At 41.3% G+C, this 144,179-nt stretch overlaps 2 protein-coding genes across 5 annotated transcripts; both read left to right on the forward strand.

Moving 5' to 3' along the window:
- Positions 1-21,312: 21,312 nt before the first annotated feature.
- Positions 21,313-89,874, forward strand: PSMD14 (proteasome 26S subunit, non-ATPase 14). 4 transcript variants are annotated; one of them, XM_083368747.1, is made up of 13 exons: positions 21,313-21,464; positions 27,375-27,428; positions 32,493-32,569; positions 34,149-34,201; positions 52,381-52,452; positions 53,927-54,046; positions 55,352-55,422; positions 56,612-56,762; positions 78,640-78,747; positions 81,890-81,964; positions 84,768-84,893; positions 85,551-85,613; positions 88,822-89,874. In XM_083368747.1, exons 4-13 carry the CDS (start codon positions 34,154-34,156, stop codon positions 88,918-88,920), a joined length of 933 nt encoding a protein of 310 aa, XP_083224873.1. In that variant the 5' UTR covers positions 21,313-21,464; positions 27,375-27,428; positions 32,493-32,569; positions 34,149-34,153; the 3' UTR covers positions 88,921-89,874. The 4 variants fall into 4 exon arrangements, with proteins under 4 accessions (XP_083224873.1, XP_083224874.1, XP_083224876.1 ...); XM_083368748.1 differs by having other exon boundaries at positions 21,339-21,464; positions 32,490-32,569; XM_083368749.1 differs by lacking the exon at positions 21,313-21,464 and adding an exon at positions 23,812-23,880.
- A 7,254-nt stretch (positions 89,875-97,128) lies between these two features.
- On the forward strand, positions 97,129-108,046 carry TBR1 (T-box brain transcription factor 1; the record flags this gene model as incomplete). Its single annotated transcript, XM_083350397.1, has 6 exons — positions 97,129-98,033; positions 99,192-99,346; positions 99,778-99,899; positions 100,559-100,717; positions 102,347-102,408; positions 107,113-108,046. 6 exons carry the CDS (start codon positions 97,129-97,131, stop codon positions 108,044-108,046), a joined length of 2,337 nt encoding a protein of 778 aa, XP_083206523.1.
- Between the last annotated feature and the right edge of the window lie 36,133 nt (positions 108,047-144,179).

Raw genomic sequence — 144,179 nt, forward strand, 5'->3', positions numbered from 1 at the left:
TAGCTGCCTGCTACAGCTTTTAGTTGGCTCCCAAACATATTCAATTTCCATCCCCATCACTTTAAAAGGAAAAAGCCTGAACCTCAATAAAACTGGGAAAGAAAGAAAGACACCCCAAATTCCCCATTGACTACTTATCCGGTTTCCTGAGCTCCTTTGTAACAGCCTGCAGGACAGGTCAGCATCCAGCAGTGCTTCTTTCCCCAGGGCTGGCTCCAAAAGACTGAAGCGCTCAGCTCAGCCAGCAGGCTTTTATAGGACTGGCCCCGCCCTTCTACCTGGGCCACACCCAATAGATCAGTGAAGGCAGCTGCGACTGGGAGGAATTAGCAAAATTGCAAGCCAGACTCTGCAAAGACTCAAGTCTCCTGTTGACCCGCTTTTTCTTCTGGTACATCTGAAGCAATTATCATTGAGGTGGTGACCTACACGTGCACTGGCTGTTACCATTGACTTGCCCTGTCTGCCACTAAGTGAAACACGTCACTAAGTGAAACACATGTGTTTTCTGTTACCATTGAGTTGTTCTTGCCGCCTCCAAGTGACCTACACGTGCACTGGCTGTTACCATTGACTTGGTATGACCGTCACTAAGTGAAACACGTCACTAAGTGAAACACATGTGTTTTCTGTTACCATTGAGTTGTTCTTGCCGCCTCCAAGTGACCTACACGTGCACTGGCTGTTACCATTGACTTGGTATGACCGTCACTAAGTGAAACACGTCACTAAGTGAAACACATGTGTTGTCTATTACCATTGAGTTGATCTTGCCGTCTCTAAGTGACCTACACGTGCACTGGCTGTTACCATTGACTTGCCCTGTCCGCCACTAAGTGAAACACGTCACTAAGTGAAACACACGTGTTTTCTGTTACCATTGAGTTGTTCTTGCCGCCTCCAAGTGACCTACACGTGCACTGGCTGTTACCATTGACTTGGTATGACCGTCACTAAGTGAAACACGTCACTAAGTGAAACACATGAGTTGTCTGTTACCATTGAGTTGATCTTGCCGTCTCTAAGTGACCTACACATGCACTGGCTGTTACCATTGACTTGCCCTGTCCGCCACTAAGTGAAACACGTCACTAAGTGAAACACATGTGTTTTCTGTTACCATTGAGTTGTTCTTGCCGCCTCCAAGTGACCTACACGTGCACTGGCTGTTACCATTGACTTGGTATGACCGTCACTAAGTGAAACACGTCACTAAGTGAAACACATGTGTTTTCTGTTACCATTGAGTTGTTCTTCCCGCCTCCAAGTGACCTACACGTGCACTGGCTGGTACCATTGACTTGGTATGACCGTCACTAAGTGAAACACGTCACTAAGTGAAACACATGTGTTGTCTATTACCATTGAGTTGATCTTGCCGTCTCTAAGTGACCTACACGTGCACTGGCTGTTACCATTGACTTGCCCTGTCCGCCACTAAGTGAAACACGTCACTAAGTGAAACACATGTGTTTTCTGTTACCATTGAGTTGTTCTTGCCGCCTCCAAGTGACCTACACGTGCACTGGCTGTTACCATTGACTTGGTATGACCGTCACTAAGTGAAACACGTCACTAAGTGAAACACATGTGTTGTCTATTACCATTGAGTTGATCTTGCCGTCTCTAAGTGACCTACACGTGCACTGGCTGTTACCATTGACTTGCCCTGTCCGCCACTAAGTGAAACACGTCACTAAGTGAAACACATGTGTTTTCTGTTACCATTGAGTTGTTCTTGCCGCCTCCAAGTGACCTACACGTGCACTGGCTGTTACCATTGACTTGGTATGACCGTCACTAAGTGAAACACGTCACTAAGTGAAACACATGTGTTGTCTGTTACCATTGAGTTGATCTTGCCGTCTCTAAGTGACCTACACGTGCACTGGCTGTTACCATTGACTTGCCCTGTCCGCCACTAAGTGAAACACGTCACTAAGTGAAACACATGTGTTTTCTGTTACCATTGAGTTGTTCATGCCGCCTCCAAGTGACCTACACGTGCACTGGCTGTTACCATTGACTTGCCCTGTCCGCCACTAAGTGAAACACGTCACTAAGTGAAACACATGTGTTGTCTGTTACCATTGAGTTGATCTTGCCGCCTCTAAGTGACCTATACGTGCACTGGCTGTTACCATTGACTTGCCCTGTCCGCCACTAAGTGAAACACGTCACTAAGTGAAACACATGAGTTGGCTGTTACCATTGAGTTGTTCTTGCCGCCTCCAAGTGACCTACACGTGCAATGGCTGTTACCATTGACTTGGTATGACCGTCACTAAGTGAAACACGTCACTAAGTGAAACACATGTGTTTTCTGTTACCATTGAGTTGTTCTTGCCGCCTCCAAGTGACCTACACGTGCACTGGCTGTTACCATTGACTTGGTATGACCGTCACTAAGTGAAACACGTCACTAAGTGAAACACATGTGTTGTCTATTACCATTGAGTTGATCTTGCCGTCTCTAAGTGACCTACACGTGCACTGGCTGTTACCATTGACTTGCCCTGTCCGCCACTAAGTGAAACACGTCACTAAGTGAAACACACGTGTTTTCTGTTACCATTGAGTTGTTCTTGCCGCCTCCAAGTGACCTACACGTGCACTGGCTGTTACCATTGACTTGGTATGACCGTCACTAAGTGAAACACGTCACTAAGTGAAACACATGAGTTGTCTGTTACCATTGAGTTGATCTTGCCGTCTCTAAGTGACCTACACGTGCACTGGCTGTTACCATTGACTTGCCCTGTCCGCCACTAAGTGAAACACGTCACTAAGTGAAACACATGTGTTTTCTGTTACCATTGAGTTGTTCTTGCCGCCTCCAAGTGACCTACACGTGCACTGGCTGTTACCATTGACTTGGTATGACCGTCACTAAGTGAAACATGTCACTAAGTGAAACACATGTGTTTTCTGTTACCATTGAGTTGTTCTTGCCGCCTCCAAGTGACCTACACGTGCACTGGCTGTTACCATTGACTTGGTATGACCGTCACTAAGTGAAACACGTCACTAAGTGAAACACATGTGTTGTCTATTACCATTGAGTTGATCTTGCCGTCTCTAAGTGACCTACACGTGCACTGGCTGTTACCATTGACTTGCCCTGTCCGCCACTAAGTGAAACACGTCACTAAGTGAAACACATGTGTTTTCTGTTACCATTGAGTTGTTCTTGCCGCCTCCAAGTGACCTACACGTGCACTGGCTGTTACCATTGACTTGGTATGACCGTCACTAAGTGAAACACATCACTAAGTGAAACACATGTGTTGTCTGTTACCATTGAGTTGTTCTTACCGCCTCTAAGTGACCTACACGTGCACTGGCTGTTACCATTGATTTTCCCTGTCCGCCACTAAGTGAAACACGTCACTAAGTGACACTCATGTGTTTTCTGTTACCATTGAGTTGATCTTGCCACCTCCAAGTGACCTACACGTGCACTGGCTGTTACCATTGACTTGCCCTGTCCGCCACTAAGTGAAACACATCACTAAGTGAAACACATGTGTTTTCTGTTACCATTGAGTTGATCTTGCCGCCTCTAAGTGACCTACACATGCAATGGCTGTTACCATTGACTTGGCCTATTCGCCACTAAGTGAAACACATCACTAAGTGAAACAAATGTGTTGTCTGTTACCATTGAGTTGTTCTTGCCGCCTCCAAGTGACCTACACGTGCACTGGCTGTTACCATTGACTTGGTATGACCGTCACTAAGTGAAACACGTCACTAAGTGAAACACATGAGTTGTCTGTTACCATTGAGTTGATCTTGCCGTCTCTAAGTGACCTACACGTGCACTGGCTGTTACCATTGACTTGCCCTGTCCGCCACTAAGTGAAACACGTCACTAAGTGAAACACATGTGTTTTCTGTTACCATTGAGTTGTTCTTGCCGCCTCCAAGTGACCTACACGTGCACTGGCTGTTACCATTGACTTGGTATGACCGTCACTAAGTGAAACATGTCACTAAGTGAAACACATGTGTTTTCTGTTACCATTGAGTTGTTCTTGCCGCCTCCAAGTGACCTACACGTGCACTGGCTGTTACCATTGACTTGGTATGACCGTCACTAAGTGAAACACGTCACTAAGTGAAACACATGTGTTGTCTATTACCATTGAGTTGATCTTGCCGTCTCTAAGTGACCTACACGTGCACTGGCTGTTACCATTGACTTGCCCTGTCCGCCACTAAGTGAAACACGTCACTAAGTGAAACACATGTGTTTTCTGTTACCATTGAGTTGTTCTTGCCGCCTCCAAGTGACCTACACGTGCACTGGCTGTTACCATTGACTTGGCATGACCGTCACTAAGTGAAACACGTCACTAAGTGAAACACATGTGTTGTCTGTTACCATTGAGTTGATCTTGCCGTCTCTAAGTGACCTACACGTGCACTGGCTGTTACCATTGACTTGCCCTGTCCGCCACTAAGTGAAACACGTCACTAAGTGAAACACATGTGTTTTCTGTTACCATTGAGTTGTTCTTGCCGCCTCCAAGTGACCTACACGTGCACTGGCTGTTACCATTGACTTGCCCTGTCCGCCACTAAGTGAAACACGTCACTAAGTGAAACACATGTGTTGTCTGTTACCATTGAGTTGATCTTGCCACCTCCAAGTGACCTACACGTGCACTGGCTGTTACCATTGACTTGCCCTGTCTGCCACTAAGTGAAACACGTCACTAAGTGAAACACATGTGTTGTCTATTACCATTGAGTTGATCTTGCCGCCTCCAAGTGACCTACACGTGCACTGGCTGTTACCATTGACTTGCCCTGTCCGCCACTAAGTGAAACACGTCACTAAGTGAAACACATGTGTTTTCTGTTACCATTGAGTTGTTCTTGCCGCCTCCAAGTGACCTACACGTGCACTGGCTGTTACCATTGACTTGGTATGACCGTCACTAAGTGAAACACATCACTAAGTGAAACACATGTGTTGTCTGTTACCATTGAGTTGTTCTTACCGCCTCTAAGTGACCTACACGTGCACTGGCTGTTACCATTGACTTTCCCTGTCCGCCACTAAGTGAAACACGTCACTAAGTGAAACTCATGTGTTTTCTGTTACCATTGAGTTGATCTTGCCACCTCCAAGTGACCTACACGTGCACTGGCTGTTACCATTGACTTGCCCTGTCCGCCACTAAGTGAAACACATCACTAAGTGAAACACATGTGTTTTCTGTTACCATTGAGTTGATCTTGCCGCCTCTAAGTGACCTACACATGCAATGGCTGTTACCATTGACTTGGCCTATTCGCCACTAAGTGAAACACATCACTAAGTGAAACAAATGTGTTGTCTGTTACCATTGAGGTGGTCTTGCCATCTCTGAGTGACCTACACGTGCACTGGCTGTTACCATTGACTTGGTCTGACCGTCACTAAGTGAAACACGTCACTAAGTGAAACATGTGTTGTCCGTTACCATTCAGTTGGTCTTGCCGTCTCTAAGTGACCTACATGTGCACTGGCTGTTACCGTTGATTTGATTTGATTTTGATTTTATTAAATTTGTATACCGCCCTTCTCCCGAGGGACTCAGGGCGGTGAACAGGACACATATAAATAGAAAATACAAAAATTTAAAAAGAATTAAATAATCGCCCAGATAAAACAATAACAATATAAAAACCCATTAAAAAACCCTAACATCCCCCATCAGGCCAGGCCAGCTTGTTCAAATAAATGGGTCTTCAAACCGCGTCGGAAGGAGCGAAGGTCCGGTGCCGTCCGGAGCTCGACCGGCAGCTTGTTCCATAAAGCCGGAGTGCCCACAGAGAAGGCCCTCCCCCTGGGGGCCACCAGCCGACATTCTCTGACCGGAGGCACCCTGAGGAGGCCCTCTCTGTGGGAACGCACAGGGCGGAGGGAAGTTGACGCCGGCAGCAGGTAGTCCCCGAGGTACTCCGGACCCATGCCATGTAGGGACTTAAAGACCATTACCAGAACCTTGAATCTCACCCGGAAGACAACCGGTAATCAATGCAGCTCGCGGAGCAAAGGTGTAACATGGGAGTACCGGGAAACTCCCAAGACAACTCTCGCGGCCGCATTCTGTACCAGTTGGAGCCTTCGAGTGATCTTCAAGGGAAGCCCCATGTAAAGAGCATTGCAGTAGTCCAGACGAGAGGTCATGACCGCATGAGTGACCGTACACAGGGCATCCCGGTCCAGATAGGGCCGCAACTGGCGCACCAGGCGAACCTGGGCGAAGGCCCCCCTAGTCACAGTTACTACATTGTCTTCCAGAGTAAGCCGTGAATCTAGGAGGACTCCCAACTTGCGAGCCCTATCTACGGGGGGTAATAACTCACCCCCCATAGAGAGAGATGGGATATTCTGAATATCCCAAGATGCTGGTACGCACAGCCACTCAGTCTTGTCAGGGTTGAGCTGAAGTCTGTTCCTCCCCATCCAGACCCGAACCGCCTCCAGGCAACGGGACATCACGTCGAGGGCATCACTAGGGTGGTTTGGGGTCGAAATGAAAAGCTGGGTATCATCGGTGTACTGATGATACCCAACTCCAAAACCACGAATGATCTCACCCAGCGGTTTCATGTAGATTTTGAACAGGAGAGGCGAGAGGACCGACCCCTGAGGAACTCCACAAACGAGAGCCCTTGGGGTCGACCTCTGCCCTCCTGCCAACACCGACTGCGAGCGTCCCAGGAGATAGGAGGAGAACCACCGAAGAACTGTGCCTCCCACTCCCAATCCCCTGAGACGCCGCAGCAGGATACCATGGTCGATGGTATCGAAAGCCGCCGAGAGGTCTAATAGGACTAGGACAGAGGAATATCCCCTGTCCCGGGCCCTCCAGAGATCATTCACCAGAGCGACCAATGCCGTCTCCGTGCTGTACCCGGGCCTGAAACCCGATTGGGACGGGTCTAGATAATCCGCTTCATCCAGAACCAGGGGGAGCTGATGCGCCACCACACTCTCAACAACCTTCGCAAGAAAGCGAAGGTTGGAGACCGGATGAAAGTTATTCAACACAGCTGGGTCCAGGGCAGGCTTCTTGAGGAGAGGTCTCACCACCGCCTCCTTCAAGACGGCGGGGAAATTACCCTCACTCAATGAAGCAGATATAACCGCCTGGAACCAGCCTCGTGTCCCCTCCCGAGCTGCATAGACCAGCCAAGAAGGGCACGGGTCCAATAAACATGTGGTGGAGCTCAACCTCCCCATAATCCTGTCCACTTCCTCAGGGGTCACAGAATCAAACTCCTCCCAGATAACATCGACAAGACCGCCCGTGTCCTGATCGTCGGACTCTGCCCAGTTGGAGTCCAGACCGGTCCGAATCCGAGCGATTTTATCCAACAGATGTTGACCAAACTCCTCGGCACGACCCTGCAAGGGTTCCTCCCTCACCTCCTGATTAAGGAGGGAGCGGGTCACCCTAAACAGGGCGGCCGGGCGATTATCTGCGGACGCAATGAGGGCAGAGAAGTAATTACACCTCGCCGCCATCATCACTGCTTGATAAGACCTAATGTAGGTTCTTAGTCGCAACCGGTCGGATTCGGATCGGCTGGACCTCCAACAGCTCTCTAGGCCCCGTTTCCGACACTTCATCTCCCAGAGCTCCGCGGAGAACCATGGAGCTCGTTGGGATCTGCACCGGGTCAGGGGCCGCAAGGGTACAACTTGGTCAAGTGCCTCAGTGGCCGCCCTTTCCCAGACTTCCACTAGGGCATCCGCCGAGTTGTGAGCAACGGAGGCAGGTGGGGACCCCAGCGCTGCCTGGAACCTGTCAGGATCCATTAAGCCCCTGGGGCGGTACCATCTAGTTGGCTCCCTACCCCCACGGCGGGGGGTGGCAAGACGGAAGACCAGCCGCAGGAGGTGATCGGTCCATGACAGGGGCATAATAAATGGAGAGCCCCCACCAAGATCATCAAACCACCATCCAGATAAGAAAACCAGGTCAAGGTTGTGGCCTCCCTCATGAGTTGGTTCAGAAATTACTTGCGTCAGGTCCATGGCCGTCATGGAAGCCATGAACTCCCAAGCTAACTCAGATGAACCTCCTAGGGATGGTAGATTGAAGTCACCCAAAACTATGAGTTTGGGGAACTCAATCACCAACCCAGAGAGGACATCGAGTAGCTCAGGCAGGGCTGCCGCTGCGCGACTAGGTGAAAAGTACACCAGCAGCAAGCCCAACTGCGCCCCCGGACCAAATCTCAAAAAGAGAGACTCACACCTGACTATCTGGGGAACGGTGGTCTCCCGCGGACATAAGGTCTCCCTGATAGCTACCGCCACTCCCCCGCCCCTACCTTGAGCCCAAGGCCAGTGTAGCACCCGGAAACCTGGTGGGCAAAGATCGACCAAAGGGACACCACCCTCTGGGCCCAACAAAGTCTCTGTGATGCAAGCCAGGTCCGCATGCTCACCCTCAACTAAATCCCAAACAAGGGGAGCTTTATTAACCATGGACCTGGCATTCAGGTACACCAGCCGGAGCTCAGGAGGCTGCACATCCTCGCTCCCGGGACCTCAGGGAAGAAACAGAGGGTCGGAGCACCTCACCGCTTGTAGGTAGCGGAGACGACCCCCCCCCCGGTAACGATACGGCCCTCTGTTCATGCACCTGCTGCCATTCCCCAACGTCGTGGGAATCGGTAGTCCCACGACCCGCTCCCGAGCCCCGGAGGCAATCACACCCCGCTCTCCCCCCACGCGATCAGACCCAGGCCTGGCCTGAGCAACGGTTGATAGACCACCCCCCATAGCCGAACAACCACAACCCACTCCCGCCCCTCTCCCTAATCCCATAAAAAAAATTACTAAAAAGTTAACCAGGGGCCTCTTATTAAATTTATATTGGAGGCCCCTGCCCCTGCCCAGCCATCTCTCAGGGTCCCAGTAATCGGGCCCTTCATTGAGGTTGGAGGTGGTAAAAAAGGCGGGTCGCACCCAGGAGAGGGGGGCACCCCTGAGGGTGAACAAGTCCGTGCTAGTGTAACGGTACATACAAGTCCAGGAGAGTCCAGGAGAGGCGGTCCCATAATTGATAAATTCGGTAGGAGGGTCGAGTCATAGGAAGTGAGTATCTGGACCATCACCCAGCTTCACTGCCACTCAGTTGGGTGCCCCCAGGAACAGGCCACCCCCCATCCTCTCACGACGGATTGCAACTCTGTTCCCGGGGGTGGTCCAAGATATGCACCCAGGGTAGGGCATACCCCATAGAGCTCCCACCTCTATGGGGCTGCAGATGTAAATCCAAGCCACTCTCCCACCGTGGCTTGTACCCAGGTCCATCTGAATCCAATGGGGGAAAGGGAGGCAGGCAAAAAGTTTGTAAATGGGTAGATATATATACAGGGCAGAGGGGCTGGCCAGGCCAAGATGGTAAATCACTGTGTTGTCTGTTACCATTGAGTTGATCTTGCCGTTGATTTGGTCTGACCGTCACTAAGTGAAACATGTCACTAAGTGAAACAGATGTGTTGGCTGTTACCATTGAGTTGATCTTGCCATCTCTGAGTAAGTGACCTACACGTGCACTGGCTGTTACCATTGACTTGGTCTGACTGTCACTAAGTGGAATACATCACTAAGTGAGACACGTGAATTGGCTGTAAGTTGGTCTTACAGTCACTAAGTGAGCTATTTGGCCTGCTGCCCTCAGGAGCATTGAGTGTGTGAGGGCAGTACCATTAGTTTGGTTCTGCAGCCACGATTGACCCTCGAGTAGGCGGCTTATTACCTTGATGGGCTCTGCCTCCTTTTAGTACTCTGCTCCTTAATATTGAGATTACTCACAGCACACCACTGAGGGTATATCTGTTTTTGAGATCCCTCTCAGCATATCACTGAGATATCTCTGATTGCAATGGCAGACGACTTGGCATTTCAAACCTCTCCAGATGCCCCCAGCACTTCCAAGAAAAGGAAGTCTAAATCCTCCACCCAGGAGGCGACTGGCAAACTGAAGGCCAAGGCTATTTCTGCCAAGAGCCTTGGTGGAGCAGTGGGCTAATGCCTCCTTAAGTAACACCAGCTGCCTGCAATTAGTGCAGGTTCGCATCCCACCAGGCTCAAGGTTGACTCAGCCTTCCATCCTTTCAAGGTAGGTAAAATGAGGACCCAGATTGTTGGGGGCAAGTAAGCTGACTTTGTAATAATGCCGCTTGGGGTGTGTGTGAAAGCCCTAATAAGCAGGCATATACATAGAATGAAGGCTACTGCTAAGCTTGTAAGCCGCCCTGAGTCTTCGGAGAAGGGCGGGATATAAATGGAATTAAAATAAAATAAAAATAAATAAAATAAGGCGGCTGAGAAGGAGGCCAGCAGGAGGCACCAGGCCTTAGAGAAACAATTCTCCAGGGCACAAAGGGGACATGGTGCTGAGGCCTCTGGAATGACATCTCCAGATCCCATGGAGACTTTACTCTTTAGTCCACAGCTTGCTCCTTCTACTTCAACTGTCCCAGGGGTTCTGTCCCCATAAGGAGAGTCAGTGTCATCTCCATTTACCAGGACAGCACAGGTGGAAATGGTTCCTTGTAGCGAGAGACCTGACTTCCAGATCCCTGCCCCCCCCATCAACATCAAAGTTCATACACCTCGTACCTGAGACTTGCACGCCCACAGCGTCTGGGCCTTGGTCCTCAGAACTTCATGTCTTGTTGTTGCAAGGGCAATTGCAGGTCCTGATCCAGGGGATCAGATGGAATAGGTTGTTGGAGGATGGGGACATGTGTCCTGATCCTCCTCCCTTCATAAAGGTTAAAGGCAGTGCTTTTTTTGTAAAAGAAAAAGGTGCCGGAACTCACACGTGTCATACAACCTGCCTTGCCTACCCTACAAGGTTCCATCCAAAAAAGGTGCTAGAACTCCGTTCTGAGCGTTCTATGAGAAAAAAAGCCCTGGTTAAAGGTAAAGGTTCCCCTGCACATGCATGCTAGTCGTTTCCGACTCTAAGGGCCGGTGCTCATCTCCGTTTCAAAGCTGAAGAGCCAGCGCTTGTCCGAGGACGTCTCCGTTGTCATGTGGCCAGCATGACTATAGACGCCAAAGGCGCACGGAACGCTGTTACCTTCCCACCGTAGTGATCCCTATTTTTCTACTTGCATTTTTTACGTGCTTTCGAACTGCTAGGTGGGCAGAAGCTGGGATGAGTAACAGGCGCTCATTCTGTTACGCGGCACTCGGGATTTGACCCGCCAAACTGTCGACCTTCTGATCGACAAGCTCAGCTTCCTAACCCACTGAGCCACCATGTCCCTCCCTTCATAGAACTCTAATAATAATAATAATAATAATAATAATAATAATAATAATAATAATAATAATTTGGAAGGGACCTTGGAGGTCATCTAGTCCAACCCCCTGCTCAGGCAGGAAACCTTATACCATTTCAGGCAAATGGCTGTCCAGTCTCTTCTTAAAAACCTCCAGTGTTGGAGCATTCACCACCTCTGGAGGCAGGTTGTTCATCAATCCATCTCTCTTTAAATCAATGCTCCACAAGGCCAGTAGTGTCGCAAAAATTGGCTCTAGTTCCCAGGAAAGGCCCTCCACCAGCCAGGACACCCGTTCACCTTCATCGAACAGCACATTGCCTGTCCTCCCTTATTCCTGGACACGATACAGTCTCAATGGGGGACTCTAGGCACCTTTCCCCCACTGGGGGGAGCAGATAAGAGGTGTTTTTTTTAATGTGGATCCCGCACTTTCAGCGATGTTAGATGTTCCTGCTGTGGATGAACCATTAACGCCATTGTTCTCTTCCTCTGCGGTGTCAGGAGATATGGCTGAAGCTCTGGAGGTGGCATGGGCCCTAAGAGAAGCTCACGGTCTGAGCCACAGTCAGCTCCTGGTCTTGTTTTTACTGACTGTATAGAGCTCCTCCATCTTTGGCTGCAAAGCATATAGTCAATCTGATTTCTGTGTTGACCATCTGGTGATGTCCATGTGTAGAGCCGTCTCTTGGGTTGTTGGAAAAGAGTGTTTGCTATGACCATCATATTCTCTTGACAAAATTCTATCAGCCTGTGCCCTGCTTCATTTTGTACTCCAAGGCCAAACTTGCCTGTTATTCTGGTTATCTTTTGGCTTCCTACTTTAGCATTCCAATCCCCCATGATGATAAGGACATCATTTTTGGGTGTTAGTTCTATAAGGTGCTGTAGGGCTTCATAGAACCGGTCAATTTCATCCTCTTCATCACCGGTGGTGGGGCATAGAGTTGGACTACTGTGATATTGAATGGTTTGCCTTGGATTTGAACTGAGATCATTCTGTCATTTTGAGGGTTGTATACCACTATTGCTTTTCCTACTCTTTTATTGACTATGAAGGCTACTCCATTTCTTCTTTAATTTCTTTTTTTTTATTGAAAAGTTTTAAAATACAATTTACCTTTAAGAATCCCCCCTACCCCCTCCCTCCCCCCCTCCCTACCTCCCCCCCTCCCCCCCTCCCCCCCGACTTCCCAGAGCTAAATACAAGGTATATATATAAAAAGCAATCATAAACAATCATATACTAACAATTATAAACTCTAAAATCCATCACTCTCTAGCTTATATAGGATAAAACAAACCTTAATAATATTGAATATGTATAAAAAAAACTAAGATAAGAAAAGAAAAAAAAAACGAAAGAAGACTTATTCAAATGCTACATAAAACTTCTTAACCCTATACTTGTTCTGGATAAAATCAATCCATTTTCTCCATTCCATAATATAGCGTTCTTGCGAATGATCTTTCAAATAGGCCGAAATCTTCGTCATCTCTGCCAGGTCGGAAACCTTTAAAGTCCACTCCTCTATGGTCGGCAGTTCCTCTTTCTTCCAATATTGGCCTATCAAAAGTCTTGCCGCCGTAATTAAGTTCAGCATCAACTTAATGTCCACAACTGTAGCATCTGCAATTATTCCCAACAAAAAAAGTTGCGGACAAAACTTTATCCTCTGTTTAAAAATCTTCTGCATATTCCACCAAACTTTTATCCAAAAAGCCTTTACCTTCTTACATGTCCACCATATATGAAAATATGTTGCATCTTCATCACCACACCTCCAACATTTAGGCTGATAATTCGGATACATACTTGCAAGCTTTTTAGGATCTAAATGCCATCTATAAAACATTTTATAAAAGTTCTCTCTTAGATTTTGAGCTTGAGTAAATTTTACGTTCCTCACCCAAATCTTTTCCCACGTGTCCATTGTGATAACTTCCTGGATGTTTTGGGCCCATTTTATCATACAATCCTTAACAAGCTCTGTTTCTGAGTCAATCTCTATCAATGCAAGATATATCCGTTTGATATGTGCTGGTCCCTGATTCCTAATTTGCTTTATCAAATTTTCATCAGTCATTGTAAATCCATTTTTCTGGTCTTCTTTCCACCTGGCCCATAACTGAGTATATTGAAACCAATTTTGAACAACCTTCTCTTCTCGCAAGAGGCTATATGATTTCAAACACCAAACATTTCTTTCCAAACTGAGAATCTCCTTGTACGTAGTCAGATCATGTTTGAAGCCAGCATGTATATTTTCTATTGCGTGTTTTGGAATTGCCCACAATGGTATCTTGCAACTTAACTTATGTCTATACTTCTTCCAAACTCTCAGCAATGCCTGTCTTAAAATATGCACCCTAAACACGTTGTCTACCTTCTTATCATACAACAAATATGCATGCCAGCCAAACAACAAATCGTGGCCCTCAAGATTTAATAACCTCCCTTGCGTCAAATTAATCCAGTCACTTATTCCTACTAATGCAGCAGCTTCATAATATAATTTAAAATTGGGCAATTTAAGGCCTCCTCTCTCACGAATATCCTGCATAATCTTAAGTTTAACTCGTGGTTTTTTCCCTGCCCACACCAATTTATTGATACCTCGCTGCCATTCCTCCAGATTAGAATCTTTCTTAAGAATCGGTATCATTTGAAATAAAAATAAAAATTTAGGCAGGACATTCATTTTTACTGCTGCAATCCGTCCCAACAAAGACAATTGCAATTTTTCCCAACTCTCCAATTCTTTTTGAATTTTCCCCCATAGTTTTTCATAATTATTTTTATATAGCTTTGTATTAAGAGGGCGACAAAATCACCCCCAAATATTTAACCCTTTTAACAATCGCAAATCCAGTTAATCCTTCTAAAAGGGCCTTTTGCGGTGTTGTCATATTTTTGGCCAAAATTTTTGTTTTTTGTACATTAACCTTAAATCCAGAAACCTTCCCATATTGTGTTATTATCTCCATCAGGTCCACAACAGAGTTCTCTGGCTGGGTCACTGTAACAACCAGATCGTCTGCGAATGCTCTCAATCTGTAGTCCTGATCTCCAATTTGAATCCCCTTAATTTTTTCCGAATTCCGAATTTTAACCAATAATATCTCTAATGTTAACACAAATAACAAGGGCGATAACGGACACCCTTGCCTTGTGCCCTTCTCAATATTACATACTTCTGTCAAGCTATTATTAACTATAATTCGGGCAGTTTGTTTTTGATATAATGCCCTAATCGGTTGTAAAAAATTTTCCCCAAAATCCATTTTATCTAAAACTTTCAACAAAAATTTCCAATTCAATTGATCAAAAGCTTTTTCAGCATCTAAAAAAATTAGCACCGCAGCAATCTGGTTGTTCCTTTCCAAAAACTCTAACACATCAACTATATGCCTCACATTATTTTTCATTTGCCTACCACTAATAAACCCTGTTTGATCCCCATGAATCACCTGTTGCAGAACCCTCATCAGTCTATTAGCCAAAACCTTAGCAAATATCTTGTAATCTGTGTTTAAAAGCGATATCGGTCTGTAATTTTTAACTTGAGTAGCATCTTGGTCTTCCTTCGGAATCAAGGAGATAAAAGCTGTTCTCCAAGACGGTGGCACCTTTCCCCCCCTCTGGATTGTCTGGAACAGTTCCTTTAACGGTTTTATCATTTCTAATTGTAAATTTTTGTAATAGGCCGCAGTCAAGCCATCCGTACCTGGTGCTTTATCCACCTTCAATTCCTTAATTGCTATAAAAATTTCTTCTTCAGTGATCAGTTGATTAATCCCTTCTTTTTGTACTTGCGTAAGAACCGGGATGCTAGCATTTTCCAAATATATATCAATGTCTTTTTCATTAATTTTCTCCTTAGCATATAATTTAGAATAAAAATCCACAAAAGCGTCCTTGATAAAGTCCTGTTGAAACACAACCCTTCCTTTATGCTCAATCTTGTCTATATTAGAAGCCCTTTGTTTTTTCCTCAATCTATAAGCTAACCATCTGCCTGGTTTATTAGCGTTGCAAAAAGTATTATGCTTGGCAAACCGCAGATTGGTTGCCACTTGGTCGGCCATTAATTTATCAAATTGTCCTCTTAACAATTTAATAGCCTCCTTAGTCTTCACATCCTCTGAGTTCAAAATCAAAGCCTTTTCTTTTTCCTTTATTTCATTCTCCAGTTCTTTCCTCCTAACTTCCACAGCACGTCTATTTTTGTTGTACATATATATCAACACACCTCTCATGTATGCCTTGCTAGCATCCCACACCATATCCATAGAAGTACCTTTATTCATATTAATTTCAAAAAAATCCTTCATCCGCTGTTTGCATTCTTCCACATTTCTCTGATTTCTAAACAAATTCTCATTTACGCGCCACGAGCGCCTATCTCTTTTCTCCTTATCAATCTCTAACCAAACTGGACTATGATCAGAGATAGTTCTTGCACAAATCTTCACCTTTTTAGTCCTCAAAAAAAAGTCATTAGTCACCAAAATAAAATCAATCCTCGAAAAAGATTGATGTCTATCAGAATAAAAAGTATAATCCTTTTCCTGCAAGTGTCTCTCACACCAAATATCTCGCAGTTCCAAGTCATCCTTCATTCCAAAAAAAGATTTAGGCAGTCTAGCATGACTTGGAATACGCTTAAAAGCTCCAGCCTTATCCATCTGTACATCCAAAACACCATTCCAGTACCCCATAAAAATAAAAGATTTATAATCCAACTGGGTAAGCTTTGTATGAAGTAAACTAAAAAAGTCAGCCTGTTGTTGTTGTTGATTAGGGGCATACAATCCAACTAGAAGCGTCTTTTTGCCTTCTAGCAACAAGTCTATCAGTACGTATCTTCCATGCTTATCTGCTTCTATTAAATCCGCTGTTATGGCACTTTTAATATAAACAACCACTCCATTTTTCTTATTCATTGCAGAGGCAACAAAGTGCGTACCCAGTCTTGAATTCAATAAAAACTTTTGATCCATAGCCCTAATATGCGTTTCTTGCAAACATATAACATCTATCTTGAATTGTTTTAAATATTGAAAAACTTTCTTTCTCTTCTGTGGTGAATTTAGTCCATTAACGTTCCAAGTCAAAAATTTAGTTGCCATGCATATCCTCCCAAAGCTCTTGAAGCACTGCTTTGATAGGACTATCTTCTTTAGGCCGTGCTCCTCCCACTGCTTGGCTATGAATACGTTGTGAAGATTCTGAAGACTTTTGCTGGTCTTGTTCTTTTATTTTCTTTGCTCTTTTTAAGGCAGCACGCGTTACCCTTTGCTCTCTAGGATCATCCAAAGAAATTATAGCTTGATCTCCTCCAGCACCATTTTCCTCTGTTTCATCCTCTTGATGTTCTCCTTCTCCTTCTCCAGATCCCTTTGCAGCTTCCAGAAGTGTTAATGGGGTTGCTTTTAAAACAGTATTGTAGAAATCACGCGCTTGCTTCACAGTAATCAACCGATACCTTTTGCCTTCATACATCACCATCAGCCCGTCTGGAATCTCCCATCTGAACCTCATGTCTCGTTGCTTAAGCTCTTGCACAAGAAATGTAAAGTCCTTCCTTCTCCTTAAAATCTTTGGAGGGATTTCTTTTAAAACCAAGACTTCTTGATCAGCAATCACAACTTTAGCATCATAGGCAGCTTGTATAACTTCATCTCTGATTTCTCTTTTTGCAAAGTAAACCACCACATCTCTAGGCAACTTTCTCTGTCTGGCAATCCATGAGTTTACACGAAACACTTTATCCATAGCTGCTCTTATTTCAGATGCTGGCTGATTCAATACCACTTCCAGAGCCTCAGAAATCAGCTGCTTTAGATCTTCCTTAATATTCTCTTTTAAGCCTCTGATTCTAACAGCAAACTGCATCTGGTAATATTGGGCAAGGCTTAACTCCCTTTCCATTTTGTCTCTTAAATTTTCATTCTCCCGTACTTTAACTTCTAATATTGCATTCTTTTGAGTCAGATCATCCACTTTTTCATCTAAATCTTCCACACATTCTGCCACTTTATGCACTGAAGACAAAATGTCTACCTTCATCACGCTGAACTTCTGTTCCATCCTCTCTTCCATTCTCTCCTCCAGTTTCTCCAATTTCTCCTCCATCTGTGCAAATTTGTCACCCATTGATTGATTAATTGATTCCAAAAGTACCTGGGCATGTTTATCCAAAGCATCTCGTAAGTCCTTCAGTGTCAGTACATCAGGAGGGTGCAACGCCTGTAATGATGATTGTTGCACCGGAGAAGATCCACCACTCCGAAGAGTTTTAGGGGGAGGTTTAGCCGCCATCTTTTACTTTCACTTATGACGCACTTTCACTTAAAGTTTAAAAAGTCCATCAAGCTCGAGAGTATAATAAAATAATCCTCTTCACCTTTTCCTCTTGTACCGCTCTGCCTGCTCCTTTAATCCATAGTCCTTTCTTCAGGCATGGGTGGTCGCAGACGCCTGGCTCTGCTCCAAGAAATCCGGAGCAGAGACGCCGGCCAGCTGGGAGCAACCCAGGCTTCGGGGGAGTTCAATCCTTCAGCCGCCCAAGCTCCAAGCTCAGGCGGCCCCGGAGAACTCTACCCCTACCTGGGGCCTCACCCCCTCCTCTTCTCCCGAGGAGAGGGCTTTAAATTCGCCCGAACAGCTGATCGACGCTGTTTCGGGCGAAAAAACAACAGCTGAGCCGCGGGCAGCCCGGGAAGGCTGTCTCCGTCGCCGCGGAGCCACCGGAAGTCCCGCTACTCCATTTCTTCTGAGGGATTCTTGCCCGCAGTAGTATACCTGATGGTCATCTGAATTAAATTCACCCATTCCTGTCCATTTTAGTTCACTGATACCTAAGATGTCGATGTTCAGTCTTGTCATCTCTTGTTTGACCACGTCCAGCTTTCCTTGATTCATGGATCTTACATTCCAGGTTCCTATGGAGAAAAAATGTTTACAGCGTTGGACTTTCCTTTCACCACCAGACACATCCACAGCTGAGCATCCTTTCGGCTTTGGCCCAGTCGCTTCATTCTTTCTGGCGCTACTAGTACTAGCCCTCTGCTCTTCCCCAGTAGCATATTGGACGCCTTCCGACCTGAGGGGCTCATCTTCCAACATCATATCGCTTTGCCTTTTGGTACTGTCCATAAGGTTTTCATGGCAAAGATACTGGAGTGAGTTGCCATTTCCTTCTCCAGTGGATCACATTTTGTCAGAACTCTCTGCTATGACCTTTCCGTCTTGGGTGGCCCTGCACGGCATAGCTCATAGCTTCATTGAATTATGCAAGCCCCTTCGCCACGACAAGGCAGTAATCCATGAAGGGGGGAGAAGCTCTATACAATCAGTAAAAACAAGACCAGGAGCTGACTGTGGCTCAGACCATGAGCTTCTCATTGCAAAGTTTAGGCTTAAACTGAAGAAAGTAGGGAAAAGCACTAGGCCATTCAGGTATGAATTAAATCATATCCCTATTGAATATACAGTAGAGGTGACAAATAGATTTAAGGAATTAGATCTGATAGACAGAGTGCCTGAAGAACTATGGACAGAGGTTTGCAACATTGTAGAACAGGTAGCAACCAAAACCATCCCAAAGAAAAAGAAATGCAAGAAAGCAAAATGGCTGTCTGAGGAAGCTTTGCAAATAGCTGAGGAAAGGAGGGAAGCGAAAGGCAAGGGAGAAAAAGAAAGATACGCCCAATTGAATGCAGAATTCCAGAGAATAGCTAGAAGAGATAAGAATGCCTTCTTAAATGAACAGTGCAAAGAAATAGAAGAAAACAATAGAATAGGGAGGACCAGAGATCTTTTCAAGAAAATTGGAGAGATGAAGGGAATGTTTCATGCAAAAATGGGCATGATAAAGGACGAAAATGGCAGGGACCTCACAGAGGCAGAAGAGATTAAGAAGAGGTGGCAAAATTACACAGAAGAACTATACAAGAATGAGCTTAATGTCCCTGATAATCACTATGAGGTGGTCACTGACCTCAAGCCAGACATCCTAGAATGTGAAGTGAAGTGGGCCTTAGAAAAGCTGAGCAACAACAAAGCTAGTGGAGGTGACAGTATTCCAGCTGAGCTATTCAAAATCTTAAAAGACGATGCAGTAAAAGTGCTACACTCAATTTGCCAGCAAATTTGGAAAACTCAACAGTGGCCACAGGATTGGAAAAGATCAGTTTACATTCCAATTCCAAAGAAAGGCAGTGCCAAAGAATGTTCAAACTATCACACCATTGCACTCATTTCTCATGCTAGTAAAGTTATGCTTAAAATCCTACAAGCTAGACTCCAGCAGTATGTGGATCGAGAACTACCAGAAGTACAGGCAGGATTTCGAAGAGGCAGAGGAACTAGAGATCAAATTGCCAACATATGCTGGATCATGGAGAAAGCTAGAGAGTTCCAGAAAAACATCTACTCCTGCTTTATTGACTATGCTAAAGCCTTTGATTGTGTGGATCATAACAAACTGTGGCAAGTTCTTAAAGAGATGGGCGTACCAGACCATCTTATTTGTCTCTTGAGAAACCTATATGCGGGCCAAGAAGTAACAGTGAGAACTGGACACGGAACCACTGATTGGTTCAAAATTGGGAAAGGAGTCCAGCAACGCTGTATACCGTCGCCCTGCCTATTTAACTTATATGCAGAGCACATCATGAGAAAGGCAGGGCTAGATGAATCAAAAATTGGAATTAAGATTGCCGGAAGAAATATCAACAACCTAAGATATGCAGATGATACCACTCTAATGGCAGAAAGTGAAGAAGAACTAAAGAGCTTGTTATTGCGGGTGAAGAAGGAGAGTGAAAAAGTTGGGTTGAAACTTATCATTAAGAAAACCAAGATCATGGCATCCAGCCCTCTCAATTTCTGGCAAATAGATGGGGAAGAAATGGAGGTAGTGACAGATTTTATTTTCCTGGGCTCCAAGATCACTGCAGATGGAGACTGTAGCCAAGAAATTAAAATACGCTTCCTCCTCGGGAGGAAAGCCATGGCAAACCTAGACAGCACACTAAAAAGCAGAGACATCACCCTGCCAACAAAAGTGCGTATAGCCAAGGCTATGGTCTTCCCAGTTGCAATGTATGGCAGTGAAAGTTGGACCATAAGAAAGGCTGAGCGCCAAAGAATTGAGGCCTTTGAACTATGGTGCTGGAGAAGACTCCTGAGAGTCCCTTGGACTGCAAGGCGATCAAACCGGTCAGTCCTAGAGGAGATCAACCCTGACTGCTCTTTAGAAGGCCAGATCCTGAAGCTGAGACTCAAATACTTTGGCCACCTAATGAGAAGGAAGGACTCACTGGAGAAGAGCCTAATGCTGGGAAAGATGGAGGGCAAGAGAAGAAAGGGACGACAGAGAATGAGGTGGCTGGATGGAGTCACTGAAGCAGTAGGCGTGAGCTTAAATGGACTCCAGAAGATGGTAGAGGACAGGAAGGCCTGGAGGAACGTTGTCCATGGGGTCGCGATGGGTCGGACACGACTTCGCAGCTAACAACAACAACAATAAAAAATCACCATAACTGATCTTTACAAATCGCTGCTATTATGCATCAAGGTTTAGGATTCCAGCAATATCCTCTTTTTTAACATCAGCGGGGGGGGGGGGGGAGATGCTGCGTACCTACAACCAAAGGAGGACAGAGCATAAACCAGGGGTCTTCAAACTTGGCCCTTTTATGACTTGTGGACTTCAACTCCCAGAATTCCTCAGCCAGCTGGCTGAGGAATTCTGGGAGTTGAAGTCCACAAGTCATAAAAGGGCCAAGTTTGAAGACCCCTGGCAGAAACCCAAAGCTACCAGCCTCCTCAGGCTGAAGGAGAAGCATCCTCCAACGCGCGGCTCGAGACAGGCAGAACCAGCGGCGGGGCGGGACAACCCGTTGCTAGGATTCCCAGCTCGAGCAGACGATAGGCTGTGCCAAGGCAGGCAACGGAAGACGGGCCTGGAAGTAGGAGCGGCTGTCACCCTTTGGCCCCGGAAGTGTTTCCGGTGGGGGGAGGCCCTGAGAGGCTACACCGGGTTTGAATGAATCGGGCTGATTCATCGCGGCCCGGCTGAGCGGAAGGCGTCGAGCGGAGCGACGCGAAGTGGGATTTCCGCGATCACGACCGGCCAGAGGTAGGCCGCGTGCGAGGCAGGCAGGCAGGCGCTCAGCGGGTGAGAGAGCGCGACCGCCGGGCTCTGCTGGTAGGGAGAAAGGGAGCCGGTCCGTCTTGTGCAGGAGCGGGCAGGGGTTGCTTTTAGTCGGGTGGCCTTTTAGTCGGGTGGCCATTGGTTCTTCCCCTCTCCCGCTTGTTCGGGAGTAAGACTGGCTGAGGAGACGGCAGCTTCGAGTCTCCTTTTATCCCGAAAGCCAGAAAAGGAGGAAGGAGGAAACTTCAGGGAGGTTGTGAGGAAATGAAAAGTTCCGCCGGACGGAGCTCTGCCTCGAAAGGCGCCTTGCCTTGACCTGCGCCCTGCCTGCCTGCCTTTTTTTTGGGGGGGTGGTTGGGGGAAGTGGGAGAGACACTTCGGTCCTGAGGGATTTCGAGCGCGACGCTGGGTCTTCCTCCCGAGGCGGCTGGGGAAAAAAATAAAATTTTTTAAAAAATAATAAGAGGCGTCCGGCATGAAACCAGGCTGAGGCTGCAGGTTGTGTTATCCTCGACCGCGATGAACGTCGTTGCTTCGAGTTTGGGAGAGACTTCTGGTAAGGTTGGATCCCTTCGAAGCTCTGGAGCAGGGTTCTTCAAACTTGGCCCTTTTGTGACTTGTGGACTTCAACTCCCAGAATTCCTCAGCCAGGCACGCTGGCTGAGGAATTCTGGGATTTGAAGTGCTCAAGTCATAAAAGGGCCAAGTTTGAAGACCCCTGCTCTGGAGGGATGGGACTTTCCTCCCCCCCCCTCCCCCAAACGGCAGCTGCTCTAGTCTTGTAGCCGAAAAAAAAAGGGCTATTTGGGGTTATGGGGAGCGACCCTCCCGGTGCTGAGCACCCCCCCCCCCCCCACGGTGCTCTCTCGCTTGGCCCGTTCTGTGTGTTCCTCGTAGGAATTTAAGAAACCTGAAACAAAGGACGTTATGGGGGCCTCCATGAAGGCATAGTAGCTCCTGCTGTGGCCAGGAAGGCTTTTTGCACAACTTCATCTGATGTGACAGTTGCACCTGTTCCCGGATCTGGAGGCCTGTCAAGACTCGGAGCTTAGTCACTTCATTCACAACTTGACGACTGTAATGTAGTGTATGCGGAGCTGCCCCTGAAGACCCTTTGAAAGCTAGCTTGCTTGCTTGCTTGCTTGCTTGCTTATTTATTTATTTATTTATTTATTTATTTATTTATTTATTTATTTATTTGATTGATTTGATTGATTGATTGATTGATTGATTGATATACCGCCCTTCTCCCGAAGGACTCAGGGCGGTGTGCAGGGCAATAAAAATAAGAATACAGGATACAAGATTTAAAGTTAAATGATTGTGCCCAATGTAGTAAGTTAGTTAAAAACAATGTTAAAACCCCAAACCCATCAGACCAGGCCGGCTTGTTCGAATAGGTAAGTTTTTAGATCACGCCGGAAGGAGCGAAGGTCGGGGGCCATCCGTAGTTCAGCCGGTAAGCGGTTCCAAAGGATTGGTGCACCCACCGAGAACGCTCTCCCCCTGGGGGTCATCAGTCGACATTCTCTGACCGGTGGTATCCTGAGGAGGCCCTCTCTGTGGGAGCGTACAGGACGGAGGGAAGTTGCACTGGCCCAGAATGCGGTGGCACGGGCATGCTGGGTATACCCATGTAAACTCCTACTTTGCGAGCTGCATTGGTTGCCGGTTTGTTTCCAGGTGCAATTCAGGGTGCTGGTCATTACCGATAAACAACACCTTGCCTAGGGCGGAGCCAATTTGATCCAGCAAATTGATCAGTGCATTTGGGGTTCTTTCAATTCATGCCGTCAGTCAACTTTTCTGCCCGGCACCTGCTCTTTGAAATTAGGTTCCACCACAAGGTCCAGATGGTCTCACCCAGCAGGAATTTCGAGTGACCTTGCCTGGCTCTTCATCCAGGCTTTGGTGAGGTGATTAAAGGGCCCTTTAGGTGGTATGGATTTTGTTTTTTCCATTCCTGTCCAGTTTGTAGCCTTTTTATTCCTTGTTCTTGTTTATTATAATATTGGTTTATTCCTTGTTTACTTGTGAACCACCCAGAGTTGTTGGGAGTTGGGTGTTATATAAATTTTAAAAATAATTTCTTTTGTAAATATTTTGAGGAAATCGTAGGCTGGCGTAGAAGAAGACAAAAGTTAACTCATATTTGTTTTCAGCTTCTACAGGTCCGGTATACAGATAGTCCTTGAGTTACGACAGGATTCAAATTTCTGTCATTAAGTGATGCAGCCATAAAGCTCAGTGTCTTGTAACTGTTGCTTAGCAATGGCAATCCGGCCAGTCCCCATTGCTGTTGTTAACTGAATCCCATCAGTTGTTAACTGAAGACCAGCCCTGATCCAAAGTGTTCCTGGCTTGGTCCTCCCAGACCTAAGATTTGGTTCCCTAAGCCAAGGTAGGGGATTGCCTCCCCCTCAACACCCCCAAATGCCTATTTTCCGCCTGCTCCCTCTCTGTCATCTCGGCTACCCTGCGCCCTTCCTTCCAAAAAGACCCTGAGCCACAGTGCAGTACAAACCCTAGGAAGCCCCAGTTGAACCCAACACAAAATTGCCATTGCCCTGGGAAGCTCCAGCCCCCCAGGAAACCCCTGCTTCCAGGCCCTGCAGCACAGCCGCCCTGCACTCTGAGGCCCTGCGATCCGCTGTCCCAACTGACCTTTGCCAGCTTCTTGCTCCTGCTGCTTGCAAGGCATGCCCATCATGATCATTTGTGAAGCAAGGCCTTCTTCCTCACCTCTAATGAGGAAACTGCTGCTACTAGCCTCAGGAAGAAAGCCTTGTCCAGTCAGGATTCACCTCGTGAAGGGCCAGACTGAGTATCCTTGGTCAGTAGCAGGAGCAAGAAGATGCCAAAAGTCAGCTGGGGATGACAAAGTGCAAGGTAGTAGGGACTGCAGAGTGCATGGGGCCAAAATTGCAGAGATGGGGGAGGAGATGGGCAAGTGGGAGTTGCAGCATCTCTGAAGTTGTAAGTTTGGGTGGACTGCCAAGGGCCTGAATTTTGATCAATGTGACCTGGTGGATGCTGCAATGGCCATAATTTTAGGAACTGGGCATAAGTATTATTTGTTCAGTACTGCCATAACTTTGAACAAATGGTCCTAACACAGGAACTACCTGTAGTTCATTTAGCATATTTTAATAGATAGTATTTTCACTAGTTATTTCTCAGAAGTTATTCTTGACAAGAAAACTGTTGGATGCCTTTTGCTTTTGTTGCTGTGACAACAATATTTAACTCCATTATTATAATTTCTGTTAATTTTTCTGCACTTTTGCTGTAAAAAGTAAATGTGAATGCAAGAATGCAGATGCAGTTCTACAGATGTACAGATAGAACCGAAGGGTTCAGAAATAAAGTACTTCCATTTATTATCTTTTTGCACATAGTATCTTGCCCTGTATGCATAGAGATAATTTTTGATTAAACATTACTTCTTCAGTGACCATTCACAGTTCAGATTGCTCTGAACAAGTCATACTTTATGGCCGCTTCTCATAGTTTCGGTTGTGCTACCACCCGTGTTGTCACATGATTGCAATCCAGGTGCTTGGTAACCAGCTTGCAATTATGATTACAGTGTCCTGCAGTCATATGATCACCAGTTGTGACTTTCTCTGCCAGCTTCCCTCAGTCGAAGTCAATAATTGCAGGTGGCTCCTGTAAGTCGCTTCTCTCCCACCACTTTTTCTCCCAAGGATTCTCACTACATTATATTGCAGACATGTCAGACTCGCAACGTCATGTGACGTCACACAATGTACAGTTGCAAGAAAAAGTATGTGAACCCTTTGGGATTACGTGGAGTTTTGCATGAAGTGGCCATAAAATGCGCTCTAAACGTCATGTAAGTCACAACAATAGAAAAACACACTCTGCTTAAAATAATACTACACAAACATTAGCTGTTGTCATGTTTTAATTGAACATAAGATGGAAACATTCACAGTGCAGGGTGGAAAAGGTATGTGAACCCCTAGCCTAATGACTTCTCCAAGAGCTAATTGGAGCCAGGAGTGAGCCAACCTTGACTCCAGTGTGATGATATTGGATGTGTTGCTGACAGCTGTCCTGCCCTTTAAAAACACACCTGTTTTGGGTTTACTGGTCTCAAGAAGGCACTGTCTGATGTGAACCATGCCTCACAGAAAAGAGCTCTCAGAAGACCTACAATCAAGAATTGTTGACTTGCATGAAGCTGGAAAGGGTTACAAAAGTATCTCCAAAAGCCTTGATGTTCATGTGTCCATGGTAAGACAGACTGTCTACAAATGGAGAAAGTTTAGCACTGTTGCTACTCTCCCTAGGCGTGGTCGTCCTGTAAAAATGACTGCAAGAGCACAGCACATAATGCTTTATGAGGTAAAGAAGAATCCTAGAGTGTCAGCTAAAGACCTACAGAAATCTCTGGCACATGCTAACATTTTTGTTGACACATCTACAATAAGGAAAACATTAAACAAGAATGGAGTACATGGGAGGACACCACGGAGGAAGCCATTGCTGTCCAAAAAAAATATTGCAGCATGTTTGAAGTTTGCAAAAGAGCACCTGGATGTTCCACAGCACTACTGGCAAAATATACTGTGGACAAATTGAGTTGTTTGGGAAAAACACACAACACTATGTGTGGAGAAAAAAAGGTGCAGCACACCAACATCAAAACCTCATCCCCACTGTAAAACATGGCGGAGGGAGCATCATGGTTTGGGGCTGCTTTGCTGCCTCAGGGCCTGGACGGATTGTTGTCATTGATGGGAAAATGAATTCCAGAGTTTATCAGGACATTTTGCAGGAAAACGTAAGACCATCTGTCCGCCAACTGAAGCTCCGCAGAGGATGGGTGATGCAACAGGACAATGACCCAAAGCATACAAGTAATTCAACAAAACAATGTCTTCAACAGAACAGAATACGCCTTCTGGAGTGGCCCAGTCAGAGTCCTGACCTCAACCCGATTGAAATGCTGTGGCATGACCTTAAGAGAGCGATTCACACCAGACATCCCAAGAATATTGCTACACTGAAACAGTTTTGTGCAGAAGAGTGGTCCAAAATTACTCCAGATCGTTGTGCAGGTCTGATCTGCAACTAAAGGAAACGTTTGGTTGAGGTTATTGCTGCCAAAGGAGGGTCAACCAGTTATTAAGTCCAAAGGTTCACATACTTTTTCCACCCTGCACTGTGAATGTTTCCATCTTATGTTCAATTAAAACATGACAACAGCTAATGCTTGTGTAGTAGTATTTTAAGCAGACTGTGTTTTTCTATTGTCGTGACTTACATGACGTTTAGAGCGCATTTTATGGCCAATTCATGCAAAACTCCATGTAATCCCAAACGGTTCACATACTTTTTCTTGCAACTGTATTGGGACAGTTTTGTCATTGCCGGCAATGGGGTGGGCGCAGCTTCCAGATGATGCGTCCGGCCCGCAGGCCGGCAGTTTGACACCCCTGGAGTATGGGATCCTAGGGATCTGGTACTCCACAGTGTGCACCTGTAGCAGCCACTCATTCTCACCCAGCATCAACCATTACTTGCTGGCTGCGCTTGTGCTGCGACACTGCGGTCACCCACCCACAAGCCTACTTGCAAGCTGCCCAGGACTTGAGACTTCCTGCCAGCTTCCCCATTGACTGTGCTTGTTGGAAGGCAGCTGGAAACCATAAGGTGGTTCTCATTGATGATTTTTGCTTAAGGATGTCAATACAGACTGCTGGGATTGCTGTTGCTAAGCAATGCAGTCGTTTGATATCATACTTTACAAACACATTGTTTAGCAATGGAAACATAGGTTTCAATTGCTGCTGTTAAGTGAAGTCTACCTGTACTTTAAAACTTGTTTTGATATACGTTCAATTATATATTGTATTTATCTTTCAGTTACTGTTGGAGTACGTTGTGTGAAGTTTGTCCCATCTCAGTGATTTAGGACAGGTAAAAAAGTAACTTTTCTATTACTCAGATTTACACAAAAATGCTTTGTGATTTCTATTTGTATATCTGTATAAAGTTCTCTGATTTCAAAGTAGTAAATGAAGTGAATTACCTCAGCTTTTTTATTTGCATTTTCATAACAAGCATGTGTTTTATTTTGTTTCTGAACAAACAAGCAAAAGGGAATTAAAAAGTGGGGGAAGTAGAGCGAAATTTGAGCACCAAAATCTATTATTAGCTGTCTGTTTCAGATAAATGGCTGACTGCGAAGATTTTTTTTTAAAAAAATATGCTTGGAGGTAATTTGTGCTAAAATCTTATCTATCAGAGTCTGACACAGGAATACCTTCATAATAAGTATTAAAGATAATTGGGACATTTTGACTGGATGAAGAATGAAAACTAGAAGTGTATAATGTAAAAAGCTTAGGTAATTAGGAAGTCCTATTGTGGAGAGTTCTTGGTGCTCAAATTCATCGGTTATTAATTTTTGACAATTCAACAGCATTATGTCGTGTAAAATATTAAATGTCATTCAGCATTTAAAAATGTGCAGGCATTCTAGATAGTTATGAAAACTTGATAATCATCCACTATTTAGAATAGATGGTGATCTACAGTTATCTTGGTTGTTGAGATGAATTGTAGAGTCATATATATCAAAGGGACGTGGTGGCTCAGTGGGTTAGGACGCTGAGCTTGTCGATCATAAGGTCGGCAGTTTGGCGGGTCAAATCCGAGTGCCGCGTAGCAGAGTGAGCGCCTGTTACTCGTCCCAGCTTCTGCCAACCTAGCAGTTCGAAAGCACGTAAAAATGCAAGTAGAAAAATAGGGACCACTACAGTGGGAAGGTAACAGCGTTCCGTGCACCTTTGGTGTCTAGTCATGCCGGCCACATGACCACAGAGACGTCCTTGGACAAGCGCTGGCTCTTCGGCTTTGAAACGGAGATGAGCACCAACCCCTGGAGTCGGAAACGACTAGAACGCATGTGCGGGGGAACCTTTACCTTTTACCTTTTTATATATCTACCCCAAATTTATCAATAATATTTATTATTAATGGGATTTAGTTAACATATTAAATCAAAAACCAGCAGTCAAAATACACATTCATATATTTTATGTCTCTCATGAATCCATGCTTTGCTTAAGCCTAGTTTCCTGAGTGAACACAACTGTCTGGCTTCAAATAGCACATTAAGCCAGAATCTTCCACATTACAATATGCTAGGAGGGAATCCAGCATTTGAGAATTTATATATAATTGTGGGTTGAGTGCTATATCCATTCATATGTAGCAATTAAATAGAGGATAGAATGCTAACATTTAATGTTTCTTCTGGCAACTGTGCTTCCATGTTTAGAAACTCAGTTCTCAATAATTCACAAAAGAAATCTCTTAGTGGTTTTAATATGTTGAGTTTAATTTATAAATTTGACCTCGATAAGAATGGTACTTGTTCAATTAGTTCAGCTTATATTGCAGGGATAGCTTGATTGAATTTTCCACCTATCAATACACTGTGTGCACTATTATTGGGCAAGTGAGTATTTTGACACATACCATTTTCATGCATATATTCTACCTCCAAGCCGTAGAAACCTGAATGCTTAGTGGAGATAAGAATATCAGGTGATGTATATTTGTGTAACAAGGGCAGGTATGGCCTAAGGAGATCCACACCCTATATTAAGGTGTGCGTAATTATTAGGCAGCTTCTTTTCCTTAGGCAAAATGGGCCAAAAAAGAGATTTAACTGACTCTGAAAAGTCAAAAATGGTAAAAAGTCAGAGGGATGCAGCACTCTTGAAATTGCTAAGATATTGAGGTGTGATCACAGAACCATCAAACGTTTTGTTGCAAATAGTCAACAAGGTCACAAGAAACGTGTTGAGAAAAAAGATACCAAAGATTTGAGAAGAATCAAACGTGAAACTATCAGGAACCATTATCCTCCAGTGCTGTCATTTTCCAGAACTGCAACTTACCTGGAATACCCAGGAATACAAGGTGTTCAGTGCTCAGAGACATGGCAAAAGTAAAGAAGGCTGAAAGCCGACCACCACTGAACAAGACACATAAGTTGAAACAGCAAGATATCTGAAGACAGATTTTCCAAATGTTTGATGGACTGATGAGATGAGAGTGACTCTTGATGGACCAGATGGATAGGCCCGTGGCTGGATCAGTAATGGGCACAGAGCTCCACTGCGACTCAGACCCCAGCAAGGTGAAGGTGGAGGTGGGGTACTGGTGTGGACTGGTATTATTAAAGATGAGCTAGTTGGACCTTTTCGGGTTGAAGATGGACTCAAAATCTACTCCCAAACTTACTGCCAGTTTTTAGAAGACACTTTGTTCAAGCGTTGGTACAGGCAAAAAACCCTGCATTTTTCAAGGAGAGCATGATGTTTATGCAGGACAATGCTCCATTGCATGCATTGAAGTACTATATCCCACTTCATGGCTAGCCAGTAAAGGCCTTAAAGATGAACAAATAATGACATGGCCCCCTTCCTCACCTGACCTAAACCCTATTGTGGGCCCTTCCTAAACGGGAGATTTACAATGAAGGAAAACAGTGCACCTCTCTGAGCAGTGTCTGGTAGGCTGTCGTTGCTGCTGCACAATACGTTGATCGTTAAGAGATCAAGAAACTGACAGACTCCATGAATGGAAGGCTTATGACTGATATTGAAAAGGAGGGTGGCTATATTGGTCACTGATTTTTGTGGTTGTTGTTGAAATGTCAGACATGTTTATTTGTACATTTTGAGTTGTTTGTTGCTTATTCTCACTTTAACAGATGCAAATAAATGAGTGAGATGGGCAATTTTTCATTTAGTTGCGTACTAATTCTGCACACTAATAGTTGCCCAATAATTGTGCACACGTAGATATTCTCCTAAGAAAGTCAAAACCTCACTTGTACTTTCTTAAATATTCAGGTTTGAGGTTTATTAACATTTTGGATTGACCAAGAGCACAGTAGTTGTTCAGTAGGAAAATTGATCCTCCAAAATACAACTTGCGTAATAATTGTGCCCACAGTGTACGTAGGATAGCCTGAGTATCTTAAATAAACAACTCTTTAACCTTATTCGCCAAATGGAAACTCCATCATGGGGCGTCCAGCTGCTCTTCTGCAGGCAGAGGCATGGTGGAGCATACTTGTAGAGCTGCTGGCAATACTGCCAGGAAGCTGTAGGCAGTTTCACCATGGCTTCCTCACAAGGCTGCTAATTCTGCCCACAGTGCTGCCAGGAAGTTGCTTTGCTTTGCTTTATTTTATTATTTTATTTTATTTATGTGTGTGTGTCCAGCAGCCAATTGGCAAAACTCCTGGAATTGGGATGCCTTGAATGCATCTCAGTGGCATATAGCTGTTTGCTGGGCTTACAGTTAAAACAATTCCCTGAGGCTTAAATCCTGCAGGGCCTAAGATACGAGCAGCTCGACTGTGAGGGAAGCATTGCTGCGGGCGGCACTCTTGCAGTAGAGCAGAACCTCTAGGAGGAAGCAGGTCTTTTTACACAAAAGAGAACTGGCGCCAAAAAGACCTGTTTCCTACCCTTTCTCCCAAGCAGGAAAAGCAGGGAGAATGGCTTACAGTATTTGTTTCCAGTTCACTAATTTCAGAGAGATTGGGGAAATAATCACAGAAATCCCACTTACCCTATTTTTCTATTGGGGGTCGTTTTTATTTTTGAGAAAACTGGTACAGGTAGTCCTCAGCCTACGACCCCGACTGAGCCCAAAATTTCTATTGCTAAGCAAGGCAGTTGTTAAGTGAATTTTGCCCCATTTTACAATTTTTTTAACAGTTGTTAAACAAATCACTGTATTTTTTTTAATGAATCATGGTCGTTAAATGAATCTGGCTTCCTCCATTGGCTTTGCTTGTCAGAAGCCAACTGGGAAGCTTACAAATGGCGGTCCCATGACCTCAAGACAGTGCAACTGTGATAAATACATGCCATTTGCCAAGACCCAAATTTTAATCGCATGACCATGGGGATGCTGCACGGTTGTAAGTGTGAAAAACGATCGTGTCCCCTTTTTTTCAGTGCTGTTGTGACTTCAAACGTCACGAAATGAATGGCTGTAAGATGAGGACTACCTGTACTGAAAAGATCCACTTTCCATCCTTCCCCCTTGTGATGTTCAAAGATTAGGAAGGGAGAGGGGCCTTTTTGGCATTGTGTGAGAGCCCTGATTCTTCTGCTGCTAAAAAGTTAACGGCCAGGAACTCAGGGTGGCATGTCTGCAGTAGCCTCAGGTGACTGGTAAAACAAGAAATGCCCCCCACATTAAACTTACCACCTCAGAACAATTTGCTGTAGATCAGACATGTCAAACACAAGGCCCGGGGGCCGGATCCGGCCCACAAAGTGGTTTCATGTGGCCCGTGAAGCCATCCTGGAAACAGTGAGGGAACGGCCCCCACTGCCTTGGCCCTGGCCCAGAGACCCTCCTTCTGCCAGAGACCCTCAGATCTGATCCACTCCTGCCCAGGCCCCCATAGGCACCCTTGATGCGAACCATGTAGAGCTGGCCACACCCACCCAGTAGGCCATACGCACTCTAGCCACGCCCACCCAGTAGGCCACACCTACCCGGCCCCCTGAGGGCAACCGCAATGCTGATGCGGCCCTCAATGAAATTGAGTTTGACACCCCTGCTGTAGATGGGCCACTGAGTACAACTGAGGGATGGAAAAATAGCACTTTTGAAGAAGAAAAATAAAACTGTGAATGGAGATGGTCTTTGTGGTGAGATAGAGGAGCAGGTGCTGAAGACAATGCACTCATGTCTTTAACATATAAACAGTGGAGTTTCTTCTCTGCAGTGGGGAAAGGAAAAAAGTTTGGATGAACCCTTGGTGTGATTAAAGATAGATCAGGCTGATATTTTGGGAAGTAGATAGAAAATTAAGCATTGTCTTTTTTTAATAGAAATTCTTACGCTGAAAAAAAGTTTGCTTAGAGTTGAAATAGGATTTCAGCACATAAAATAAAGGCTTTTAAAAAGATATCTTGATTAATTGTTACTGTTTAGTAGGAGCTTCACTTTGCACCTAAACTTGGAGACTCCACTAAGAGCTGGAAAAACATTGTAGAAAAAAAGCTGAAAACCAGGTGAGTACAGTGTAAAATTAAGTACATGAACTGGTTTCCTTAGATGTTCATGGCAGTTCTACTTAAATTGCTAAAAAATGTCATTCTAGCATCAAGAATATTGAGATAGGATAGGGCATGGAACTATTTGTGTGTTCAGTCTCAGTTCAGCTTATGCGTTGTGATGAAAAATTAACTTTTATTGATTGATCTTTACCGAAATATTCACATTGTATTAATTGGATCCTTGATGATAATCTTGAGATAATTAACTTTAATTAAAAGTAATGAGAATTCTTTTGGATTGTGCCCTGTGGGCATGATTATAATTCTAGCTTTTTTTAAAATCTTTAGGAAAACCTTTAGTATTTTTAAGTTTGCATTTGCCTGTCTACAGTTAGAGATAACATGGTAAGACCAAAGACGTAGAGAGCAGAGTGCAGATAGAGATAGATATTAACCAAGAACTTCAGGCCATCTTGCTTACTGCATTAAAGTTCATGAAAAGGATTTCTTGATTCATAGCAGCAGCTACACCTTTTGCCTTGGCAACTGCTCCTAGCTGTCTCTGCTTGCCTGTGTATGCAGAGCAGCCTCTGTCCTATTGTTTCAGAAGCCTCTCCTAAAGGTTTTAGAAGCCCTCTTGAATATTGTATTCAGTCTAGGTCACAGGTGGGAACCAGGACCTGCCAGATAAACTACAACTCCAAGCAATTCTAGCCAATATGGACGGTGGGGGAGACTTGGGCTGTTCAAACAATTTGAGTGAAATGCTCATTTAAATAATTTGCACACCCTTAATAAGGAATGCTAGATATTTTTATTCATCCAGAAGTCGGCACTTGGTGACATGCTAATAGTATTAAAAATGTTTCCAGTCATATTACCATGGTGCACATTAAATATTTTACTATTAAAGCAATATAACAAACAACAATGAGATTCATTTTCTTTCCACAGTATTTCATATTTAATGATATATGCAACAACTATGTAGCCCTTAATATTTTAACTAAAGGCATTTAATGTTTACTTTATGGTGTTCTTTTGGTGTAATGAGTTCATTAAAAAAAGCTTTTGATGCTAATTCAGAAATCTAATCTGTTCAGTGTCTTTCACATGCAGTTTTGATGCTAACTGACAAGCTGTAAGTTAATTAGCACAGAACTTACTAATGAGGATGTTAAAAATCTCCACTTTTGAATTATTTTTATATTGATGTGTTCTGGATAAATTGAAGGAAATTAATCTGCTGGTGTTGAGTATTCTTTGGTTTGCTGTGCAGATGCTTTTTGGGGGTAGGTGGGATCAGAGGAGGAAATAAATGAATTTTGCAATAAAAAAAGGAGTTAAACAAAAAAAGCTTATCTTTTTTAAAACTGGGGATAACCCAAAATCAGTACGCTTAAAGTGCAGTTGTTAATTAGTATGGAAGACAGCTTCTTGAATTAATATGTGGTGTTAATTAACAGGAAGTCTGATGTTGTGTTATAATTACGACCAATATTTTTGACATAATGAGTGACTGAAGGTGAATTTTATGGAGAACAGTTTGGTAAACACATTAGAACCTAGGTATGCTATTTGTTTGTTTCTTTAGGAAATATGGATCGACTTCTACGACTTGGAGGAGGAATGCCTGGTCTAGGACAGGTTAGTATCCAGATTACCAGTAACCTTTTTTTTTTGGAATTTAGATTACAAGGTTGAATCTTGTTCCTCTCTGGAAAAATAACCATATGAGGAATGATCAAATTACAATTACAGCAAATGTATGTATAGTAAGTGCAGAAAAGTAAGCGTATATTTTTGATAGATTATTTGTCTCATTGTAGAAGAGTACCTGCACGTTTGCTGTAACAAAACATTGCAGTGTCCTCTTTCACCTCAAAGTTTCACACTAATTTTCCAAACAGAACTTATATTTGCTCACTTTTATCAAGCAGCAAGATCTTTTTATTTGTCATATATTATTATATATTCTGATCCATCTGGTACTGGAAGATTCACATGATTTTATAAACAAAAACTTCCACAATTAGTTAGCAGATGTTATTCTCAAACCTTTTGTGTGTACTCGTGCTGCTGCGACAGGACTGTCACTTTGGCTCTATCACCTCAGAGTGAGATCCCAGTCTTTCAGCTCTCTGGATCAGGTTTGCAAGAGATTAAAAATCCTCCCAAAGGAAAAATATCAGCAATAGAACATAATCACACCATTGGATCCAGCTATGGAATACACCATCTTTTTCACTCTGTCATCCAGATTAATCTTTCTGGTCTCTATAGAATGACAATTTCAATCATATTATTGACTTATCTGTATTAATAGTAGTTGAAAAAGATGCCCGTGAATGTTCATACAACTGCTACCCACTGGTTTCAAACTGATAAATGAGAGCCATTTTATCAAATAGCAGTGACTTTATTAGTGCTAGATGGATTACTTACTGTCATTTCTAAATTTATAATTCAGTCTTTTAGTTTGCACGTTATTTTAAAATACAATCTACAGCAGTAAGGAAATTGTCAGAAAAAATTATCAGAACTATTCAGTCAACAAGTAACCTAATGAATACTTTGGTGTATTTTTAATGTATATGTAAAATGCCTCAACACAAGGGAATGTTCCGATATACCGGTGAAAGGGAAGCAAGTTATCTCTCTGTTATGAGGACATTACAAAGTAAACGTGCCATCACATAGAAGGCTTGGTATTTTGCAAATGCATACTATAATATATTTCTGATACTTAGAACTATCAGTGAACTTCTGAAGATCTTAATGCATGAGCAAACTTTACAGATGAAAGTATTCTTTTGGCTATCTAATTGCTGAGGAGCTAGATGTAAAACTTTTCCTTTTGACTTCATATTGTAAACTGCATTTATCTCTCTCCATAGTTTCAATTATAACTTGCTGCTTTAATATAATGTAACTTAGGATACAGACATTATTTTTCTCCCTGAAATGGAATATTTCATTGAATTTTTAAGACTGGGTTATTAGTTTAGGTATTGCTTTAGGTGATTGTGCAACTAATCCAGAGTATAGTGTATTGCCCAAAGTAGAGCTTTTCTTTTTAAATTTATCTTTATAGCAAGTATTTGCATTTTACACTTTCTTCCAGGTGCTTCTCAGTGAATACTGTTTAAAAATACATTTTTAACACTATGCAATTGGAACGCTTCTCATGAGCCTCATTCTTTAACACAATAAGAGATTCATAATTATTGTAGTTTTTCTTAGCCAGAAAATTAGCAAAAGAGACACATGCTGAATTTAATATATTTATTGTTACTTTGTTCTTACAATACATCGTGGTGTAATGATTAAGGTGCTAGACTAGAAGTGAGGAAACCCAAGTTCTAGTCCTTGCTTAGGCATGAAAGCCAGATGAGTAACCTTGGGGCAGTCAATTCCTCTCAGTCCTAATCAGCACACCACTCTACGAAAGATCTTGTATCATGTATTGATAGCTTTTTTGTAAGAACAAGGTGACACAAATAATAAGTAGACTCTGCAATCATGCAAAACAAATATTTTTTTAAATTTTTTTTAATCCCATTTATATTCCATTTATATTTATATTGGGGGGAAGCCTCAACTTTGTTGTTTTTTGCCTCCTGTGTGGATTTGTTTTGATAGTGCAGTTTTGTGATAAATAAATCAACATATTTTTAAAATAAGCAAGAAAATTGATAGCTATCAGCCTCCTTTGGTGTAATGACAGCATAAAAAGTAATCTGTCTCATTATGACTGACACCTTTTTATAAGATGGATTGTCCAAGGTTTGAAGCTAGTCCAATTTGTCCAGGAAGGCAGGAATCTAGAGGTAACTTGCATCTAAACATGGAAGACATAATACTGGTTGCCTGGAGCATCTGATCCAAATGGGTACTGTATTGCCATTCCACTTATTACGAAATATTAAATCTTTTCAAATGAAAGTAAAGAATTTGTTGACTGTTTCCCTTTATGCTGTGTTTCTTGCTGTTCTGGAGGTTCTCAAACATTTGAGGCCAGATTTAATGGTTTACAGACAATAGGAGAAATTGTCTCTTCCAGCTTCTGTTAGAGGCATCCACTAAAACTAGTCTTTCCGTGAGCATAAACACCTTAGGGGTGCAATCTGCAGTATTTTCTTACATAGAAAATATTATTAATGTATGGAATTTTCTGAAATGCAATTGAACAACTGTAGAAATTAGTATTTGATAACATGGGAGAAAAATCCTGCTTACAGAGGTGTTGAAGGTATTTTTAGACTAAAACCTGAATAGAAGACCTTTGAAAAATCACAAAATTCTGATGCATTTCTGCTTGCTAATGCCCTATCAGCAGAATACAGAGATGGAATGATAGAAGGTGTTGAAGCCACAGGAATCTTGGTGGGGGGAGTGATCATACAATATTGGAATTCAACATTATGCAAGCACAAGCAACTGAACACAGTCAGACTAGAATCTTGGACTTTAAGAGAGCTAATTTCAATAAACTTAAGAGAGAGCTTGGGAAGGATTCCATGGGTGAGAATCCTCAAGGGGATAACAACTCAAGAACCTTGGGAAATTTTGAAAAGTAAGATTATAAAAGCCCAGTCTAGCACAATACCAATGAGAAAGAAAAATAACTCTCAAAAGAAACCAGCATGGCTGCATAAAGAACTCTGATAAATTGAAAGACAAAATGAACAAGTATAAAAAGTGGAAAGAGGGGCATATAACTAAGGCAGAATATCAGCAAATAGCCCGAGCCTGCAAAGATGAAGTGAGGAAAGCTAAGGCTCAAAATGAACTAAGGCTTGGAACCAAAGTCAAAAATAACAACAACAAAAAAGGTTCTTTCAACATGTAAAAAACAAGAAAAAAGTTAAGGAAATGATTGGTCCATGATTGGGAGAAAGTGGCAAGAAGGTAACAAGCAACAGGGAGAAAGCAGAACTATTAAACTCATTTTTTGCATCTGTCTTTACACAAAGGGAAAAAACAGCCCAACCTACCAAAAACAGTACTTTAAAAAACAGATTAGAAGCACAAGGTAGGCAAGAAAACGGTGAGCACCTGTCCACCCTAGACGAGTTCAAATCACCAGGATCAGATGGATTACATCCCAAGGTTCTGAAGGAACTGGCAGATATGATCTCACAACCACTGAACTATATCTTTCAAAGATCCTGGAGCACCGGGGAACTACCAGAGGGCTGGAAAAGAGCTGATGTAGTTCCCATCTTCAAAAAAGTGGGGAAAGAATGGATCCAGGAAACTACAGACCTATCAGCCTGACCTCAATACCTGGGAAGATTCTGGAAAAGATAACCAACGAATTGGCGAACACCTAGAGGCAAACAAAGTCATTACCAAAAGCCAACATTTGTCAAAAACAGATCATGCCAGACAAATCTTATTGCATTCTTTGACCAGGTGACAAAATTAGTTGATCAGAGGAATGCTGTGGATATAATTTATTTGGACTTCAGTAAGGCATTTGAGAAAGTAGACCACAACCTACTACTTGATAAGATAGAAAAATGTGGGTTAGACAGCATCACCACCAGATGGATTCGTAGCTGGCTGACTGGCCGTACTCAGTGTGTGGTCCTCAATGGAACCACTTTTACATGGAGGGAAGTATGTAGTGGGGTGCCCCAGGGCTCTGTTCTGCGCCCAGTGCTCTTCAATATCTTCATCAATAATTTGGATGAGGGATAGATGGGGAACTCATCAGATTTGCAGACAACACCAAGCTGGCAGGAATAAGCCAACACTTCAGAAGATAGGCTTAAGATACAGAAGGATCTTGACAGACTTGAACATTGGGCACTATCTAACAAAATAAATTCAATGGTGAAAAAAGTAAGGTTCTACATTTAGGCAAGAAAAACTAAACACACAGGTATAGTATAGGTGGTACCTTGCTCAATAGTAGTAACTGTGAGAGGGATCTCTGAGTCCTAGTGGACAATTACTTAAATATGAGCCAGTAGTGTGCTGCAGCTGCCAGAAAAGCCAACACAGTGCTAGGCTGCATTAACAGATAGAATCAAGATCACGTGGAGTGTTAATACCACTTTACAATGCCTTGGTAAGGTCACACTTGGAATACTGCATCCAATTTTGGTCACCACGATGTAAAAAAGATGTTGAGACTCTAGAAAGAGTACAGAGGAGCAACAAAGATGATTAGGGGACTGGAGGCTAAAACATACAAGGAACAGTTGCTGGAATTAGGTTTAATGAAGAGAAGGATGAGGGGTGACATGATAGCAGTGTTCTAAAATCTCAGGGGTTGCCACAAAGAAGAGGGAGTCAAGCTATTCTCCAAAGCACCTGAAGGCAGGACAAGAAGAGGAGAAATTTCCTGACAGAACAATTGATCAGTGGAACAACCTGCCTCCAGAAGCTGTGGATGCTCCAACACTAAAAGTTTTTAAGAATAGACTGGCCAGCCATTTGTCTGAAATGGTATAGGGTTTCCTGCCTGAGTAGGGGGTTGGATTAGAAGACCTCAAGGTCTCTTCCAACTTTGTTTATTATTGTTGTTGTTGTTGACTTTCACCAATTGTTTTTCTATCCCCCTGCCTTCTAAAATTCTGGACAATCAGAGGATTCAATAGGGAAATGGTAGTGGCATGTAGTACGGAGAGGTCCAAGAGGAAGGAGAAATTCTTGATTTTCTTACTAACAGGCCCCAATATATGTGAGCTGGAACAAATATTCCTAACACCATTTTCTTGAGCACGGGTTCTCAGGGCTGCGTCCTAAGTCCACTACCGTTCACCCTGTTGAACCATGATTGCTGTGCTAGGTTTGCCACCAACCATATTGTGAAGTTCACAGATGATACAACAGTAGTGGGCCTTATTCATGATGACAATGGGGGTGCTTACCGCAAGGAGGTTGAGGGTTTGGTGAACTGGTGTAAGGAAAAAAGCCTAGTTTTAAATACTGGAAAAACCAAGGAGATCATTGTCGATTTCAGAAAAGGCAGGCACAGCCACACTTCTGTGCATTAATGATTCACCTGTGGAAATGGTTACTAGCATCAAATTCCTGGGCATGCAGTTAACAAGTAGGCTGGCTTGGTTGCTCAACAGCGAGACACTGGTTAAGTGGGCACAGCAGTGCCTGTATTTTCTGCTTTGCATGAGAAAAGCACATCTTCCTTCCCCTGTCCTGACCACTTTGTATAGAGAGACTATTGAGAGCATCCTGTCATACAGCATCACAGTCTGGTTTAGAAGCATCACAGCTTCAGATAGGAAGGCGGTGCAGAGAGTGGTGAGGATGGTTGAAAAAATTATTGGCAGTTCCCTCCCTTCCATCCAGGACATAGCATATAAGCATTGCTTGAGCAGGGTCTGTAAGATTGTCTGGGACACTACACATCCTCTTCACAACCTGTTTTCCTTGTTACCTTCTGGGAGGAGGCTCCGTGGTATCGAAAGCAGAACATCCAGATTCAGTCACAGTTTTGTTCCATACAGTATTAACCTTGTGAATTCTAAAGCTTCCTCCATCTGTTATATATTCAAGATGGACAGTGATTTAATATTTATATGTTACTTATATGTAAGGGTGTAGGTGTATACATATGTTATATATAGTATGTTTAAATGTGTGTTATGTATGTGTACACTTTGAGAGCAAGCAACTAAATTTCATTTTTAATGTGTGCCATTGTGCCCCCAGTCAAAAATGACACTAAAGGTTATCTACCTAATTGAGAAAAATGACACCACTTTTCTGTAAGTGGAGATAGATGCTAGAACAAATGCCACTGTTGTAAGATTCTGTATCATGAATATTGTAATAAAAAAGTTACAATTTACGTCTGAAAATAGATGTTGAGTCTCTTTTACCTACTTATAAGCATGCTTGGATTTGGATTTCATCATCACTTACAGGACTGTACAGGATTGTTAATTTGTAATATTAGAATTATCTGAGGATTTTTGTACCTTAGTACAGAGATCCCCAAACCTTTGGGCACTGGAGACCGGTTCCGTGGAGAGAGGTTTTTCCGCGGACTGGAGGGGGCATGGTTTTGTGTGCTGCCTGCATCCCACGGATGGGGCTTTGTTTGCAGACCGGTTGCTGGCATGCCGTGGCCCGGTACTGGTCCATGGACCGGGTTTGGGGACCCATGCCTTAGTAGGTAAACTTGGAAGGTGAAGCAGAGTTGGTCTGGTTAGCATTTCTATAGTGGATCAGAATCCCAAGCTCTCGATTCAACTAGGATTTTTTTTAAAAAAACACCAGAAGCCTAGGAAAACCATCTAAACAATACTGCCATGTAAAAGGCATGGATAAAATCATCAAGAATTGAACTGCAGTAATACACATGCAGTCATGCGAATATCTGTAGCTTGGGTGTAGGAATAAGGGTAAAAGTTTGTTCTCTGAACTTGTGGGTTGGTTTCTGAATGTTTCGTTACCAGGCTAGGTAACATCTTCAGCGGAATTTAGGAGATATCAGTGTCTGTTCTTCTATATATATTTTTTAATCCCATTTATATCCCGCCCTTCTCCGAAGACTCAGGGCGGCTTACAATCTAAAGCACAAATCAATGTGCTTAGCAATAGCCTTCATTCTATGTATATGCCTGCTTATTAGGGCTTTCGCCCCCCCCCCCCAGCGGCATTATTACAAAGTCAGCTTAATTGCCCCCAACAATCTGGGTCCTCATTTTACCTACCTTGGAAGGATGGAAGGGTGAGTCAACCTTGAGCCTGGTGGGACTTGAACCTGCACTAATTGCAGGCAGCTGGTGTTACTTAAGGAGGCATTAGCCCACTGCTCCACCAAGGCTCTATTTATAAGGGCTTCAGGTGTGGGTGTGTCGAGTGAGAGTCTTGCGATGGGTCAGGTGTGAATCATCAGTGGGAGTCTTATGATGGGCCTTGTGATGGAGAGGTTACCTCAGATCAATATCATTGGGAGGTTAAGTGCTAGTTGTGGAGGGCTTGCATGGGTTGGTTGAGGGTCGATGCCGCCTCTGGTTATCTGTGCAGTTGATTTGGATTCTGAAGGGTTCGTAGGCTGGTTGTAGGTCGATGTGTCCGTTGATGGAATTTCTTGTCAGTAATATACAAGAAATTCCATCAACGGACACATCGACCTACAACCAGCCTACGAACCCTTCAGAATCCAAATCAACTATACATTGCAGGGATGCGGTGGCTCAGTGGGTTAGGACGCTGAGCTTGTCGATCGGAAGGTCGGCAGTTTGGCGGGTCGAATCCCGAGTGCCGCATAACAGAGTGAGCGCCTGTTACTCGTCCCAGCTTCTGCCAACCTAGCAGTTCGAAAGCACGTAAAAATGCAAGTAGAAAAATAGGGACCACTACGGTGGGAAGGTAACAGCGTTCCGTGCGCCTTTGGTGTCTAGTCATGCCGGCCACATGACCACGGAGACGTCCTTGGACAAGCGCTGGCTCTTCGGCTTTGAAACGGAGATGAGCACCGGCCCCTAGAGTCGGAAACGACTAGCACGCATGTGCGGGGGAACCTTTACCTTTTTAATATACATTATGCAGGATGAACTATATATGTGATGTGTTAAGATTACTCTCTTTTAAGTAGAATATAGGTTGGTTGGCTATAAACTATATATTTTGCTATAATTATACCTAGTGATTGAATGCACGTCCAACTGAAAGGTGAGAATGAGATTTGTATGCCGATTGATTTGAATTGAAATTTTGTAATATATTTCTAAATTTAAAACCAGCTTATATAAAATATTGCATAATTATGACAAAAGTCTAGGTAAACAATTCCAACATCTAGCATACACTTTTAGAATTAGACCCAAACTACTTTTGAAATGTCCTTGGTTTTTGAAAGCAATTTACTTTCTTTAACAAAGAATTCCCATTGTTGCAAGGAAACAAAATAGTATACTTTTTAGTTTTGTAAACTAAAAGAAACTGTACTGGTATAGAAGGTTGACTAAAAGTCTGAACATGTTAATTAGTACCATTTTGTGCCCTACCTCTCTGTTTCAAGGAAGCATATTGAAGCCAAAATCTGACCTGTTGACATGTTTTGGAGACCACCTGGAAATTCCTTTGGATTTAGACTAAATGTGGATATAGTTTTGCTGCTCCTGGCTGTGACCTACTACATATTTCTGATTATCAGTTGAAGACTTGTGCATTCAAGCTTTAGAAGTGGGCACCCCCATATCTCTCTTTTTTTGTGCCCAAGAAGAAGAGATACCCAACTAAGATAAACCATGGTTTGTTGAATTCATAGTTTGCTTGCAGCTAAGTTCCCAGAACATTGATTTTGGATTGGACGCTACATTTGAATGTGACTATTACCTCATGGAGAAAAGAGTTAACGGTCTTTTAAAATAGTTCGTACTTTTTATGACACTGAAGTATATATTAAGGAAGGTAGGGTATGGATGAATTTTTGAAGAACTAAAAATGTTTTCATGGATTGTATTTTTTATGTTAAAGTTGCAATACATGCACAGTATTCTGCACTATTTTTTTATTATTATTATTTTTTGCAACATGCAGAAGAGCCAGTAATTCTCACTTCCCAAATAGGAGGTGTAGGTACGCATGCTTGTTGATAACCTTTATAGTGAGCAGCATTAGAACCGTTCTTACATTTGCTGGTATCCATAATGTACACAAAGCATGTGAGAGATAGGACATAGCTATACAATTGCACTGCTCTCAGCAATGGTTCAGAATTTACCCATGTTATCTGGTAAATTTAAATTAAGTGTTCTTGCTGCATTTCCTCTTCTGAATTTTAAAATGTCATTTCGAGTGCACAATAGCACTGACAGCTGGTGACATGATGACGTGGGTGGGTAAATAACCCAGAGTAACACTGTATACAGCCCTCAAAAAGAGTAACTGAAATGCTAGCAAAGTCTGTCCTTCAATACAGAGCACTATATCTTGTCATATTTACTTAGTGCAACTTCAGTTCAGTGCTTTAAATGGTACCCAGGGGGAATAGCTAGAAAGGTAGATCTTTTTATTTTAAAAATGAGCATGGAGGAGGGGTGACCTGTCTCTTAGCCGTGTTAGCACTTCTACTGGAAATAAAGAAGCAAGAATTGCAAATAGCTATTTTGTTTGAATAATCGGCTTGCCAATTAGCCATCAAGTGCTTCCATCTGTGAAATTGTTGATCAGATGGGTTGGTTGGGACACTTCCAGATTAGGGCATTGTACATGGCACTTGAAAACTGTCACTTTGAAAGGTTTCAAGTGCTGCACTGCTTGATGCTGTAGAATTGATAAAACCTGTAGCACTTAAAAGACCTGCCACTGATCTAAAAATCTTGTTGAATCTACTACTGGTCTAATATATGTAGATCTTAACCTTGTAATCTAATTTCATTTTGGATTATGTAATAGTGGTGTCTTTTAAAAGGACTAAATATAAGGTCTGTTTCAATACTTCAAGATCAGCGTAGTAAGCTTGCTTTCAGATATCGCCTTGAGCCTCTCTTTTAAAAGCTTTAGGAAGTTTGATATTTCAGTAGTCTGATGTATTAAGAATTACTGTAATGCCTTTTGCTTTACCATTTATGTACCTACAGGTAAATTTTGCATTTTTATTTAACCGTAGTGACATTTCTAAAGCTGTAACCTTTTATAAATAAGATCGGTCAGATTGAAAGGGTAGAATAAAAACATATGCTAAAGAATATTGGTCCACATCTTTTCTTAAATATGGTGGTTTCTTGAATATATATGTGTGTGTGTGTGTGTGTGTGTCTGTGTGTTTTCTGAATATATATATATATATATATATATATATATATATATATATATATATATATATAAAATATTGCCATTTATAATGCAATTTGTAATATTACATAATTAATATTGGTCTTATACTGAGACCTCTCTTTTCCTCTTGTGCTCTTTAAGTAAATTTTGAAAATGTTAAGCTGTGAGTAGAAATTCAGTCTTGCTCCCCAAAAAAGAAAAAAGAAGGAACTTGCTTCTAGCTTACACATTTCTTCCTACATATTGGCCTGAACATATTGAGCTATCCTACACACCACAGATCCTTCTTTGAAGACGGGAAAAAAAATGCTTCTGCTTGACAGATGTGGGCTGAACCCCTATCATCCTTAAACGTTTTACTATTATATTTAACTTCTCCAATAATATAACTGAGTTTAAATATCTTTAAAGATTTCCGCCTGAAATAGAAATAATAGAAATCTGTATAATGATCCAACAATGAAATCATCCAACAATACAGGATAGACAACCACATGCAGCCTTTTTTTTCCTTTCCAAAAAAAAAAGCTTTTAATGTGGCTTTGCTCAGAGGAGAGTTGTCATCAGATAAACCTGTTTGCATTTCCACTTCTTAAACATTAACTTTTCCCCCCTTTGATTGCTGCTCTCTTGGTCATGCATTTTCTCTCAAATAATTCATGTAGGGTATCATTTAGATTATTTTAAATCGTAACATCCAAAATGCAGATATAATCAATATTCCACATCCCTTGATCATAAGCTCTTTAAAGCATTGCAAATGTCTGTAGCTGTTCTGTTTTTAATGTTCTGATAACCTCGTGGATGGGAAATAGTTTGTACTGTATCTAAGAAGGAAACCTTACAGTACCTTACTATAAAAAAAGATATTTTGTTCCTGTATTGTCTTCACTTCTTCCACCCTGATTTCTTTCACAAGTACTTATTGACTGCTATAACGTTATTTAATCAACTCCACAGTTTCTCACTACATTTCATAAAGTAGATTCTTTTATGGTTTGTTACTTAGTAGAGTGCAGATATCATCTAGTATAATCTCTTGGCCCAATTCCATGTTCAAGAAGTCCCAATATACTCTGGATTGGTCTGGACATAGGTATTCTGGATCATTGCCAGGATCAGAAATGTAAATTAGAAAAGTGATATTTGTTATTTTATACTTGAGTATGAAAGGAACATAACTGTCTATATTATCTTTGCTGCTTAGCAGTCTAGAATGAAATTGGCAGGCAGAATGATGGGAAGGTGATATGTGCAAAATTGCATACAGGTTGATGCAATGATTTTTAAGCCATGCTAATTTTAAATATATGTAAATTCTTAGCTGTCTGACTGAGACAAACTGATGAAATTTGCAACCATAGTAGTAGTTCTTACAATGAAAACCTGCTAACAGTCTTGTAATGGGCAAAATTAAAAATATTTTGTGCAAAGAGAACAGGTGTGTGTAACAAATTACGATATCTGTTATGGCTGCACTGGAGTTGATTGTTGTTGGTTAAGATGGAAGTATAAAGGGTTAACTCATTTTTATATTACCTTTCATAAAATAGACCAGATTATAAGCCACATCAGTGTACAGGTAGTCCTCGACTTACAACTGTAATTGAGCCTAGCAGTTTTGGTCATAATTTGTGATGTTCATTCAGTGGCCCATCACATGACTGTGCCCCATTTTATTACCTTTTTTTGTATGGTCATTAAGCAAATACAGAGGTCATTAAGCAAGCCCGCTGTTTGCTATGGAGCATTTCCCCCCCATAAAACTGAAAGTAAACACTGGTTTCCGGTGAAATCATTGTAAATTGCAGTGATTGCAAGACTCAGCAAATGGCTGTAACTGAGTGCTGGTTGCCCAATACCCAGAATGTGGCCAGGTGACGGGGTGGGGGGGTGGTTTGTCGGAAATTTGAATCTGAATCTGAGGCCTTTTGTAATGTTAAGGGGTTGCTAAGTGACTGGTCATAAGCCAAGAACTACCTGTATAACAATTTAAAAATAGAATCATTGTTCAACATGAGAATCTGGAAGTACAGTAGAAGTGGGGTGAATCAAAAAACAAGGTGATTAAGCAAACACGATGGTCATTAAGCAGATCTACAGTTCACTATGGAACATAGAGTCACTGCTCAACATGAGAATCTAAAAGTGGAAATGGACTGAATTATAAAACAAGAATATTTCTCCTTTATCCAAAATCTTTCCACACCTCAAAAAATTGCAACAATGGCCTAATTGAAAGGATCACTCTGATTTCAGGGCAGATCTGTCAGTCACTCGGTGTTTTCCTTCCTTAACCTTCTGTGATGTTCAGCCTAAGCTCATGAGGTCTAAACGTATGTAACAGATGAGTTGCACATACTGGCCGTGCATGCCGCATCATCAGTATACACAGGCTTCAAGTCCCAGATCTTTACTTGTTGATCTGAAGCAGTCTGAATGGGAGTTCTATGCATGTTCCTTTAACAGGAATAGAGTCTATTATGCACCTGGGGACCCGGTAAGTCCTGTCTCCAGTTGTCTAGGAATTCTGCTATTTTTTTTTCAAATTTACACTGTTAGACCTCTGATTCAATTGTTACTGATTACAGTAAGGCAAGAACACAGGGAGTGAGTCCAGATATGCATGGAACTAAAGGTGAAGAACCAGTGTACACAATCCAGTTCTCCTACAGATCTAGTGTCATGGAAAAGGTTATATAACTAGCTGAATATTGCTTGATGAGCCTTACAGTGGAGCAGAAGTTTAAGCCTCTTATTTGGCCTAAAAGTACTACTTCACATAAAAGCTGTCAAAATGATAGTGTTTAGATCAGACATGTTAAACTAACGATGTCACATGATGTCGCGTGACGTATCAGAACTTCTTCCCCATTGCCAGCAATGGGGTGGGTGCAGTTTCCTCGTGACGTGTCCTGCCCATGGGCCGGCAGTTTGACATCCCTGGTCTAGATGGTGTGTTCTACTCCATATATTTATGTTACTAAAATTCTTCTTAGGTGGCCTAAGTATTAATAAAAATATAAAGTTCGTTATTTACTTCATTCTGTTTCTGTGCTGTTCCATTCTTAAGACATATTGTCAATTGTGCCTAACATCTTAAGAAAGACAGTTGCAATTTCTTTTACAATTAGGCACAATTGCAGTAACGTGTTACCATTTCCTTTGTTAGGAAAATCATTTGTCCCAGACTCTTCTATTGTAAGTCTGCAGACTATTGTGCATTTCAGAATACTTGTACACTTGATTACTTGTACATCTCCATGTAGTCATGTGTGCAATAACCATTAGATCATTCACAGATTACTTCTGGTATATAGTGTGTAATAAACCGTATACATAATACAATTATTTTTAAGAGGAAAATGCCTCTTTTTGTGCCATCTGAAGTAGCACACACTCTCAATTGTCTGTAGGTGTAACAGCTGAAAATCTGTACTCCAAGAGTTAAGTCAGCATGAAAGAATTCATTTCCACTTTAATGACCTAGCCTTGCTGGGTTAGGACGATGGGGAACATGCTTCTGACTTGCACTCCTATTGCCAATTAACACCTCCTATAACAGGTTGTCTCAGCTAGTCATTGAGGCAGAGGCAGTAGAAGTAGTTTACATGCATCTTGTTTTTCACACTAGTTGTTTAATACTCACAAAATTAAGTATTAAAAGGTTCCTATTTTTATTTTATTGGGTAAGAATAAACATGACAGTGTTGGATAGTTGTACATTTGCTTATGTCTGTTTTGTTGTGTTTATATTTTAAAGAGGTTTTAACTAAAAAGAATGGATGGAAATAATATTGGATCTAGCCATCTAGCAGTTTAGTTACAGAGGTCTCCTTTATAATGACATTTGAAAGAAGTGGACCACTTTTTTTCCACATTTTAAAACATTTTTTTAATAAAAAAATGTAGCATTGTTAAATGGGGAAGACTATTCAGTGGGAGTTTTAAGTGATTTTCTAGGACTGTGGTTCTTTTTGTAGTTGTGGCTTTATTTATTTTCCATCATTTTCATTTAAGGAAATGTATGGTGATGTAAAGGGCAGTGCTCTAAAATGACACTTTGATTCATGATAAATCAGCAGGTATTCTAATAACATAATAAAACTGGCTAAATAATTGATACCAGTTCACACTAAGAGAAAGGTGGAGTAATATACCTAAAAGTGTTAACAAATTTGCTAAAAGGCCTGAGTAGATAACACTTTAAGGCGTTAGTTTTATGCTGTTAGAATGGCGAATGCCTTTTTTAACACTTAGTCAACAAGGGCTGCCCAAGGAAAAGTCACAGCTTTTATTGTTGGATTATATTTGAATGCTCATGAAGAAAAGCTCATTTTAACCTCACTGGATTGATTGTCTGGTCTTGCTTCTATTAGATGTTTTTTTTAAAAAGACATTGCATATGTATTTTAAAATGCAAAAATGTTTTTAACTGTGAAAAACTACCTTAAATTCTGCATTAGCTAATAAGGAATGGCTAAAAGAAATGATTGATGCAGCTTATAGCTGATGCGATTGCCCTGCAGGCAGGTCAGTTCACTGTCTAACACTTGGTAGACAGTTTAGTCAGAAAAGAAGCATCTGTTTCTTTTCTTAAAAAGTATAATCAGGAATGATTTTCCTCACTTGTTTTGTATGCACTGGATACAAAAGAACTTTTAAAAGCCATAAAGTGCTATTTTATTTTTGTGACTTTAGTTGTAAGTAAACGATCAAATTTAAAAGGCTTGCTTCGGTTTTAGTCTTTGGTGATGATGTTAGCACATTATTCTCTGGGGATTCTGATGCATCTGGTATATCAGCGAAAAGTATATTTACTTTTCATCACCTTTGTAGATCACTGGTTGGAATGGAAAATGACAGGCAGATGTGGTTTGATCTAACAATTTAATATACAAGCACTGTGCATCTTCATTAACGTTGCCCAGTGGTAAATTAGGAAGAGAAGGTAGGGGAGAAGACACGAGAACCTCCTACAGCTTGTGGCGTACAGATGTGCTATTTTGTATATCTGTGAGCTTATACATAAGTACAGAAGAGTGTAAAATAATTCATCATTCCGTGGAATTAAGGGTGTCCAATGTATCTTGCTATCTACAAAGGCTAGCGTTCTTTATTGTAATTTGGTAGTTCAGTATCTGTGTGTTTCTACCAGTCCCTTAAAAATAATTTGCTGTAAATTGCCGTAGTAATTATTACAAAAGTAAAAATTATTTACTTTTAACTGTAAACGATTTACATGACTGAAGATTTTAAATACAGTTTTGTTTAAATAGCCAAAATTTTGCTTCAGAACAGTAATGTAACGAATCAAATTTCTGTTGTTGCTCTGAAAGTATTCACTCTGAAGTGGTAATATTCAGAAAAAAGTGCACCTATGATGGGGTAGCAATTATGCAGTCTTATACAATACAGCATATTTTCAAATGAAAATGCAAATAGGCTGTATGGCTAAACTGGCACATGTAAAGAAAGCAAGCCTAGGGTAAAAGAATTGATTCTCAGTTGTATCTGAGATATGTTTAGCAGTGGAATGGCAACATCCAATGGAATTGATTCATTTGCCATTATTACATCCTGAAGATCTACTCTAATGATTGAGGAACCCTCAAGATTACAGTAAGCACTATAAATAGAATGAGAAGTCCTGTTGACCAAATAGCGTTGACTTATATCAAATGAAACTATCTAGTTTTTCCTTGTTAATCATAATATTTGGCATAGGATTTTAAATCAACTAGTTCAGGGGTAGGCAACCTTGGCTCTTTTATGATTCGTGGACTTCAACTCCCAGAATTCCTGAGCCAGCATGGCTGGCTCAGGAATTCTGGGAGTTAAAGTCCACGAGTCATAAAAGAGCCAAGGTTGCCTACCCCTGAACTAGTTGAATACAGTATATGGTGTACAGTATGTTAGGGAAATTTCTTTAGGAAATTTTGGAAGATAGAGAAGAGGGAATACCATATAGTTGCATACTAACAACTTGTGGTTAAATTAAGAGTCTTTGTTGGCATCAGTGAGGGCCAAGCGCTAATATTTAAAAATCCATAGGGAAAATGGTCTTTTTTCCTTAGGCAAATACACAAAATAACATAATAGTTCAGAAGCTGGTTATCTGTAAACTGTTAGCGGAATGAAATATTAAAAGTTGCATTCTATTCTTAGTATTATTGAAAATAGTAATAAAAGGACCAATTCTGTGACAAATCCAGATTATTTAATTGTAATACTGCTTTTTTTCAGACATTCATTGAAAATGATGATTGTGTATAAAAGGAGGAAATAGAATTCAGTGTTCCAGAGCTCTGAGCAGTAATGTGGAGAGATCAAAATCGCTGAAACTTTGTTAGCAAATTTTCTGCTAATTTTATATATTATAAAATTTTATATTTTCTAATATAGTCCTTTCTTATAAAACATGCTTAATAGTTTTAGATACTACTTGTGCTCCCTATGAATGGTGCTTTACCATTAAATTTTCAGTTCACAAATGATGGCAATTATTTTCATAATGACTATCATGAAACTTCTGTTTCATTGTACAGCTGTTGCCATGAACTGCTCTCATTCTAGTTTTTAGAGTGAGGTCATTTGCATAATTAAAAGCAGGACTTCTGAATTGTGGGCTGAATTCTTTGGATCTCCTGTAAATATCTTCATCTTTGAAAATTCACATATTGATGTTTTAGGTTAAGTAGATCTTCATTATATTTAAATAATTTAAATAACTTTTAAATATAATGAAGCAAACTAATATTATGCTAAGTAGAAATGCTTACTGCATGCTTGATATTGGTGATGGTGGGTTTCTGTGAAGTTATCCTTGATACAAACCACAATTAAAAGATTATTTTGTACTACTATGTCATTATTCATAAGAATTGCATAATATTAATTTTGCAGTGCTGTAGATGGCATTCTGGACTTGAACAATACATAATTTTGGCCTTGGTCGTCATTCACACCTGGGACAATTGTGCTAATTTTTTATTAGCTACTCACAAAGCAAAGAGCAGAGTATTTTGTTCACAGCTTTTCTGCCTAGGGATTGGAGGTCCATTTTTTCTCTCATTGCACCAATGGATCTCCAAAATGCTCCTGTAGCCTTTTTCCAAGTTCTCTTTAACTAAAAACTGATGAAGCAAAGGGAAATTGTGTTTGTGTTGGTGCCAGTTAATCATGCTAGCCTAGCAGCATTTATATTCACACCACTGTAAGAAACATGTAGTTAATTGGAGATTGTGTGTATAGGAGAGGGAGAGGGAGAAAGAGCAGTATGTATAATTTTTTATTATTATTCTGGCTAGGTAAATGCTGCACAACCAAATAGATGTGGGTGGAATTGAGAGATGTATAAATAATAATCGGCATTGTATGAATGGGAGCAGGTTCTATGTAATCCTCATAGGTGCAGGGCCAGTACGAAGAATAATAGGGTTCATATATTGTGCTAAGACATAATGTGACATGTAAAGTTTTGGCTTAATATATGGAACAAGCCATTATGCTTATTCATCAAATCATGGCACTGGGATATTGCAATGTGTGAAGTCAACTAGTGACTTGCTGAAAAACACTTAGGAGTTTATGACAGATGCAAAGTTTCAATTAGATCTTCTAATTCACGGGTGTCAAACTTGCCGCATCACGTGACATGTTGTGACGTATCACAACTTTTTTCGCACTGCCGGAGCTGGGGTGGGCGTGGCTGCCACATGATGCAACCAGCCCGTTTGATACCACTGTTCTATTTCATACTTCAGCAACTTACTAAGCTTGTTTTCATATATGCAAGGGAGGATATTGTTTCACATAGATGGAAATAACCACAATAGCCTTGAATTATTCATATGAGTCTTTTTAGATGGTCAGGGAAGAAAATGTTGAAACTCTTCTATATTAGAGTAGGGGTTTGGGATTGCTGCTACCATTTTTATTTCAAAATTCTGCATTTAATAGAACCAAATGTATTCATGCAGTGTTTTTTTTTAGATGAAGCACATTTTATATGTAAATTTAGAATTGTGTACATTATAGAGTCTTGTTTCTTTATCTAGGGACCTCCTACAGATGCACCTGCAGTTGACACAGCTGAGCAAGTTTACATTTCTTCGCTTGCACTTCTAAAGGTAAATTATTGTGTGTGTTTTTAAGTACTGTGCAAAGCACTGAATGTATTATAAGCGGGGTGCTTCTGCTGTGTCTTATATCAAAAGTTACATTTTCTGAGGTGTTTAAAAATCGGGTAAGAGAAATGGGAAATCAGAAGCCCTCCAGGTATTGTAGAGCTACAACTTCAGCAATACTACCAGTGGCAAAGGATGCTGAGAGTGATGTGGTCAAGCAACCTTTCTGATGCAATCATTTGTCATATTCTTACTTCCATTCAGTTTTTCCTCCTGTGCCCAATAAAAATTGATCAACACTTAGCATTTAATGAATATGTCCAGTTCTCATTGAACTCTTTGTGGGTTCTTTGTCCTCCATTTTTTTCTCCCCTGTATATTTTAAGTGGTTGATGATATACTGGTAAGTAGCTTTAATTTTACTACTATGGACCATAGATAGTTTACACCAAATGCGATGTATTCAAATGAGGTCATGGTTTTTAAAACTCTTTAGAAATCGTATTAAAAAATCAGACTGAATGTAATTATTTACATTTAAATTACTGTATCAGTCTATATATATTGAAAGGTTCAGTTGCAACAAAGCATTAAAAGTATTAATATAGTAATACATCAAAACCTTGGGAGAATGAGAATGTTTTTGCTTGATGCTGGAAGGAAAATGCAATCTGAAATGAAAATGAAGTGTTCATCAAGAACTGAGGATGCATTCCAGTGTTGGGGCTCCTAGAGCAAGACAATGAGATTTAAAGGAGAGCATAAATAAATAAATTGAGAATCCATTTTAATTGTATAAACCTGGCATGATATGACCAATGTAACTATTTTTGTGATAATATATGATACAAAGTAAAATTTTAGTGCTATCTTTATAAACCCCACTTTATGGCATATATTGCATGACCCTAACTGAGAAGTTAACAGGACATGAATTATGATAGTTAATCTGTTGTTCTCAAACCTGGGCAATAACTGGCACATTGATCAAAGAGGAGAAAAGCTATTTTAAGGTTAAAAATGTCACGCGCTATAAAAGCAGAGGGATTTTTTTCCCCCACCAGTATCTCACTGTTCTATGTCATGCTCTTCGGAGGTCTCCAGGTTCTTTTTCCAATTGAGATATTTTGAGCATACATTTTGTAGATTGTTTTATACAAACAGAACTAATAGGCATTGGAAGGAATCATATATTTTATAAAATACTCTTATCTTTTTAAAGGCATCACCTTCTAAGATACAATCAATTCTCATGACATCCCATTGTCTTTTGCTATCAGAAACTTTATTTCTCCAATAATAGCTTACTATGAATCATTGTGTAAGACAAGCGATACTATAGTATTTTCAGATAAAGCTGCTTTTGGCCTTATAGCTCTAAAGATATGAATATATAATAGAAAAGAAATTTAAAAACCACCAGAGAATCAAGCATCTGTTCCTTAAATATTATTCAGTAAAATTCTGATCTTTCCAGATGTTGAAGCATGGTCGAGCTGGTGTTCCCATGGAAGTTATGGGACTCATGCTTGGAGAATTTGTTGATGACTACACTGTCAGAGTGATTGATGTGTTTGCTATGCCACAGTCAGGAACGGTGAGTTCTTTCAGTTAGCACATGTGCTATAACACTGTTATAATTGTACCTCAAAAATGTTCCTCCCCAACATGCTTAATTTTTTTGAAGAAAATATTCATACATGCAGTACATATATCCAAGCTTATAATAATGTGATTAGGATTTAGGATTTATTAAATTTATATGCCGCCCTTCTCCCTAAGGACTCAGGGCAGCTCACAACAATAAAAATTAAGAGACATAAAATACAAAAATTAAAAAAGAATTAAACAATGAATATAAGAAATATGGGACAATTTAACACAATAAAAAACAAATTAAAAACCATGGTCAGTCCAGGCCCACTTGTTGGAACAGCCATGTCTTCAGGTCACAGCGGAAGGATCGAAGGTCAGGGGTTGTCCGCAGCTCTGGAGGCAGTTCATTCCAGAGGGTCGGTGTGCCCACAGAGAAGGCTCTCCCCCTGGGGGTCGCCAGCCGGCATTGCCTGGCCAACGGAACCCTGAGGAGGCCGACTCTGTGGGAGCGAACTGGGCAATGGGAGGTTGACATTGCCAGCAGGTGGTCTCACAAGTTCTATATAACTTTTCCAGTCATAAATAGCTATGTTGTTTTGTAACTAGATGTTGTCAATTACATGAAGCATTAAGGTATATGGGAAACAATAGGTTCAATCTGTCAGGCGCAAACAACCAGACCCATACTTGAAGATTTCAATTCTTTTTTTCAGTGCTCAAGCCTATACACAGGATGTTCTCAGACTGACGGTTTGCACCTGGTTGAAACTAGATCAGGTTGAATGGCATTCAGGGGAGGGGGTTGGACTTTGTCCTCTTGTGCTTACGTAGGGATTCTAGACTAAGTCTGCTTTTGACTCCTCCCCAAGTTTATTCTTTTCTTCTAAAATGTACTCCTAAAATTTTTAAAATTTTACATTTATAAACTTGGGATATTAATTAATTAAGCTGGATTTTGATGTGAAAGCTACTCGCTAAGTTTGTCGTAAACAGTAGTGATTTACTTTTTTAATTGCTCTCAAACCATGATTACAGTAGACTGGATACATGGTAAGGGATGAAGTTAGCGATCTTAGACAAAGCAGTCACAGCTCACTTCATAGAATCTTCTAGGCTTAAACTGCTGTGCACTCCTGAAAGAGAGCAGTGAATGCAAATCAATGAAATATGTTTGTTAAAAGAAATATCTTTGTGATTTCTGATATTTCGCTTTGTTAGTAGATTATATTATTACTGTCCTGAATTGATCGTGAAAGTTTATTACTTGTACCTAAAATTGCCTTTGTTAATCTGCTTCCAAATGCAGGGAGTAAGTGTGGAGGCAGTTGATCCTGTGTTTCAAGCCAAAATGTTGGATATGTTAAAACAAACTGGAAGGTTAGGATTTTCTTTATTGACTATAAAAGTACAATAACAGTCAAGTCCTCTTGATTTTCTGTCCTATCATTTACTAGTGTTTAAACATAATCTTGTTCCTTCTGAGTGATTTATATGATAGACTGCTTACATTTAATAATGAATTTAATATATTGTCAAAAGCCAGCTAAGTGTTTTCAGATTCCCATCACTGTTTTTTTCCAGTGGAACAGTTACAATATTCAGTAAGAGGCTACATTTCTGTATTAACAGTATATATAAGGGGCAATTAACCACCCTTTCCCCAACTTTTCAACCACTGTTCTGTATAACCAACAAAGATTATTGGGGGGGGGGGAAACATTCAAATATTTTTTTAAAAAACGACTTTATTTGGAATGTCTCAACAGTTGCCATCTTTGTGCTGAAATTTGTATACTGACATAAAAGCTTATAAGAGTTAATGTTAATAAAAGACTTGACCACCAAACAGGACGGTGCAAATTGCTTTTTGAGCAATCTCTAAAGGTAAAGGTTCCCCCACACATGTGTGCTAGTCGTTTCCAGGTCTAGGGGCCGGTGCTCATCTCCGTTTCAAAGCCGAAGAGCCAGCGCTTGTCCGAGGACGTCTCCGTGGTCATGTGGCCAGCATGACTAGAAGCCAAAGGCGCACGGAACGCTGTTACTTTCCCACCGTAGTGGTCCCTATTTTTCTACTTGCATTTTTACTTGCTTTCGAACTGCTAGGTTGGCAGGAGCTGGGACGAGTAACAGGCACTCACTCTGTTACGCGGCACTCGGGATTCGACCCGCCAGACTGCCGACCTTCTGATCGGTTTAATTGATATTTAATCTTTTGATATTTTTTGATCCTATCATCCATGCTTGAAACAGATATTCTGGGGTGAAAAAGCCAACTTGGCTCTAGTGTGTTCAGAGGAGATATTTCCCAAAATGTGGATGGGAGGTGTGGCACCAGGATGAAAAACTGAGAGCCTGATCTACACTTTTTACTACACCTCCCTTAATGCTAGCACTTCTTTCACCACATTTTCATGTTTTTATTATAATGTGGTAAGCATAAATATAAATGTTTCTACTGGCAATTCCTTTTACCTTAGTATTTTATTACGCTTCTATAAATTACGTTGTTGCCTTTCATAGGTCGTGCTGCAAATAATTGAATTTCCCAATGCTTCCTTTTTTCCAGACCTGAGATGGTTGTTGGCTGGTATCACAGTCATCCTGGTTTTGGCTGTTGGTTGTCGGGTGTGGATATCAATACTCAGCAGAGTTTTGAGGCCCTTTCAGAAAGAGCTGTGGCAGTAGTAGTGGATCCCATTCAGAGTGTAAAAGGAAAGGTATGTGCTAGTTTATATTAAAGGGGGGAAATGCCTCTTTTAATGTTTTTTTAATCACATCTTGTGTTACGGATTCTTTTACATGGAACATTTTGGAAAATACGTTATTTCAGCCATCGCTTTAGATAAAAATATGAGAATTATCTTTCTTCCTTTTTTGCTCAAATTAAATATAGCTAGCTTGAGGTTTATAGAAAATGTTCACTTCCTTTAATTATTTTCTGTACTTTTGTTCTTGAAGAACTCTTTGGTCTTTATGGGTAAGTTAAAAAGAAACTAAAAAAAACTTTGCAACATAGTAGGCATTTCTACTAAGTCCAATACAATTTTTTTCTTAGGGTCAAGATTATAATTACAATTTAGGTTGGTAAAATCTTCAGTCTTTTCAAAATGAAATAGCAGGTCAAGTTAGATTAAATCCTTCTCTAGAGATACATAATGTGTTTTCCCCCCCTCGAGATAGGGTACTTTTTGTATATTCTCCAAAATAAAAAAAATTTCCCTAACGACTTTGCAAACCATTCACATTTTAGGGTAAGTTTGCAGATGAATGATTATGCAGAATCCTTATGAAAAGAGATTAACTTGCAAAGCATATTGGGTTCTAGTTTGTCCTTTGTTGAAATCTCTTTTGTTCTTGTTTGATTCTTTTTTTATTTCTTTCTAGCCCCATATGCCATTTTCCTATTTCCTGCCTCATGACAGCAGGGAGCAGCTCTATTATCACCTTCACAGAGCTGTCTGCAAATGTGAGAGGCAATTCGATTTTGCTCAGCCACAGGGAGAGTGGATTAGAAAAACTACAGAACATAGAGAAATTGGCTAGGTGGTTACTGCTTTAAAATACTGCTGAGGTGTTTTGTTTCAGCATGCTTTCCTATTGTATTACAGAATAGTCATTCAATTAATATGTATGACATTTGTGCAATGTTATAAATATTTTAAGTATTTAAGTTTTTGTGTTAATGGATCTGTGATCGTAAGCTGGTTAACCAACTATAAATGTTGCCACTTTCTTGATACGATGAAACGATCACTTGTATGAGTATAATAATAGCAACATATGGCCAAGTTAATTGTTAATTTTCTTTTTAAATGTCAGTATATTTCTATATGTGTGTCCAGTTAACAATCCCTCTCCCCGACAAAAATTCTCAAATGAGATGACTTAAATATGTCATTGTAAAATACAAAATTATGCTTAGCATTTCAGATTGCAGGGATACTAAGAAAGGAGAGAGAAAAAATCTTAAGGCAAAGAAATTAGTTACTTCTGTTGTGCTCAGCTTCAAAATTTCTCCTATGATGCGAAACAATGCTTTTTTACTATTTCAAAATACCCATTGATTCATATAAACTACGGCAAGGATTTGGGCATTGTGGAAATTTTTATTTTGTACTCCCGGTATTTTTTTGTAATTCACTAACTTTTCTTGATAAGTCTGTCTAATATAATCCCATCTCATTAGACACTTTTATAATTGATTGGATACATTTATAGTTGATTGGGCAAGCTTTTGTATTTCTCTGGAATTCTTAAAAAGCTAATATCTATATTTTCTAAAATTGAATTTAATCTTAATAAGAGAGATGTGCTTATAGTTAGGAGAATGGGCTTTACAAGTTTTTCATAGAGTACCTCCTTTCCTAATGAATCAGATTAATACTTGAGGATATTCTCCAGCTCCTTTGTGCACCTAAATATTAGGTAGCAGCTAAAATCAGGAGTATTTTTGCCTAACCTACCTTGTTGTGCCAACTCTGTTTCTGACAAGGCCACAGACCCTAGTGTATATTATTGCTGTGAAGTTTTACATTTAGTGTGTTATCACTAGAAACTTCAGAACTTGGGCCAGAATGTTGCAGTGAAAATACTGGTGTGTGCTTCTACGTATGGTGTGAGGAATGTTTTATTACCTATTCACTTTGTTACCAGATAGCCTTCCTGAATATGGTGCCTTCATTCCATACCCAATCCTTTATTTATAAACAAATCCATAAAATAACAACTTTTCCATCCTGATGTCAGCAAAAAGTCCTCAAAGGATTGGCAGAGCATGTCTTATTTCACCTTGATCAAATAAGCCAACTTTATATTCCTTTCTTTTACTTCTAACAGTCTTAATATTTAATTCAAATATTGTTGCAGAATTTGATTTCTCTTCAAGTCTTATTTATCCCATTGCACAGATTTCTTCAAGCCATTTTTATAACTCCAGTAAAAAACATTTTCCGGTTCATTCTCTTGGTTTATCATTTTCCTTTTAATTTTAAAAACTTTAGCCAGTTTCTTTCGTATATCCAGTAAAGCGTCCTTTTCCAAATCATTATCCTGGCCTGTCATTTGTAGTTCTACTTTTGGTGTTTGTCAGATAAGATGAACACCTGTCATTATTCCATAACATATTTTGGACATTGTCTATCCATAGAAACAGACATCATTATTGTCAGTGTTGCTATTATAGTTACAAGTTTCTGGCTCCATTCTTTAAAGATCTCCTTTAATCTTTCCTATGTTTTGTTTCATGGTGTAAGTCCCAGTATTAACTGGTATCAAGAACATATTTGCATTTGTTGACTTTTTATATTTGTCATTATGAAGGTCTTCAACAGCTTTAAAATGATTAATAGACAATTTCTGAAAGTGAGTAGAAAGTGAGGTTTGCAAACGAAGGGTCCTTTAAAAGGCTCTGTTGCATTGTGAGCAAGGGGGATGGTCCCGTTATCTCTTGGTGCTCAAATCTGTGCAAAACTGATAACCTGTGGTCTCCTTGCAAGGAGCAACCATCTGGAGCATGTGCAGCTGATCTCTCATCCTCACCTTATCCAGAGATGTTCCATGGAGACAGTCTACTCACTGGTTCCTTGATCTTTCCTCACCTGTCAGCTACACTTCAGTTTGCCATACCTACCCCAGAAGTCCCTACAGTCGACCACATTGAGGAAGATAGAATCCAATTCCTATTCCTTTCCCCCCCCCAGAAAAATAGAAACAGCTTTTTCATTTTTGTAGCCCAATATTTGCTACCATCATCATAAGAAACCCAAGCCATACACTGATGCCTCAAGCAGAGAAAGAATTGAAAAGATCCAGAAAGATAATTTTATTGGAAAGAGAAGAAAGTACAGATAAAAGTTATTAAGAGAGATTGACAAAAAGAAAGCATGACAATGTTGAAAACATTCAACCCCAAATACATACCCACTTTTATAATTTCAGAAAATATATCAATTTCCCGTCCAAAACCAAACTCAATTTCAATGTGCCATCTTAATTTATACTTCCATTTCACCAAAGCCTGAATTTATACCAGATTCTTAGCAGAGTTGAATTCTTGACTAGTGTGGTTTGTGGAAATATCTTGTTGAATCATAACTGCAAACATCAAGAACTGTTGTGTGCTATCTGCTCCGTTAATAGCATGGCAGATTTTGGTAGGTCTTTGCTTCTCCCCAAGCCACATTGGATCATCTGATCTCTTGATGTTTCTGTAGCTTCAGTTTTTCTTAAGACTTAATTTTTTGTGCTTCTGATGATTTGCCTTCATGAACTACTCCACTTTTATATGGTCTCCCATCCAAAACTAGTTTTTCACTAATTAGTTGTATACAGCTAGCACTTAATTAGTTCTAGGTCTGGAGAGTTCATTGGCCTGTAAGCCTACTAAGAGTATAATATCTTCCCAGTGTCAGAAAATGACACTAATATTGAACTTCAATATTTAGGTGAGGGGTTTGCATATAACAATGAATGGAAACCCATCATCTACAATATTTATATAGAGTTGCAAGAAAAAGTATGTGAACCCTTTGGGATTACGTGGAGTTTTGCATGAATTGGCCATAAAATGCGCTCTAAACGTCATGTAAGTCACAAGAAAAGAAAAACATAGTCTGCTTAAAATACTACTACACAAACATTAGCTGTTGTCATGTTTTAATTGAACATAAGATGGAAACATTCACAGTGCAGGGTGGAAAAAGTATGTGAACCTTTGGACTTAATAACTGGTTGACCCTCCTTTGGCAGCAATAACCTCAACCAAACGTTTCCTGTAGTTGCAGATCAGACCTGCACAACGATCTGGAGTAATTTTGGACCACTCCTCTTCACAAAACTGTTTCAGTGTAGCAATATTCTTGGGTTGTCTGATATGAATCGCTCTCTTAAGGTCACGCCACAGCATTTCAATCGGGTTGAGGTCAGGACTCTGACTGGGCCACTCTAGAAGGCATATTCTGTTCTGTTGAAGCCATTGTTTTGTTGAATTACTTGTATGCTTTGGGTCATTGTCCTGTTGCATCACCCATCCTCTGCGGAGCTTCAGTTGGCAGACAGATGGTCATACGTTTTCCTGCAAAATGTCCCGATAAACTCTGGAATTCATTTTCCCATCAATGACAACAATCCGTCCAGGCCCTGAGGCAACAAACCAGCCCCAAACCATGATGCGTGTGCGTGTATATGTATGTATGTATGTATGTGTGTGTGTGTGTATATATATATGTGTGTGTGTGTATATATATATACACAGTATACATACATACATATACATATAATACACACACACACACACACACACACACACACACACATATATATATATATATATATATATATATATATATATATATATATATATATATATATATATATATATATAATTTGAAGTTAGTAAAAATAAAAATGATGAACTCCAGGATATAAGAGAAAATTCTTCTTTATTGCTGAGCTTTCGTCAACAAGCTGTTGACATCATCAGAGCAAGGGCTGAATGTGATTATAAACGAGTGAGCTTGTCACGAACAGGCCACACCAACATTCCACAATTTGAACGTTAATATAAAATAAGCCAAATGTACCTTATTTTAGCTAGACCAATATATCTCTAAAATATAGAAGAAGAATCCTTAAAATACTTACAAAAGAAACATTCACTAGAAAGGAGGTGAAATGTCCCCATCTTAAAATGTCCATCTTTATACCAGTTGTTGGTTACATGAGCAAACTTATTATATTGGTGGAGCAGTGGGCTAATGCCTCCTTAAGTAACACCAGCTGCCTGCAATTAGTGCAGGTTCGCATCCCATCAGGCTCAAGGTTGACTCAGCCTTCCATCCTTCCGAGGTAGGTAAAATGAGGACCCAGATTGTTGGGGGCAATAAGCTGACTTTGTAATAATGCCGCTTGGGGTGTGTGTGAAAGCCCTAATAAGCAGGCATATACATAGAATGAAGGCTACTGCTAAGCTTGTAAGCCGCCCTGAGTCTTCGGAGAAGGGCGGGATATAAATGGAATTTAAAAAAAATATTATGAGTAACTTTCAAAAATGGTTGAGCTTGAGTTCTATGCATAGAGACTATGTTCTATTTAAAGACTATGTTCTCTGTATAGAGACTTGAGTTCTGTTCAGAGCCACGATGGGCAGCAGTAGCTGAAGAATCCTTTGTCAACGTTTCTTATTCTCAGTCAATGAACCGATATTAGTCTATTCTGTCCTCCCCCTTTTGTCACTCATACGCTCTCTGTCAGTTTCCTCCAGCCAGCCAACCTTTACCTTCAGTAATTCTCGATCTTAGCATACTGTCTGCCATCTACAGTTTGTTCCACTGTGTTCCTGGAGCCAGCGAATTTCTTTTTTCTAGCCTGCATTACTGTCAGCCCCACAGATAGACCACACCAAGAAACAGACACCATGTAGGCATAAAGCTACTTTTATTAAAATAGCTGTAGCCACAGAATCTTGGAAGTCTGAATGTGCTCCCTCTCGTTTCTTCATTTTCATATGTCTTGAGGCATTTTCAAGAATCTCTTTGTTAGCATGAGCTAAAGGTTCATTTATCTAATTGCTACACAACTGTAATCTCTTCAGAGTTATTTCCTTACTAAACTGAGAAACACTGACCGTGGTCGGGCAAAAAAGGCAGTGGGAGTAGGAGTGACTTCTGACTTTCTGCCAGTTTCCCCCTGGACTTTCCTCGGAGGAAGCTGTCAGGGAGCATTGAAATGATTTACCATGTGACTGCTGCTGACCATTACAGCACTGAAGCAGCCACAACTTTGCCAAATTTTAATTTCAATGGGAGTCATGGATCCCATGTTTTGGATGCATTCTGTTAAGTTAGCCCATTTGAGGTATATTGATTCAAAAATTGTTGTCCTGATACACTATTTCACCAGCTGAAGGTTACAAGCAAACAAATCAACAGGAGAGTCTTAGAAGTTATGTAGATTGCCAGGACAGGAGACTTTTAGTTACATATAGATTATCTTTATAACAGATCTTCCCTCTGTCCTTGAAGACATTTTTAATACTTTATACAATGGCTTTCTCTATTTTTTCTAATTTAGGTTCCCCTTTCTTGCTGTTCAACAGAGTCCTGTTGAATAATGTTCAAGAATTCATAAGTTTTTTAATGTTAAGTGTGGTTGTAGACTGTGACAAGTTTTCTCATGATGTAATTTGTGTTGAATTGGTAACTCAGTTAGTAGCTGTAGGTTCAGCCATAGTACTTTTTAATGTAAATTGCTTCACAGTTTAATGTTTTTATTTGTTATTTTGCAGTCAATAGTTCCCTTTTTAAAATATTTTAATCTTCGTTATTTTGATGAAATAATAGCCTTATTTGGGTAAATACTCAAAATTCAACTGACTTGAAAAGACCACATTTTTTCTAAATCTACAGTGCTGATTCTCTGAACTTTGTGCATCACAATGAACAAGTATAGTGGTACTTCAGTACCTGTTAATGGTTCTGGGAGGTGCAGCAAGTACCAAAAAGGATGAGTATCAAACAAATTTGTTTCAGCTGGAAAGGATAACGAGTCATGAGGCCGCCAACACAAATTCTAGCTTACACCTTGAGTACCATGACAAAATTTTCATGTCAAAATAATGTTGAGTATCAAATTTGACAAGTTTCAAAGCAGTTGAGTACCGATATACCACTATAATCAATTCTTTCAGTTCTGTAGTGAAAGAAAGAACAACCCCAAATCTGTGACAGTTTCAATTTTTTGAATGGCTTGGAACTAATTTACATAGCCTTAGGTAAGTTATGTTTGGCATCTCCACTTCTATTTCCAGTAGAATTTGTAGAGTGCCCAGTAAACAACAGGAGAGAGATTGAAAAAGTACAGTCTTTGGGTTTTTTAAGCATTTATATGGCTTTCCAACTTATATGACTCTGGGTAGCATACAAAAGAGAGAAAAAAGCAAATCCAACAATGTAGAAGAAACAGAATATTAAAATCAAACAGTAAATGGCAAACATGGTCTATGGTCTGTTGTCACTAAGAATGAGGATTCTATTGATTCTGGTCCAAAAGGGCCATTGTTAGATCAGAATTCTAGGCAACCTGTTTTTAAACTATTCTTTAGGGTAGAGGTCACCAACCTTTCTCAGTTGGCAGACCACAGGGAAAGGGAAGGGGAAGCATTTTACACACGTGCAAGTGCACACAAATGCATGTGATGCAAACGGGGTGGGGCTAATGCCCGCATGATACTAGCCCTGCCCCATTATTGCACGGTGCAGCACCCTGTTTCCATGCCCCACAGCGCAGCGGCAGCCTGTTTTTGTGCCCCATGGTGCAGCAGCGGCCCATTTTTTCATGGGATGGCGGCATCTCATTTTCACACACCCACCAAGGCATGGTGGCAGCCAGTTTTTGTGCCTCACACTGTGGCAGCATCCCATTTTTGCACCCTGAGGCGCAGCAGTGGTCTGTTTTTGCAGTGCTAGCGCAAGTGGGTGGGTGTGCGTATACATGTGTGCGCACTGGTCAACCTATCCCGTGGCCAAGAGGCCATGGCCCACTACCGCACCATGTCCCACAGGTTGGGGAACCCTGCTTTAGGCTGTGTTTAAAGCTGACCTGCATTAAAACTAATTTCAATATCACAATTTGGCTCTGAACAATTTCTCTAATACGTGGGATCTTGGCACGCAAGTAGGTGAAAATAATGATACAATTGGCTGTCTAAATACAATTTCAAAAAATCAGCAGCTAATATGCATAATCACATCCATAGATCCAGAATTAGTCAAAGATGCAAACTTAGACATATCAGATACGCCAACGAGAAGGGGATGCATATTTGGATATGCTGATGATTTGGCCATAGCAGTACAAAAAAAATAACCTCATGGAAGTGACAGACAATGTCCTATCCAAAGATCTTAATATCTTGGAAAAATTCTTCACTGATTGGAAGCTTATCCTAGCACCAGCAAAACAGTAACTATGTGCTTCCACCTTAATAACAAACTAGCATATGAAGCCCCTAAGGCCTACTTAAATAACATCTTACTCCCCTGTAACCCTCATCCAAAATACCTTGGAATAACATTGGACCAGAGTCTTTCCTATAAGATACATGTCAAGAATATGGCGGCAAAAATCAATAACTAGGAACAAGATACTCTAGAAATTATGTAGAAGTAAATGGGGAGTTTCAGCTGCCACCCTCAGATCATTAGCACTAGGACTGATCTACTCCACAGCAGAATACTGTGCCCCTGTATGGCATTGCAGCTTTCATACTAGTAAGCTAGACGCCAAACTCAACAACACCATGAGGATAATAAGTAGATGTATTAAAACTACTCTGATTTGCTGCCTTCCTGTTCTGAACCAGATACCACTGCTAGCTTCATGAAGGCAAGATGCACTAGTAAGAGAATGCAGAAAATTATGAACAACTCCTACTGGTGCACGCTGACTTTCCTCATTTTATTAGCCAGAAGGCTTAAATCAGGAAGCCCACAACATCTGCCCAACAACTTTAACATTGATTCCCAATGGAAAGCCAAATGGGTCACTGAATGCCCAGACATAGGAAGATGTATAAATGACTCCACAAAAAGGTGCCAGACCTTGAACTACCACGTTAACAGTGGACAATCCTGAATAGGATTTGTACCTCACTCAGCGTCTGCCAGGACTCACTCTAGGAACGGGGCATAGTATTTTTCCCTCAATGTGACTGCAGGATCCCACATCAAACTATAGTCCTCATCGTAACTGGCTGTAAGCTGAGGGTATAAACCGGTCCAGTATGATTTTTTAAAAAATAATAAACAATGCTGTACTTCAATGATTAGATGGCATAGACATTGGTATTTGAACACAGATTTATTTATTTTATTTATTTATTTAATTTAATTTGTATACCGCCCTTCTCCCGAAGGACTCAGGGCAGTGTACAGGGCAATAAATACCAAAAATACAGAATACAAAAATTAAAAACAGATTAAACCATTGTGCCCGAATACAATAAATTACTTAAAAACAGTAATTAAAACCCCAAACCCATCAGACCAGGCCGGCTTGTTCAAATAAATAAGTTTTTAGATCACTTCGGAAGGAGCGAAGGTCGGGAGCCATCCGGAGCTCAACTGGTAAACGGTTCCAAAGGTCAGGCGCGCCCACAGAGAACGCCCTCCCCCCGGGGGCCACCAGTCGGCATTCTCTGACCGGTGGCACCCTGAGGAGGCCCTCTCTGTGGGAGCGCACTGGGCAGAGGGAAGTTGACGCCGACCGCAGGTGCTCCCTTAGGTACTCCAGACCCATGCCATGTAGGGCTTTATAGGTCATTACCAGCACCTTGAATCTCACCCAGAAGACAACTGGAAGCCAATGCAGCTCACAGAGCAGAGGTGTAACATGGGAGTATCGGGAGACCTCCAACACAACTTGCGCGGCTGCATTCTGCACCAGTTGGAGCCTCCGAGTGGTCCTCAAGGGCAGGCCCATGTAGAGAGCGTTGCAGTAGTCTAACTGAGAGGTCACGAGCGCATGAGTGACTATGCAAGGCATCCCGGTCTAGATAGGGCCGCAACTGGCGCACCAGGCAAACCTGGGCGAAGGCCCCCCTAGTCACAGTTACTATATGATCTTCCAAGGAAAGCTGTGAATGTAGGAGGACTCCCAAGTTGCGAGCCCTATCTATGGGGGGTAATGACTTACCCCCCATAGTAAGAGATGGAATAATCTGAATTTCCCGAGATGCCGGCACGCACAGCCACTCAGTCTTGTCAGGGTTGAGCCGAAGCCTGTTCCTCCCCATCCAGACCCGGACCGCCTCCAGGCAACGGGACATCACGTCGAGGGCATCACTTGGGTGGTTTGGGGTCGAAATGAAAAGCTAGGTATCATCCGCATACTGATGATACCCAACTCCAAAACCACGAACGATCTCACCCAGAGGCTTCATATAGATGTTGAACAGGAGAGGCGAGAGGACCGACCCCTGAGGAACTCCACAAACGAGAGGCCTCGAGGTCGACCTCTGCCCCCCTGCCAACACCGACTGCGAATGTCCCAGAAGGTAGGAGGAGAACCACTGAAAAACAGTGCCTCCCACTCAACCCCCTGAGACGCCGCAGCAAGATACCATGGTCGATGGTATCAAAAGCCATGGTCGATGGTATCAAAAGATCCTTTTAACATTTTTATTTTATGTGTTTTACTAATCTAAGTGAAATATTAATATATGCTTCTAGCCTATGAATGATATGCCATACTCTAAATAGTAATAATAATAGCCAAAGAATCCATGACAGCACTCTCGACCTAACCAAATACACCAAGATTGAAATACCCAGAATCATAGATCTTATCAATCTCTGCCTAACCACTTAACCTTCAATTTGATGGAGAAATATATCAACAAAACAAAGGGACACCTATGGGGTCACTGCTTTCAAGACTCATAGCAGAGACTGTAATGCAATGCCTGGAACTGATAGAATTCCCACACATACAACTCAAAATATGGATCCGATGTGTAGATGACACCTTTGTTAATAATAATAAAAAGGACCAACTAGAGAACACACTGAAACCATTAACATCATCTTCAAAGATATAAAATTCACAAGGAACGAAGATAATAACACGTTATCCTTCCTGAATATCCTTATCAGCAGAAATATCAATGGCAACACGAGTTCATTGAAAACCACCCACACCTACCAAGTGCTCCACTATCAAAATAACAACCCAACCCCACAAGAGAAGCTGTGTAAGAACACTATTTAGACTAGCACAAACACATTGCAACAACCCTGAACATCAGAAAAAGGAAATACAGTAGATCATCTATGCAACATCTTCCAACAAAATGGATATCCACACACCTTCATCAAAATGTTCCTGACCCCTCAACACAATATAGCACAACCAACACAACTATGAAAAGGATAACATTGCCATACATAAAAAACATTTCAGAATTCATCAATAGACTATTTATGTCCAATGGCATCAGCATAGCATACAAACCAACTAAATGTGTCCAAAACATCCTAAGAAAAAGACCCAACAGCTGTAGGGGGGGGAAAAAAACTGGAGTCTTCTACAACATACAGTGCAAGCAATAATAGCCACTACATAGGACAAACAGGAGACTAGCAGAGTGCATCCATGAACATCAACTAGCAATCAGAAGATATGATGAAACATTTCTTAATTTCACAACACATGGATAGACTCAACCATAGTTTCAACTGGGAAACTGTGGCTACCCTAGACTAAACCAGGTCCAAAAATGCAAGAGATTTCCTGGAACCCGGCCATCAGTGTCACCCAGACATAAACATATCATTCAGAGGAGGCAATCAACATACCAAAAAGGGAATAAAGACCAGAACACCCCCTCACCAGCAATCAACACCCAGATGACCAGAGATTAACACAGATTAACATTAGACCAACAATCAAGAAGCAAACAATATCCCAGTCAAGCAAGTGTTGAGCAAGCTAACAGTAAATAGCCCAACCAAAGAACCACCAAGACCACTCTCACCAACACTTACAGGCAGGCCACCAGAATATAAAGTTGAGAGCAAATCTCACTCCCTAGCTTATGTTACCTAGTTTGGGTAACGAACCGCCTACCAGGAAACAACCAAACCCAGCGAACACCAAGGACCCCTCCTTGCAATCCTACAAATATTCTCCTCTTACAAAAATCAGTGGGTTGCCCATTTTTAAAAACTGATGGAGAATCTGATTCTCATTGTACAGGTAGTTCTCAACCGACAACCACAATTGAGCCCAGAATTTATATTGCTAAGCGAGAAATTTGTCAAGTTGAGTTTTGCCCCCATTTTATGACTCTTCTTCCCACCCTTGTTAAGTGAATCGAGGCAGTGGTTAAGTTAGTAACCCGGTTGTTAAGTGAATCTGGCTTCCCCATTGGCTTTGCTCGTCAGAAGGTCGCAAAAGTAGATCGCGTGACCCCGGAACGCTGGAATCGTCATAAGTACAAGTCAGTTGCCAAGCATCCGAATGTAAATCACATGATCGTGGGGATGCTGCAACGATCATAACTCTGAAAAACAGTCGCAAGCCACTTTTCAGTGCCTTTATGACTTTGAACAGTCACCAAAAGAAGTGTTGCAAGTCAAGAACTACCTATATATATAACACCTCTACTCCGCGAGCTGCATTGGCTTCCGGTTGCCCTCCGGGTGAGATTCAAGGTGCTGGTGATGACCTATAAAGCCCTACATGGCTTGGGTCCGGGATATCTGAGGGAACACCTGCTGCTGGCATCAAACGCCCTTCGCCCAGTGCGCTCCCACAGGGAGGGTCTTCTCAGGGTGCCACCGGTAAGAGATTGCCGGCGGACGACACCCAGGGATAGGGCCTTCTCAGTGGGGGCGCCTGCCCTTTGGAACCAGCTGCCAGTGGAGCTGAGGACTGCCCCCGACCTCTGTTCATTCTGCCGGGACCTGAAGACCTGGCTCTTCGAGCTCTCTGGCCCAGGCTGAGGATTAATCTTAATTTTAACTGGGGTTTTATTTATGCAGGGACGAATATATTTTTTTTAAAAATTTGTTTTTAACTTTTGTATCTTTGTTTTTTAATCGCCCTGCAAACCGCCCTGAGTCCTTCGGGAAAGGGCGGTATATAAATGTAATAAAATAAATAAATAAATAAATAATATATTAACACTCTGGACAAATTCAGAATTTTGAGCAAGGAGTGCAGGTAACTTATAGAGGTAATCCTCAACTTAACGATTACAGTCGAGCCCCAAAATTCCATTGCTAAGTGAAACATTTATTTGTTAAGTGAATTTCGCCTCAATTTTGCCTTCCTTGCCACAGTTAAGTGAATCACTGCGGTTTTTAAGCTAGTAAAACAGTTAAGTGAATCTGGCTTCCCCATTGACTTAGCTTGACAGGAGGTTGCAAAAAGTGAGCACATAAATTCAGGACACTGCAACGGTCATAAATATGAGTCAGTTACCAAGCATCTGAATTTTGATCACATAACCATGGAGCTTCTGTAATAGTCGTAAGTGTGAAAAATGGTCATAAGTCACTTTTTTCAGTGTTGTCGTAACTTCAATCAGTAAATGAACCGTTGTAAATTGAAGACTACTTGTATTTAGCATAAGGCAGTCTATTCCTACTTACATAGCTTCCAAGTTACAGGTGATCATCAACTTAGACAACAAATGAGCCCAAAATTTATATTACTAAGTGAGAAATGTGTTAAGTGAGTTTTGCCCCATTTTATGACTTTTCTTGCCACACTTAAGTGAATCACTGCAGTTGTTAAATTAGTAACGTGGTTGTTAAGAGAATTTGGTTTTCCCGTTGACTTTGCATGTCAGAAGCTTGTCGCAAAAGGGGATCACGTGACCCCGGGACACTGCAACTGTCATAAATGTGAGTCAGTTGTCAAGCATCTGAATGCAAATTGTGTGACCATGGGGACGCTGCTTACAGTCGTCATAAGTGTGAAAAATGGTCATAACTCACTTTTTTCAGTGCCACTGCAGCTTTGAACAGTCATTAAGCAAACTGTTGTAAGTCAAGACGACCTGTAATTCAATTTCTAGAACTCTCAACAATGGCTAACTTGCTTGGGGAATTCTGGGGGGGAGCTCACTTTGCAGAAGAGAGATTCATAAATAGAAGATTGAATCTGTTCATTGATGTCTAACTGGAAGGTATCAATTTCACAATTATTGTTTACTAAGAACTTCAGCTGAATGATAGTAAGTACTAGCTAGCATTTGTAACTATGCACAACTGTATAATCATGTTTTACCTCTCATGATTAGTCCCTATACTGGAAGAAAACCAGAAGGTATGGATCCACTCAGATAGAATCTGCTTCTCTCCGTACCTTCACGTGTTCAGCCTAAGCTGTGGTTTGCCATGTTCGACTGAATCAGTGGACATTCTGAAACATATCCAGAAATTATACTTGGCTGGTTTCTGATTCTCCATCTGGAATGTAGGCTCTAATAAGCCTGACATTGTGGTGAACTTTGGTTAGTACTAAACAAGTAATAGAGGAAAATGTGCACTTTGTTAGCGTGTGGAGGGGGAAGGAGGAGAAAGAAATGTACGAGTTTGCAGCTCATTTGCAGTTGCAAGTTCATTTGTGTATTTCCAGCTTCATTCCTCTTCCATTTTTATCTCATGTTTTCTTTCTCTCCAGTAATTATTTCACAGACAAAATATATGTATATATGGCACACAAATAATAATTGCATCCTTGGTTGGTTTTTTTTTTTATTGCCTTCTCAACTGTGTACAGTTATATTAGATAGTTGAATGAAAGCTCCAAAGGGAACGCTTCATTAAACATAGAGAAACTTTCTGTTGAAGGTGTTTTTTAATGCAATAACACTCAATTTGATATTTTTCAGAGCAGGTAGTTATTTTTGCTTGTTAAACTGCAAGGGTTATTTTAGTTTATTTCCCTTTTCTAAATGACAAAGTTTTGAGTACACTTTTCATTTAATAGTATTAATTTTTAAATGCCTTTTACCATGGGAGATGTAGAATAATCTATCTCTCTTTGGTAAGACATAAAGCTTGGAAACTTGTGGTTTTTCTGCTTTTGGGGTTACAAATGCATGCCTTTGCTTGTCATACTAAATGTATTATTCTGTAGCTGTCTCTCCATTCTAGATATTCAGGTTGCATAGTAAACCTGACCAAAGCAAGCAAATTCTCCAAGGATAAAGGAAGGGAAATGTATGCACTCCTAGGAATCTTTTTTTCAGAACTAAAATTGACATTTTTATAAATAATTACCATGTGTAAGACCTCAAAACTCACAATCACATCAATTCAGTGGTATGCATTTGGCATGAGTCAATTTCTGTTCTTAGTGCTTTTCATTGGAAATGGCATAAAAGTAAGATTTCTCTGAATTTTTTATGCTATGGGCTTACAGGGGACCAAAGATGTTCTTTGGTCATGGTTGTTTAAGTGTGCACACCAGCATAAATATCAAAGTGGTCATAAACTTCAGCTGCACTTCAAGGGTCATAGTTTCATTTAATTTTTCAAAGAATCTAGAAACCAACTAAGCAGTTGATAACTGTTCAATTGCAGGTGATAAAGGAGATTTTAGATGGGACATTACTTCTCCTTCCACACCTGGCAATAGTTACATTACAGCCTTTACACAGGATTTCTTATACAATGCTGTTTCTTTTTTATAAATGTGCATGAACAATGGCTGAATGCTTGAATTGCAAAGCGCCTTTAATGCATTTTTTAAAGATAGCTTCTATTTACCATAGGGCTTCAGGGACATTTTCTGCAAATACAGCAATGTCAGAAAGGACTTCAGTTCTAACTAACAGTGCTAAGTTAACTGATTGCAGTTCATCACTTAAGATATTACACCCGTATTAGGAGTATGTTCTCCCTCCTTTCCGCCCCCCTCCCCCAAAGTACTGTAGTGATAAGTTGAGATATTTAAGAAGTAGATATCTAGAGGTATATGGTCACTTGTCAATTATAATACCCCTGGAAAGAGCTTAATTATAACAAATGCATTGCTGAAAGATTTTTAAGTAATAAAAATATTCAGCATATTATTCTAGGAACAGTGTTGAGAGAGAAGGATTTATATATTAACTTGTATATAGTGATAGGATGATTTGGTGAAAAAGCTACTAGAAGAGCTGTTGGAAAGCCATCTTTTGACAAAGGCAAGTGATGGTGCAGATTATTGATTTGAATAAGAACTGAAAGTAAGAAGGAAAGTATTTTCCAGATAGTAATGATTTGTAAGAAATAGATGCAAATAAAAATGTCATTTTGATTTGTTTTTTTATGTAGTTTCCAAATATTTGGTATCCTATTTGCCACCATTGCAATTACTAAAGAATCTTATGTTATTTAATTCCATGCATCCTACAAACTAATTATATTTACAAGGTCAGAATGAATGCATGTTTTCAGAAAAAATATAGGGTTATATAAATGTGTCTTCTCTTTGGCTGTTATATCACAGTTTGTTGATCTGGAGTATAATGTGTACAATTCACAAATTTGTCTGATAACAGAAAGTGGTGTGTGATTGTGTTTATTTTACTAACCAGTATATTCACAGCAATCACTTCCAAATATCTCTCCAGTAAAGATGTGTTAATTACAAAACAGACAAGGTCTTCTATTATATTAAAGCTACTAACAAGAAGACAGCAGGAATCACACATGTAAATAGCATCATCAACCCCTATTTTAGTCCTCTGTTTTGATCTGTGAGTTGCGCATAGACCAAAGGTGCTATTAAAGACTCACTGTATGAAATAGGCAGCATTATATGAACAAAATTTATTCAACAAGAAAACAGACCTTTAACATGAATTTAACAAGCCTGAGAAATTATAAACTATCATATGCTGCAGATTCATGCAGTGATAATAAACAAAAAAAGAAAAGTAAGAGGTTTCCTTAAGCTAGCCAAACCGCTAATGGTTTTGTTATAAGCTGTCTACTGTTGAAGTGACCTCTGCAAAGTCTCAAGGCACTTGCACCAGGCAGAATTAAATCGTCCAGTCGGTGAGAAGAATCGCAGGAGCGGATAGCATGTAATAATAAAAAGATACCTTAATCTATACCCTGTTCCCCACCATGGCATTAGAGGAAGATCGTTTTTTCCTCATCTTTGGAAGAGGTAATTTTGCATTAAGCCTTTAGGCTGCATTTTAATGCACTTAGAAATCATTGTGGTCAAAGGAAGCTAACATTTTAAGACAGCCAAATGCTAACAAAATTAAAGCAGTACTAATTTATTTTCCCTCAGTTGACCCTGTGATCCAACTGCCTGTAAAATTCCCTTTGCAGACTGTAAGGTTCCTGCATTGCTATCGTGCTTTGCAGAGAACTTCAACGTACATAAACCTAGTGAAGGCTTAAGCTACAACATATATCCAAGCGCTCACCAGGGCTTTATCCTTGAATCTTACTGTAACATAATTAACACCTCCTTCATCCATTGCTCATTAGCGTACTGGACATTAATGAGCCTACTTATTCTCATACGATTCTCTAAAGAAGGAACTTATTTGTTCTTACTGTGCAAAAAAAAAGCAATTATAAGATAGCTTAGAAATCAAAATGCAGGGTGTGTTGCTGCCTTTATGCTTTTTATTGCGTCCCAGATCTAATTTTAGGCTGCAGGTTGTTCAGCATGTTAGTTTTCCCTAAGACAGTTGCTATAGTGATTGCAGTGAATTCCTTTAATCTTGGTGTAGTTAAAATGTTCCTTCTTATGGGTTGAATTGATGCTGTTAAGTAGAAGCAAAATGTCACTCAAGTCATACTTTTGTCCAGTAGTTTATAAAAAATTAATAGTGAGGAATTGAGCACAGTAACATTTTGTAGTGCAAGCCCATAATAACAACATCTTCCACCCAAACACGCACAACTGCTGATCACAAATACAATGAAATAAACAGATGCAGTAACATTGGTATTTAAGGCATAGAATTGTTTGCCCATATTCTGCCCAATAAACATTTTAGAAACTTGAATGCGTCCACTGTTCCAAAACGGTTTTCTCCTTCAAATTCCACTGCAGAACACTAGATGGCTGAAGGCATTTTCTCAGAAAGATTATTAAAAATGACCTTGTAAAAATGGGCCACTGTAATCATAGCACACTTGCAAAACTGATGCATGGCCATTTATTTAGCATCGATTCAAACAGCTCATCGTGAAAAGTGCATATGGAGCTCAGATCTGAGTAGAAACAATTCTCTTATAAAATACTGCTGTCTTGGATAGGTTCCATGTTTTCTAGTGGAGCAGTCAGTTCTAATCCATTCTAGGAGTGTAAGTGTTAGTAGTACTTTAAAATACAAAGCACACCTTGTGATTCTGATATAGTGCCAAGTAATTGTATCTTCCCCTCTGAGCAAATTCTTTATTTGTGTCATTTCTTATCGAGTAAATCTCTAGAGGACTGCAGTGTAGGATATTTAGTTCTGTTTTTGCTTACTTTTAATTTATAATCCTTTGTGGTTGGGCATTTGCAGGTGTTCAAAAATTAGAACATATGGCTGAAATGCTGCTTCAGGAGTTTGGGAGATTCATAAGACTCAATCCATATATTACTAAAACTCTCCTGACTGTTTGTAATCTTCAGTTAGCCAAAAGAGTGCATCATAACGCAAAAAGTTTTAAATCAAGGTGCCTCAAATGTACTAGCTCAGAGGTCCTCAACCTTGGCAACTTTAAGACTTGTGGACTTCAACTCCCAGAATTCCTCAGCCAGCTTTGCTAGCTGAGGAATTCTGGGAGTTGAAGTCCACAAGTCTTAAAAGTTGTCAAGGTTGAGGACCCCTGTACTAGCTAAAAGAAAATGCATATAATGTGTGGGACCCATTATTGTCATGGAATTGAAATTTTAAGAGTCATCAGACCAGTTGTATTTGCAAACTTGTGGTCACTACAGCATTGCTGCAATCGTGTGATCATGACTTCTGACACTCCCTGCCAGCTTCCCATGAACAAAGCCAACGAGGAAGCTGATAGGAAATCAGAAGGAAAATGTAGTATTTTTGTACTATGAATCTAATCCCCTCCTTATTTGGTCAATAGCTTAGTTTGTAATAATAACGATATGTATGTATTTCTTGAAATGGCGCATGGAACGCAACTGGTATCCCAAAGTGGTCATGACACAGCCTGTTAATAAGTAGAGCAATATGCATAGCATTGTGTTACTGCATAAAGACATCAACTTCTTTAGGAACTATTGCTAGAGAGAATCAAGTTCTGTCCCTCAACACAATTCAGACTCAAGAGTCTAAGCAAATTTCTTGGAGGGGAGGGGGCAGGACCCTTAAAATTATGAATGTGTGATCTGTAAAAAAACACATAAATTATGCTCACTCTCCCCCTCCCCCTGTTCTCTCTTCACAAGTTAATGCTACTGTATAATGTTGTTGAAGACCAAAGTTGCTTGAAAACAAAGAATCACTCTGTTTAATATAGGCCTAGGAGTAAGGAACAAGGGGGGTGGTACTGTAGGATTTGTGAGCAGGAAGAGTAGGATGAGTATATTATAAAATGTATTCCAGAGCTTTTAGGATTTTTTTTTATTAATTAGTTCCACCAGGAGTCTGTTGCTGAAATTCGTATTTTAGTGGGAGCCATATTGATCAAATCAGTGTCTTCAATTTTATGTAAGTGCACCCTTAGTCCTATAATGGAAATGCCAGAGTTTTAGCATCTTTACACCACTGAAACTTAGTATCTGTAACCTTTAACTGAGCAAAACAGTAAATCATAGGGGAACAGTTTTTGAACCAAGGTACCTCAGATGGGCTAATTTACAGAATGTGTTCAAAATCTGGAACCCATGACTCTAGCGAGGTGAAATTTGGCGAATTTGTGGTTGCTTCAGTGTTGCTGTACTGCCACCCAGAGGTTCAGTAGACTGGTCCCACCCTAGCCTTCCAGAAGCCAGGTAGACCAGTTCACTTTTTGTCTGATGGAGATCAGAGAAATTGGATTCACCTGAGCTTGCCGGAGTCTGAATAGACTGCTGGAGGGTGGCCAGTTGTGGTAAAGCTGGCAGAAAATCAGAAGTCACTCCCATTCCTACCTTTTTTTTTGGCCTTTGATCATTTTTCCCCTCCGTTGTACATGGTAACCTAAAACAAATTAGCTACAGCATGGCTTAGTGCAACGTGCAACTCAGTTGTTATCCATTGTTTTCATCGTTGGTAACCATATTAAAATGTACAGATTGAATATTGTGTGAACTAAGATATGAACACCAGATGAACTTTAATTTAAAAGCAAGATCGTTATGTCAACAAACTGAGAGTTCAATTTATTTCATTTATTCAGTGCTTAAAGCAACTTGAGTGCAGGATTCTCATTCAACTCTCTTGTTTGTTGAGCAGTAAAATGTGTAGATGATGCCTATTTCATATCTTTGGAGCATTAATATATTGGTTGTAGCTGTCTTGCCCTTGTGAAAAAGCATAATGACTATAAATTATCTCACATCATTTTTGAGTAACATTTATGCATTTACCTGTTCTGCTGCAAAAGTGATACAGAAGACAGCTTAAGATCTTATCTGCTGCCCATGAGAAGAAGCTGAAACGAGCCAAACAGTTTTGTAGTTTCATAATTATTTTTTGTTGGTCACAAACTTGTTTGGGTTTTTTTTTAACCTTCGTTTATTTTAGTCATAGAGATCTTATTGGATGCTGTTGAGCCTCCAACATCTTGTGCTTTCCTTTGTGTAACGATAGATTGTCCCCTTTCATCATGCCACTGTTTTATATAGAAGCAGCATTTGGATTCAAATGCTGATACGAAAACATCGTACATGGAGGGAAATGGTTGCTGTTCTTTGACAATTCGTCATGTGCAAATGAATGCGTATTTATTGAAAACCACTGCTAGGTTTCTCCACTTGAAATTTATAGCCACATTCATTCACTTCCTTATACCAGCAAATCATTCTGTAGGACTGGTGTACAGCTGAGAGAACGCCTTTCCAAAAGACACCTATGAGAAGCAGACTGCAGACTGTTAAATGTACAGCTCATCTTAAACAATGTAGACGTGTATGTGTTCTTAGAATGTTGAGCTCGGGTTACTTGAGAAATGGCTGGACTCTGTGTGAGTAATACTGTGGTTCAGAGGTTTTCAATCCTTTTCCGGCTACAGAACTGTTAGCTTAAGAAAAATCTTGGAACCTCCAATCAATTGACTCGTTTGAGTGAACTTTTTTTCCCCCTGCTCCTTAGTCTCTCGCAAAACCCATTAAAATTTAGAGTACCACAGAACATAGTTTGAAAATCTCTGTTCTAGTCTTTAATCTGTATTGCTCCACACTCTTATCTTTCTTAGAATCAGGAAATCGTTTATAGAATTTTACAGAATTAAAAATAAATCATAAAGTTTTGAAAGTTACCATCTGTATTACTATCATTGTGACCTTATTTTTGTTTGCCTTGTTTTTTGCTCTCTTTTACTCTTGGCCATGACACTGACAAGGTTATCATAATCCATCCGACAGTGTGTAGCCTCTTTCCTACTTGCAGGAAATAAAAAGCATCTGACTGGGAGGGAATACATGGAGCAAGTTCCTTGCTGGCTATAATTTTGTTGTCATTTCAAGTGTTCCGTTGGTATAATTGATGTGACACGACTGGGCTTTACACACAGTCCCTTAGCTTGTGTTCAGTTTCAGAGTTAGTCTCCCTATCGTTCAATTTGAGTAGAGAAGATGTTTTTAAAGTTACATTATATGTATGTGTGTGTGTGTGTGTGTGTGTGTGTGTGTGTATGTAAACATAACCATCAAAAGCGGGTAAGAGAGCATGAAACTTAATTTATTTTCTCTCATCACCTTGAAAAACGTAGTAATTGGTGTCCTCTTGCAATACTAAACTGAGTTGCTGTGCTGATGGCAGAGCCAGCAGGCGGTTCTTTTTTATTAATATTATAATTAAATAATTTTCTGGAAAAAGACCAAAAACAGATGCGACTTGATTGTGAAGTCTCTGCTGTTCCTTGGTGCAATCACTTGCATTTTCTTCAGAGAATTGACTTTTCTGTCTTGTTTTTACAGGTTGTTATCGATGCCTTCAGATTAATCAATGCTAATATGATGGTCTTAGGACATGAACCAAGACAAACAACTTCAAATCTGGGTCACTTAAACAAGCCATCTATCCAGGTATTTAATATTAATGTACTGAATGTAGCTTAAACTGTGTGTGTGTGTGTGTGTGTGTGTGTGTGTGTGTGTGTGTGTGTGTGTGTCTATGAATAAACAGACGCACACAAAATTTGATTTGATAAAGATTTAGATCTAGTGATTACTTTTTAATTTTTTTTAATATTTTCAGATGGCTTGAAGATATTAGTAGTACATACTACTCTTTTACGGTTGCTGTGTCCTGATAAAATGTACTATTGTTTTAGAAATTGTCTGCAGATTTTCTTTCTAACCAGTTCAAATCACTTTATATGCATGTTTGTGACTATTACATGATGGGGAGGGCAGTGCCTTATTGATGTTTATGTGTTCTATTACTCTTCGCCTTAATTTTCCTTATGGATACAGAAGTCACCAGGGCAGTTTAGATTTCTTGGAAAATAGACACTGACTACAGTACATATCTGCCACAAATATGTTTTCATTTCAGAAGATGTCTCTTTTTTTCCTTCAAGAGGCTTTGTTTATAATATCCTTGAGAATAGGCAGGGGACTTGTGTGCTTTCCTTCATGAGCCTATAGACCATGGATGGTATTCATCAGTAACTTTGTATGCATGATAACAAACCCAAAAGCCCACTCATAGTATTAGGCAGAATCCAGAAAATAATTTCAGAATGAAATCCTTAAGTATAGTTTATTTCTTTTAATAGGGTTATTTTCGTGAAATATACATAGGACTGCAGTTTACTGTTATTATTTACTAATAAGAATAATAATAACTGCAAGTCTTTTGGAAGGATTTCATGGGTGGATAAAATGCCATATAAAGGACTTGATAGGTGTTATAAACATCTGAACAAGACAACCAATTAGATCAATGATATTGTAATAAATAAGTAATTATTTACTATTTCCTAAATAAATAAGTTGGAACCTCAAGACTACAGGTCAGAAAGGATGAAATCCCTCCAGAAACAAAACTTCATATTGTTATTGATTGACTCCATCTTTCCTTTATAAAGATGTTGATTTTAAAATTCTCAATTTTATTTTACAAATGTGAAGCAGCCATTAAGCATGGTCCCATTCTATCATCGCCTGGAGATGAATTATATATATATTTTATTACTGTTAAGAATTACAATAGTACTTCTCTTAATTGCAAGCAATGTCTCTCATATTCCCCATTGGTCCAGGTTTTAAGATGCCTTAGATAATGTTAGAGAACACATCTTTGTCTTAGCTGCAGGGAAGTTTGATATGGATGCATTTACATCTTCTGGTTGAGCTGAGACTAAGGGAATTTTTTCTGGGAACTTGCTAGAAGGAAAGAGGATATAATTGTGCAGCTTGCTGTTTGTTTTATAAGTTTCAGACCAAGATACTAAATTAACCTTATAAATAACATTGAATGTGAGATCTACTTATTCATAGTAAGAGATGGATGTAAACAGAGATCCATGCAGAAAGTATTTTGTTTCTTAAACAGGCATTGCTTTATCGTTATCATTTTTCTGCACCAACGGTAATATTGCCAAAAGTAGTATTTTTCTTTTAAAATGAATTTTAAAAATCCCAGTCAGTTGCCACCAGAAGTCTAATTATTTCTCTGAAGATTAATTACAGGACTTCTAATAGCAACACATGCTGCAAACACAGTTCTTGTAGTTGAAAACAGCAAATACTACTGTTGAGCTGCAATTTTTGTTCTTATCTTGACAATATTGTATGTGTCAATAGTTTATACTCATATTTCAAAAGCTATATGGGCTTCATGAATGATTATTTACAGATTTCCCTAATAAAATAGAACAACTTTTTCAATACTAAAGAATTTCTATTTAACAAGAATGAATAAAATTACTCCTGATTAGAATTGGTACAAACTACAAAGCCTAATGAGTATGGAAGAACCCTCTAATGTTTTTGATTGGGTACAGGCAAGCCTGTGCTTGTATGTTTCTAGAGAATATATTACTGGGCCTTTCAAGGCTGTATGTAATGACCTTTTATGCAAACCCCACGGTATTGTACTGCTTCCTAATTTTTCTATTTTTTATTATTTGCTTTTGGAAAGTTAAGTATTTTGCTTTCAGTTCAGCCGTTATACAGGTATAGTCAGCCTATAAGATGGCTTTTTGCTTATTCCAGCTATAACCCTGACTTGTACAGTATATTTAAACATTTCCTCTAAAATTATTCAACTTAACACATCCCATTCGTTAGGAAAAGAACTACCAAAAAGGGATCTGCATATTATTTGGTAATATCTCCTCATATAAAATGTAATACAGCTGTTTCCACTACTTGAAGAGGTAGACTGCTCTTCATTGGAAACACTGGCGACAGAATAAAAGCTTAGCAGCAGTATTCAGTTGAGGATTTAATTCTGCTTTGTACATCTGTGGCTTTTTTGGATCCTAATCAGAAATAGTTCTGGGCATTTATTTAACTTTTGTTTGAACTAGAGAATCAAATAAGAATGGAATTTTAACAGAAATACAGAGTCTTGCTGGTTTGCCTATGATCATTTTAAAAAAGTGTTGCATTATAAATGCTCCACAATTATAATCTGTGGTATATTTATTTATGCATTCCACACCATTTATATGCCACCTCTACTGTAGATTCACACTACAAAACAACTGAAGTTTGTTTAAGTTAAACACATTAATTAGGACAATGATTAATTATACTGTGTGCCAAGCTATTATTTTTAAGATAAGATAATATAACCTTTATTGTCATTTTTTTACTGTGGGCACAATGGCACACATCAAATACGAAAATTAGTTGCCCGCTCTCAAAGTGAAACACATACATGATGCACACCTAACCATACTATATACAACATGTATAGACCCACACCCTTACATTACATAACAAATAAACATTAAATATTGTCCATCTTGAATTAAATACTGTCCATCTTAAAATTATCTCTGCCTATTGTATATTTATTGCCATACCATTAAAAATATGTTTCATTGAGTGTGCAGTACCAGAGCATCTAGATATCTTTAAGTAGCTGCACATTTTCAGAAAAAAAAAGTTCATAAACTCATAGCCTGAATGCAATATTTTAAGATATTCTGTTTTGTTTGGCAGAAATGATCAGGTGCATTTTAGTAATGCTTTTTAAACATTCTCTTTCCAGGCTTTAATCCATGGGTTGAACAGACATTACTATTCCATTACTATCAACTACAGGAAGAATGAATTAGAACAGAAGGCAAGCTCTATTTTCCTAGAATATTTTCAGTTACTAGTAACAAAAAATATCTTTGTCACTTGGATTCTTTATCATAGGAGGGGAATTTTTCTGACCAAGAGCTACAGAGTATGGGGCAGTGTATTGGGCTATGGTTGGGGGGGTGTTTAATTGCCTCAAGGTATTTTGTCTTTTCTGAGGGGTTTTAAATTATACCGAACCTATTTTAAGGATTAACACTACCATTTTTGAGTATTCCTTTCCAGCTAGTAAGAAAATGCTGTTGAAATTTATTAACCCTAATAATTCAGGGTCTCCACATCTGCCTAATGTCATATGGCTGATCCATTGTCAACGCAAATAAAGTCTCAATGTGAACTGTGGTAGAAAGCAACATTTGTTCCAGAAGGCATCTGCATGCATAAGTAGTCAAATGTGCTAGTAAATATGTGGTTGGCAAAAAATCAGTCTGACTTAGACAATTTATGAACATCTTTGTTTAAATTATGATAAAAATATGGCTATTCTATTTTTAAAGTTACATGTTTCTGAAAGCTATTTTTTGTTTTTATAGTGCTATTACAATGAATCTGTTAATTTCCTTGCCTTTATTTATTTATTTTTAAAAGCATATACACTCTTTTCTTACATAGCTCAAACCTGCTTACACAAGCCAGCTTATCCATATAATCCATCCAAAAATAATTCAGCTAGTCTTGAATATTTACAATCAACAAAACATATAAACAGCAGCAATTGATTGAAATTTTATTTTGTAAAGCATATTAAGACACAGTTTACCAGCCTTCTCAAATATTTGGCAGCTTTGTTCAAGGAGCCCCTTGTGTAACACCAGGGCTACCACTGTTATTCTTAAAAATAAAATAAAATTACAATTTTTCTTTCATTTTCTGAGGTAAGTTCTGTGAAGGGTTGTTAGATCAGCCACAGGTATCATTTTTCCCCCACAAATTATAACTATAGGCATACTTTTGTATCTATAGTTCCAGTAGTCTAACTAAAAACATAACTCTGTATACTTTTTTTCCAAGTTTGCTAATTCTTCCCAAATGCAGACATTTTAGTTTTTAAGACCACAATAGATTCCATCTGTTCGTGATTAAAGTTGATTTTAGAGGCAATATTAACTGTTCAGATACCTTTCCACACTAATTATCTTTATAGGAGAATGTAGACATTAACTAAGGTCACTCTTCAATCATAAGTGTTCAGTAGTGTTCTTGAAGGTGATAGATTCAAATAGAAAAGCAGTCTTCTCACCAGGAGCTCAGTTGGGCTTGCAAGAACCAAGTGCTAAGGTCTTTGCTGCTTCAAATTCTCACTGCTATAGTAAACACAGGAGGGCAATTTTGTTGAAGTAGGGAATGGTTGTGTGAGCTTAGATGCTCTGTGTGATATACCTGCACTTTCAAAACATGGAAAAAGTGACATTTGAGCTGGTTCTTTTGCATCTTGGTTTATACAGTGTGTCTTTTTCCCCCCTCTGCATTCTGGAGGTTTGGGCTTTAAAATTAAGCTATGGAAACATTACTTCGGTTCATTTCACTGCTTGCACTTTTATCAAGGTGATAACAGTAATTGTCAAGTGTGATTTAAAAAGGGTTGAAGAAATGAAGATTATTTTCATCAATGTATGCAGCCTTTGCCCAGTGTCCTGGCATCCATGTTTCCTATATCTTTCTTGTCTGTATTCATGATTTCATACTCATGGCTGAGAATAGGACTTCTGCCGTTTTAACACCAATTATTTATTGGAAGCTGATAGTCTGGCAAAAGGCCTAAAACCACATGAACCCAAACATGTTTTAGCACTCAATCATGTCTTCATAAATCCCCCTATGAGTGTGGGTTCAAATTTCACAATGACCTTACAGAGCAAACAATTTTTATCTTATCAGATGGACTCAGAGGGAATGGATAGTTAAGTCTATGATGAGCTAATGTATGAGACAGAAAAAGTTGTCTGAGGTAGCCTAGGTAATTCGGGGTTGACACCAGTTTTCTAAATTTAAACTCTCCCATGCTAGAAACTTTTGTATCTCTTTGTATTTATTATGATAAAGCATAACTGAGCTACTTTTAGCTCCATATTCTGCTTCTGGTATAGCACTGGAATGTTGCCCCTTGAAATGAAGGATTCATCAGTCTTTGTAGATTTCCTATTGTACCATTTTTTTCACCCGCCCCTCACTTTAAAGAATTAAGGGAGGAATCTCTAAAAAAAAGAGTCAGCAATCTTGCTAGGAGTTAGAAAGGAAAAGAACATTATTAAATGTTCCCTCCTAGTCGTCTGATCCTGTTCTGGATCAGAACTCATCTTCCTGTTCTAGATTAGAACTCATCTTAAGAAATGCTTCTATCATTATTTATTTGTTTATTTTTATTTATTTATTAAATTTATATGCCACCTGTCTCACTGTAACAATGACTCTGGATGGCTTATAGCATAATAAGGTAATACAAAATAATTAAAAATTAAGAAATATGTGGGGGAGAGGGATAGGGGGAGGGTTGGATAGGGGTGGGGGAGGGGGGATTAAAGTCAAAATGTATTGTAAAACTTTTTAAATAAAAAAAAAGAAATATTAAAATATTTACCAGAGTTTCTCTGGAGAGCAAGACAGGCAACATGTAATTTTTAAAATAAATAAATTAACAAAGAAATTAGGTCTAACGTAGTAGTTATTTGTGATTTATCATCTGTCCTCCTAATACCCACTTTCATGTTCAAAATGTGTAAATATATAAGCCACAAATACGGTTATTTTACTATTTGCTCTCTATTGTTCTTTCTTTTGGGTAGATGTTACTCAATTTACATAAGAAAAGTTGGATGGAAGGTTTAACTCTTCAGGACTACAGTGAACACTGTAAGCTCAATGAAACAGTGGTAAAGGAAATGCTGGAACTAGCAAAGAACTATAACAAGGTACCATATTGGGCCTCTGCCAGACAATTACTTGACTTGTCAGGTTAGCTTCTGGAAGCATCGATTCAAAAATTGATTCCAGTGTAATGGTGGAGAAAAAGGAAATACCCAACCTTATAAAAATAAAATGGCATTAATAACTTCAAGAAATTAGCACAACTTATTTTAACATCTTGGAAATGGACAGACCTTGCCTTTTAATTTTTTAAAAACCCAAGTCATTGCTGCAGTCAGAGCAAAGAAATGCTGAGTTTTGTGAAAAGTTGTGCAGGTCAAAAGTAGTGAAAAGGCTTCTTACTTGTGTTGTCAGAGGAATTTGTGTTAGAGTCAGTGACATTTGTATAATCCATGTTATTTCTGATTTTTTTCATTGTATTGAGAAGATACGTTGCTCTGACCAAATTGATATTAACCATAGCCCACTATGCACTTATAAAAATCATTCGAATAATTTTGAGGAAGGCATTGGCTTCTGTCCTGATGTGCTAGTTAGTGCCTTTGTTGAACCACCACAGTGAAGGGGATTTTTTGGGGGGGGTGTCCCTTAAAATAATATTAAAGCTTCAGCTTCAATGGAAAAAGACAAAGTTTATATTTTGAGAAGCTTTTGAAATAATAAGATACTAAATACCAACCTTTTCTACATTTGTTTTACAGGCTGTGGAAGAAGAAGATAAAATGACACCTGAACAGCTGGCAATCAAAAATGTTGGCAAGCAGGTGAGGAATTACACTGATATGAAAAAAATTATTTGTGTGTTTAATCATATATGAATGATTTTTTTGTTCTTAATTTCTATAACAGCCATTTATTTCCACTATAATTACTTAAAGTCCATGACTTAAAAGTGTATCAACAATGGACATAAAATTGACATTTGACATCTGATATAGCCAGGCAGTCCTTATTTAGCAACCACTGTTGGGACCGGAAATCTGGTTGTTAAGTAAATCAGACACTAAGCAATACCAAGACAGTGCTTATGATCTTAATTTAGCTTTCTGTGAAGGTCATAAATATGTGGATAGTAAAGTTATTTTTTATCACTGTTGTAACTGCAAATGTTTGCTGAATGAGGCAATTACTAAACAAGTACCTGTGAAGTAGTTTTTCTTTTTCTTTTCATCTTTTATCCCTAGCCTTACATATGTTTCTCCTAGCATTCAGGATGCCTGTATATAATGTATAATATTTATTTATTAAATTTCTAGAACATCCATCTCAAGTGACTCATTATGAGGAAGTCACAATTTCTCTTACATATCTTTTTGCATTGCTGCCTGTTAAAGTGTGCTAAAAAGGAAATCTCTAAATTGCAGATTTATAATTCTGCTTTGAAATAAAAGCGAGTGTTACAGTGGATGGTGAGAGGCTGGATTATATATCAGAAATCTGTAGTCTAAATATTACTTTATTAAGTGGTCTTAAGATTTGTAGTTGTGCCTCTGCCCTTTTCCTTAGTTTTAGAAATGATATTAAACTAATGTTAATATGGTATATACTTCAAGCAATTTACTTGGAAATGATGTACATGCACTCCAGCGGGCCTGGGTTCAGAAAGTCACTTGTCTAAAAGGTGATCTAAGTATTCTTGAACGTATTTTGATCAGTTTAGAATAGAATAGAATATCTTTATTGTGATTATGTAACTCACAACGAACTTAAGTGCTGTCCACAGTGCACACTATGTACAAGTAAAAACCATAAATAAAAACATACATTATATACACACATCCTTCGCATTCTATTCACCATTGCGCTGTCCCTAATATTGCACTTCAATGTTGCAGCTTCATCTCCACACTATAAGGAAAATTATCTCAAGAGATACTTAATCTCTGTTTTGGAAAAGGTTGTCAAGACTTTAGCTTTTGAATGTATGATTATTTAGCTGTTGTTTTAATTGTGTCTTTATTGTTCAATATCCTGTTTTGCCTGTTAACTGTCTGAATATTATCAGATGGAAGGATGGGGTACATATTTAAATAACAATAAACATCCAGCAGTCTAACCCTCATAGCTAACTATTAGGAAATATAGCTCAGCAGTCTCTGTATTCCTGCAGGAGAACAATATTGTTGGAAGATCACAGAACATGCAGAGCTTTTTTAAGTAGTTCTTAAATTTAGCAATACAATTAATAAAGTCTGAATTAATGCAGATATTAAAATCAAAAATCATCACTATTAGCTATAGTTATCCAGATGATGAAACAACAATGTGAAGTTAGTGCTTAATAGCTTTTATCTTTTCTGTTCCCTTTGAAAGGAATTGGGCTTTTCCTTAGATAATAGCTAAGTGAGGTGCCTGGTGGAAGGGATTCAGGAAAGCATGACCAGAGATTTGGATCCAGTGAGGAATCCTTATTCCAAGCTAACTTACTCCTTAATGAAACCACATTAACCAATCCAGACATGGATATACTTTTTTCCCCACTCCAGTTGCAAGCTATGCATAAATTAAATATTGAACACTTCTAAAAATAACACTTTAGCAGTACTTCAGGTTTTTCACTTCAACAACATAGGGTTTTTTCCCCTTAAGTGTATTTTATGGTTTGTTTTCATTTATTTAATTGGAAAGTGCTTTTGTTTTGAGTGAGTATATCTTAAAATAACATGGGATGAAATCCCAGTTCCATTGGAAGCAAATGGCAACGCTCCCATTGATTTCATTAATGAACTTGATAAATAAAGAACATTATGATGGAGTTACTATTTAAATTGACTAGTAATTTACAAATGTGGTACATATATAAGTACTTAAATATAGTATACAGTATGCAAGATGCTTAGATCGTTATTTGAATCGCCATGTAAAAGTAATTAATGTACTGTACATCATATTTGGCCCAAGATTTTACAACATAGCTTGGTTTTCAAGAAAAATCATTTGTAAAATGACCTGAGTGTTTTGAAAGTCTATTTTAGACAAGCTCACGGCTCCAATCAGCTGTCAGCACACTAGTAATTAAGATGTGATAAAAATCTTTCATTATGAAACCAAATTCTGGATTGTAAATCAGCAAGAGTTTTTTAAGCTGGGCAGTATTAAAGTACTTGCACAGTATAAAATAATTAGCTTGCTAATACCTTTTATAAGTTTGTGCATAGCGCTGTTTCTTGACACAAAATTAGGGCCATAAATATGTCTATTGATCACTGGTGGTCCAGAATTTGTGGATTTAGTTTTGCCTGGGATAGATAATTCCTGGAAAATGTTAGGGAATTTCTAGAAGCTTAGCATTCAGATAAAACAGCCATCAATATAAATAGAAATAAATCAGATTTACACATCATTCAAAAGAGACAATTAAAAAAGCTAAGAAAAAAAAACCAGAACACATTCTTTCCAGCAGCCAGTACCCAGATAAATGGGAATTAACACAAGACAGACATCAAAAAGAAGATCATATCCTAATCAAGAAACTACCAAGGGGAAAACCACATCCCCCAAACACTGGGAGGTCAAGCTATTATATATAAATGGGGAACAAACCTGCCTATTTATATATAGCACTTATGTTTTCGCTAGCACTGATGATATTACCTAGTTTAAGTAATGAAGCATCTGAAGTAAACAACCAAATTTGGAGAGCATCAAGGACTCCACAGTATTTCTATCTGATAATTTTAAATGACCAAGAAAATACTATAGTTGGCAGTATAGAAATGTAAATCCAAAATTCCAATTTTACATCAATACTGAGATAGTATTCTGACAGATATAAAAAATATGCAGCCCTGGGCAATCTAACAGCTCATAATTTCAGCAGTATTTTTGTTAGATACTGCCTTATATTGCTTGCATAATAGAACTCTGAACTTTAATTGCTTAACTGTATCAGTACTGCATTAAATGGAAACAACCATTTGTAAATGTGATATTTCAATAAATTATAAACAATCTTTTAAAATTATATTTTAGGATCCTAAACGTCATTTAGAAGAACACGTGGATGTGCTGATGACTTGCAACATTGTCCAGTGTTTAGCAGCAATGTTGGATACTGTTGTATTTAAATAAAGACTTATCATAAATGTTATTTGCTGACTATAATCATCTATTGTTTAAAGCACTGAGGCTAAGATATATTCCGATGTCAGAGACATCTGGCATCATTTACAGTCTAAGAGCATCACTCTAACACTTTTTCATCTCTGTTGTGCAATTACTTTGAGTATTTTTTTAATGCAAGATCTCTGCAGATTCTAAAACAATTCAAGAACAAGGTTAGAAAGTGTATTTTCATTTTCATTTTTGAAGATAATTGGCAGCACATATATACCTTAATTATTGATATATGGCTTTTTAAAATGTCTGTTAAACTACTTAGTGTTTTGCTGACCTTGTAATTGAGAAGGAATCAAGTATTGACAATACTGTACAAAATTCAACAAGGAGAGAAATACCTTTCATTTACCTGATGTTCTATAAAGACCTGTGCCATGGACGTGATTTTTTTGTTAAAGAAAATCTGGTCATCAATTTTGTTGAACCTTTTGTCTAATGACATTTCTGTAACTTCCACATCTGCTTTGTCAAACACAGAACTCAGTAGTATTCCCAAAAAGTACAGTTTCCTGTCCCCGTCCCCAACGTTCCTCCTTCCATATAGCTGTAAATGTCTATAATGTATAAACAAAGCACAGAAGATAATAAAAGCCTAGAACCAACATCTGAAAAGTTAGAACAAATCTGTTACAATGTCATCAAAATTTGGATATTCTTTGTCAACCTACTTTGTAAATACCATAGAAGTGCATGCTGAGAGATAACATTAAAATTTATTTTGGGTTTTTTTTTTAAACTGAAAAATAGACGTTTCTGAAAGAAAGCTGCAGAGCTTTCCAACATTATGTACAACAACTAAAGTATAAGAAAAAAAATATTGACCTCTTTATGAGAAACTGTTATGGAAACCAATTTTTAATTTGTAAATGAAGTACAAGTTTATAAAGGAATAAAGGAATACCAATTGCTAAGAAATAGTCTGGGTCTAATTATTTTTTAATTTGTATAATTGATAAATTTAACCACAGTACTTTTTTTAAATTTGTTTTTATTCTGCCTTTATTTTTATGAATACACATAAAAAACCCTAATATGTAATTGCTTTATTTGCTATGGTCCCTGTATAAATCAACAGAAATCACATTATTTGCTTATTTTTATCCCACCTTTATTATTTTTAAAAATACAACATTAAAAAACCTAATATATAATTGTTTTATTTACTCTGCTCCCTGTACATGCATGTACAAGTCAGCAGAGATCTTATACTAGAGCACAACATTATTTCCAAGATAAGGCTTTTCTCTTTGGCATACTTTAAATTTGAAATGTTTTATTTTATAAAAGAAATATCAATTTAGGTAAGCACTGAGCAGAATTTCCAATAATCATGGAGTGAAACATCAATACCCTGCAATGCTTTCTAGCTAATTAACACTTCCTTGAGGATAGGGAATGTTACCCCCTGCCTGAAGGAGGCAGTTATTAGACTTATGTTTTTATTATTTTCTTTTTTAGAAATCTTCCCTTGATCCAGCAGTTCTGTGCAATTATAGGTTAGTCTCAAGATATTTCATTACTGGAAATGGTAATCATAAATATGATGGCCTCACAGCTCCAGCTGCACCTAGATTATGCTGAGAATCTGGACCATTTTTAATTAGGCTTTTGACTGGTATATGGTATTGAAAATGCTTTGGTCATCTAAGTGATCACCCATACCGAAACGGTCAGGGAGAGTGTAGCCTGCTAAATATTTTGGGCACAGACTTTTTCTTAATACCATCCATTAAGCTATTCTGAACTGTGTGGCAGGATTAAGCATTTAGTATACTATTTAGTATTTCTGCTCCTTCCTCTGTCTAGGATGCTGACTTACAGCGTCCCACAGAGATCTCCCATTGACATGAAAAGGCTGGGGAAGTTCTTCTACCGGTCATTGGACTCATAGTTGACATAGTGAATTTGCAAAATTATGGCCAACTGTCAGCTACAAACTTTCCCAGATTAGCAGCAATTTTCCATGGAGTAGTTATATGCCACCTTGACTATTACTAAATGTTCTATGTGTCTGTCTTTGATACCTTGAAACTTCAATTGGTGCAAATGCCATAGCTCAGAGGTCCCGAACCCCCCAGTCCATGGACTGGTACCGGTCTGCAGCATGCCAGAAACCAGACCGTGCAAACAAGCAAAGCCCCATCCGCGGGATACAGGCAGCAGATGAAACCACACCCCCTCCGGTCCGCAGAAAAACCTCTCTCCATGGAACCGATCCCTGGTGCCCAAAAGGTTGGGGGCCTCTGCCGTAGCTAACTGGGAGAAAATGCAATAAATATTAAAAATCAGCACTTATATGTACCAGTAACCAACTAGCTATAAGACATTGACTGATCAAACAGAACAGAATCTGACAATTGAATGGAATAACTTGTCTTGCGCCTAATATCTGCAGAATAAACTTGAAGATATTCCCTTAGCTTCCGATCTGTGATGGAGAACTACTCCTATCCCATTCCAGACCAAGAATGCACTTCATCAGAGGTCAGAAGTAATGTTTCCCTTCAAAATACATCCTGTTTACAATTTTTTAAGTTGCCTTTAGTATTAAAACAGTTTGCATGTTAATTTAAACTTCATTAAATCACTGTGCAAAAAGGTGAGTTATAAATAAAGTGTACATGCACACAAACATTTTACATATCAAGTACATTTATTTTAACCTTTGTTATTGTTTCTAATGCATGGTGACAGCATAGTGCAGGGCTTTTCAACTTTTTCACCCATTGTACCACTTTTAGGATATGGCAACATCCAAGTACCACCAGTTGCCTAGCAAGGTGTCAAAAACGTGATGATCAAAAAAAAAAAGGAAAAAAGTGACAGGTAGTTCTCGACTTACAACAGTTAGCTTAATGACTGTTCGAAGTTACAATGGCACTGGAAAAAGTACCCTCCCAATCCACAACTGAGCAAGACACCTGCCTCCCCGCCTGGCAGAACTCTTCCTCCTGTCCGAAGTTTTCATTGTTGTGAGCATTTCTGTTTAGGATTGGCAATGCAGGTGGGGTGGGGGGGTGTTTGGTTTTTATTTTTCCCCCTCCCCCCGCCTCTGCTGGGTGGTTGCAGCAGGTTTTGGTCGTTTCACATGACCCTGGGACACTGTGATCATCCTAAATATGAATAAGTTGCCAAGCATCTGAATGTAAATCACAAGACCCTGGGGATGCTGCAACATTCCAGCTGATCGGCGCTGCTTCTGGGCTCAGAAGTACTAGGATCAGCGCCGAGCTGCAGCTGGAGCCTAGCACTGATCCTGGCGCTTCCGCTGAGCCCTGAAGCTCCAGCCATCTCTCGCTCAGACTTGTGCAGTGTTGACATCGGTTCAGCTCATTCCCCTCCCCTGCTACCACTTTTCTAGGATGGTCACGTACCACCTGCCAGGTGCCAATGTACCACAGGTGGTACCCGTACCACTGGTTGAAAAGCCCTGGCATAGTGCACTCCAGATGTTTCTGACCGGTCTTGCTGGATAGAGATGTAGCTCAAGACATCTAGGAAGGTCTGAGAGAGTGATTGTACACATACCTGCTTTAAAGTTAAACTGATTACATATAAAGCTACTTAAATAAAGTGAGATCAACTTATCCATTCTTAGAAATGCTTGGAAATACTTTTCTGTTCTCTGCAAATAAGAGGAGGTACGCTCTGCATTTTTCCATTGTCAGCAACTCTTTAGTAACTCAAAGAGAAAACCACACCCCCATCAACACTGACAGGGCACATTACGGTATAAGAATAGGAACTAAACCCCACACTCACTAACATTGGTGATGTATTCTAGTAGGGTAAATGATGGTCAGCAAGCAAACAAGTTCAGAGACACCACAAGTATTTTTCTCTGACAATTTTAAATGACCAAGAAATCACTATAGTTGGCAATATAGCAAGTTTAATAGCATAACTCTAACATAGAAGAAAATGTCGCATCTGAAAGCTGTCACTATCAAGCTGAGAGAGCACCAAAGACTCCATTCCAATTTCTCACCACTGAAATTATCCAGCCAAGTTTAGGTTGACCGGAACTCCTTAATTATCAACTGAAACCTATTCACTCAATGAGTGGAAATTTAATAGTGAACTTTGGAGTCTGGATGCAGTTTTTTTTTAAAAAAAACCCCCCACTAAAATGGCAAGGCAATGTAATAGTTCTTTCACCAATTAACTTCAACTCTTAAGAGATACAGAACTCTCTTACTTTTCTTAATATTTTAATTTATCTTCCACCCTTCTTTTGGTCAGATGAGGCATTTTTATGTCAAAATCTGCATTATGTTGGGCCTTGTTAACCAGTTTAAGAATAATAGTCTGCGTATGGCAATCTTTTCTCCAGTAGTGTTAATTGCTACAGAATTAACACAAGTGAGTATTGTCTATTGGTGATAAAAACTAATCTGAAATTTAAGCATGAAATTTTTAAGCATTAAAAATATGGATTTTATTAGCTCTTTCGAGATGTATGGGACAAAAGCACATTTATGCATACATATATGTTTCTCAGAAAAAGGTGGAACTATATGTTAATAACTAAGAAAGTGGAATTTAAACAGTCCAACTGAATAAACCTGGAATAAAGTGGCATTAGAAAACAAAATGTGAATTTGGTGTTGATCATTCAACTGTAGAATTGAAGTATTTATATCATGCAAAACAATGGCTTCCTATGTTAAAAATCACAAGTTCTCACCATTTTTAATTGATGGGGATGGGGATATTATTTTTAGCATTTATTCAATCTACAGATCTCAGTCTCCTTACTGCAGCTCATCTTCCATCCTCTCATAAAATCTGCCATAAACCAGTTCTGACCACTAGTAGGACATCAAATGAAAGGTGATTAGAAGTTTAAACTACCCCAATCATATCAGGTTTCCACAAGGCTCACAAGTAAGCTATTTGATTGGAATTTTGGAGGTTCTGGTTTTTCCATTATTCCCCCCCAACGTATTTGCTTAATCTACTGCTATATTCAAGCAACAACAGTTTTGTTATAGCTGAGTAAATTGTTGCTCACACAAAACAATGGAAGTGTGACCAAAGTGCTTCCTGCAAGAAGACAGTTCTTATGCCTGACATTAGTACCATAAGATTGCATTGCTCACAACTTGCACCACCTTAAAACACTGATGACTAGATTGTGGCATAAGCTTTTGCTGAAACAGACCAACAAGAACTGTTCCTCGGGGAATGTATTAATTAACTCCAACTTAGCAGCTTTGTTTTAGAGTTTCCCTTTGAAACTTCTTGTTGTTGTTGCAATATGGCAACTTTATGGGCTACAACAGCATGTCTTGGGAAACAGGAGACTGAAGTGTGTTACCACTTTGGGGCTAGAATTCTGTGCTGATTTATATGGGAGTAAGGCACACACACTGCCAGATTTCTGTCCACTGATTGCATGTGGTAGACTCTGAAGTTTATGCCTGTAACAGTATGATTAAAAGAAAAAAGAAAAACTCACAACATCTCATTCATTATGGGAGACTAAACTTTGTTTAATTGAATAGATTTTTGTTGTTTTTGAACTGAACGAAACATTTTTCAATATTTTCTCATCTTCCTGAGAACTCATTCCTATTGTGACATTGGAAGAGATTAGTTCTAAAAATGTGGAATTAACTCTCATACGGAATAAATTCAGCTAAGAAATATGAATGTTGGCTTTTTAGAAGCAGAACTCGAATCCTAGGGTTTACGTAATAAATTAACCCATTTATTTTAGTGACTCTTCTCCCAATGTTTAACATGTATCGAACACTGTGTGTCAGAATGAATGGCAAAAAAAAAGGCAACAAGCAAATTTTGAAATTCAAGCAGGCAGTACAATAAATAACCCGTGATTAGCTAAAATTTACAGTGCCAAATGCTAGGTTTCCAATCTTCCCTCCAGCTTTTTGTTGGAAAATCAGTCACCATCATAAGGTGAAAAGATAGGTGGAATAGATTCCTGGGGAAAAGCCTGGTGTTCTCAACTTTAGCTGTAATCTAAAACAGGTTTGTTTTTTTAAAACGGTAAAGAAAAACTGACCATTTATAATACGGTCCCTGTCTTGCCCCAAATTGCCAACCTGTGATTAGTGGAACGGACAGCCAATCAGGGACCATCCCGGTCTCCACAGCGAAAAGTAAAAGAGGAGGAGGAGGAGGAATAAGCGCGTCGGCCAAGGGCTCCTCCTGTACACGGAGAGCGCGATTCGCTCCCCCTGGCCGCTCTCATTTATTTTTTTTTCTTGGTAGAGATGTTGCTGTTATTATTATCGCTACTGCTGCTACTGTTACGTCTGCTGTTGTACCTTTCCTATGCTTTTTTTTTTTTTAAAAAATGTTGTTAAAAACCCGGAGACAACCCGAACAAGTTTCGAGCGATTTTTAAAGTGAAAAAAATTCCTCTCAAGGCAAACCTCCCGGGGTAACGGTTCTTGAGGAACAACGGCTGAGGGAACACGCAGCCTTGGCCACCTCTGGACTTTCCCAGACCGAGCGGGGTTTTTTGGGGTTTTTTTTTTTTAACCGAGCCCAATGGGCCACCGCCGTGTTTTATCTAAGCTTTTATCTAACCCTTTATTATTGTTTTAAACGCGCGTGTGAAACAAACCCCCCCCGAAAAAAAACACTCCCCCCCTCCTTCCTCCCCCCCCCACCCCCACCAACCCAATCCCGGAGCATCTTTCCTCTCATTCTAGCAAGATGTTAATTTATTCCTACAAAAATCCAGGTAATTACTTGTGACAAGCTTATTATCACAGAAGAGAGCTGGGCGCGAGAGGAAAAGTATTGAAGAAGGGAAAAAAACACACCGAAGGAACACAAGCCTGAGTGGGGAGAGGGCCACGGGGGAAAAGAGAAGGGGAAAAAAAACAACAAACCGAGCTCTGACTGGATGGTAGTCTGATATCGTGGTTTTCTCGGAGCGTCTCTTGCCCCCACCCCCCCACCCCTTTACCCCGCATGCCTGCGCGCAAATAAAATATTTATTTACCGAGGAAGCCAAGCGTCAAACTCAAAGCAGTCAGTCACTCAGGCGCTTCAGATGACGCTTCTTTCCAAAGCAAGAGAGAAGCGAGAGTCGGGGTGTTTGAGGATGGCGGTGGGGGAAAGAGACGCAGTGGCGCAGTTACTTGTTATCTGCGGCTGGTCGGCGGTTCCTTCGGGCAGGGCGCGTCGGCAAGCGGGCCTGGGGAAGGAGACCCCGCGCTCCCACTGGGACGAGGAACGGGCAGCTCCTAGCCAGAATGCGCGGGAACCGGGCCTCCCAATCTTCCGGGCGTTACCTCAGGGGAAACTCGGGGACAAAGCGGCCCGTCCGAGCGCTTCGCCTTAAGGAAGAGGTGGGGCCTCTTCTGTAACCTCTGATGAATCGCCTCCGAACGCCGCGGGGGCTTTGGAGCTGCCTCCCAGGCGAAGGAAACGCTCGCTCGGCTAGGAAGCCCAGAGAGGGTGGCTCGGCTTCGGGGCTGCTTGAAAGCCCCGAGTCGCGTGGTCAGAAAGGAGGCCTGCGCGAAAGGAGAGGGGCGGGACGCCAGTGCCCAAATCCTCTGTCTCAGACTTCCTGCACTGTAGCCACAGAGGATAGTGTACGGCTCCATAGGGTCTCTCTTTATTTCTCCCCCGCACAAAAAATAAAAAAACAGTAAAAAGTGTATGTATATATATATATACATATACATACACACACACACACATATATATACATACACACACACACACATATACATATATACATACACACACACATTCATTTGCCTCGATCGTCGCGCGACCGGGAGCCAGGTGATTATCCTAATTAACGTCTATCTAATTAAATTACTGTCAGCGGTTAACCAATGGCAGGAGCCGTTTCATGCGTTCGGCAACCAGGGAGATCAAAAGTGCGGCTTGGCTGATTGCTGCACGGTGTCAATTGGCCAATCTCTTCTCCCAGGGAGCGGTGCTTTTGGTGTGTGTGTGTTGGGGGGGGGGTAGGGAATCGTGGCTTCAGTTCGGGACCAGCTTTGGGTGGTGGGAGAAGCTGCTTTGGGTCCCTCGCCGCCGAGGGTCCCGGGATGATGAGCTGGGGGCCTTAGGCGATTCCCGTCCCCTCCCCCGCCCCCAAACGACCCCGTGCTACCGCTACGCTACCCCGGGCGGGCTTTGGCCAAAAAGCCGGCCGAGTCTGGAGCCATGCAGCTGGAGCATTGTCTGTCGCCTCCGTCGATGATGCTCTCCAAGAAATTTCTCCATGTGAGCGCCGGCGGCGGCGGCGGCGGCGGCAGCGCTTACCCGACTGCCGCGGGCGGATCAGAGCTTGTCTTGCACGAGCACCACCACCCGCACCCCCATCACCATCCGGCTGCCGCCGCCGCCGCCCTCCTTTCGGCGAGCGCTGACAACCTGGAGAGAAGTTCACCTCTGAAAAAACTCGCCAGGGGGGGGATGACGAATCAGGCCGAGGCAGACAATTTCCCTGACTCCAAAGACCCGCCAGGGGACGCCCAGCAGCAGCAGCCGCCGCCTCAGCAGCAGCAGCAGCAGCAGCAGCAGCAGCGCGCCAAACTCTCGCCTGTCGTCTTGGACGGCGGCGGCGGCCAGGAACAGCTCCGTCCAACCTTCGATGGAGCGGCGGCGGCTGCGGCAGCGGCAGCAGCAGCAGCAGCGGCGGCCGCAGCCGCGGCGGATCGATACTTGCTCTCCACGCCAGCCTCCTCTGGCCAACCCCCGGCCGCTGTCTCGGCTCCCCCGGCCGCCGCCGCCGCCGCTACCATGTTCCCCTACCCGGGTCAGCACAACCACGCGGCCGCCTTCTCGCTCGCCAGCCCCAGCCGCTACATGGCGCACCACCCGGTCATCGCCAACGGAGCATACAACAGCCTGCTCTCCAACTCCGCGGCGCCTCAAGGCTACCCGGCTGCCGGCTACCCTTACCCGCAGCAGTACGGTCACTCTTACCAAGGCTCGCCTTTCTACCAGTTCCCCTCAGCCCAGGCCGGTCTCGTCCCCGGCAAGGCACAGGTCTACCTATGCAACAGGCCGCTCTGGCTGAAGTTCCACCGGCACCAGACCGAGATGATCATTACCAAGCAAGGCAGGTAAGCGGCGGCTGCGGTCCAAGGATGCCAGCCAGGCGCAACGCCGCCGAGAAGAACGCGGAGGAGGACGAGGGAGGCTGAGGGACCGGGAAAGGGCGAGCAAGAGCACCCCTCCAAACCCGAGCGGAAAAAGCCGGATCTCCTGCCGAGACTCCGGGCTCTGCTCGAAGTATTTTTCTTTTGCCATTTTCCCCTCTCTTCTTCTAACGCACCCCTTGTATTATCACCTTCATCTTCTTCTTCTTCATCATCATCATCATTAACAACAACTCTTATTATTGTTATTATTATTAATATTATTATTCTCCTTTGGCTATAGACCTCTCGTGTTCTTTTTTCCCCCCTTTTTCCTTCTTTCTTTCCTTTTTCTATTTCCTTTCCTTTTTGCTTCGTGTTTTTAAGATTAAAAACACTGGCATTCTTGTCTTTGGGGCTGGAATAATCCAGTGCTTAGTTTTATATATATATACTTAAAACACATCTTTGGGCCTATAAGCTTCCCCCCTCTCCCCCGATTTATTTACGATAATTTCCTTCCTCGCTCTGACTTATTTAAGAGTCATAAACAAGACGAAGGATGGTTGCGATGGCAATCCCTTTGGGGAACGGGCGCCGGGGTCTTCGGCGCACCTTTGGCCGTTTCTGCCGCACGTTCTGGCGATCGAGAGCTTCGCCTCGCTTCCTTTGCTGACCCCCGAATGATGGGGGTCCACCACTTCGCGGTTGGTTTTTGAGCGTTGAAATTTGGCAGTCCGTCATCTGAAGGCAAAAAGGCATTGAAATCGCTGGGACTTACTTCCGGGTAAATTACAGTAGAAACCCGCGAGGATCTTTTTGGGTTCCAAGCCGATGTGCCAACCCGCCAGCCCGGTTTCCTCGGAAATAACCCTCGATTTCAGTCGGATTCACTCGGAGATGAGTAAGCAGAGGACCGTTTTCTCCTAGGCTCGATCCGCCCAACAAAAAGGCGCGGAGCAAGATGCCGAAATCGGTGTACCCTTCGGGTACTTTCCTCTGCAACGTTCGCTCAAGAAAAGGGGTTTTTTTTTTTGAAGATTTTAAGGGGACAGTTATGTATTTATAAAATTATGATCTCCCTCCTTTTCAGTCCCGTCACTTTTCCTTACCCTCCTTTCCCCGCCTTCTTTCTTGAAACAGGCGAATGTTCCCTTTCTTAAGTTTTAATATCTCGGGTCTGGATCCCACGGCTCACTACAATATTTTTGTGGATGTCATCCTGGCCGACCCAAACCACTGGCGGTTCCAAGGCGGCAAATGGGTGCCTTGTGGCAAAGCGGATACCAACGTGCAAGGCAAGTCAGTTCCTCTTTCCCCCTCCCGATTAACCACACGTACGCGGGCAGGCGCAAAGTCTTGCATCCGGGCTCGGCTGGCTTAGGTGAGAAAGCTTCATTTGTGGACCGTCTTGGGCCAGTAAGATTACACGACACTTCGGGGGAAGCTAAAACCGAAGGTCTTCCCCTGCCTTCCCCCCCATTCCTGCTTCCTTTCCTTCGGTTTCCCGAGTTGAAATACCTAAAAACAACATGCCATACACAGTACAAAAAACGAAGGAGCAATTCTGTTTTCTTCTCAAAGCTGGGAGGTCTGGGGAATTGTAGGAACCTACTAAGAAGGGTTCGGGTGGGGTGGAGAGAAGGAGAAGGGAAGAGCTGCTGTGTGAATGTCTTTCTCTCCCCAACATTTGTTTGCGGTCTGACAAACCCGGGGTTCTCGCTTTCAGGAAACCGCGTCTACATGCACCCGGACTCGCCCAACACAGGAGCCCATTGGATGCGCCAGGAAATCTCCTTCGGGAAACTGAAATTGACCAACAACAAAGGGGCGTCCAACAACAATGGGCAGGTCAGTTGGGGCTGGAGAGAGGCGGCACTGCGCCCTGAGGGACCGAGAGACTGCACGGGCACCCCATCCTGCGCTGTATTCATTTCACTTGTGTCCGAGTCTGTTTGCAAATTCCAGCCCCCATTGTACAAACCTGGGGGGGGGAAGAGGGTAATCCGATAGTCAGGTTAAGCGGGGAAGATGCGCTTGCACCGGCGTGTGAGCAGGAGATCGTTTTTCTCCCAGGAGATCCCGGGGGAAGGCTTCGGATAGAAGCGGTGGGAAGCTCGTAAAGCGGCCTCGGCGGGTTGTTCCCCCCCCCGCCACCAGGCATTGCTTTTCAATTGAAGAAGAAGAAGAAAGAGGGGGAAGAGGGAAGCCTAGATCGGAGGAATAGCCCGGCGTGTCCGAGTGCCTTCCTTTTCCCTACCGTTCTTCCTTTCAGCTTTCTAGCAACTTGGGGGGTGGGGGGTGTGAAGCGAGGAGCATATCCGCGCTTTTGGAACAGGTGGCGAAATCCGGCGGCGACCCTCCTTAGCACGGCGAAATTGGGGAGGGATTTTGAAGAGCCCTTTTGGGAGAAGGCAAGATTGGTGCGGCGGTTCGCCTTCTCGGGAGGTCTGGGATCTAGATTTCATCCCTTTCTCCTCGCTCCCCCTCACCCTGTTCTCCGTCTTCAGATGGTGGTCCTGCAGTCCCTCCACAAATATCAGCCTCGCCTGCACGTGGTGGAAGTGAACGAAGACGGCACCGAGGACACCAGCCAGCCGGGTCGGGTTCAGACCTTCACTTTCCCGGAGACGCAGTTCATCGCCGTCACTGCCTACCAGAACACCGATGTAAAGTGCCTTTCTCGCTCGCCTCAGTTCTGGCCTTTTCGGGATTTTTTTTTTGGGGGGGGGGGCACAAGTGCAGCTACGGAGGCCGGGAGGGTGGAGGCGAAACTCCCCGAACTTGAGTGGGAAATCGAGATTTCAGACAACGAAGCGATAGGGTGGATTAATTGTCTAAACTGTTTGCGAAATTATCCAGACCTGCTTTCGAGTCCCGATTCTGCCCAACCCCAATTGCAATTTAAAAAAAAAGAGGGAAAAGAACGTCTCAGGTCCTCCAAGAGCAGTAAATATTTCGGATCGCTTTGATCTGGGCAGGTCAACCAGCTTGGGAAGCATGAACCTCTCTCTAGACTGGCTTTGGCCCTTCGTCCCCACGAGCAAAGTTACCTCGCCTTTTCCCCGGTCAGATTTGTTTGGAACTGCCAGGGTCTTAAGAGCAGATTTGGCGCACCTTTCAAGGGCAGCAGATTGGTCGTTGTTTAATGCATGGCTACAGCGTTTGACTATCGCAGAAGGCGAGAGGGGTGCCAAAATAACTTGGCTGTATCTAGGACATTGATTTGTGAAGGGCACCTTTCGCTTCCCTATTGTAGACCCCCAGAATGCCTTGTGCATCCGCAAAAAGTAAAGTAAAATAAATCAGGGGCTGGGGCTCAGTTAAATTATTTTCCAGGAAACGGGTATAGCAGCCCACACCAACAAATTCTATCTATAATTCTGACCTTTTGTTAAACTTTAAATCATCAACGAGCCATTAATCGTCGTTCACCAAGACTTTGATTTGAACCATATAATTAGCCAAGGGATGGAAGAAATCTTCGACTGTGTTTATCAGACCTGTTGTAAACTAGCCAACCATATTTCAGCCTGGTATTATGGGGGGGAACCAATCCACTGTAGTTCATTTGTAGTTTAGCCTGTTTTGAAAATAGGAAAAAGACCATTAGATTAAATTAACCATGGCAAGTATATGTTACTACATTGCTGCCATTGTCGAATAACTGAGATTCAGAGCACCTTCCTTTTCACTACAAATGATCCAGAGCTCTTGGTCCAGATTTAGTTTCTGCAACGGCCTCTGGGCTAAACGTTTTATCCGACTGGCCCGTAAGAGTCTTGCAAGTGACACTTCCGAGCATGTGAGTAGTTGCTAATCCCCCTTCGCATAGCTATCCTCGGAGGAATTGTTCCGAAGTGAGTCTTATTCGTCTTATCTAATTAGGAGGGATTTAATTCTAAATAAGAGACTAGGTACCTAAACTGGACCTTGACTTTGTGGTCTTTCCAAGGAGGTGGTCAGGACTGTTTGAGGCAGAACAAAAAAGCAAACTGGAAGGTGAAGTTTCTCTGCTCTGGGTCACAGATCACCTTTGATCCTTCAGAACGATGAACTTTGTAGGGAAGACGGTGTGGCGCACGTGCCTGCCGGGGAAGAGGCCAATTAGCTTTCATTCATTTCCAGCCCTTTTCTCTTTACGAGAGAAATTCTCACAAGGAAATCACCTGCGTTGTTCTCTTAAAAAGAATTAATCCACTCTGAAACAAGCTAGGTAGCCGCTTATCCTACGCAGAGAATCAGCGGAGGAGAGAGACCACTGTTTGACTCTTTCCCCCCTCCCCTCCCCTCTGTAGATCACACAGCTGAAGATCGATCACAACCCCTTCGCAAAAGGCTTCAGAGACAACTACGACACGTAAGTTCCTTGTCTCGAGCCTTTTTGTTGGCTCTGGCACGTCCAGTCCTGTTAAATGGATGGTGGGTGGTTTTTTTTGACTTATCCAAAGAAGACCCTGGGACTTTCGAGAGCGGATTATATGTACTATTGGGTATCTATCCCTAGGATAAATCCACTGGGGGAGCACTAAGACTTAGCATGTGAACTAGAGGAGCAGTGATCTTTGAAGGCTTTGGAACAGGAGAGGTCCCTGACTCTCAGCTTTGCATTTTGTTTTTCTCCCTCCACGGGGCAGAGCTTGTATTTGTTTAACGCGCGCAACCCAAGGCGGTAAATCCCGAAGGCTGAGGGGTTTTTTTTGCAGCAGGGCACGAAGAGAGTTGCTCCTTTGCCTCTACTCCAACGATGAAGACCACAGTCATTCTCAGTAGCATTAGACTTGCATCCCTCCTCCAGCGCCTGCTGCCGCTATCCGGCTTAAGCTCTTTTGGTTCTAGGGAGAGCCCTGGAATGCGGACACTGTGGTTCCCCAGTTTTAAAGTGAAGTGAATATTTTGAACGTAAGCAGCAGGAACTCCCCACGGGCTCGCCAAAAGCAGCTCGTTATCTCGTGGGACAATCTCAGTCCCGACTACAAACCCTATAAGCTCCCTCAGTAAACCAGGCCCTTGGAAACGAGCAATTAGGATTCAGGCGTGGGTTCGAGGTGCCCGGAGCTTTCCCCCCCCCAGCCCCGAAGAACTCCATTAACCCCAGCAGGTCTCCCGGGGTCTAATCAGTACCCCCGCTGTTAGGCTGGACTTCTCCAGGATGGTCTTCAATTACAAACACTGCGAAGATGTTGCTGAGGTCCTGAAGCCTGCATTGGATTTTAAACTGAGCTTTAGAAGAAAATAGCCATTTATTCCTCTCAACTCCCCCAACCTTAGCCTGAGGATAAAATCAGGCAATAGCAATAGTCCTATTGGTATTGTTTTGTAGTCCTCCTTTCCACTGGAAAAGGCACTGGAGGAAGCTTTCTCATTCACCAACCCCAAGAGACCGCCTGATCTTTCCCCTCTGCTGTAAATAGGGCTTGGCAGAGGGGTAAAACTCCAATCTGAACTGCAAGGGAAGGGAAGGGAAGACCTCTTTCTAGGCGACCTGGTGCTGGTGTCCAGCATGACTCCTGAAGCTTGTCACAATCCTCTCTCTCTGATTATTCAGAAATAGCTGAAAGTGGAATTAGCAGTCCCAGCCGAGTGAGCAGTGGGGGCCGGCAAACATCTGGGCCTTGCCTGGAGAAAAAGGTAGAAAGAGCTAGAGCCAGCTGGCCTCAGGAAAGCAGGCCTTATTTTGAAGTTTTGCCTTGAAGGAAAGAAAACTGGGGCAGATGAAAGGTTGGCAATCTGACATCTGGGAGCTGAGTTGGACTGCACCTCCCAACATTCCCAGTCAGCTGTTCCCAGACTCATGGGAGTGGTAGTTGCATACATTTAGGTGAAAGTGTGATTGATTGGGGGGGAGATGGGGGGGAGGGGAGAAAAAAGTCAACTGTGCCAAGATGTACTAAGTTACAATGCAGGTTGAGGATGCTCCCAAAGGCCGTCAGGTTGTACAACAACCTTGCATTCCTGTTCCGAAGTTCTCCAGTCGCCAGTGAGCGATTCACCAACCAGATATTCTCATCAAAGCATAAAGTCGGGCTGGCCAGACTTTACCAAACCCGGATATTGAAACGCATCTAGTGAAACTAAGCCAGGCTCAACTACAGCAGGATTCATTAATCGGCTTGTTCCAAGCAAGTTATATAAACTTTCTCCTGCTAGTGCCTTTTCTTCAGCCATTTATGTGTTTATTAATTAAACACGTTTATATCATCCAACTCGCACACAGTGACTCTGGGTTGCCTACATTAAAAAAATACACAATTTAACTCTAACTCAACCCTATCCATGGCAATGACAACAAAATCAGACAAGCCACAATCCTGAGGAGCAAGCCAAGGGTGAGGTAGCTTATCTGGATTGATTAATCCAGAAGAAAAGCGTGCAACCATTTGCCCCTCCTGCGCCCCCCCTCCCCCCCATAGACTGTTGATGGTGGCATGGATTTTGAGCCAGTGTGCCCTCTCGCCCTGCTACTGGCACTCTGGAAGCTGCCAGGGGGAGCTAGAGAGCCAGTTTGGTGTAGCAGTTAAGACACCAGCCAGTTTGGTGTATTGGTTATGGTTAAGGTGTAGTGGTTAGAAACCAGGAGACTGTGAGTTCTAGTCCCACCTTAGGCATGAAAGCCAGCTGGGTGACTTTAGGCCAGTGACTCTCTCAGCCCAACTCGCCTCAAAGGACTGCTGTTGTGGGGGAAAATAGGAGGAAGGAGTATTAGCAATATTTGAGTTATCAAAACAAGAAAGGAGGGAAATAACCAAAATAAATAAAAACAAGTCCCTTGGGATAAATGTGCCCAGACTATCCTGCCTGTGGTTCCTACCAAATGGCTCTGGAGCAGGGGTATCTGGGCCTGTGGCCACTTGTCCCACTAAACGTTAGTGACTAAAGGAAGGCCAAATTCTGGGGAAACAGGCAGAGATCTCCGTTTGAAATCCAACAGCAGTTCTGCGGTAATTGGGATTGACTGGAGCAGTATCCAGCCAACTAGGGAGAATTTCCCCCTCTCTTTAAAAGGGCTTTTTAAAACACGTCATAAAGGAACATCCTCCTAGCTGTGCATTAGGGAACCCAACACAATCCCATGGTTTCCTATCTGGATTACTTTATCAAGCAGATCAGGCCTCTGTTGGATCCTGGGCTCAAAGAAGCGATGTAATGAGTTTCTTCTTTTCTGGATCTCCAGGTGTGGGGAACACAAGGCTTCATGTCATGTGCGGGCTCTTTTTCATTTAATGGGTCAGGAAAATGTAGCCTTATGTGGGAAGTTCTGGGAGTCCCTAGTTTTGCAAGGTCATCCTGTTTAATAGAACCAGGGCAGAAATACAGCTTACTTCTTGTAAAGTAAAACTCCCATATCCAGATTTGGCTGCCTAGTGGTTATAAAGGGAAAAGCTGTTTTAATGCTGAAACAAGTTCTACAATTTCAAAGCTTTGTATTACTGTAAATTCACAATGTCACGCTTACTACCCTTTGGAATAAGAGAATTTTGGAACGATCTGCGCCCAGGAGGGTTTCCAGATATAGTCAGGTGGCCACATAATTTAATCAATTGCTTCTCATTTTTAATTCCCCGAGATCCACCATTTTTGTGGTCCTTCCATTCTCTCCCAGAGTGGCTCTCCACAACTTTAAACAGTATTTTTTTCCCCTCCCCAAAGCAAGTTAGTTTCATTCGGCTTCTATTTTCTACGCTCATTTTAAGGACTCCAGCCTCATTACTCCCCGATTAAGTTTTGGAATCTCTGGAGCAACCTCCCCCTGTTGCATTGGACTACAACTCCCATTATTCTAGGCCCAACCTATCTGAAAAGCAAGTGTAGGGAAATGGCTAGATGGTTTATATGTCTCAGAGCAGAAAACAAGTGTGTAGAGCGTCTAATCTTTCTCCCCACCGTCAACTCGTTCTCCTAATTTTAGGAGCATTTTAGTCCTTTGTACTTTTGTGGGCAATCCTTGGCTTGGTCTCTAGTCTTCATTTCCTCGAGCATGCGCGTTGATTTCTAGGGCAACCCAGAATCTCCAGCTTTTAGGATTCTAAGCATGCCCTTAGCTAAGCCACTGTCCCTTATTGGCCGTCCCCGACGATCTTTGGCGGGCTTTTGATTCCGGGTCCGCCTGTTAGGCGCAGTTTATTGTATTTTCTTCCGCTAGGCTACACCTGAGGAAGTTTGAGCAGGGATTGCAGAAAACCTCCGTCCATCAAAACCCCGCCCTGATCTTGGCGCAGTTTGAAGAGACCTGAGCACCCACACTCAGCTCTCCCGCTTACTTCTTGCGCGACAGAGGGGTGGGAGTGGTTATTTGAGTTGCGACGCCTGCGGCGAGAAAGGCAAAGTGGCAAACCATAGCCCCAAGGAGGCAGGGAATGTAAAAGTTCAAATTAACTTTGAAACTTGGCTTGCCTAAAAAGACCTCTTCTGTCACCGGCACTCCGATCTCAGGGTTTTTTCCCGTCTAGAGGCGAGCAGCTCCATCCAACAGTCACCGGGCCAATATATGGCGATAGAGACGCGCCGTTTATCCTCAATGCAAGATGCCCCGGGCTAGCTTGCCGTTTCCTTTAAGGGCGAGACGGTGCTCTCTGGCAGCGGAGGTTCTGCTACTTTGCACCGGCTCAGAGACACCCTCGGGATAATGAAGCAGCTTAGCGAAAGAAGGCCTGGGGAAGCTGTCCCCAGCGTAGCGCCGCCTCTACCAGTTTGGGGCAGCGGTGAGAGGTGTGACCCAACTTTCCCTCGGAGGCTGAATTACCAGCTCAGGCAGACGTAAGACCCACCATCCTCCGTGTTTCTCGGGAGTTCGAACGCAGGCCCTGTTTGGGGCTGGAGGGCAGGGCTTTTTTTTCCTCACAGAACGCTCAGAACGGAGTTCCGGCACCTTTTTTTGGATGGAACCTTGTAGGGTAGGCAAGGCGGGTTGTATGACATGTGTGAGTTCCGGCACCTTTTTCTTTTACAAAAAAAAAGCACTGCTGGAGGGAAACGGGGAAAAGGGCAGGCTCTCGCCCCTCGCCCAGTCACCTCCATCCATCCCTTCCTTTCTGCTTTGTTTCCCCGCCCTCTGTCTTCCCAGGATCTACACGGGCTGCGACATGGACCGCTTGACCCCGTCGCCCAATGACTCTCCCCGATCTCAGATCGTGCCGGGGGCTCGTTACGCCATGGCGGCCGCCGCGGCGGGCTCCTTCCTGCAGGACCAGTTCGTCAGCAACTACGCCAAATCCCGCGGCTTCCATCACCACCATCACCCGGGAGCGGGCGCCGGAGGCGGCGTGGGACCCGGCGGGCCTGTGCCGGAGCGAGGCGTGCCTCACCCTAACGGGCTGCTCTCTCCACAGCAAGCCGAAGAGCCCGCCGCGCCTTCGCCTCAGCGCTGGTTCGTCACGCCCGCCAACAATAGGCTGGACTTCGCGGCCGCCTCAGCCTACGACCCCGCCGGAGATTTGGCGGGAAACGCCGCCACGCTACTATCTTACGCGGCCGCCGGCGTTAAGGCTCTCCCGCTGCAAGCTGCCGGCTGCACCGCTCGCCCGCTCGGCTACTACCCGGACCCCTCGGGCTGGGGGGCGCGCAGCCCGCCCCAGTATTGCGCCAAATCCTTGTCGTGCTGGCCTAACAGCAGCGGCGCCCGCGCTGGAGGAAACCCCTATTTGCCCGCCGGGGCTGGCGGCGGGGAGGAGCCCGACAGCCTGGCGCCCCCTGAGCGCTCCCCTCTGGTGGCGCCGCCGCCTCCGCCGCCCGCCGCCGGGCCGCCCGCCGAGGACTCGAAGCCCCCGAAGGACTTGTCCGACTCCAGCTGGATCGAGACTCCCTCGTCCATCAAGTCCATCGATTCCACCGACTCTGGGATTTACGAGCAGGCCAAGCGCCGGCGGCTTTCTCCGGTGGGCACCCCGGCTTCGGAGAGCTCTTCGCCCCTGAAGAGCGAGCCCGCCTTGGCCCCCAGGGACTGCGACAAGACCTGCGCCAAGGACATCGGCTACTACGGCTTCTACACGCACAGCTAGAGAGAGGCCTTTGGCCACGCCCCCTCCCGCCCTTCTCGCCCGGCCCGTCCGAAGCAGCCCTCGCTTTGCGCGGCGCATCGGGGTTGAGCGCTGCTTCTCCCGCTCTCTGGAAAGCGGCTCCGGCTGGCCACGCACCTGCAACCGCGCACGCGCAGTCCCTCTCCCTCTCCCTTCGCACACGCTCAAAGCCCGCAAACCGTGGGGCCGTCCCAACGTCTCTTCAGTAGGAGGTGGATGACAACGAAACGCGGAAAATCACCACCCTTCCTCCTCCTCCTCCTCCTTGTACGTCTCTTTCCTTAGCGACCCCCCCTCTCCGCACAAGACAAAGCATGCCGTGGTTTTTTCCCCTTGGCCAAGCAGCTGGGGCGTCTTTTTCCCCCTTTTTTCCTTTTTTTTTCCTTTTAAACTAGCTCTCGCCACTCGGGTGCTTCGAATCATTCCAAAATCCGAAGCAAACCTTGAAATTATCCCTGTGCCCGTCACCGTGTTCGGTGTGGTCAAGGGGTCCCACCCCCCTCTTAAACTTTAGCTGGCGGGCAACACGCGCGTTCAAATCTTTTGAAAGATATCCTCAACTTAATCCGAGGAACACATGGGAGTAAATTCCACCCGGCGAATTGCAGCTCAGTCAGTCATATGCACGCGTTTGTTTGAAAATTAGGCCCGCGACGTTTAATCGCTTTTACCGCCAGATAACAGCCAAAAGCTCGCAGCTCTCCTGCACATTCTCCGATCAGGAAGGTGGATGGCAGATGCTTTTTATTCCGCCATATTAAAAAGGTGGGCGAGACGAAGGGGTATTCGCGTGCCTTTAAAAGGTTTCTCGGTAAATTTGGGATTCTCCTAGATCCCTCTCCTCCACGTCTCCAATTCCGTGTCCGTTTGTTCCCATGCTTCGGTTTAATGGGTCGTAATTCCGAGTAAACGTGATTTAAGGTTCAATAGGCAAACTAACCGCCCTCGCATCATATGCTTGAAACTCGAAGGGAAATTCCTCCTTTCCCCTTCCTTGTTCCTGGCTAACTCTAGTGGAAATATATAGGTACAATTCGCAAATAACGAACCGGGGTCCTATAGGAGGGTTGGCTGCCCTAAGCAAAACCTAAAATATCTAAAACTCCTTTCCCTTCTTTCATATTAATCTTCATCTACACACTTACATATTAATATGAGGATAAAGTCGGGTGTGTGGTTAGGAAGCGTGTCAATTAGTATTTTTATACCATTGACCAAAGAGACTTAAACTTGATTAAAGAAAAACTAAACTTATAACAATTTCAACAAAGCCAGGCCTGATATATATTTGGATCCATTCGGACAATTTTGTTTAACAGTTAACATCTAAATAATTACACATATCTAGGACTTAATTCTACTTAAATGCATGCCAGACGTTACTGTTACTTCTCAACGAAATCATTTCTGATTTAATCAACACTAAATTTTAAGCTTCGATCCCGTAGGATAGTGTTTGTGTTGATTTTAGAAGGCAATATTCGGGTTTCTGGTATTGGAATAGGAATTTAAAAGACTTCGTATTAGTTGCCTCGCATTTTAGTGAAGTTTCAAGTAAAAAGCGCCCTTTTGCTTCGGTGTCTTGATTGGGAATACGTGCGAAAGGTGACCTTATCTAAAGTATTTTGAGGAAGAAATGCAGTAGTTTTGTTCACACATTGTACTAAAGCTGCAATAGCATTTGCTGGGCGTATGTGTCTCCTAGACACCCAGCCAATTGTGGTTTATTTGGCAAACCATGATTAAAACAATCTGGCATTATTTCACGTGTAGAGCAAGTGCTTGAATTGGGATGTGACCCAATCAAGTTCAAAACTCAGCCTTAAACATGTTTACTCGGATTAGGATCAAGAGGAATCCATAGGAGAGTGCCGAATTTCTACTATGGGCTTTAAACTCCATATAATTCTATAGGCACTTATTCAGCAGCAAATTCCATTAAATTTATCCCAGATAACTTCTGGAAAGGAGGTCTTTCCTTACTGTTGTTTGACAGTGTCACCTCACCATTGTTTTGGCGATGCGAAGCCAGCCTTGCCTTCCTCCTGATCAATGACAACAGCGATGACACTAGAAATCGCCAGTCAGGAAACGGCGTGAGCTGCTTCTGCGAAGCTGGTTCCACTCGCGTTTCCTTGGAAGGAAGTCTCATCCGAGTTTGTGCGATCGTAGCGTCGTTGCCCCTCGCAAAGCGCTGTGTAATGGCGGAAATTACTCCTACTTCTCTCAGTAGGATTTTGCTTCCCGCAAGGAGTATATTGCTTCAATTCCCTTTTCTGGATGCAACATTTCCTGCCTGATCAGAACTTATTCTCAATGAAAGTAAACCCGTTTAATAGCTCAGCGTCTATAAATAGATGAGTCCCCCCCCCCCCCGCTGGGTTCAGCAGGACTTTAGTGGACTTTTCCCTTAATTTACTCTTACTAACAAGTGCAATCAAAGGAATACTAGGAAGAAGCAGGTGGTCTCTCCAGGTACTTGTCCCTGCGACTAAACTTTACTGAAATGGGTGGGGACACAACAAAAAGATGGGGAGATATGGATTCTAAATGAAGCACTTTTAAAAGTTCAAAAGCAAACGTTATGTCTGTTGTTACGGTGAAATCTGGGCTAAAAACTCTATTGGTTCGCATAACATTCTGCATTAAGCTTGGTTTCAATTACAATTTACCTATGACGTATTGCAAAGGGTTGTGTTCATTCAATACACTGAGCTACAAGTAAGTCTGTGCCATTCTGGCTTGGCATGTTGTATGAACCTTCCATCCTACCCCTAGCAGGCTATGTTAGATTGCCATCCATAATAAAGAATGATTCCAACTCTGATCCAAAAGGCACTTCCTTCCAAGTAAACCTACCCGTGTTTGCACTGTTATTTGACTTACACTAAAACAGTAATTTAGTTGACAGGACTGCAGAGTTACGACTCAAACTCCAGGATGATCATTCCAGATGGGATGGGACCTTGCAGAGTAACTCAGGTGAATCTTACACTGGGTCATGGAGGTGCTATTTCAATTAGATTGTAGCTTGTGCTCAGTCAGGTGTCCAAGTGGGTGTAGGGGAAGGGGATTTGCACACAGGGCCATCGACTATTTCGTCAACTAAGCAGCACAGTTTAACACACTATTAGAGACAGGTGGCCAGAGAGAGGGGAACAGCTCCTTGAAAGCCCGCCTCAGTTCCAACAAGCATTTCACATTACCAATCCAATGATCTTTTCTCTTTATGTCCTTTTCTGTCCCCTCACTGAATCCTTAGCCCATCCCCGGTTGGTTGGCGTGCAGGTGCTCTTCTCTTGTTCCAATATTTTCCTCTGCCCTCCCCACCTCAGTTAAACCACGACTGTAAATCTTTGTAATGAACAAACTACTGTACAACCAATGCTAAGCTATTGACCTGTCGGGTGCCCGTAGTGTAGTCCAGTGAAAAAAATGACTTTGTGAGTTGTATATTTTTTAAAAAAGAAAAAAAAATGCATTTAGTTTGAATTTTTGTTCTGTTTCGTTTTGTTCAATGCACAAGGAAGTATCTCTGAAAGAGCCTTCTTTAGGGAATAGACTAGGCAGCACCAGTTTGAAGAGGTTTAATTTCCCTCCCCTCTCTGACCTTTTCTTTTTTCTTTTAATTTTCTCGTTCAGTCAAGAGTTTTACACTCAGTTTAGTCTTTCCCCTTGTTGATGTAGAGTAGTGAGTCTTCAAAATTTTGTGTAGGAAATATATAATTGATCAACCCATGTTTAAATATTGTGGGCGGGTGGGGGCGAGAAATGAACTGTGAAATAGACATCAGGCGAAATGATTAAGACTAATTTGCAATTGGCAAACAAACCTTCCCAAATAGAAATTCAGGACTTTCATCCTGTATATATTTTGTATGTCCTTCTGTAATTGATGGACATGATTTTTCTCCCCCTTTTTTTTTTAAAAAAAAGAAGCCCCCCCTACACATTTGTTATGTTTGTGTAGATAAATAATTGTTTCTTCAAATTATAAGTAACCGGGAAAATGATTTGTTTTTTCATCCATTTATATTGTCTGTGTACAAAAAGCATAATAAAACTTGGAAAAAATGTTTAGACAGTCTTTATGTGTAGCTTTTAGAACATCTGAGTAAATTAAGAATAGTTTACTCAGGGCTGGGAGTACATGGGAATTTTTTACAAACGGAGTAGGAACGATTTATTTCCTCTGATGCCAGCTACTTGATCCTCAACACAAAAATAATGTCTTTCTGTTTTTTTCATCTTTACGCTGCAGCTTGGGCAAGTACAAGCATATCCTATCCCGCTATGCAATGAGCTAAAAAGGGTGCGAGATTCATTGGCACCTGTATGTAAGTTACTTTGGGGCAAATTTATGTTTGTAATGCATCTAAAGAATTTCTGGCAGCGGGGAAAATGTAAACATTTGCAGTTCAGAATCACTAAACTGAGGTAAAATAGAATATGCTGGTTAAGGATTCTATAAAAACAGAAATAGTTAACAGTAGATCCTATAAAATAATCATTTCCCTTTCTATCTTACTGCATGTGAACTGTTGCAGAATCCTCCAATTTCCCAGGACTAGGACATCTGAGATTCCCTGTAGTATCTGACTTCTTCTAAAAAACTAAAACATTGAGGAATTAAATTTGAGGCTGGGATCTCTTCGTTTGGGTGTGCGCGCGAGCACGCTCACCCATACTATTGAATGATTCTGCAACCTGCCACTAGAGGTCTCTTGATGGATTGTTATTCCCCTTGTCATGAATTGCATTATATTATTCCACCTTCTTTGCCTTCTACCATGACGGGAAATTTATCTTTAAACTGTGGAACTGAAGTTTTTTTTTCTTCTTTTTTAAAATGTGTGATAATATTTGTCAATGACCAATTATTTTTTAAAAAAGTTAAAATTATTTCAGAAAAGTCTTTTACGTACCTTTAAAGGACAGTCTGCTAGAATACAGGGGTTTAACAGAGAATACTCAAGAACTTTTAGGTATAATATTCATCATTATTATAGTAATAATTTTTAGTTTTATTTCCTATACCTCTATTATTTCTGCCTGATTTTGAAAACGATTTGTATCTTGTTCAGCCATCTCATGGGGTACTACAGATTATGATTCCCAATTCTCATATACAAACTTGCTCTTAAAATGATCAGATTTAATGGGAATGTATTGCCAAATTGCATAACATCCATCACATCTAATGAAGCTTTTAAATGGGGTATATTCTGGAAAAGAAAGTTCCTTTTTTAGTGAATTCCTCTGCTATACCATCTGGAGACAAGACAGTGCCCTCCAGATTCAGACTGACACACTGGTTTTCTTCAATTGTGCAGATCATAAACCAGAAGCAGTGGAAACCAATTGTAAACAACATTCAATTACTGAAACTAACCTTAGTGGATGTATAACATCTTATTGTGTCATCCACTTATCACTCTAATGATAAAAAGTCTGCCTTCATCCAAATATGTCTCTACAACAATAACTAATGTATGCTGTAAAATGCTGAAACTTTGGTTTGGAAATGGCTTATGGATGGAGTTCAATAGCATGCTAAACCATATGGAAAAGCTTAGCATCAAGGATGAACTTAGGCTATAGATATCATCCAGAAGTTGAAGGAGAAAACTTTTCAAGTTTTTATATTAATAAACAACTGCAGCAATTAGTAGGACAGATATTCCCTCTTGAGTCACATGTGCTTTGTTCCAAGATGTTGACTTATTATTGTAGCAAACGTTTTAAGGGACTATGTGGACCCAACAACAAAAAGAAGCATAATCAAAAGGAGGCAAATCTGACATAGTACATGTTTGAGATCCCCTTAGGAGCGCTTGATTTCTTTGAATTTTTTTTGTATTATTATTTTGCTCAGACTAAATGTGGATCTTTATGTATGAGTAATTAAGTGTTATACTGAATGTTAATCTTTCTAAATGAGTAAAAATATGTGTTTTAATGACTAGTCAGTGAGTATTGTAATAAGTCAGGGGAATTGCTTGTCTTGTGGCTTCCCTCCTTTTCCTTTGTTCAAATCCCAATGTAAAATACACACCATTTATTTACTCCTTTTTTAATGCTTTGGACAAAGAATAATACTTCAAGAAATCTCAAGGCAATATGTTGGGATGACCTTTCTCCAAAAGTTGGAACAGCAGTAGCTTTTCTGAAATGGTTGAGAGAGGTCATTGTATGCTTTGCAATATCCAAATTTTATTCAGGGAATGAATTTAAGTTTTTGCATTTGGAAAACTGAATTCAGACATTTTGTGGGAGTCCTGTCTGTTGCAAGACTTAAGCAAACAAAATGATGAGTTGGGATGTCTTTTTCCTCAGGCTCCCTGTTATGGTTCTCTAGTACATCCAGGATTCTCTCATTTGTACCCTCCAGATATGTTGGATTTACGACTCCCATTCTTGTATAACTCATATTCACTGGAGATAATGGGAGTCATTGTCCCAACAGCACATTTAGAGGGCAGCAAGGGAGAAAGTAAGTTTATAACCTCAAACATTAATTTGGAATTCTTCAAACAAAATAATTTGTTCTGGTCAATGGTCCATTGGAGATAGCCTTCTTAACATTTTATTAAATAGCATCTTGATGGAAAAGGGCATCAGCAATGTAGGAAAAAAATCATAGGGGAAAAAAATAAAGTCTATTGAGTCACAGCTGCTCACCTAGGAAAATTTATACATCTCTCTTTGCTATTTCAAAGTTTCACCATGTCCTTAACTGCTGAGATACACGCATATGCATACTGACAATAGTGAACAACTGCTAGGTTTTTTTCCCTATTTTTCCCATAATCAACTGCACTGATTCAATGGATGATTGTCCCACTGTCCTTCAATAGATTAAGGTGAACATAATATACTATTTAGAGCCATGTAGGGTGATGCAGACTATACATTACACACATATGCACGCACACACACACAAATATATTGGGTTGAATTATGGTTGGCCTCCCCATGGCACTGAAACCTGATGGGTTCATACAATATACTGAAATATGAACCATGGTTTAGGAACAATGGCTGAATTGCTACAACATGCAAGACCTCGAACAGGCCAACCACATTTTGGCATAGAGCTGTGTCAATGACTGGGGCAAAGTTGGGGCAAATATGTTTCCATGAATGAGTATAAGCTTGGACTGCAGCCTTCTAGTCATAGTCCAGGATAATAATCAAATCATATTGGTCCACTGGGTTTATAAAGTAGGTGTCTGATTTTAACTGAAGTTAACAAATAGTGCAACCAGATACATATTTACTTGGGCATATTCTTCTTCAGGCATTTTGATTTATTTCCAAATAGGACTGCAGCCTAACAATCCTATCAATTTTAAGTCTGCATAATACACTAAACCATAATTTTTTTTGTCATTTGGTATATGGTGTAAACATAGCACAGACATGGTTTATGTTTTAGTGTGCAATGTGAATTCTATCAAATATGGTTTATTCAAAAGCCATTGTTAGCTATATGAACAAATAATTAATTAGGTAATTATTTGATTTACTGCCCAGTTCCCAACCTTCTGAGCTATAAATTTAGCATTGAACTTGGAGAAGTTTGCTTAAAACTAAATCCCAGTTATTCAAATAGGGCCTCCTCTTTTCCAAAAGTTAAGTCCCTTACCACCTTAAAAATATTTGTAAGGAAAAACATGTGGCACCTTAAAGACAAAGAAATGTAAAATAAAAAAAGCTTTACTTTATCTGATATGGCATAACTATCATTTAGAAGATTTATTAGTCTTGCGAGATGTCACAAGACATTTGTGGTGTATTTGCCCCAAACAACTTAAAAATGTTTGTCCCTGTATCCCTCCCATTCACTCAAAACTCTGCCCCAGTAAGCTTTAAAAAGCTCCCCTTGTCTTTAAGGAAAGCTTCAGGAAAAAAAAAATATGTATCCACGTATTTATTTGTAACCTCCTTGCTCCATCCGAACACCATGCAATCCAAATCTACTCAGAAGCATAAACCTCGTTAAATTTATGGTAAAAGATTAAAACCTAAAAAACGGCGAGTCGGGGGGGGGTGTTCCTTTTTCTGGAGGAGAAGAAAAAAAAAATGTTCTGAGGTCCGTTTCATTTTTTGCAGCTGACAGAACCAAAATAAGTTGAAGCAGCCTGCAATCCGTCCGGCCTTCGCGGAAAACCCGCAGCTGCTCGGCGGCAGCCTCGGGGTCAGTCGCGCCCGCGTTCGCCGTCGCGCGCGTCAGAGGCCCACGCGCCGCAGCCCTTGTGCTGTACTGGAGGAGGGCCTGCATATTTTTGGAAACCTTTCCGAAGTTGCGCTCTTTCGCGTGGGCGATTTCGGGGAGAAAAGGAGGACAGAAGGCTGGATTTGACAGGCCTCTGGCGTGACCAGGGAAGGAGGCGGTGTCTGCCTACGCCTAAAGGAGGAGGCAGGTGTTTTCTGCGTGGGGAGAGAGTTTTCGGGGGCTCAAGTATTTTGGCGGGTATTTTGTGCTCCCCCTAGCAGCGTGGCAAAATTGGGTGTTTTACTTTCCTACCAAATGCCGTTTGATCTCTTCTTCTTCAGCCCATCACTACCGTATTTTATGAAATGTCTCCCAGAATTCTCTCCCGAGCAGATGCTGACTCTGGTTGGATTCACACAAGACGGTAAGCCAAAGCTAAGCAAAACCACAGTGCATCCTAGGTGCAACCTGAGAATTCAGCTTAGGAGCCAAGGGCGTGCTTTTGAAGCTCAGCTCTTGTTCCCTTTTTGCCCACCACTAGTGGTAAAATGTATCCAAAAAGAGACTGTTGAAATAAGTAGGAGATCCTTAATGTGGCTGGGTTGCAAACATTCACCGGAGGAACTACCAACCATGGATCAATAACCCTCACCCATTCCATAGGAATGAAAGTGCGAGACTGGAAAAATAATCGGACATGGTGTGTGAACTTACTGGCTGGCAAAAAAGGAACAAGAGCCCAAATCTCAGCATGTTGTATGAATTTGGTAATTATGACATACTACACACATCATACTGAAAACCTGCCTTAGCATATTGTGTGAATTCAGACTGTAGGACAGAACCACCAAATCTTCTCTTTCTCTCTCTCTGCTGTCTTCCTATACTTTTATATTAGAACAGTTTTAGTGCAAATTAGTGTCTGTGTCTACAGACTTGTCTGCAATGAGCAGATCCTCTCCCAGCCTGTAGATGTGGGACACTATTATCCCTTATTCCTGTCCTGGGTGTGGGTGATGGGATTTGTAATCTAACATCTGAGGGAAGCACTGGTGTGTGTTAATTTTTTTTTTGTTTCCTTCTAGTCCTTCTGGTCAAAAAGGTTGGAGCAGTTTTTGTTTTAAAGAAGTGATCTATGTTTTAAAAACTGGTAAATTAGAGCTTCCAGTAAAAGGATGAACGTAACTAAAAGCCATACTATATCATCTTCAACTTGTTTGGAATAACTCTGATCTTATTTCCAGACACCAAAAAAAAACATACATGCATTTCAAGTTTCATGTAAGATTTTGATTTTCTAGTTTGCTAGTTGCTGTTCATATCAAAGTAAATCTAACCCAGTTGAAGTTATTCTCAAGTATATGTAATGTAAACCAGTTTTCATCCTGGTCTCTTCCAAAGGCCTTTGGAGTACACATCTCCAACCCTTCAAGAAATTGGCTGGGGAATCTGGGATTGGTAATCCTCAAATCAAATTGCCAACATACGCTGGATCAAGGAGAAAGCTAGAGAGTTCCAGAAAAACATCTACTTCTGCTTCATTGACTATGCTAAAGCCTTTGATTGTGTGGATCATAACAAACTGTGGCAAGTTCTTAAAGAGATGGGCGCGCCAGACCATCTTATTTGTCTCTTGAGAAACCCATATGTGGGCCAAGAAGCAACAGTGAGAACTGGACACGGAACCATTGATTGGTTCAAAATTGGGAAAGGATTCCGGCAAGGCTGTATACTGTTGCCCTGCCTATTTAACTTATATGCAGAGCACATCATGAGAAAGGCTAGATGAATCAAAAGTTGGAATTAAGATTGCCAGAAGAAATACCAACCACCTAAGATATAATAATAATAATAATAATAATAATAATAATAATAATAATAATAATAATAATAATTTTATTTATATGCCGCCCTTCTCCCGAAGGACTCAGGGCGGATGATACCACTCTAATGGCAGAAAGTGAAGAGGAACTAAAGAGCCTCTTGTTGCAGGTGAAGAAGGAAAGTGCAAAACTTGGGTTGAAACTAAACATTAAGAAAACCAAGATCATGGCATCCGGCCCTCTCAATTTCTGGCAAATAGATGGGGAAGAAATGGAGGTAGTGACAGATTTTATTTTCCTGGGCTCCGGGATCACTGCAGATGGGGACTGTAGCCAAGAAATTAAAAGACACTTGCTCCCGGGGAGGAAAGCCATGGCAAATCTAGACAGCACACTAAAAAGCAAAGACATCACCCTGTCAACAAAAGTGCGTATAGTCAAGGCTATGGTCTTCCCAGCTGCAATGTATGACAGTGAAAGTTGGACCATAAGAAAGGCTGAGCACCAAAGAATTGAGGCCTTTGAACTATGGTGCTGGAGAAGACTCCTGCGAGTCCCTTGGACTGCAAGGGGATCAAACCGGTCAGTCCTAGAGGAGATCAACCCTGACTGTTCTTTAGAAGGCCAGATCCTGAAGTTGAAACTCAAATACTTTAGACACCTAATGAGAAGGAAGGACTCACTGGAGAAGAGCCTAATGCTGGGAAAGATTGAGGGCAATAGAAGAACGGAACGACAGAGAATGAGGTGGCTAGATGGAGTCACTGAAGCAGTAGGCATGAGCTTAAATGGACTCCAGAAGATGGTAGAGGATAGGAAGGCCTGGAGGAACGTTGTCCATAGGGTCGCGATGGGTCAGACACGACTTCGCAGCTAACAACAACAATCCTGAAATATTTGGGAGTCATCCATTTGGGAAACATTGATATATAATATTTCCATTCCTCCCTTATCTTAAGCTCTTTTTGATTCAGCACCTTTGGGGTGAAGTAAATAGGGACACGGTGGCTCAGTGGGTTAGGATGCTGAGCTTGTTGATCAGAAGGTCGGCAGTTTGGCGGGTGGAATCCTGAGTGCCGCATAACAGAGTGAGTGCCTGTTACTCGTCCCAGCTTCTGCCAACCTAGCAGTTCGAAAGCACGTAAAAATGCAAGTAGAAAAATAGGGACCACTACGGTGGGAAGATGAGCACCGGCCCCTAGAGTCGGAAACGACTAGCACGCATGTGCGGGGGAACCTTTACCTAAATAGGATGGAGGCTGCTCTGCTCAGATCTGCTAGTTTATGATTCATTTTGTTTATAAAAGGGTCTCCCCCCCTTAAGGAATACTGTACTTGTTGCAAGTAATAGAAAACATATGAAGTGTTCAGTTCAATATATGGGCTTTCTGTTCATGGATGTTTTTAATGGGGTGGGGAGAACGAAACTTAACTTTTTGATGCAGAGTGAGGTATACTTGAAATCAAAGTGCAATACGTTTTAATAGTCACTGCCTCTGTTTGCCATTTTAAACAATTTACTTAAGAGTAATCCTGAAGGGGCTCACATCTGATAACATTTACAGGCCAGGACATTTTACTGATGTTAACACTTTACTTCAAAATTAGCTGTGGTAATGGTCTATACTACACTCCTACCACATGTATACTCAAAAATAATCCCTGTTAAACTCAATAGATTGAAGGCATGGTTAGAGTTGTAGCCTTAAATTCTAGTTAAGTGGAGTTTACTATTTGGGCCAGAGCTGTTTTTTTAAAAAAAACAAAAACAAAACTTGGGCTACTAGATCTGAGCAGTACAATCCAGATGTCTGTAAAGAGATTCAGAAAATTATGAATCTTTGCTGCAACCTCTCTTCATCTGGATTTATGCATGAGAAAATGCCATGAAGATGCAAGTCATTTTTCCCATGGTATGTGCTTGGAATGATAATCAGTGGATATGTTTGTACAGTAAAACAATCCATGCCCGTGGTTTACGTCAGATTGAGCTTTGTCTGACTTATTCAAAGTCCCTTTTAGGAGAGATGGGTGACTATATAAATTTGATAAATAAATCAATTGTATCAAGCCAGCCAAAAATATATCAAGCCTTATGAGATTTCAGTGCACAGATTGATTATATGATGAAGCAGCATCACACTTTTGTGCCCAAGAATATTCTATATGTGCAAACCCCATTCCTCTTGGAGGGGTATGGATTAGTGACCACATATAGCATGTATCTTATTCCAAAGACAGGAGAGAAAAATGCTTGTGAAAATTGCTTTTTCAGCCATTGACCTAGCATTAAGCAAACTACTGACGTTTCAGACGTTTGAATTGGGCTGCAAGTTTTGTGTTCTGGCAAAGGCTATAATATCTTGTGCAATATACTGCATACTCTGGAGACAAAATACAGAAATGATGAATGCAAGTTTCTTTCAATGTGCTCTTTCCAATATCTACTAGAAGACATGTCTATATCTATCCGAAAACTTGGGGGTTTTCAACTTTAATGATCGTGTATGCAAGAAATGCTAACTCTTATAAATCATGTAACACCTTCTCAAGTGCTCGAGAGAAAACAGAAACATTTTTCAGTATCATTAAGTGTGTTGTTGTTAGCTGCGAAGTCGTGTCTGACCCATCGCGACCCTATGGATAACGTTCCTTCTGGCCTTCCTGTCCTCTACCATCTTCCGGAGTCCATTTAAGCTCACGCCTACTGCTTCAGTGACTCCATCTAGCCACCTCATTCTCTGTCGTCCCCTTCTTCTCTTGCCCTCAATCTTTCCCAGCACTAGGCTCTTCTCCAGTGAGTCCTTCCTTCTCATTAGGTGGCCAAAGTATTTGAGTTTTAGCTTCAGGATCTGGCCTTCTAAAGAGCAGTCAGGGTTGATCTCCTCTAGGACTGACTGGTTTGATCCCCTTGCAGTCCAAGGGACTCGCAGGAGTCTTCTCCAGCACCATAGTTCAAAGGCTTCAATTCTTTGGCGCTCAGCCTTTCTTATGGTCCAACTTTCACTGCCATACATTGCAACTGGGAAGACCATAGCCTTGACTATACGCACTTTTGTTGACAGGGTGATGTCTCTGCTTTTTAGTGTGCTGTCTAGATTTGCCATGGCTTTCCTCCCGAGGTGCAAACGTCTTTTAATTTCTTGGTTACAGTCCCCATCTACAATGATCTTGGAGCCCAGGAAAATAAAATCTGTCACTACCTCCATTTCTTCCCCATCTATTTGCCAGGAATTGAGAGGGCCAGATGCCATGATCTTGGTTTTCTTAATGTTAAGTGTATAAGATCATTATTATAGCCATTTTACAGATGGGTAGGATGAAGATACAAGAACTCTTGACTTGCCTAATCCACTGAATGGGTTCATGATTGAAGTGATATTTGAAATATTTATTTATTTTAACACATTTCTAACCCATGGCAATCATAAGATTCACGTCGGCTTACAGAGCGCAGAAAAACCAATTAAAACGTTCTTGGAACACATTTCATGTTCGCATCCCACCAGGCTCAAGGTTGACTCAGCCTTCCATCCTTCCGAGGTAGGTAAAATGAGGACCCAGATTGTTTGGGGCAATTAAGCTGACTTTGTAATAATGCCACTTGGGGTGTGTGTGAAAGCCCTAACAAGCAGGCATATACATAGAATGAAGGCTACTGCTAAGCTTGTAAGCTGCCCTGAGTCTTCGGAGAAGGGTGGGATATAAATGTAATAAAAAATAAAATAAATAAATTTCTGTAAAACAGCAATAGAAACAACACCAAACCAAACAAGGGGAAAAAAAAGAGTACAAACAATAAAAAGAGGAATTAAAGAGGATATCACAAAACCAAAGGCATGCTCTCTGAAACAGGTCTGTCTTTAATAGCTTCCGAAAGGTCAACAAGAAAGAGGCTGGCCTGATCTTTACCAGGAGGCTATTCACAGGGTCAGCATTGCCAAGCCCTTCTTCCAGTCCCCTGAACTTCCCCCAAAAGGGAGATTAATAACATTTTATCCCTGCTTGATGTGAAATGGATGGGCCGGTAGATGATCTTACTGATAGCTAATACATTCCACCTTAATAAATACATTTCATCAACTTTGGGCTCAGTTTTTCTCTCTCCTAAAAGTGTTGCGTTCTTCATGTTAGTATCTTCCTTTAATTTCTTGAGGATGGTTTTGATTCATGTGTACGTGAGTAATCTTGATTTTACTTGGGATTTCTGCATGAATAACTGTGAGCTGCATTCCTGCCTTAAATAGTTGTTGCTGCTTGTGGTATTTTGGACCCAGTGATGATTTTTAACAAAGAGGAAAGGAGGACCTGTATATCAAGAATAAAAACTAGTGTTGGTTGTCTGTTCAGTGTTAATCACCTTTAAATACATTTAACTTTTTGGTTCATTAATAAAAGGGGAAAAATAGCTTCTTTGTGAGATGGGTCATTTTTTCCAGCTGTCTTAGAATCCCCTTACTCTGATTAATCGTTTGTGCCTCTATATTTTGGAAATGTGAAGAGAAGCCGCAAATTCCAAATTCCATGATGAATGACCTAATTAATACCAAATGTATATAGTTTATTTTAATGGCTCTCCTTATGAAACATAGGGTGGTAAAAAGAGAGTTTATAGTATAAATGGGCTGCAGCAGGGCTCTTCAAACTTGGCCCTTTTATGACTTGTGGACTTCAACTCCCAGAATTCCTCAGCCAGGCACGTTGGCTGAGGAATTCTGGGAGTTGAAGTCCACAAGTCATAAAAGGGCCACGTTTGAAGACCCCTGGGCTACAGGGCCGTAAAAAGGGAATTTATAGAATAAGGAACACTGCAAATTCACCTTAGAAATACAGGGACATAGCTATAGAAATGCTTAGAAATATTCTAAAAATGCAGGATCAGGCCCATAGAATGTAATTATTTAGTATCTTATAACTAGTCTAGGCTGTGGGAGACTGTATCGCCATATACAGTACCTGTGTGAGCGCCCTTCAGGTTTCAGTTATCCCTCAGTGTTTCCTTCTTATTCTGCAAAATGGAAATAAATTATACTATTTCGTTTATTTAGTAATGATAGCTATATAATATATAAAAAGCTATATTATCTAATTGTTATAATAATAAATTTAGTTTGATCCCCTTGTGGTGCCAATTATCCCTTAATCTTGCCTCTTTCTATAGCCAGCCTCCTTGGGTGGCTCTAGAAATTAAATAATCAAATAAATAAATTCACATATGGGGATAAATAGTGATTAGAGTAAATACGGAATCGTGCTTTCAGTAATGGTTTCCATATTAATGTACTAGAACTGCTTTACTCAATTATTATGTAGGCCAGGCTGGGATGTCATTTGGAGCTGTGTGTGTGTGTGTGTGTGTGTATGTGTGTGCTAAGGGCCAAAGTGGTTAGGGCCACAATACACAGAGAACAGGCAACCTCATTTGCTTTGAACAAAGCAAAACAACAACAAACCATGACATTTTGGTGTGAGATGTCTTTATGAAGTCTTTTAAGGCTTAGGCTGCAGGTACCATAGGCTTTCTTCATTACTATGGTAAGGCAGAGAGCCCTGCAATCAATCATTCTGGGGTCAGAACCAGAAATGGGATTTGAAGTGACAGATTATATGAGTATATTGCTCATCTTGATTATTATTAAACAACGAAATACCTCAAGACCAACCAAAAGGTCGCAAAACAGTGTGCAATGTTTCAAGTTCATTAGGTGATCTAGACAAAAAATGGCAGGAGAATCCTAAAATTTGGTCTGATGTAGCATGGTCATGAGGACTGCAGCTTAGAATTTCTTTGGTGCATTACTCGCTGGGAAAGGTTGCTGGTAAGATGAGATAACCTTTATTGTCATTTTTTTTTACCGTGGGCACAACGGCACACATCAAAAATGAAATTTAGTTGCCCGCTCTCAAAGTGAAACATACTGTACATGACACACACCTAAACATACTATATACAACATATGTATATAGACCTACACCCCTACATATACATAACAATAAAATATTAAATACTGTCCATCTTGAATATAAGGGACGCGGTGGCTCAGTGGGTTAGGACGCTGAGCTTGTCGATCAGAAGGTCGGCAGTTTTGCGGGTCGAATCCCGAGTGCCGCGTAACAGAGTGAGCGCCTGTTACTTGTCCCAGCTTCTGCCAACCTAGCAGTTCGAAAGCACGTAAAAATGCAAGTAGAAAAATAGGAACCACTACAGTGGGAAGGTAACAGCGTTCCGTGCGCCTTTGGCGTCTAGTCATGCCGGCCACATGACCACGGAGACATCCTCGGACAAGCGCTGGCTCTTCGGCTATGAAACGGAGATGAGCACCAGCCCCTAGAGTTGGAAACGACTAGCACACATGTGCGGGGGAACCTTTACCTTTACCTTTATCTTGAATATATAACGGAAGGAGGAAGCCTGAGAGTTCACAAGGTTAATGCTGTGTGGAATGAAACTATGGCTGAATCTGGATGTTCTGCTACGGATACCACGAAGCCTCCTCCCAGAAGGAAACAAGGAAAACAGGTTGTGAAGAGGATGTGTTGTGTCCCAGATAATCTTACGGACCCTGCTCAAGCAACACTTCTGTGCTATATCCTGGATGGGAGGGAGGGAACTGCCAATTATCTTTTCGGCCATCCTCACCACTCTCTGCACCGCCTTCCTGTCTTAAGCAGTGATGTCTCTGTTTTTCATCAATCTGTAGTGCACAAGAAGAATAGTGGATTTAAATTGCAGGAAGGTAGATTTTGCTTGATTATTAGAAGAATCTTCCTAATAGCCATATACCTGGAATGCTTTCATTTTGATTCCTGCACTGACTAGGGGCTGATCTTTTTTTAAAAAAAATGTTATATCTTTATTATTTTTTCTAAATAACTCAAGGTGGCAAGTATACACAATACTCCTTCCTCTGCCTATTTTCCCCACAGCAACAGTCCTGGGAAGCAAAGGAACAATGAATGAACCCTTGTTCTGAAAATATAAAATGCTGCTCTGTTTTTAGCCTGCTTTTTAGCTTGGATGAAAGCTTCCTTATTTGGCAGAAAGTGGTAATAAGGAGAATCATAATTATATTTATATATTAGAACTGGTGATTCATTTCAGGTATTCTGAGAGGTAAAAGAGTCCATTTTAAGCCAGATGATGAAGTATTTTACAGGTAGTCCTCGATGTAGAATTTAGAATACAATAGAGCTGGAAGGGACCTTGGAGGTCTTCTAGTCCAGCCCCTTGCTTGAGCAGGAGAACCTATACCATTTCAGACAAATGACTGTCTAGTCTCTTCTTTAAAAACTTACAACTGTAGCTGAGCCTGGCAATTACAATTATAAGTTGTGACACTCATAAAGCAGGTCACCATATGACCAGACTCATTTTTACCTCCTTTTTTGCAGCGGTTGTTAAGTAAATATGGCAGTCATAAAGCAAACCCTATTAGGTGAAGGCCATGGTAGTTAAGCAAACCCATTGTTCATTGTGGGGTGCTTTTCCCCCCCAGAGAACTGGAAGTAAACGCTGGTTTCTGGCAAAAATGTAAATCGTACTCACATGTAAGCAGGGCACTGCAAAAGGCCAAAAATGTGGGCTGGTTGCCAAGTGCCCAATATATGGTCATGGGAGATGTTGCAACTTTGAAATTTTGAACTTGTAAGTTCCTTTTGGCATAACTGTCATAACTTTAAACAGTTGTTAAATGACCGGTTGTAAGTCAAAGACTGCATGTAACAGGTCTCACTGTTCGATGAAGGGAAGCTTTAAACTGGGGACAAATAACAAATCAGGGGCTTCCTCATTATCCTTCTGATTTGCAACTGGAGTAAATCACTACAGGCAGCTGGCTTTCTTGGAATGGCTTCCCCAGTTGTGATCACTTGGTAGCCTCCCCACAACCACTTCACAATTCATTGCCCTGAAACTTCCTTGAGCAGCCATCCAGCTGCTGAATGGAGGCTAAGTGGTGAGCCTGTGGTCATCTAGCCACCAAGCGTTGTCGCTATGCAGATCCAAGGAAGTGGTTGGGGATGGTGAATCCACCTCCTGCCGGAAGTGGGGAGACTTTGGCATAGCTGTGGTTATGCGGTTCTTTTAACCTTAGAGCACTACCACATGAGGATTCAGCCCCAATGGGAAAGCAGCTTTGAGCTCTTTATGAGCTTGCAAATACGGCTGGGTTTGAGAGCGAAGCTGATTTCTTTCCCAGTCCTTTCAGTCACTTGTGGTGTATATTTTTAGGGTGGTTCTGCGCAACTGGTGAGCCATTTTTGCCTCCCGGCACCTTGTAGTTCCAGTGCTTTCAGGAGAAAGGTAGCTATGGCTTAATTCCTTTTCAGCATGCGGTACCCAGGGGAATTGCTAAGATTTCTGTTTCTTTTTTTTTTTTGCATGCAACCACAAAGTGGTCCACAACATGAAATATAGATTTAGAGCAGACATGTCAAACACAAGGCCCAGGGGCCGGATCATACGGCCTGTGAAGCTATCCTGGAAACAGTGAGGGAACGGCCCCCACTGCCTTGGCCCTGGCCCAGAGACCCTCCTCCTGCCAGAGACCCTCAGATCTGTCCCACTCCTGCCCAGGCCCCCATAGGCACCCTTGATGCGAATGATATAGAGCTGGCCACGCCCACCCAGTAGGCCACGCCCACCATGGCCATACACACCTGGCCCCGTGAGGGCAACCGCAATGCTGATGCAGCCCTCAATGAAATTGAGTTTGACACCCCTGATTTAGAGGGAGGAGTAATGTATTTTTTATTATCCTTTGTCTAGAATGGAGATGAGGAACAATTCCTCCTTTGTGCTGTCAGAATTAGCCGGAGACAATCATGGGTCAGAATTAGCCGGAGACAGACAATCATGGGTCAGAATTAGCCGGAGACAATCATGGGTCACTCAGACTGTTCTTAAGGAACGAGGGGAATAGACGCAATATAACAGTAAAAGCCACAAATATTCCAAAACGACTTAGCAATAAATTGTGACATATTTTCGGGGAATACGTCATCACCATCTCAGATTCCTGAAACAGAAGTGACAGGTAAATTTTAATGCATGCATATACAGCAGATTCAAGCATGTCACTTGCCATTCCTTTGGGAAAGGGCAGGGTGGACAGGTAAAGAATATGTGCAATTAGATATTTTTTAATTATTTATTTAGCCACTTTATATAGTCACTGTATAAATATATAGTTGTGTCTTGCAATCATTTACATTAAATCCTGTAATGTATCAAATAATGTATTAAAAAGATATCCTGTTGGCCTGAAAAAAAAGTATGTTAGGGTTTAGTCTCACTAATTTCTGAGGAGAAAAAACAGGTCATTTCTGGATTATTTTAAAGAGAAAGTAAATTACACCCCCGTAACATAAATATACATTTCTGGATGTGAGATTTAAATGTAAAATAAAATGATTCTGGGGCATCGGAAATTGCTGTATCAGTTTCAAACCAAAATTTGGACCCCAAGGACTTAAAAAAACCATAAAGCCTTTCTTCCCAGACTAGAGTCTCTCCCCAGGGCATTTACTTTGAGTAAGGAAAAACCCAAGGAGAGAGAAGATGCAGCACTTAGCTTATGTTTAATAATGTTACCTTCTGGGAGGAGGCTTCATGGCATCCGTAGCAGAACATCCAGATTCAGCCATAGTTTCATTCCACACAGCATTAACCTTGTGAACTCTCAGGTTTCCTCCTTCTGTTATATATTCAAGATGGACAGTATTTAATATTTTATTGTTATGTATATGTAGAGGCGTGGGTCTATACATATGTCGTATGTAGTGTGTTTTAGGTATGTGTCATGTATGTGTTTCACTTTGAGAGCGGGCAACTAAATTTCATTTTTGATGTGTGTCGTTGTGCCCACAGTAAAAGAAATGACAATAAAGATTATCTTATCTTATACAGTATGGCTTTTGTTGCCATTTTGCCTGAAGCAATGAGTCTGCTAAGTATGCAAGACAGCAATAAAATCCTAAGCATAGAAGCCTAATCCTGAAGGGCAAAATGACTATGGAAAAAGATATTGCAAAAAAAAAAAATTGTGAACAGACCAAATGGCTGAAAGGTGACAATAGCAGAAGTATTTCTAAACAGACATCTGGTCTGCACACTGATAGCTTCTGTATGCAAGATCTGATGAAGGTCAAATACAACTAAGATATCTGTTTCAGACATTCCTAGGTCACAGGTGTATGGAGAACATTGATAGATTCATCAGCATACAGTCTGGTTGCAAAAGAGCAGGCAGTTCCAGTGTTAAAACGAAAGCGTACATAAAGATGACTGTATGTGAGAATTAATTATCTCTCTATTGGAGTTCTGTCAGATCAATGTGAATACAAATCTGACACTTTGGAAGCATAATCTTTATTTTTTTCCCACCTCTAAAACGAGTGGAAGCGGAAGTGAACACCTTCAAGAGGCAAATTGCTCCAGTGCCAATCCTTATCTCAGCCCATTCTCACCAACGACTTTCCAAACGCCTCCAAAGTCAGAGAGAAGTAGGTACCTCAGGGAAAGTAAAGGAGTAATTTATTTTATTATTTTTTTAAAAAAAAACTTTCTTCTGGGATTTAATCCAGCAATTTTCTCTTTGCACGCCCTGATTTGAGGGAGGCTGTAAGATCAGGAAAGTTCAACAGCAGGTCTCAGTAAAGAGGAACGGTAGAACAGGCTGAAGGGAGAATAAGGCAGGCCCCACTGAATTGAAGTAGCAAATGCTCCAAATTAAGGGAAGGCCTCGCAGGCCCATCCAGAATAGAAAGTACTACATATGGCATCTCTCTTTCTAGCATCTATTGGAGCTTCACTGCTTTACTAAAGACATTACTGTAGCTCTAAAAGGCAGCAGGAAAGGAATCTGGATTTTAAAGCTGGTTGTTATGCTGCATGTTATGTACTGGGTTCGTTGCTCAATGACGAAGACAAGGCGAGTGAGTTCAGCAAAAATCATTGTTTATTGCTTGCACCCTGGTCTCTAGGCAGCAGCCAATAGGTTTAAAGCAACCTATTGCCGCCCTAGAAGCAGCCAATGGCGGCGCTGGAGACGGGTTGTCTGAGGAGCTGGGAGTCGTTAGCCAGCTTCCCTGCTCAAGCAACCTTCCAGCAATTACCCACGTGGTGTTCCTTTAACAAAACAAGCCCAATACATTACATCCCTCCCCCCCTAGAATGAACAAACATTATAGCAACAAAAGAAAAGTAATTACAGCAATACAAGTTTACAAAAGGTATAACAGTAGTGTGAGTTAACACGTTTCCATCCTAGCTAATACAGGTGATTCCTAGCTAGCAGCACAATGAAGGTACATACAACATTATAGCTTCATTATTTCAGGACAAAATCTTGTAGATGAACAGGAGGTTTGCGAGCCCTTGTGGAACACCTGGGGGACCCAGGCACTTCCTGGCCTACCAGCTTGCCCGCCGGGCTGGGTAGACCAGTGTCTCTCAGTTTAAGTGATTGTGAATTGTGAACAGACCAAATGGCTGAAAGGTGACAATAGCAGAAGTATTTCTAAACAGACATCTGGTCTGCACACTGATAGCTTCTGTATGCAAGATCTGATGAAGGTCAAATACAACTAAGATATCTGTTTCAGACATTCCTAGGTCACAGGTGTATGGAGAACATTGATAGATTCATCAGCATACAGTCTGGTTGCAAAAGAGCAGGCAGTTCCAGTGTTAAAACGAAAGCGTACATAAAGATGACTGTATGTGAGAATTAATTATCTCTCTATTGGAGTTCTGTCAGATCAATGTGAATACAAATCTGACACTTTGGAAGCATAATCTTTATTTTTTTCCCACCTCTAAAACGAGTGGAAGCGGAAGTGAACACCTTCAAGAGGCAAATTGCTCCAGTGCCAATCCTTATCTCAGCCCATTCTCACCAACGACTTTCCAAACGCCTCCAAAGTCAGAGAGAAGTAGGTACCTCAGGGAAAGTAAAGGAGTAATTTATTTTATTATTTTTTTAAAAAAAAACTTTCTTCTGGGATTTAATCCAGCAATTTTCTCTTTGCACGCCCTGATTTGAGGGAGGCTGTAAGATCAGGAAAGTTCAACAGCAGGTCTCAGTAAAGAGGAACGGTAGAACAGGCTGAAGGGAGAATAAGGCAGGCCCCACTGAATTGAAGTAGCAAATGCTCCAAATTAAGGGAAGGCCTCGCAGGCCCATCCAGAATAGAAAGTACTACATATGGCATCTCTCTTTCTAGCATCTATTGGAGCTTCACTGCTTTACTAAAGACATTACTGTAGCTCTAAAAGGCAGCAGGAAAGGAATCTGGATTTTAAAGCTGGTTGTTATGCTGCATGTTATGTACTGGGTTCGTTGCTCAATGACGAAGACAAGGCGAGTGAGTTCAGCAAAAATCATTGTTTATTGCTTGCACCCTGGTCTCTAGGCAGCAGCCAATAGGTTTAAAGCAACCTATTGCCGCCCTAGAAGCAGCCAATGGCGGCGCTGGAGACGGGTTGTCTGAGGAGCTGGGAGTCGTTAGCCAGCTTCCCTGCTCAAGCAACCTTCCAGCAATTACCCACGTGGTGTTCCTTTAACAAAACAAGCCCAATACATTACATCCCTCCCCCCCTAGAATGAACAAACATTATAGCAACAAAAGAAAAGTAATTACAGCAATACAAGTTTACAAAAGGTATAACAGTAGTGTGAGTTAACACGTTTCCATCCTAGCTAATACAGGTGATTCCTAGCTAGCAGCACAATGAAGGTACATACAACATTATAGCTTCATTATTTCAGGACAAAATCTTGTAGATGAACAGGAGGTTTGCGAGCCCTTGTGGAACACCTGGGGGACCCAGGCACTTCCTGGCCTACCAGCTTGCCCGCCGGGCTGGGTAGACCAGTGTCTCTCAGTTTAAGTGATTCAGGTTGGCTTGGCAATCTCTGGCTGGCCCTTCCAGGTTGGCCCACGCCAGGGTCAGTTTGTTCTGCAAAGTTAGCACAGCGGCTGTAGTACTCCGGTTGGCTTTCTCCATCAGGGGACCTTCCTAACAAGGCTGCAGTGGTGAAGCCGCTACACAGGCTCCTGGATAAAAATGCTACATGGAAGTGGACCAGTGTTCACGAAAAGAGTTTCCAGGAATTGAAGGCACTTCTGTTGGTCAGTTCCACTATCACTCATTTCAAAGAGTCCAAGCCAGTTAATTGTGCATTTATAATCTGCACAGATTCTGACCTCCCCGTTGGCTTTTAGTGGTGTTACAATTGGGGTCTCCCACTCACCCCCATCTACTGGCTGCAATACACCCTGTTCAACAAGTTTATCTAGTTCAGTGTCTATTTTGTGTTTGAGGGCAAATGGGTTTAGGGCACTAGGTTTAGGGCACTACATTTGGATCTAGTTTCAATGCTATTGGTGGGCCCGTGTATGTTCCCAGAGTTGAATCAAACACATCTGCAAATTCCTCGCATACTGTCGCTAGACTCGTGACTTGTGTCTGGTTGATTCTGGTTACTTGGATGCCTAGTGCATCAAACCAATCGAGCCCAATTAGGCTCATTCGCTGGCCCCCTACTACGACAACATCCAGGTGCCCTGAAAACCCCTTAAATTTAACAGCTAGTGTGGCCTCACCCTTGACTGCGATTCTGGCATTCTGAAAATCAGTTAGTACAATGTCAGAAGGCCTCAGCTTGGCCCATCTCTTACTGCGAGTACAAACGAAATTAAATGTTTCAAGGGAAATAATAGAAACAGTGGAGCCTGTGTCCAGCTCCATCTTGCAGGGGACCCCTTGCAGCTCCACCTGAAGTCTATACTTGGGCTTAATTGGATGGCGAGCCCCTGTACGGCAAATGCTTCTGAGGCTGGAGCAAAATCCCATGCTGTACTGTCCCGGGGCCCTGGTACCTCTCCTGGTCGGATCTTCCAACTGGCGATTCGATGGCCAGTCCCTCTGGTGACCTCTGCAGATGGATGCGATGTGGCCTGTCTTCCTGCAGGCCCGGCAAGTTGCTGTCCGGAACCTACAGTCCAATTGGTGGCAGCTGCCACAACCTGGACATCTAAGGAAGGGATCTGCCTTGTAAGTGGCTTCATGTTGCTTGTTGCTCCAATGCTGTTGGTCAATTTGTCTGTGTAGCTTGTTGACTTCTGTGTCATCTTCAGGGTCTGCTGTATGTTCGGCATCCTCATGGTGGACGGCTTCTTCGTGTTGTACAATTTTGGCCGGCCACATGGCTCAAATGGCCCCGCTGGCAGCTTCGTCCGCCATGACTTCCTTCTGTGCATCTGAAAATGATAGAATCTCTTTGGCAAAGAGCTTCTGCTGAAGCTCTCGGTTGTGGAGGCCACAGACAAACTGGTCTCCTAGTCTCTCCTTGATGTCGGAGAACTGGCACAGGTGTGCAGCCTGCCTCAAGGCCATGATGTACTCGGACTCAGTTTCACCTGGTTGCTGTATTCTTTGCTCGAAAGCATAGCGCCAAGTGATTACCGACAGCTTGGGCTGGAAATGGTCTCCTAGCTTCTTCTTTAAGTCCACAAAGGATACGGACTTCAAAGGCATTGGCGCGAACAGGTTCTCTGCTATGTCGAACATTGCTGGGCTGAATACACAGAGGAGCATGGTGGCCTTCAGTCCATCCTCGGTGACCTGGTTCGCTCTGTAGAGATAGAGGTCATATAAAGGTTATGTAGAGGCTGTGTGCAGCAAACTGCCATGTGTCAGTACATGTTTACCTCATATGTCTATGAGCTCACCTAATTAGCACCACCCAGTACCACCAGGAACCATCAAGATATGTGAGACTCTACCCTGGCTGGGATGTTCTTAAAGATTGACGAGAATACACCAATAATGATGCTGTTGCTCTTTGCTGCTTGTTAAAACTGTATAAAAGCAATAAACTCTGCATAGGGACGCAGTGGCTCAGTGGGTTAGGATGCTGAGCTTGTCAATCAGAAGGTCGGCAGTTTGGTGGGTCGAATCCCGAGTGCCACGTAACAGAGTGAGCGCCTGTTATTCGTCCCAGCTTGTGCCCACCTAGCAGTTCGAAAGTACGTAAAAATGCAAGTAGAAAAAATAGGGACCACTATGGTGGGAAGGTAACGGCGTTCCGTGTGCCTTTGGCGTCTAGTCATGCCGGCCACATGACCACGGAGACGTCCTCGGACAAGCGCTGGCTCTTCGGCTTTGAAACGGAGATGAGCACCGGCCCCTAGAGTCGGAAACGACTAGCACGCATGTGCGGGGGAACCTTTACCTTTACCTTACTCTCATGTAGCGTTATGAGATGACTAAACTTTGTTGGTAGGTATTATGAATAACAAGGTTTTGTCTTGAAGCAGGACTTAATTTAGTGTTAGTAAATTCTATTCCGTGGATAGAAAAACATAATGAAGTTTGAAGAATGCTGTGCCATTTTGGTTACTATGAATATAGAAAAAAGTCATGAAGGGTACAGTAATGAGGATTAGGGCACAACTCAAGGGCCTGATTTGTTGTTATAGAAATGGCTAGTACATATTAAATATGTAAAAGTAAGAAGTTGAGGCTATAATGTTACTATTTTACTCTACTATAGTAAAAAGAGTTGGAAGTCAATGCTTTTGTCCCCCCCCCTTTTTTCCCTTTACCCTACTTTTCTTTCTCTTCTTTTCCACTCCCCCATTTTCCCACTATTTTCATTTTCTTTTGTATTTTATATGTTGATAAGCTTAATAAAATTATTAATAACCAGGAAGGGGCTAAGGTCATTCCGTCGTGCCCCATAGATGAGATGTAGATTCAGATCCCCATCCTGAACTAATACAGCAGTCCTCAACTTACAACAGTTCATATAGTGATCATTCAAAGTTACAACGGCACTGAAAAAAGGTGACTTATGACTGTTTTTCACACTTACAACTGTTGCAGCATCCCCCGTGGTCATGTGATCAAATTTTGGATGTTGGCAACTATGATGGTTGCAGCGTCATGTAATCCCTTTTGTGACTGTCTTATAAGCAAAGTCAGTGGGGATGCCAGCTTCAATTAACAACCATCTTACTATCTTAATAACTTAAGATAGTAACTTAAGATAGTTGTTAATTTACTTAACAACTGTAAATTGTTAAAAAAACAACTGCAAATTGTTATTTGCCCATAAAGTAGGGCAAAATAGGGCAAAGTTCACTTAACAAATGTTTCACTTAGCAACAGAAATTTTGGGCTCAATTGCGGTCATAACTCAAGGTACTGTACCATTGCATTTGAATATTGAATCTTGAATATTCAAGAAGGAATTCCAAATAAATCACAGAAGTGGACTATAAATAAAATAATGTTAACTGTGATTAGTATTCACCCTCTTTTTCACAGATTAAAAACCTTTTTATTATGATTTACTGCTTGATTATAAGAAAAATACCTTAAGTATCTCTGTTACTGGCAATCTTAATCCAACCAAGTAAAATAGATTCAGATACTGAAAATGACACTCATTTAAGTGAGACATCTTTCTCAGGAGTTTTAGCCAGACAATATAAGGCTGGGAAATGTGACGCGGGCTTAATCCACTGGCTCAATTTAAAAAAATAATATGATTATGCCTTACGCTATCAGGAGCCCTGGTGGCACAGTGGTTGCGTGCAGTACTGCAGGCAAATGCTGTCCACAGCCTGGAGTTTGATCCTGACAGGGCTCAAGCTTGAATCAGTCTTCCATCCTTTTCAGGTCAGTAAAATGAGGACCCAGATTATTGGGGGGCAATTTGCTGACATTGTAAACTAGCCAGAGAGTGCTGTAAAGCGCTATATAAGCTAAATAAGGTAGTGTATAAGTCTAAATGCTATTGCTATCTAGCTGGATCCCTTATATCAGGTTGTAGAAGGAGAGATTGAAGGCAGAGCTTTCCATCAGTTTTCTTTAAACATCTCTTCCATTTGACTCCAGCTGTCCCCGAGTTGAAATGTCCCATGGCAAATGCACATAATTTTAACCAAATGGCGCCTGGCTGTTATTTCCCTCTTCATCCTTTTACAATGTGTATCATATGTCTTCTTCTTGTTGTTGTTAGTTGCGAAGTCGTGTCCAACCCATCGCGACCCTATGGACAACATTCCTCTAGGCCTTCCTGTCCTCTACCATCATCTGGAGTCCATTTAAGCTCACGCCTACTGCTTCAGTGACTCCATCCAGCCACCTCATTCTCTGTCATCCCCTTCTTCCTTTGCCCTCAACTTTTCCCAGCATTAGGCTCTTCTCCAGTGAGTCCTTCCTTCTCATTAGATGGCCAAAGTATTTGAGTTTTAGCTTCAGGATCTGGCCTTCTAAAGAGCAGTCAGGGTTGATCTCCTCTAGGACTGACCGGTTTGATCGCCTTGCAGTCCAAGGGACTCGCAGGAGTCTTCTCCAGCACCAGAGTTCAAAGGCCTCAATTCTTTGGCGCTCAGCCTTTCTTATGGTCCAGCTTTCACTGCCATACATTGCAACTGGGAAGACCATAGCCTTGACTATGCGCACTTTTATTGACAGGGTGATGTCTCTGCTTTTTAGTGTGCTGTCTAGATTTGCCATGGCTTTCCTCCCCAGGAGCAAGCGTCTTTTAATTTCTTGGCTACAGTCCCCATCTGCAGTGATCTTGGAGCCCAGGAAAATAAAATCTGTCACTACCTCCATTTCTTCCCCATCTATTTGCCAGGAATTGAGAGGGCCAGATGCCATGATCTTGGTTTTCTTAATGTTAAGTTTCAACCCAAGTTTTGCACTCTCCTTCTTCACCCGCAACAAGAGGCTCTTTAGTTCTTCTTCACTTTCTGCCATTAGAGTGGTATCATCTGCGTATCTTAGGTTGTTGATATTTCTTCTGGCAATCTTAATTCCAACTTTTGATTCATCTAGCCCTGCCTTTCTCATGATGTGCTCTGCATATAAGTTAAATAGGCAGGGCGACAGTATACAGCCTTGCCGGAATCCTTTCCCAATTTTAAACCAATCAGTGGTTCCGTGTCCAGTTCTCACTGTTGCTTCTTGACCCGCATATAGGTTTCTTAAGAGACAAATAAGATGGTCTGGTACTCCCCTCTCTTTAAGAACTTGCCACAGTTTGTTATGATCCACACAATCAAAGGCTTTAGCATAGTCAATGAAGCAGAAGTAGATGTTTTTCTGGAACTCCCTAGCTTTCTCCATGATCCAGCGTATGTTGGCAATTTGATCTCTAGTTCCTCTGCCTCTTCGAAATCCTGCCTGTACTTCTGGTAGTTCTCGATCCACATACTGCTGAAGTCTAGCTTGTAGGATTTTAAGCATGACTTTACTAGCATGAGAAATGAGTGCAATGGTGCGATAGTTTGAACATTCTTTGGCACTGCCTTTCTTTGGAATTGGAATGTAAACTGATCTTTTCCAATCCTGTGGCCACTGTTGAGTTTTCCAAATTTGCTGGCAAATTGAGTGTAGCACTTTTACTGCACTGTCTTTTAAGATTTTGAATAGCTCAGCTGGAATACTGTCACCTCCACTAGCTTTGTTGTTGCTCAGCTTTTCTAAGGCCCACTTCACTTCACATTCTAGGATGTCTGGCTCGAGGTTAGTGACCACCTCATTGTGATTATCTGGGACGTTAAGCTCATTCTTGTATAGTTCCTCTGTGTAATTTTTCCACCTCTTCTTAATCTCTTCTGCCTCTGTTAGGTCCCTGCCATTTTGGTCCTTTATCATGCCCATTTTTGCATTAAATGTTCCCTTCATCTCTCCAATTTTCTTGAAAAGATCTCTGGTCCTCCCTATTCTATTGTTTTCTTCTATTTCTTTGCACTGTTCATTTAAGAAGGCATTCTTATCTCTTCTAGCTATTCTCTGGAATTCTGCATTCAATTGGGCGTATCTTTCTTTTTCTCCCTTGCCTTTCGCTTCCCTCCTTTCCTCAGCTATTTGCAAAGCTTCCTCAGACAGCCATTTTGCTTTCTTGCATTTCTTTTTCTTTGGGATGGTTTTGGTTGCTACCTGTTGTACAATGTCACGAACCTCTGTCCATAGTTCTTCAGGCACTCTGTCTATCAGATCTAATTCCTTAAATCTATTTGTCACCTCTACTGTATATTCATCATATGTCTTAGAATGCAAGATTGAAGGCAGATACCACTTTATTTTGACAAAAGAATCTCTGGGGATCTTTCTAGCTGAAAAATGGGAAGTTTTTCTTTTTATACAATAATGGCCATAGTGGCTATGCACTATGATACTTACTGGAGAGGTTTCTGCCTACTGTGGTGCTCTCCAAATCAAATAATTTTATGCAGTCATTAACCAGCAGGAGGAAAGAAGGGCAGAAAGTAGTTTTCAAATATCCAGAACAATCACAAATAAATGAGGAGGAGCAATACGTAGGAAAAAAAATGCTTAAAGGTTTCATCCGTTCCTTTAACTAAAATGTAGAATTATAGAGTCCCTGACAAATCTAAGGAAGGCGTGGTGCTCTCCACACCTCAACTTATTTTGGTCTTTTGGGGGAGAGCAGGGGGGCACATATCCAAACAGGGCATTGGGCTGCTGCTCCCAATCATTTTAATGTAATGAGTGTCATGGTTCCAGGAGATGAGACCAATTAAAAGAACTTCAAGGCAAGGAATTCTTCCTCAAAGAACATTTTTATTTGGCCACAAAATAACGGCACATACAAAGGTGAACCCAAAACTAAATTCCCCTCCCCTTGGTTACAAAGTTGCAAGTAGCAATTCCCACCCCAATTAGATGTCATAAATCACATTCACCAATTGTTAGAAAATGCAGGCACTCCCCCCAAGCTCTCCAGCCCGCCAAAATGTTATCAGCAATGACCTTGGTTCCCATACATTTGAATTGTTTTGGCTAACTGACAACTACACTCCCCCCCACTCCTTCTTCTAAACTAAATATGTGGCAATGAGGACAAAATGAAAATGGCTTCAGTTCGGTTTGTCACAGCGATGACAATGAGAACGTCTCCATGCAAAGATAGTAGCACTCTTGGAAGTAATGATAACGCATGCTAGCTTTCCTTTTAGCTTGTTTAATGGAAAACACTGCAAAAATATTAGGTGAGGCATGGAACACATTGGGTACCAAAGGAGGTGTCACTGGGCACACTGAAGCCTTTGAAGTTGGGACCCCAAATAAAAGCTCCCTTTTCGGCACACCTAGGCACTCCGTCAATGTGACAGGAACAAATATAGAAGGATTGATTCAGCTGAGGAAGGAATTTAATATAATCATGTCAGTAGGGTGATCTCCATCACCCCAAATTTCCAAATTAGAAAGCAGTCCTCCACGAGGGACTTCATAATACTTTATGAAGATAGACTCGCTGAATATAGAGCTACAGAAGTTAAAGCCCACACTGGAAATATGTTTCGTAATCTCTGACTTCATTTGCAAATCAGCCAGATGGCAATTAGTGTGGAGGTGTATTTTATTCAGCTTGGAGGACAGGTTAGCTTTCACTGAAGGATATTGGCTCTGGCTAGGAAAGGGTGAATAAGGTCTTAAAAGAGAAAAAAATATGTATCAGGATCTTATACTGTAATAATTACAAAAAATGCCTAAGATCAACTCCAGAGAGACCAGCAGAGTGAAAATGAAGGTGGTGGAAAAAAAGGAGAGAGGCAAATCTAGGGTCAAAATGCTGTTAAACTACATCATGCAGGCAAGCCACTAGAGCTTTGCTATATCACATCCAATAATGAGCTGTCCCCATTTAGACCTTGGGCAGCAAATCCAACCTCTTGAAAAAGATGTGACAGAGTTATAGATTGCATTTGTTGCTCTGTTTGTAGCCAATAGTCTAGCTTGGCATCTAGGAGAACTTGACAGAACCTCTCTGAATGGTGAGACATGGGAAACTCTCAGAAGCCTGTTTTCCACTCCTTAACTATTCTCAACACAGGAAATCCATTCGTCTCGAATGAAGCTTAGGCTTAGTGATCAACTGGATAAATAAATTAATCTTCTCCCCTCTACCAATACTGAACTCACATTTCCAGATATTTCCTTGCACACACGCACATAAACACCTACCAGTCAATACATGAGATAGGATACATATTGTTGAGGATAAGTTGTTAAAGTGAATTTGAAATGTGCTTCCCAAAATATCATTTACACATTTACCAGATGGTAAAATAAACATGTAAATTGTTATCAAGTATACACCAACTTTATCCTGCAAATTTTAGGCACCAGAGGGATGGTGTAAAAATTGTTGCATATTGTGTTACTTGTTCATTTAATAGTTTATTAGCATTTTAAAGTAAATATGTATAATCTTCCTTTTTTTAAAAAAAAGGCATTGGTATTTTAAAAATAATTCTTAACAACTTAACACTTCTCCAGTTATGCAGCAGTTCCAAGTCCCACAATGTAAAAATCAGGGACACACTTAAATTTGTAGTTTGCACAGTGAGATAATAAAGAAAGGGTAATTATACTAACCAGAAATTAATTTTGTAGAGTAAGGAGCATTAAAAAAATGGCTGACAGCATTATCTTTGGAGCAAGTGGAGAAGAGGAACAGGGTGGGGTGGGACCAGAGGATCAAATCAACTTACTAATGAATACCGTTGATTTAAGTAAAAATCCACTGCTGATTTTGGAAATCCACTGAAACACTTCTCTTTTATCTTTAGAAAGATTAAAACCTTCTAAACGTCATCTGAAAAAGTTCCCTAGATTGTACTAGGGTAATAATCCCTTACTCACTTTCTTATCTGCCTAGGTTTATTTATTCTTCTAAAGCTATAATGTGGCTTATTTAATTTTGACTCAGCATGTTATGTAAACTGACCTATTGTGGTTTGATTTAGAGATGTATGTTTATAGGTTAACATTACAGTTGAACCTGGCCACTATGTTAAAAGCAATGAATGAATCTGCCATAACATCTCCTGGATCAAGTTAAAAACTGGTGCAACCATCACATGATGTAACCATGTAGAACTGAACCCCCAAAGCAACCATTATGCGTGAGATATAGTAATAGCTTCCACACGTGCAGTATGAGGCTTCTCAAGTGTGCAAATCCTTATGAGGCAAAAGATACGAAATAACCTAAGTTCAGTTATGGTGTCAATAAAGATGAAAGATGCAATGATAGGACCGGCTAAAGCAAGAATAAGCCAAACACGAGATATCTGGATGCTTGGAATAGCAAAGGGGCAGCATTCCTACATTCAGTGAAATAGAAACCTCTACACATCTTGCTCTTTTTTTCTGTAAATAAAAATGCACAGTATATTACTCACATTTTGTGACATTATTTCCTGCCTGAGCTGTCCCTTTCACTATCTTATGATAAGTATAGGCCTGACCAAAGATTCCTAAGGTAAATGCATGAAGGAAAATAGTTTTCTGGGTGTATGGTGCATTTAGCAATCTTGCACCATTGGTAGCTTAAGAAAATTCTGTCTGGACTGGACTCTTGAGAGCAACTTGCACAGTGCTCAAACCACCAGCTACCAGGTCCTCCCACTGGACAATTCCCCTGCTGCTCTTTCCTCCCACCTATCTCTTCCAGGAAAGCAACTCTTAATCACTTTCTTTCCGAGAGAGAGAGAGAGAGAGAGAGAGAGGAGAGAGAGAGAGAGAGAGAGAGAGAGAGAGAGAGAGAGATAAACATATACACACATGGGGTGCACTTTCTCTTCCTCTACCTCCACACTGCACAAAAGGTAATTTTATATATACAAAGCATCTAAATGTACATAGAGGTAGTCCTTGTTTACAACCACAATTGAGCCCCAAATTTCTCTTGCCAAGGGAGACGTTTGTTAAGTGAATTTTGCCCCATTTTACAACCTTTCTTGTGAGGTAAATCCCTACAACTGTTATGTTACTAACATATGGCTCCCCCATTGACTTTGCTTGTCAGGTGGTCACAAAAGGTGATCACATGACTCCAAGACAATGCAACCACTATAAATATGAACCAGTTGCCAAGCATCCGAATTTTGATCATGTGACCATGGGGATGCTGGAACAGTCAAAGGTGAAAAGTGGTAATAAGAATTCTGAATTTCAAAGCCGGCCGCTGTGTTGCAACGAACCTTTACATGCAGTGTAATGTATTGGGCTTGGTTTGTTAAGGGAACACCATGTGGGTAATTGCTGAAAGGTTGCTTGAGCAGGGAAGCTGGCTAACGGCTCCCAGCTCCTCAGACAACCCATCTCCAGTGCCACTATTGGTTGCCTCTAGGGTGGCAATAGGTTGCTTTAAACCTATTGGCCGCCGCCTAGAAGCCAGGGTATAAATTGCTGCATTCACAGCCCTGTTTCTCAGTTCAGATCATGCAAGCAATAAACAATGATCTTTGCTGAACTCACTTGCCTCGTCTTCGTCATTGAGCAATGAACCCAGTACATAACACTGGCGACGAAGGTGGGATCCTACTCCTTCAACCAAGCTGAAAGTCACTAGGGGAGAGGCAGCGCATGCCTGGTGGGAAAAGCAATTCCCCCCCAAGGCTGGCTAGCACAGCCACGCTAGCGGCCACGCGCCCAGAGGACCAGTCCCTGGGCAACAGAGGAGAAGACCAGCTGAAATGGCCAAGGTTGGAAAGCTGGAAGAATTCAACACTAAGCAGCCAGAAGAGTGGTCCTCGTACCTGTCCAGGGTCAAGAACTACCTTCGAGCGATGATGGATTCAGAAACCAGTCATAGCAGGGTATCTAAAATGTCTGTCTGCCTAAGGTAAAGGTTCCCCCGCACATGCGTGCTAGTCGTTTCCAACTCTAGGAGCCAGTGCTCATCTCCGTTTCAAAGTCGAAGAGCCAGCGCTTGTCCGAGGATGTCTCCGTGGTCATGTGGCCGGCATGACTAGATGCCAAAGGCGCATGGAACGCTGTTACCTTCCCACTGTAGTGGTCCCTATTTCTCTACTTGCATTTTTACGTGCTTTCGAACTGGTAGGTTGGCAGAAGCTGGGACGAGTAACAGGTGCTCACTCTGTTACGCGGCACTCGGGATTCAACCTGCCAAACTGCCGACCTTCTGATCAACAAGCTCAGCGTCCTAACCCACTGAGCCACCGCGTCCCTTTCTACATGAGAGTAGGGATATGTAAATTTACATTTAAAGAATCTCCTAGTCTAGTAGTGTAAATTAAATGATAACATTTTTGTTCTGGCAGCATTTTAGTTTCCAGCTATTGACAAAAGAAATAATACAAATTGGAATGTATGGCTGTTTGGCATTTAACAGTAGAACAGTAGAAAGATTTGCCCAGATTTTTTTTTCATTTGAAAAAAAGCTACTCCTGCTAGATCACTGAGTTAGTATCATATGGAAGTTTCATTCCTTGAAACTCATTACATTGATGGTGATCTTAAAGCTGTGCAGTGATCTGCTCAGAGTATCAGGATAATCAGATGGGAGACATGTCAGGCATTTAGATAACTAGATTATTAACTGAAAGAATGTAATATTTTTGATCAGCTGCTTATCCAAGGCTATGTCTGGTGTCACATGGACAGGCATCTGCTTGCTCAATGTGAGCTTTCCCTGCTGTCCTCTTTTCTTGTCCCCATGTGCCTCCAGTCATTTATTTCAGATTGTCTTCCAACCTTTCAGAGCAGATTTGTGGGTTGCAGTTATGACAACAAGAAGAGAAGGAATCAAATCACCAGCCATGTGTGTTCTCCTGGATACAGTTGATATCCACAACTGGGTATTAGCCATAGGGGGAAAAAAACATTTTGCTCATCCATCACAGCTCTCTTCCCCTCTATCCTGAGAGCTAGAATTACATACACTGGGTAGTAGTTCTGAGCCAGTGCAACCTACTTGACAAGTTTGCTCCCGGGAAGATAGGAGGCAGTAACACTAGGTAGGCATGCCACTGTGAACTGACCCAAGCTAAAAGCAGAATAAAACTCTCCTGATAAAAAAATTAGTCGTGCTTCAGCAGTGCACTGAAAATCTCTTCACTGTGAATCAAGAAACATAATGATTAATGGTGAAAATTACAATGCACGGGATTCAGATAATATGTCATCAGAATTTTAATGACACCTGCATGTTTAGAAACAACAGTAAGCTTTGGAGCTCTCCAAACAACAAGATTTCCTCAAAATTATTGATCTCGGTGCTATTCAGTTTCATTGTCATCTTATATTATAGCCCACTTTTTTATTTCAGAAATTCTAATCAAGGTTAATATGTCTGGTGAGTGATATGTTGAAACAATACTTGTAGGGATGTTTGATCAGAATAAATCTATCTTAACACCATGGGATTTTTTTCTCTCCAGAAAATGAAGACTGGAATTACACTGTCTGCCTGCTAGAAATCAAACTAGCAATGAAGATTATACCATTCACATTAAACAGAGCACAAGCCTGCATTATGTTTGCTAAATTATATCTTTCTCTTAAAATCAGAGCTGGTTGTTATGAATATTTTCTTGCATGCTATTAGTCTCATCAAAATGGGATGTAGGAGTTGGATAGATGTTGGATACGTTTCAATGTCTACTAGCTTGATTCTTTTTAACTATTAATGAGTGATTGCTGTCTGTCTGTCTGTCTGTCTATCTATCCATCCATCTGATTGTTTATCATCTATCTATCTATCTATCTATCTATCTATCTATCTATCTATCTATCTATCTATCTATCATCTATCTCTATCATCTTTTATTTTCTTTTAATAATTTGCATCAAAACTATATATATATCTAACAACATAATGCCTCCTAAATTATATATTTTAACAGCTCTCTTTTTATAGCAGGAGGATATATAATCCTCTTTTACTCTATTACACCTAGTTGCTAAATTAAAAATTGTTAGATTCATCACCTCACTAACAATAATTGTTAGATTTATCTTTTTATAGTATCAATTGCTTATATTTTCTAAAAGATCAATCTTATGTGTGCATCTAATGTGCTTTTGTGTATTCAAAGCATACTCTGCTTAATTTCTTATTTGTAAATTTTGCTATATTATTAATCCTATGCAGTAACATCACCTCCTGTATTGCTGTTATTGAAAGAAAATGAATGCCTTTTGAGATTTTGAGATTGTCTCCCCAGCTTTACTCCAGAAAAAGCTGGATCATTGTCTCATAGATATCATTCATGT

The sequence above is a fragment of the Vipera ursinii genome, assembly GCF_947247035.1.
Source record: "Vipera ursinii genome assembly, chromosome: 1".
Taxonomy (NCBI): domain Eukaryota; kingdom Metazoa; phylum Chordata; class Lepidosauria; order Squamata; family Viperidae; genus Vipera; species Vipera ursinii.

Excerpts from the sequence above, each read along its gene's own strand:
- PSMD14 (XM_083368747.1), top strand. The coding sequence starts at position 34,154 with ATGGATCGACTTCTACGACTTGGAGGAGGAATGCCTGGTCTAGGACAG. Across the intron at positions 52,453-53,926 it reads CTTCGCTTGCACTTCTAAAG|ATGTTGAAGCATGGTCGAGC; the intron begins GTAAATTATTGT and ends TGATCTTTCCAG. Across the intron at positions 56,763-78,639 it reads TTCAGAGTGTAAAAGGAAAG|GTTGTTATCGATGCCTTCAG; the intron begins GTATGTGCTAGT and ends TTGTTTTTACAG.